This window comes from Vigna unguiculata, chromosome 11, assembly GCF_004118075.2.
Source record: "Vigna unguiculata cultivar IT97K-499-35 chromosome 11, ASM411807v1, whole genome shotgun sequence".
Lineage (NCBI taxonomy): Eukaryota > Viridiplantae > Streptophyta > Magnoliopsida > Fabales > Fabaceae > Vigna > Vigna unguiculata.
This window is the reverse complement of record NC_040289.1, coordinates 36,578,344-36,714,815: the sequence shown is the minus strand read 5'-3', so window position 1 is coordinate 36,714,815 and position 136,472 is coordinate 36,578,344. Positions and strand designations below refer to the sequence as shown.

Below are 136,472 nucleotides of genomic sequence, written 5' to 3'. Positions count from 1 at the left end.
TTAATTTTATAAAGACAATTAATTATTTTACTATGTTTAGGATCTTCCTAGGTTACTTTCTAATTTTGTATATAGTTCAAATTAAAAAGAAAAATAACATTATAAATTCAAATTCTAATGTTTCAGCACAGAATACAACATGAAAATAACGTATAATGAAAATTTTGAAAAACAAATTCAATCTAAAATTAGTTAAAAAGGATTTTTCTAAAAAAGAGCTTTTAACAATAAATTAACTTTAAAAAATTAACAAAATACTTTTTCTCTCCCATCAACTTACAATTTTAGGCATAAAAGTTAGATTTTAAGTACATAAAAGTACACCCTATTTTTTTCCGTAAATTTTTATTTTTATTTATTCGAAATCTTCATATTAAACATTAAAAAAAAAATACAATCTCATGTAAAAGAAAAAAAAAAGTTAATCATAAATCTTAAAATATTTACTTAATGTGTTTGACAACCTTTAGAAAGGAATATATTCAATTAATTTACAAAAATATCGTCGGTGCAAACATAATATTGTTTAAAATAAAATAATCATACCACCACTATCAACATTGATCACGGCTTAATATTTCATAAAACAATAATGCTATATTATAAATTATAACAAAAAACATAGAAAATAGAACTTTAATTTTCTCAAGTAAACTTTTTTATATCATCTCAATTTTGTTTGATGGTTTATCTTGCTCATGAATCTTGCAACAAGAAAAAAAATTCTCCCTAAATCATCTCAAATTATTTTTACTATATCTTTTTAACTGTTTTAGTGCTTTAATCTTCAATTTTCTGTCTCTCTCTAAATTTAATAGATAATACTTTTAAAATATATCAATGATAAAAATAGTTTTTTTGTTAAAATTTAAATTATTTCTATAATATATACACCTAAAATATTTGTTTATTACAAGTATCATTTTAACTAAATAAAAACAAAACATTTATCTCGTTGATGGATGGAACACATGTTTTGACTTCCGACACGCGTGAACCGACACAAAAAAAAGAAACGTTATCATAAATTGGACAATTCCTCCCAACCGTGAAGCTCCAACAAAACATTTCAGAAGCTCAGTGAATTAAATAATCAAAAACACCAGAATTTGTTGAAACGATGAGCAGTGATAGGAGAATCGGGGTGGCCGTGGATTTCTCTAAAGGAAGTAAGATCGCTCTCAAATGGGCAATCGATAATCTTCTCCGCAACGGCGACACACTCTTCATCGTCCACATCAAGCACGCCCAAGGCAGTGAATCCCGAAATCTTCTCTGGTCCACCACTGGATCACGTAAGCTTCTATTTTTATTCTACCCTTATAATAAATTCAAATAATTTTTGTGGAATTTTGATCTTTGAGTTCTGATTGTGGTGTGGTGTGATGTGGGTGAAGCACTGATTCCGTTGTCGGAGTTTCGTGAGAAGGATGTGATGCATCACTATGAGGTGGATTCTGATGCCGAGGTGTTGGACCTGCTTGACACCGCTTCTAAGCAGAAACAGGTTTTTACTGTTTAACTTTACTAATTGATTTCTCTGCTAGTGTACTTAGTACCTTCTTGGATTGAGTTCTTAGGTTTTGATTTGATTTTGTTAAGGTTTTTGTATTCATATGTTGATTGTTGAGTGTGTTTGAACTTTCCTTGAATACAGGTGACTGTGGTGGCAAAGCTGTACTGGGGAGATGCAAGAGAGAAAATTTGTGAAGCTGTTGGGGATTTGAAGCTTCACTCTTTGGTCATGGGTAGCAGAGGCTTGGGTGCCATACAGAGGTGGTTTTTCTTTTTCCCTCTAGTTTAGAGATAAGTGCATGCAAATAATGGTTTAATTGTTTAAATTATGTGTAGTTTCTTAGATTCATTTGCTGTTGATCTCTAATTACAATTTGAAATGTCATCTTTATAATACGTGTTTACCTTTAATACAAATCTTTATTACATTAATTATTGAAATGAAATTCAAATTGTAATGGGTCAAAAAGTCCAGATTCTCTACTGATGTTTTCGGTGCTGTGCTGTCTTCTGCTGAGTATTAAAATATACTGGGTTGGTATTTTAAATATCTTTCTAATATATTTTAAAACGTCAAAATTAGTGATAAGTGTATTATGAAGACACAACATAGAAACAACACAACAGAAATCCAGTAGAGAATCCAAATTCGGGATCAACACTCAAAGCTCCCAAAGAAGTGCATCTATGGTTTTGTCCCATGTTAAATGCATCTTGACTCATGTTTTGGCTCTACTGGTAGTCTTGAGTCAACTCCAAAAATGAGGGGCTTCATTGGATTTGTCGACACCTAATGTTCTGGAGAGAGTTTTTTGTCTTTAACTACAAACAGTATAAACATTCTCATTTATCTTTCCATTGAAAAAATGGATTCCCAAACATATAAAACAGAAAACAAAAACATGGTTAGAAATTTATAAGTTGTATCGATGAACAAACAGAACAGTGATGATCTAATGATGTTTTTCAAAATTGGTTGATCGTAGGGTATTGCTGGGGAGTGTGACCAATTATGTCACCATAAATGCAAGTTGCCCTATAACGATTGTGAAAGACTCTGCTCCTTCCACTATCTGATATGCTACTGAATTTGATTGGTCTTGCAATCGTTTGTTCCATCTTCATCAGTGACCAGACTGTGTTTTTCTCCGTTCTCTTCCACATGTGTAGTTGGGATAATGAACACACTTGAAGATTAAGGATTCGCCAAGCAAAATGTCTAGTGTTAGCACTCTCTTTTAAGTGCTTGGTTATGGCAAAAATTGTGCTTATAAATAAGCTTTGTGTTGGATCTGTACTGAACTTACAAGTGTAAATGATGATGTGGTGGTGTGAAATGTTTGATATTCTACTTGATTTTTGCCGTCTTTAGTGCGTCACAATGAAGTGTTTATGGTGATCTTTAATATGGTAGCTTTCTTTAACTACATATTCATCCCTACTTTTGTCAATCAATTTAACCACAGTATACTGTTTTTACCTAATAATTCAACCACAATATTCCCTATGTAAAATGCATATGTAATGGAACGAGGAAAAAGTTAATATTTTTATGTGGGTTATGAAATTCTTAAATTATTTAAATGGAAAGTCACGCATTCTATGTATGAAAAAACGGAAACACTTCAAATAACATGACGATAATCTACACGTTATCGGACTATCTATTGCATCCGAATAAAATCTGAAAAAGAATAAAAGCATCAATCAATAGTGGGTGACTATGAATTTATTAGAAATTAATGTCAATTGTGATGACACTTGTTATTTGTTTTTATAAAAAAAGACATCTCTACTTAAATGTTTTAGTTATAATAGTGAGTTGGGATCCTTTGACAATGGATTTTTTTAGAGTATCATCCTTCTACACTTATGTTTATTAAGTAATTTAATTTATATTTGAATTAAATACTTCAATTTAATATTTTATTGTTAAAGTTAGTTTCCATTTGATTCTTTTAAAAATTTGATTGTAAATGTATTTTAATTGATAGGTTGCAGATTTTTTTTGTTAAGGCTCTTGCGGAGTTTGTGCAGCTTCAACTAATTGGTTGCGAGTTTTTGGTTAAGCTTCTTGTGGAGTGTTTGGATATGAAGTTGTTAAAAATTTAAAATAAATTAAAAGTCTTGTATTAATTAAAAAAAAGTTGGATAAACAACGTATAAATAGATTAGTTTTAAGTTTTAGATTAAAAATAGTATAGTAATCTTTTACATAAATTTGTTCATGACTCAAACTTCAATGCCACTTAAAAAAAAATCTTTTATATAAAGTTTGTTCACAATGTATCGACTCGTTAATTCCCCAGCGCCGCAAGCAAGCCTAATCTCCCCAGTGAATCGTTAGATTATCAATTTTTACCATCTTCTTGGACTCAAGGGTGGAGAAAATGTGATCATCTGTATCATTCTTTTACTTGCTTCTTAACAATTGATAACAATTGGTACATTACTGACATGGATGATGAAACTGAACAAAGAACATTGGAATATTTCAAGCTAAGTTCAATCAGTTTCAATAGCAAAAGTTTATCTCCATTGTGCAAGGACTCGGTAAACAGTGTAAACCCTCAGGAAACTAATCATCCCAAAACCACACATTGAGCACAAATCTTAAGAATGAACGCAGCCTCAATCCTTAATTCCTACAACATCTGTAGTCGTTTGATGATCCAGCTCCTTCAGGAACACACCCTGTGGCCTGCGAAATATTAACAGAGGTGATAAGGTTTTTTATAAGCATTACTCAGTAACTCCTATAAAACTAAAGTAAAAGACTAATTATTGAAGCCTTTTTTTTATCTTAAACAAAAGTAGGTTTGATCCTCAAAGATGAATAGATGGTACATAGTAACATAATCTAAACAACCAAAGTACCAACGTCATAACATATCAGAGGATAATAACTGGAATTCGATGGCATTGTCATATTTTTAATTTCTAATGACATACATCATGCCAAGTTAAAATCCAGTCATTCTTCATTGATAAATTTCTCCGCACAGTTTTCATTCAAATAAGCAAGTTTCGTGCTATCAAATTTGACAATCTTCTCATCATCTATATGATGGAAAAATTGACTACCCGATTACACTAACATAGAACCTTTTGACCCACATTCTATCGAATTAAACTCATTAACTTTTTACTGTGCCCGTAAGTCAGCTCATGAGCACAACAAAAACTCCATTTTTATTTTAAAGCAAATAATCAAACTCTCGGGATGACAGAGTGAAGAGAGTTCAAACCTCAGCGCGCGCCAAATATCTCTTGTGGTGGATCATAGATATTTGAATCAGGAAAAATCTCCTCAAAATCTTGTTTCACTTTGTTTCTCAAAAGAGGATGTGGCAGCAGTCCTTTCAACAAAATTCTGAATGGCAACTCGTCAGGTGGATCCGGGGAATTCTTCATGTCCTCGTATATGTTCATCGCATCCGCAGGAGATCCATAGTTCAAGAAGCCCCTTATGACTTCAGTATAAGTCTGAGAATCAGGGAACAAATTTTCCTTTCGCATGCTTTCCCACAATTGCAACACTTCGTCCATTTTTTTGGACCTTGCCAATGCAATGATTAAGTCCTTATAGAGGAATGTATCAGGTTTGTACCAATCTTGCTTTTGCATAACCTTAAACATCTGAAAATTCATTCACTTAATCACTTGTAACCTCCGTACAATAAGCAGTGCACAGCTATAATGGAAGGTTTAATACATCAGTATGTCCAAAACTTGAATTTTTAATGAGGTCCTTAAATTGCAATTAGATACTTTGTTATACAAAATTATATGAGTCACTGAAGTTAATTTACGATGATTCAAATACCAGAAAAATAGTAATTTCAAAAGAGTTAGGATACGACTATAAAATATTTTAGTTTAGGACCAGATTAAAAATTTCCAAATGGTTCAAGAGACAGTGATGAATTAAACCTTGTAATAGTTGTCATAAATAATCACTATAACAAACAGGTTCGGACTAAGAAGCATTATGACAAACAGGTTATGGGCTAAAAACATGAAAATTAAAAATGCAAAAGAATTTGAAGAGTGAAAACCTTGAGAGCGAGAGAAACTTGTTCTTGACGCTCAAGTTCAGTGAGAACGGCGATCATGTCCATCTTCAAGAGTCTGAGAACGTGAGATTTCATGAACTTTTGAAGCTTATCCTCGTCATCCTTAAACCTCTTCAAGCCCAATATCACAAAGAGCGCTTCTTTGCCAATGAGCTTCTTTCCCCTCCAAAGGGGGCCTCTGGGCCTTCCGTCGTGGTATTGCCTCCAACACGACGTCGTTTTCAATGAAGTAGATTCAACGAAGGGCAGTGGAGCTGAACCGTGTTCGATAAGTTTAGTAGTTCTCGTAAGCTGTCCCACTAATAAAGAACGAAAATCACAGATTTTCGGAACTTTCGAGAAGGAACGACTAGCCATCACACTGCACTGCCACTGAAATACTCAAACCAAGGCTATGTTTTTTTGGTGATGAAGCATTTTGTAACTCCAAAGGGAAACCAGGGATGTGATACTTTCACGGTAACTAAAAAATATTTAACTTATCAACTTTAAATAATAATATTTTAGTTATATTTATTATATATTTTTAATTTAATATGTATAATTATTGTTTTTAAATGGCTGTATTTTTAAGGCTATCAAATTCCTATTTTTTTTATGCTCTCCTTTGGTCACGACCAAAAGATAAAAGTACATAAATACTTAAAACACCTCCGAATTGGTTTGTTCGTGACTGTTATTAAATATTACTATATTCGCGTATATATTAGAGTCTGATATTTGAAAAATGCAATTAAGCCAAAAATAGTTGTAAAACCAAACACAATTTTCCTTTTCCTGGCAAGATGGAAATGAGAGAGAAGTTCTAACGTAAGATTCTTAGTAACTTGTTCTCCACTACTGAATAACATATTTGTTCCTAAAAAATAATCCTAATATCATTTCGCGTTGTTCCTCACTCTCAAGCAAACACAGCAGCAAGACACAATTTTTCAGCAACCTGCACGTTTCTTTTACGATAACATTAAGAAATATATAATTGATATAAGAAAAAAGATTGAATGATGCAAACAATTTGCAAGCCAAATAGCAAAGCAAAATTGAATAAAGCACTTGGAAGAATTAGTTTGAATTCGATCTCTTGATTTCATCAGCATTTTCCATCAACGATCTTTGAATCCTTGATGATAACATCATTCACTTTGACACCTTAAACATGGTTGAATCACGGATATTTTCTTTACTGGTTTAACGAGTGAAGGCATAGAGGACGAGAAAAACGTAGATTAGAAGCGCAGAGGGAACAAGAACGAGCAATGGAGCCACCGCGGCGAAAGTATGAGGACTCCCACAAGCAATGGTTCCCAACTTGATCTGCACCAAATCCACAAGAGCCACCACCAGAAACCCGCATCCGAAAACCGACCCAAAAGCCGAAACCAGAGTCCCCAACCTCAAAACCACCGTGTTAATTTTCGCAACACTGTGGACCCAGCTGTTGTTGTTATTGGCGCCCAAAACGTCACCATCGTCGACGTCCTTGCTGAAGTTGATCACGTTCTTGAGAGCCAAGGCGATGAGGCTTGAGAAGAGGAAGGAGCTGAAGGAGTACACGTGGAACGCGATGAGGCCTTCGGAAATGGAGGTTCCGGCGGCGCAGTCGGTGTTGTCAGCGTCTATGAGGGTGTTGGTGGTGCTGGTGGTGGTGATACCGAGGAAGAGGGCTAAGGTGAAGAGAGAATTGACGTTGACGATGCCGTCTAAGGCCATTATGTGAATTCTGGTGGTCGTCATCTTCCGGCGAGACACGTTGGACATTTCCGGTGATGAAACCAAACCTATGAAAGATAGCATTATATTTTTCTTCGCATAAAACCGCAAATGCGGTTTTGTTTTCTCAGCTCAGGGATTGTGTTTTTGTATTGCTTGCAAGCAACCATTTAACGAATGCGTTACTGTATGTCTGTTGAGAGTGGCGTATAAGCTTACGTTTGGAACCAAACCCAGTTAACTTGTTTCCTTCTCAAAACTGTGCAAAAAGAAAAAAATGTTAAAAAAAATAAAATTAAAAGATGAGCCTTTGCTTTTGTGTTAGAAAACAAAGTTGCAAGGGATAAATGTATGAAATCACAATGCATTCATAGCAATTTATTCTTCTTACCGTCAATGTAACCTCTTATATGTTTGACATTTGTAGCTTCGAATTCATATTTGAAATATATAAAAACAAAAATTATTTGAACAATTTCAGTGGATCACAAATTTGTGTTTGGTTTCGCTCAACACGAAACCAAATTTAAATTTATTTTACTATTAGCAATAATGATCATAATCCCTCTTTACTTAGTAGACAACACAAAACCCATGAAGAAAAGGGGAGAGGTACAACGATGTAAATAGAAAGAATGATGGTATGTAGTGTCTTTAATTTGTAGATCAAACTCTGCTAACCTATCGTAAAAGAAATACTTTCTAGTATAACGTGTTTGGAAACATTGAATCAGAAAGAAACTTGGGTTTAAAACAGAAGATATATAACATTGACCAGCCATTTTCCAGCTAAGAAGCCACATAAATACAACAAAATTGATCGTGAAGTATACACCTGTGATCACAGAAACATTTGCAGATCACAGCACTAATAAGATAATGCAAAAACTAAATTACAATTTCCAATTTCATAGACTGCTAGATTTTCATCCCATCCCCAGAACTTAAGTTACAACTGTGCCTTCTCAAGAAGGATCATCTCTTTCACTCAAAATCGATGCCCTTTGGAATCTCAATTTATCAATCTCCTTCCCTAGATAATCTAAAGTAGTGTCTGTAACATGGTTAGGGGTGCATCCAGCATCCAGCATCATTTTTAAGAACTTGTAAGCATCCTTCAATAGCCCTGCCTTACTGTGAACTTCAATCAATGTATTGTAAGTGACAACATCAGGATTTATCCCACAGCTCTTCATTTGCTCAAAGAGCTTATTCACCTCATTGATTCGGCCTGCCTTCCCCAGAGCATTGATGAGAGTGTTATACATAACTATGTCAAGATAACCTCCCTGCTTCAGTAGCCTATCAAGAACAGCACTAGCTAGATCAGCTCGTCCCATCTTTCCTAAACCTTGAAGTATCATATTGTATGTAGCTATATCAGTAGGGCAAAAATTTTCTCCCATTTCAGCCAGAACAGCCCAAGCCTCATTGAAATAGCCCTTTTTGACAAAAGAACTCATGATAGAATTATAAGAATAACTCACTGGACTCACACCTGCATCACTGAAAATCTCAAACAATTTGCAAGCCAAGCTCAACTTTCCCTTTGCCAAAAATATAGACAAGAAAGTATTCACCATATCAATATCAAAAGAATCCGGTCCTTTTTCTTGGACTCTTTGACCGCGAGAAGGAGAAAAAAGCTGGGAAGAATAGCCAGTAGAGCACATTTGATTGGCCAATTTATCCATGTGCGGCGATGATGACCACTCGTCAATCCCATCGAAGGAAGCTTCCTCCCCATCATTAATGTTGGTGTTATCCTGTGCACCACTTAAGAAGCTCATGATGTCACTAAAATCTCCTTTGGAAGGGAACATAGGTGAGTAATCCTTTTTCTTTCCAGGAGGATTCTTCATAGAAGCTTCCATTCCAGCTTTCCACTTAAGAACAGAAAGTACCAAATTGTTTTCCCTGATATGCTTCATAAGCCGGTCTGTCCAATCCCAGCGACCGTGCCTATGAATGCTAATCAGCAGCGATGTTATGGTGACAAGGTCAACAACAAAACCTCTGCTTTCCATTTCTTCCACCATCTGCAGCGCCTCCTCCAGTTGACCCTCCTTACAAAGCTGCAAAACAACAATGCTGTAAGTAATCCCATCCACAAATTGGCCCTTCTTCTTGAGGTCACAAAACATAGTATAAGCAGCTTCCGCCCTGCCATTCCTAAGCAGCCCATGAATGAGAATATTATAAGTCCAGCAAGAAGGTCTCACACCTTCTTGAACCATTTTCTCAAACAGCTGGCAGGCTTCAACAACCTTGGTGGCCTTAAAATGTCCATCCAGCAGAGAATTATAAACAAGCGTATCCGGAGGGAACCCATGGCTCTGCATGTGGTTAAAAACCCTTGTGGCATCACCCATTCTAAAAGTTCTGCAACAGGCATGAATTAGGTTTGTGTAGGTGAAGCGATCAGGTTGGTGAGCTGAGCCATTGAGCTCATCCCACACAACAAGCGCATCATCCACCTTGCCAAGCCTGCAAAGCGCAGTGATGAGACTGTTGTAGGTGCACAAATCAGGGGCAACCAACCCCTTGCCATCGTCCTTCATCTCCTTGAAGAGCGCGAAGCAAGTAGCCAAATCACCCCAACAACCAAATGCGTGAATACACACATTGTAACCCGACGTATCAAACGAAAACCCTTTCTTCTCCCTCAATTTTGTAAACACTTGCTTAAACTCCACCCTCATATCTTCTTTTCTCAGAGAAACCAACAATCGGTTGCACGCGATGGACTTCGAATCGACGGCGTCGAGGAGCTTGAAGAAGATGGATAACGCGAGAGAGAGTTGGTTTTTTGTCAGTAAAGCAGCGATGAGGGTATTGTAGACTGTGGTGGCATCGAGGTGAAGGTGCTGCACGTAATCTAATAATTGGAAAGCTAAGCTGAAGTTCGAGGAGAGAATGAAGGAGTGGAGGAGGAGGTTGAGGGAGTGGGGATCGAGAACGACGCCGTCTTGCGTCATGGAATGCAGGACGGAGGGGATGTCGGAGAAGAAGCCGCCGCCGGAGAGGGAGCGGAGGACGAGGGAGTACGCCGCCGCGGAAGGGTTGTGGTGGGAGCGGGTCCATTCGAAGAAACGAAGCTTTTGCGAAGGGTGAATCGATTGGTTGGAAAGGATTTTCAGAATAAGGGGCTGGGTGAGTCCGAGAGCGACGGCGCGTGGGAGATTAAGCGTTGCAGAGTGAGAGTGGGATAGCGTGTTGGTGATAGAAGCCACCACCAACACCTCTCCCAGCTGTTTCCATTGCCGCATTACACTCTCAACGGTAGTTAGTCGAACCAAAACTCTAAATTCCGTTTCGAAATCAATGCGTCGCCGTTTCGGCGTGTTAAGCCTTGGGCCCACCGACCCAACTAACCTATAAGGAATTGGACCAGGCCCAGTTTGCAGTAGTGGACACTGGTCAAACACTGCATTAACACTTATCGTAAAAATAAATAAATGTAAACATAAATAACTCTCATTTTCATGGCTTCATTCTTGTCCAACCACTTACACATTAGTAAATAAAATCCAACTGCTTTGGAATTGGAATCATTTGGTCTGGTCTAGTGGCAGAGTAAATAACAATAAATTTTTATTTTGACAAATTGTGTTGATTTAGTCAACAATTGAATAAGTTTATGAATACATACTATAAATATGTATATACTTGTAATTTATACTACCAACAAACTATAATAGTATATACACTTATGTCATGACAGATAACTCCATGTAACTTGATATTAAAAAAAGAAGAAGAAAAACTCAAAGTTTGATTTTGGTGGACAACTACTATTTAGACATATTTTATGGCACAAAATGGAGACAAGGGACCAACTTAAATAATTTGTTTTTATCAAGGAATGGTTAGTTATTTCCGTAGACATTGTTGGCTTTGACAACAATAAGTCAAGAGGAAACACAGAGTTTTTGTTTCTCTTTTAACCACTTCCTCATCTTCCTTTCTAATATTTCACTTAGTTTAGTTATGAAATAATGATAGACAATTAGAATGGTAAAGAATACTGAAAATTTTAAAAATAACGTTTAAATAAATAAGAGTATTATATGAGATTGATATTTCATTTTATGAAAATTTTAATCCTTAATCTCATACAGTTTAAATAAAATAATATATTTTTCATCAATGTTTTAAAATAGAGGAATCACGGTTTTAATCTATTCAACCTTATACTAAATTTACTTAATTTCTGCATTTTCAAATTATATATAATTTAGACTAAAATAATTTTCATTGTTGTCTACTTTATCGTGTCTATAAACCTTTAACTCTGACATACATAGGCACACATATCCTTAAACTTAGACTGACACAGGAGCACATGTTATATATGTACGTACGCGCGAACAGATATATACACAAGTACATACCATGTCTCTACAAACATATAATGTACGCTTTAAGCTATATCTATTTTAAATGCTTTGATAGTGTAAATCATTTTAAAAATCATCACTCTATAACAAATTTTTAAAATGAATTATAATTTATCTTATATATATGGATAAATGAAACACTTTTTTTTTTTACTATAACAACTGAAAAAGTATAAAAGAAATGTGGATTTGGTTTTAGTGATTAAAATAAAAAGTAATGTGATTTTTTAAAGTGCTTTTTGTATCTATTAAGTATTTTTTTAATTTTGGATCATAACGTATGTTTGTAAATCTGGATTTAATAAAAATGTTTTTATTTAATACAGCCTCCTCTGATAATATTATTTGTTGGAAAGTTTGAATAAAATGATTGAGATGGTGATGAAGTGTCGAATCCAAATAAATTTGAAAATAATTTGAAGAATAAAAGAATGAAAAGAAAATAATTGAAATTGAGATTACCCTTATTAAAAAAGGTTGTGATTGGTGAGAAGAGGGAAGAAGAGTATGAGGAGAAAGAAAGCACAGGAACAAAAAGGGAGTGTAACAGGGACACCCTGTCCTTAACGCACCACACCCCACCCTCCACCAGCCAGCCTGCCACACCCTACAACTTCATCACACGGACTTTGTCTTTCTCACATTCTTCAACACCACAAATTATAAATTAATAATAATAATAATAATAATAATAATAATCAAATGTTATATATACGTATATATTTATTTATTTTTCTTTCCTAAAAAATGAACTTATTTATTTGCGTTGGCGTTGCTTTCTCACTCGTAGACATTTCTGTTTTCTCCAGTTGGCCAATTCGGCCACTCTCCTTTTCCATCTCCACCAAAATCCCCGGCGGTTCCTCCGGTTATCCGAACCGCTCCGCTCCGGTTCCCCACCTTCTCTCTCTCGACTTCCCTACTTCGCTTAGTTAACGACTAAACACACTTCACCAAACGAATTTCGTTTACCAGTTCGTCGCCGTCTTGCGGTGAGTTCTTTTTCGTTACGATTGAGTTCGTAGAGAGATCCGTTTCGCCGGTTCGAGAATGTGTTTTTTTATGCGCGTGTGGCCACGCGCCGCTGTGCTCTCCTAACGGTTAGGTTTTGGATCTGGATGAATAATATGTGGTGTTTGGTGTTGGATCTGGCAGGTTTGAGAGATCGGAGGGGAGAGGAGCCATGACGCATCGAGTGGACCACGAGTATGACTATCTGTTCAAGATCGTTTTGATCGGAGACTCAGGTGTTGGCAAATCCAACATCCTCTCCAGGTTCACTCGAAACGAGTTCTGCTTGGAGTCCAAATCTACTATCGGAGTCGAGTTCGCCACCAGGACTCTTCAGGTACTTCTGCCTCCTTTTCCCTTGCTGATTTTCCGTAATGGACGCGTGTGTTTTTCCTGATTGATTGCATGCTTTTATGATTTCTGGATTTTGTCTTGTTATTTTCTTCTTTCTGCTTGGATTTCTGCCAGTTATGTGCATGTATATGTATTCGACTATGGTCTTTTTTTAGTCTTTGCTTTAAAGGATTGATAGAATAGCTTATTTATATCTCAGATCCTTTTCTGAGGAAATAAATAGCAAGGTTTTAAGTTGCGCTGGCGGCTTTGCTGTGATCTTCACGTTTCATGAATTTACGGACAAAAACCTTGATGTTGTGATCAAAATTACGATGGCAGAGTGTTTTTCAAAACCTCTCATGAATATAATGTTTTGGAGGAATGATTTTAGCTTTCGGTGTTACGATCAAATGGATGAGGATTTGGATTAATATTTTATGTAACATAATTAAACAGTTGTTTTAGCTTGATTTTTGTACCTTCAGATGAGATGGATTGCTTCTCATTTAAAAATTGATCAAGAAATTATATCATTGAACTTATGACTAATATTATATGGTCAATGTTGTGGAAAACTTTTGGTTATTTATGTTTGAAGTTTTTCTTAATTGGATGGATAGTTGTCAATGGAATGAACAAGGTTTTAAATGCAGTCGAGGTTGTTTTTTTGTCATGATCTTTTCATGTTGCTGAAAATTACAAACGCAATGCTAGTGAAATGCCCGTTGCATTAGGAGACTCATGAAACCTCAATCTTGCTGTCTGTCTTAATAACGGTTGCTGAAGGTTTTTTGAAAATCTTGATGCTGAAGGCTTGTTTTGTTACATCATTACTAATGGCTTTTTGTTTGTGTACAGGTAGAAGGGAAGACTGTGAAAGCACAGATCTGGGACACAGCAGGTCAGGAGCGGTACCGTGCCATTACCAGTGCTTATTACAGAGGAGCTGTAGGTGCTCTACTTGTATATGACATAACTAAGAGACAAACCTTTGACAATGTCCAAAGGTGGTTGCGTGAGCTGAGGGACCATGCGGATTCTAATATCGTTATCATGATGGCTGGAAATAAATCTGATTTGAACCATCTAAGAGCGGTTTCGGGGGACGATGGTCAAAACTTGGCAGAGAGGGAAGGTTTGTCATTTCTTGAGACATCTGCACTGGAGGCAACCAACATTGAGAAGGCATTCCAAACCATTTTGACAGAGATTTATCATATTGTTAGCAAAAAGGCACTCGCAGCTCAGGAAGCAGCTGGTGGTACCACACTTCCTGGTCAAGGTACCACCATCAATGTTGGGGAGGCATCTGGGAATACAAAGAAAGGCTGCTGCTCCACTTAGTGTGACATTTGAGGGAAGAGCGTTGGTAGCAGATAGTATTTTTCCCCCCAATTCTGTTTTGCCCTTTTCTCTTTTTTATCTTTTTTTTATTTTTTTTATTTTTTTTTCTTTATGGGTGAGAGAGACACATGTAGATTACATTTACTCCATTGAGTTGCAAAAACAAAGTCTGTGAAATTTATAAAACAATAGTCTTGCTAGTTTCTTTGGATTATCTGTTCTGTTATGTGATAGTTTCTAATGAGTTAATGTAATATTTGAACGGCGGACAGAAATTGATGATATAGTGTGATGGTTATTGGTAATCTAACACTTCAGAGAGATCATATAAGATATACACACCTTCTGGTTTTTGTCGATACATTGTTGTTACAAGGCTAGATCTGTGACCTGCTTGACAGTGTATATGATAATCTCTTGCCAGTTCTTCTGCTCTTTGGCTGATTCAGTAGGTAAAATCAAGCACCTCGTTTGAAATAGATAATTACAAGCACCTCACTTATCAGGGAAGCAACCTTTTTGTCATTATAATTTAAATTGCAATGAAGTTGGAATTTTGTGTTGTGGAATCCGTACTGTCATCAAACAGAATGCAACTCCAGATTGCTTTCTAGAACGTCAATCTTAAGTGTTCCTGTATGACCTTAAAACATTTACATTTAGTTGTATTTTGATTGTTTTAAGGTGCTCTATTGCAAACTTAGGGACACCTGAGGATGATGTACAGCTCGAGCACTTTGGTCGTATTCTGTTCACAAGCTACAGTGTTGGTTACAGCAACACAATTTATTACAATATTATTTGTTCAGCGCAGTGTTTGTGTTTACACAAGAATTTGATCTTAATACAATTGTTTTGATATCTTTTTATTTCAACTTTTCACATTCCAATCTTCACATTAATATATTAACCGATGAGACGATATATCGGTTAAGAATAATGCACTTACATATTGATTGAGACGATTCATTCACGTAAGAAAGAATCTTAATTTCTTGCAACGAAGTCTAATTTCTTGCAAAATAGTTGGACAATAAAATATCGGCATATTAGTGGTTTTTATAATTGACTATATGCAGTGTATTTGTCTTTTGTTAGACAAATTGATAAATATTAGTAACATTAGTAGATTTCATGGAGACTCCTTTCAATTTTTTACCTCCTAAGAAGTCTATATATAAAAATATTTTATAACTTCACTCCAAAATGTGTTTGTCCATTTCACAATAAATTGTCTTGTGATATATATTTTAGTGTGTATAGCTTTAAATAACAAATCTACTAAGTGGGTCACCAAAATTTATTGTCCCCATATTGATTTAATTAAAAAAAAAGAAAATTATATATTTTTTTAATGAGCTATCCACTTAAAAATAATGTAATATTTTATTAAGTTTTTTTTAGAAATGGCAAAGCAGATCAGCCCGGCCCGTTTTGGTCCGTCCCGCTTTTTGGTCTGCTCCATAGTTTAATATCGGATTCACTTTTCTGATCCGTCCCACCTTACGGGTTGGCCCGCGGGACTGCAGGCTGACCCGCATTTGTGATGAACAAAATATTTTTTTTGTGTTAAGCAAAATAAAAACTTATTTTATTTTTTCATAATAATTGATATTCATTTTCTATCGAAATAATTTCAATTAGTTTACCTAATCAAAGATAACAACAAAGATTATGGCTAAAGTACAATAGTAACATGTCACCTTACAAGACATGTACCTAAAAATGCATAAAAAGATATTCCATATTCATGAACTAAAATCATTGTCTTATAATAATAATAATAATAATAATAAAAGGAACTTAAAGAAACAACGTGATGAATGATGTGAGAACTAAAAAACGAGAACATATAATTTTGTAAGTGGGCCAACCTGCTCCGCCTTGCCTTTAGCCCACGCGGGTTGTGGGGCGGGCCATTGCGGGCTACCGAGTTCAACATCTCAGCTTGCCCCACATTTTTTTGTGCGGGTCTGCGAGCTAGCCTGCCCCGAATTGCCATTCCTAATTTTTTTACAAGAGAGTACGGATGAATGTCTGTTGTCAGAAAAGAAAAGAAACTTTCAAGAGAGAATGAAAAAAAAAGAAAAGGGCAACCAATGAATTTTGTGCAATTCTATACACTCGAGCTAATTAATTTGGAGAAAAGATTTTATACCACATCTAATATATTGGGTTTCTTATGTTGTTTAGTTAAGTACTCATTAAAGTTTTCTTGTATTATTATCCATTTTGTTAGTTAAAAGAATATATTTCTACTCATCTTTTGAAGTTCCTAAAGAACTTATGGTATACATGTTAATCATTATCAGTAGAAATTTTTACCGACTAGTTCAATAAGGTTCTTTTTTCATTTTCTTCCATATTGAAGTTTTTCAAGTAAAAAAGTTTTAGTATTTTTTGTTTTTTGTTTTTATTTTATACATCTTATTATTTTACATATTATTTATATAGAAAATATTTGATCTAAATTTTATTTTCACTTATTATTTTGTTATATTTCCATCAAGATGCAACTTGAACAATTGAAAAGTTAATGAAACTAGAGGGATAAACAGACAATTGCGGGTACAACTAAGGAAGGGCACATGATAACTCATCATAACGGTAAGAACATTGATAAGAACATGAGGAGAAATGTATGATAATCCACTTAACTAACTTTAGGTTTAAGGATTTTTATACATCTAGGGTTTAATATACATTATGTCGGTTAATGAAAGAGAAGACATGGATGGAACAATACTGAATCCTCTCCCTTTATTTCTCTGTTACCGTTTTCTTATTATGACAACTATGCAATTTCTCTGTACTTGCTACTGTTTAGTTGCTTACATTCCATGGTAAGAAAATTACCATTTTCATAATACTATATATGAAGATTTTTGTCATCATTTTCTGTGTGTTGAACTTGAAATTGTTATATTGGTGCTTCATCGTCATGGACAAAGAATACTCACATCAAAGAACTCACCACCACTAATGTAAAACAAATTTTAGAGCTCATTTCAGTCCAAGAATAGTTAGTTCAAAGGCACTTAACACTTTAACAGATTGAAACCTAACCTTTCTGAGGCTTAATAGTACATAAAAAATGTTGATAAGAAAAAGGAATCCATTGGAGTTGAAGTATAGTGACATGGTCTTGGTGAAATTAAAACCCTACAAACAACATTATGTTGCTCTTAAGAAGAATGACAAAAAAAAAAAAAAACTCAATTTGAGGTATTTTAGTACCTTTTTGTAATTGAAAGAATTTGACATGTCTATAAATTTGTTTTACCCCAAACTACTGGAATTCATCAAGTATTTCACTGTTCTCAACTTAAGCAGTGTAAAGGGAGCCACTCTCAACCATATGGTCCATTACCTATTACTAAAACCGTTATTTGCAACCGATCAACTTGGGAATACCACTTAGATTTACATAAGACTAATCGAGATCTCAACTTTAAGGATAATGTTGATTTTAATGGGGAGGAATTGTAACAATTGCAACTTCAACAATTTAAAGAATGAGGAAAGAAGAGGAAAGGAAGATGCAATTTCTGGTAGAGTCAAGGAAGGACACATAATACATATACCAGGATTGTTTTGATCATTGTATGTTAAACTTGTAACTATTACACTTTTCTCTGCATTCTTGTTTACCAATGACTGCCCCCCAACTTGACATCAGTCAAGCAAATCCTCATCTCTTGATGTTGTAGCTTTAAATGCATCATGGTGATTTCTTCATATTCATCCACATTATGCTCCTCTGTGTTATATGGAATCTGTTTTTACTGTTAAAGAGAATAGGGAAAGAAAGGATAGATGGAGAGAATTGAGGGACAGGTAGATCAGTTCATTCAATTTTCACATATAAAGAAGAGGGTTATTAATGATAGGAAAAAACAAATTGACAATTACTTAATTTTGGATGATGTTGTGCATAATAGTCTTTTGAGTAACAGAATTTCAAACTTCTGTCCTGTGCTTAGCAATTTTAAAATCAAACATGAAACATTTTTTTGTGCTGTCTTAATCTTTTAGCATATCAAATTCACTCTTAAGTCAAAATATAAAAGAATAAACCCCATTTTTTGAATTTTTTATGACTATGCATCAACCAATTATTCACTAGCAAAACAATCTAACATTACTCAATTTGTATGGTTACATGCTGTATTTGATATGTTTTTTCACAGTAGTGTTTAATCATGCCTAGTAAATCAATGGAACTAATGCCAGGCTCAGCAACTACATGGCAAGAAAGAACAAGTTTTCCAAGAGTTATAGCCCAAATGTGCAAGTCATGAACATCCTGCACTCCCTTGATATTTCTAATGCCACTTTCTAGCTTGCTAATATCTATCTCCCTTGGTGTACTTTCCATGAGAATGCCATAAAGATTCCTAAGCATGGGAAGGGTAGCACTTAAAGATAAAACAGAGAATATAAGAGTGCACACAAGATCAACTATAAACCACTTAGGTTTAGCCCATATTATGGCTCCAGCAATCATCACTCCAACAGATTGAATCATATCAGCCATGACATGCAAATACGCTCCCTGAAGATTTAGGTTCAAGACATTTGTTTTTGTGTGACTACTTGAAACCAGGGTAGCACTCTCTTCATCACTTATTATAGATAGCTCCTTATTCCCATGATCATGATGATGATGACTATGATAATGACCCGAGTCTTCATGATGATGATGATGACTATGATCATGACCAGAGTCTTCATGATGATGATGATGATGACTATGATCATGACTAGAGTCTTCACAACCATGATGATGATGATGACTGTGATCATGACCAATCCATGCAACCATGATAAAGTTAAGAACAAACCCAAATGTTGCAATTGCAAGCATGACCTTTCCATTCACACTGGCCTGTTGTAGAAGAATTCTACCAACTGCTTCATATATCAAATAACCAGATATCAACCAAATTAACTGAACAGATATAAGAGCCCCCAAAACCTCGAGACGATTGTATCCGAAAGATTGATGTGGTGTTGCCTCCCAACCAGAAGCCCACACTGCAAAGAGAGAGATAGAGAATCCAGTAATATCAGAAAGCAAATGTGCTGCATCACCGATGACAGCTAGGCTGTGAGCTTTTATTCCACCAACAAGTTCCACAACCATGACAATAGCATAGAAAACAATAAGACCACAAAGTTTCTTTGCCGACTTTGAAGACTCTTTTGATGTCACAACACTATTTTCATGTCCAGAAAAAGGACAGCCAGAACAGCAGGATGTCTCTGTCTTCATAGGAAGAACATCAAGTCTTTCAGATGTAATTGGTATCTCAATTTCCTGCATTATCCTCTCTTCCACCAAGATGGGGGCTTCCCCGTTATCCATTTGCTCCACAAATCTGGGTACTTATAAACCCTAAACAAAACAAGAAAACCATTTAGAAAAAGTCACCCCAAGGCTCAGTCTTTTGTTAGATTGCCAATACCAACACCAACACCAGCAAGAGCATTCAAAATTAATTCCTATGTAGAACCAGCCAGAATTAGGTAAATTGTACATTATTTTACCATTTCAAACAAAGCAATAAGATAAAATCGACATATTAGCAGGTCAACGATAAATTGGACTACTTCAATTTCAAGTGTGCAATCAAAATAAAATAAACAGAGATAGCATTACATATTAAGGGGCTTGTTGGGAAAATCAGTGAAAGTGGCGAAATCAAACGCCAATTACATCATAAGAGGAATGAGTATTTTTACATGTGACAAATTTGCGTTAAAAAAAAAGGATTTTACAGAAAAGAAACGGAGGTAAAATGATAAAATCAATAAACCATACCAGTAGAAGTGGAGCGGTGGTGGAACCGAGGAAATAGATTGGAAATTGAGAATGGTCTCGGGAATCAAGGGCTTAGGTCAGAGGAAGCGATAGAGATTGGAAGGGAAAGATAAAGGTATAGAAATGAAGAAAAACATGTCTACGAAGATGTTGATGTTGTTGATGGTGACAACAAATTTAACGGGATGTTGCCGTGGGACAAATCTCTCCGTGGAGAGTTTGCAATTGCCGGCAACAACCAAGTAAGAAACCAAACTACATGTTTCTTATGTAGATACCGTCCCTCACAAAATTAGCATCAGATACCATTAGACCAATACCATGCCAGACGTTACTTTTATTTTAGTAAACAATTTGTACGTTTCGAATGCTACATTTATGAATTGAAAGCTAGTAAATAGTTTGGATTTTTCTTTCCTTATAATAGAAAAAAATAAAGTTATTTGCTTTCGTATCTTGAATTTTAAGATCATATCGCATCTTTTAATTAATATAAATCGATATCCTTTTAATTTAAGAAATTAAGGTTTATAAATGTTACGATGATTATTACTTAAAAAAATTGATTTTTTTCACAAACAAAACTCATATATGTAATACATAAAATTCATTTACATATGAATTATTTTCTATGTATGTAATGCTGCGTAAATAACATATGAAATAATTCATATGATAAGTAACATATATTGTATATGAAATATAGGTAAGTTATGTAGGAATAAAATGATAAATAAATAGATACGAAATAATTGATAAATTAGTTTTGATATCTAGCCAACTGCAATCATCACCAAGAAGCCCACAAGATGCACCAAAACACCGCCGCACCGATTCACACCTGCACGCGTTGAAACAAGAGGTCCACAAACGTGGAGTTTCTTCCCCTCTATCAAACCTGCATCACCGAACAAACATCACGCACGCCATGACTCACACAAGAAACACTAAGCTCCTGCACCACCGCATAGGCCACCGCCGCAACCAAGGAAGACAAACCCTATCCTATATTTTCTCTCACGGTGTTATTTTCGAGAGAATATCATCCGCCACATAATTCTCAACCAAAAATTTTAACACGATGTGTTTATGGGTTTTAATTGAGTCCTTCACATACTTCCCTGTCAAGCTAACCGAGTATTTTTTTTTTTTAAAGCCGTTAACGATATAAACCACCAAACTCTTGGGTCTTTGGACCGAACTCTTAATTTTTCGAGAGAGGACTACCAGAAAAATTTAATTCACATAAGACACCATTCTCGGCCAAAAATTTTAAGATGATGGATTTATGAATTTTAATATTTATATAGTACTCAGACTTTCTAATTTTTACTCACCTTAGGTTCCCATGAAATATTATTGTTAACAGCAAATTTCATTCATTCTTACAATTTATACGATGAAGATTTTTTAAGATGAAAACAAGCACTAAGCACTGTGTTTTATTAATACCAAACAATAAACATCATGCATTCCAAAATACATTTAACATACTACACTTTCACTGCCAGATTGACAACTAATTGTGAATTCGAACACACCCTAACCCGAACTTAGGAAAGTCCAGTCTGTTAATTTATTCTTACATGACACAGAAAGCAATGCAATGACAGTGTGACTGATTTAACACAGAAAAACTAAGGCTAGAATACGTGGAGGCCATTCACAGTGAAGCCTCCATCAACATAAATGGTCTGTCCTGTGATGTAAGAAGCTGCAGGTAAGCAGAGAAATGCCACCAACGAAGAAACCTCTTCTGCCTCTCCAATCCGTCCCAGGGGGATTCCAGAAATCAGACCATGCCGAACTTTTTCCTCTTTGAAGACCTACAAGAACATAACATAATCATATGATGCCCTCAAACAAAACAAATCACAAGAATAATCATACACTAACGTTGACAACAAAAAGGTTACCTTTTCCCCAAGAGGGGTTCTAATTGGCCCCGGTGCAACACAATTCGTTCTTATGTTGTCTCTGGCCCATTCACATGCCAGATTTTTTGTCACTTGGTTTATTGCACCTGCATGCCAATTACATATATGCACCTTTTCAAATTACCAGCTACACTAATTGCCTAGTTTTTACTACTATCTAGCTAACTCTACCACATGGAATGCAATGAAAAATCACCTTTTGTTGCACTATAAATAACAGATACTATGTTTGTAGCTACAAGACCAGAAACGGAGGACATGAAAATGATACTTGCAGCTTCTGAAGCTTTTAAGAGAGGATGTGCAAGCTGGCTTAAATGGAAACAAGATTCAAGATTCGTATTCATCAGAAATGCGAAATCTTCTGCTGTGAAATCCAAGGTTTGTTTCGGTATGTTTGTTCCCACGTTGTTTACCTATAGAATCCGCACAAAATGTAAGCCGAATATCCGATAAAATAACAAATGAAAACACTAACACAAAAAACGTTCGTTACTAAAAATGGATTTCGAACTATTCCTCACAGTATTAACTTTTAACAAAAGGTTGAAAAACTAACTATAACTCCATGCAATTGAATTGAATGAATTACTAACAAGGATATTGAGTTTCCCATTGAACTGAGAGGAGACTCTAGCTATGAGTTCTTCTCTTTCTAAACGAGAGGCCACGTCACAGACCGAACCGGTTACTCTGTATCCTTTTGTAGTCCATTTGTTTAAGGATTCACTGAGTTCAGCTTCGTTTCGAGCACAAGTGTGTACAGTTGCCCCAAGTTGTGCCAACTCCTCCACGATAGCATATCTATATGATGAAGTACAAATAATAACATCAGAGGAATTAATAACCAGAAACAGTTCTCATGCAATATCCACTTACTTTGTACTTCTTCTTCTTAATTACTAACTTTTATTGATGCAAACATTCTTACAGATTAACACAAAAGTTAAGCACTTTTTGCAATAGCTTTTGGTTTTGTTCAGTGGGAAGTTTGAAAAAAAAATGAAAAATTTGGAAGAAGAAGGAGAGATGATAGTAACCCGATTCCTTTGGATCCACCGGTGACCAGTGCTGTCATTCCTTGCAAAGACCACCTGCTGCTTTTGCTACCATTGTTTGTCTCACCCATTTTTTTCTCTTCAATGAAGGAGATGATAAGATGAATGAAGTTTTATTATAAAGAGCTTATATTTATAGTCATTATCATTTTCTCTGTGTACGCAGAAATTTAATAGTTAAAATGTAAGCCATGACAAAAAGTAATTTGATAATATTGAACTCGCTGAGTTTTCAAAACTTATCCTCTTCAACCTGATTTTGCGTGCAGCAAAAGTCTGACTTAATGTTTGATTTATTACTGTTGAGTAGCTAATATGATGTAATCAATGATTGACTTATTTTTGTGAGATCCGTCGCTTTTAGTTGTAGATCGACACAATATGTTATGTTTTCTTATTAAGGATTTAAGTGCTTATTTTCTTCATGAAAATATATGGGCTATCGTTTGTATAGTTCATATTGCATACATTTTTCTTTCTCGAAAACATGCACATGCAACTTCTTTCTTCCTCGACAATGATCCTAAGTGCAGTGTTGTTGGGAATAGTCCAAGTGTGAGTTAAAGTCTCACATTGGATAGAAAAGACAAAGTTAAACACTATATAAAAATAAAGACCCATAACAACATTACCTTAAGATTTTGGGATTGAAGTGGTGTCTAAGGTCTTATATGTGTAAAACTAATGTCATATAACCATATAGAACCATAACTCATATATGTGACCAAAGGGGTCACTCATATACGAAAGATAAAAGAAAAAAACAAGGGACTCACCCTATCTTGAGGGAAGATGTTGAGAATAGTCAAAGTGTGAGTTAAAGTCCCACATTGGATAGAAAAGACAAACAAAGTTAAACACTATATAAGAATAAAGACCCACCTTAAGGTTTGGGGTTAAAGTGGTGCCTAAGGTCTTATATGTGTAAAACTAATGTCATATAACCATATGGAACCACAACCATGTGTGAGTGGTTTTTCATGGAGAATGGTTATGTTTAAATGTATTTGTGTTTTACATTATTGTTAGTTGTTTAAACTTTTACTTTATTCTCTTTGAAAATGTGATTGTTATATTTGGGAAACTCAATAATATATCTCTTTGTTGCTGATGGATTCCTTCCCAGTAGTTGTGAGTGCTTTTGTGATGGTTGCTCTAATTGTATGAAATTTTTGTGGGTCAAGTGCATTAAAATATGTTCTCTATATCTTTGTGGTTATTTTTTGATAATAAAAAAAAATACATAAGTGTTTTTATTATGACACTCCCCCTCCAGCAGAAATATTCCCGACCACAAGTACACTCATCTGAGCCGATTTTAACCATCGGCTTTGATACCACTTGTTAGGTCTATAGAGGTGGTTTCATTGGGGAGAACAAACACCAATGAGATCTGAACCCAACCATATAAGGTAATGACACCACTCTCAACCTAAAACCTTAAGGCGATGGGTTTATGAGTCTTGATCCTTATATGGTGCTCTACTTTCTCATTTCTGGTCAATGTAGGACTTAGACTCATACTTGAATTCCTAACAATCTTCCCCTCAAGGGTGAGTCCCTTCAACCACATTGGTACACCCCCCTTCAGCGGAAGCCCACGAGTACTCATTTTCTGTCCATTTTTGTACCATCGTTCTTGTTCTTCTTAAGGGGACACGTTTACCTAAAACCCTTGTCAATAAAACTTTCGATACTAGGACATACATGCAATTTATTCAAACTTAATTCTTGCAGTTCCCAGGTAAAAGTTTAATTAGCATTTTTTTAATTTTTTATACAAATTATTTAATCAATTGTTTTAATTATTAATATCAGGTAACTAGATCGACTAATATAGCATATTAAGAAAATTATTAAGCAATAGTCGACCCTAAGATCTTATTGCAAGATTTTTTTTTTCAAAAAATAATCAAATTTTACGAAGACACCTAAAAGAGAGAAATAATAAATTTAATAACTTGAGAATTATCAACAATTTTCACATTAAAAATCTTACATTTAGTCGTTATTTAAAAACTAAATGTGAGAGTTATTCATTTACAAGGAAAAGCTTATATATAAAGATCTTCTTCCCATAAACCGAACTTAGGAAAGTACTGTTAATTTATTCTTAATGACACACAAAGCAATATAATCAGAGTGTAACTGACATAACACAGAAAATGTCGAAACGAGGCTACAACGTATTGAGGCCGTTTACAGTGAAGCCGCCATCGACACAAATGGTCTGTCCTGTAATATATGATGCTGCAGGCAAGCACAGAAATGCCACCAACGAAGACACCTCCTCTGCCTCTCCGATCCGTCCCAGAGGGGTTTGACAAATTACAGCATTCATAACTGTTTCCTCTTTAGAGTGCTTCAACAACATAACACAATACCATGATCTCCTCAGTCCACACAAAAAACAAAAACAAATCACAACAGTAATCATGCACTAACATTGCCAACAAATATGTTACCTTTTCCAGAAGAGGGGTTCTAATTGGCCCTGGTGCAATACAATTAGTCCTTATGTTATCTTTCGCCCATTCACATGCCAAATTTTTTGTCATTTGGTTCATTGCTCCTGCATGCCAATTACGTACAGCTTTTCAAATTACCTAGTTTTTACTACTCATTACAATCTCTAACCGGCTATGACGAAGATATTATATATTTTCTGTTTTTATGACGAAAATATTATATATTTCCTGTTTTTATTTATATTAACAGAGATATTATATATTTGATTCTTTTTTATTATTATTAAATTTTTTTTTATTTGGTTTTTATTTTTCCTTCTAATAAATCAATAAACAAGCAAGTTCTGATTGGTTTTTCATCCAAACTTTTCTTAAACTTTTCTTGTGTGTTTTTTGTAAGTATCATTTTTTTTATTTCTCTCGTGGCTTACACATGTCTAATAGGCTAACTCTACCACATGAAATGCAATGAAAAATCACCTTTTGTTGCACCATAAATAACGGATGCTAACTTTATAGCCATAACACCAGCAATGGAGGATATGAAAATGATACTTGCAGCTTCTGAAGCTTTTAGGAGAGGATGTGCAATCTGGCTTAAGTGGAAACCAGATTCAAGATTCGTATTCATCAGAAATGCGAAATCCTCCGCTGTGAAATCCAGGGTCTGTTTCTGTATGTTTGTTCCAACATTATTTACCTAAATCCATTCACATATATTAACGAAAAAGAATGTTTTAGTCCTACAAGTTGGATCCCAAATTTGTTCTCATTCTTGTCATAGTTAGACAAATTTTAAGATGAAAAGGTGAAAAATGAACATGTCATTACAAGGATATTGAGTTTTCCATTGAACTGAGATGAGACTCGAGCTATGAGTTCTTCTCTTTCTACAGGAGAGGCCACGTCACAGACCGAACCGGTTACTCTGTATCCTTTTGTGCTCCATTCCTTCAAGGATTCACTGAGTTCAACCTCGTTTCGAGCACAAGTGTGTACAGTTGCCCCAAGTTGTGCCAACTCCTCCACGATAGCATATCTATGTGATGAAGTACAAATAATAACATCAGACAAATTAATAACCAGAAACAATTACTATATTTTATTGGTACAAACATTTCTTACGTATGAACACAAAAATTAAGAACTTTTTCCGCTAGCTAGCTTTCGTTGTTAATTGATAGCTAACAAATTAATAGGTATTTTTGAGTAACAAGTCTGAAATTCAGGAACAAAAAGTGAATGAAAAAAATGTAGAAAAAGAAGAAATGATATCAACCCGATTCCTTTGGATCCACCGGTGACCAGAGCTGTCATCCCCTGCAGACACCATCTGCTTTTGCTACCACTGTTTGTCTCACCCATTTTTTTTTTCTTCTCTTCAATGAAGAATATGATATGATGAATGAAGCTTTATAATATCTTATAATTGATATTTCTACCTTCTAAATGCTTAATTTGTAGTCATTATCTTGATGGAGAAAGTTAAGAGTTAAACGTAAGCCATAATAAGAATAGTTTGGCATTGATCCCTTGCTTGTACCGAATGTTTGGTTTATATATGTTATTGTCCAGTACCTAAAGGATTGAGAAAATGTAATCAATGTTTGGGATTTTTGGAGGATCCGTGTTATATTATTTTTGTGATATCCATGATTTTTAGTTGTCGATCAACACAATATGTTAACTTTTTCATTAAAGATTTAAGTTTTCTTCATGCGAATATACCGGCTTTCGTTTGTGGTTCATATAAAAAAAATGGTTTATATGTAATTTCAAAACCATTATTGTTGTTGTTATAGGCACTCTTCATTATAAAAACGCTTTGGGTTTGTTTCATGCGTTGCACTTTTGAAGAAAATGGAAGGGAATTAAGTAGACTTTGATGTTTTAGGTCTGAATGGGCATGAATTGGGATGAAAGTTAGATTTACATTACTTTCCAAAATTTGCCTTAGCTGTTTGGTGTCATAATAATATCACTTCAAATACATTACGTTTTTTTTTTTTTTTTTCTGAACCTCATTATAGTATCAACCACCATCAACTTCATAGACCTTGTACAAAGCATTCACTTTCTTCATAGGTAAGAAAAGAAGCAAGTGCTTAAATTTAAAAGCAACAAAATTCATCATGTGAATTGCATTACCAATTTCATACCTTCAAATAACACTAATTGCCGCAGTACAATATGTTGAATATTGACGAATATGATTTATTTTTAAAATTAAATATTTTATGAGAAATTATAGATTTGAAAAATTATAGATTTGAAAAATGAAAAATCAATTAATATTTTTAATTATATAAAAGGAATAAATTATTTATCAAATATATATATACCTTATAGGATAATATTAATAATTGTAATGTTAGTTGTATAAGTGAAAAGAAGTTTCTTAGAGTTAAAAAATAATAACAATTTATTTAAAATTCACAATGTTATTAATTGAAGTAGCGTTATTATCTATTAAAAAAATGTTAAATGAAATTAATGATTACAATTTAATAAATAATTTTGTATAAAAAATGTTTAAAAAATAAATTTTAAATAAAATATTTTATTTTTTAAGTATGTTTTAGATTTCTCAAACTCTTAAACCATCTTGTTTAATCTATGATCCATTATATTAAGCTAAAGTACGATACAAAGACAAATCTCACAAACATGCTTAAGTAAAGTTTTTCATTATAATATTAATTAATAAATATACTACAATTTCTTAAAACTTTCAAAATCAATACCTTTTTTCACTAATGAGATGAATAAGAACAAAAAAAAAAAAATCTCAACTCCAACAAAGAAAATAAGATATACTCTAGTCAAAGTCAAGTAATACGTATAGAACAACTTTTGTTTAATATTATTCCTAGTCAATACATCACACTAAACTAACAAGAGTTTGTATTTCTATTTTAGAAACCAAAACATCACCCACACACACTACTCGCACAGGCACATATACATTTCCTATCACACTCATTTATTATTCTCCATATACATCCTTTTATTTTAACATTAAACAAAGACAACAAGTACATAACAACCGACAACACATCAAATAAAAATATCTTGTTGGGTTATATATTTTTTCATATGTTTTGGTTATATATGGGTTATGGTTATAGTCATTGAGAGATTGTGGTTCCATATGATTATATGGCATTAGTCTTGCACATATAAGACATTTGACATGAGTTTTACACCAAAACCTTAAGTCAATGGTATTATGGGTCTTTATTTTTATATAGTGTTTAACTTTGTATTTTCTATCCAATGTGAGACTTTGGCTAACACTTGGACTATTCCTAACAATCTCCTCTCAAGGGTGAGTTCCTTTTTTTTTTCTTTTTTCATATGGTATATTTCCCTTCAGGTGTATGGTGATTCCTTTTTTGTTGTAGTTATGCGATCAGTCAAGTGGGCACTTTTTTGTGTTATGGTTATGCAGTCAGTCATCCCGAACAATCGGCTCTGATACCACTGTTGGATTATATATTTTACGTCATATAGGTTATGGTTATAGACATTGAGAGATTTTGGTTCCATATGGTTATATGACATTAGTCTTGCACATATAAGACATTTGATATCAGTTTTACACAAAAACCTTAAAGCAATGGTGTTATGAGTCTTTATTCTTATATAATGTTTAATTTGGTATTTTCTATCCGATATAAGATTTTTGCCAAAGAGAAAGTTTAAAAAAATACAACAATAATAAGAGACCGACTTTTATAACAATAGACCTCAAATCAAACATTAACACAGTCAAAGTGCAAATTCCATAAGCACTGAAAATGTTACAATAAGCTTAAGTCAGGCTAGCTTATATGGAGGCCATTCACGGTGAAGCCGCCATCGACACAAATGGTCTGTCCTGTAATGTACGAGGCTGCCGGTAAACACAGGAATGCCACCATCGAAGACACTTCCTCTCCTTCTCCAAACCGTCCAAGAGGTGTTCGAGGAATGTAAGCATTTACAATCTTTCCCTCTTTTAAGAACTGCATTCGAGTTCAATACAAGCAGATAATAGTTAATCATAACATCAAGAACAATAATCATATATACACTAACAATTTAACTACCTCTTCAGCCGCAGGGGTTCTGATTACCCCAGGTGCAACACAATTACTCCTTATGTTGTCTTTCGCCCATTCACACGCCAAAGTTTTTGTCATGTGGTTCATTGCTCCTACATGTCAAAACACGCATACTTCACCAACTTACTCTCTCTGTTACTTCCACTGCAAATTTAACCCAAAACAAGTAATTACCTTTTGATGCACTGTACACAACGGATCCTATGTTTATTGATACCACACCACCAATGGAGGATATGAAAACGATGCTTCCAGCTTCTGAAGCTTTTAAGAGAGGATGTGCAAGCTGGCTTAGGTGGAAAGAAGATTGCAAATTCGTATTCATTACAAATGAGAAATCTTCCTCCGTGAAATCCAGAACCTCTTTCCATACGTTTGCTCCCACGTTGTTTACCTGAATAAATTCATACATAAGTGTGCTAACCCTAATCTCACAAAGTATAACTGAAAAACATTAATGCAAAAGTTAATTATCGAGCTTTCATAGGATGATTTTTTATTTTGAGGAAACTGAAAAATTAACTTCAATTCCATGCAATTGAGTTGTATGAATTACTGACAAGGATGTTGAGTTTGCCATTAAACTCAGAAGAGATTCTGGTTATAAGCTCCTTTCTGTCTGCACCAGACGTCACGTCACATACCGAACCGGTGACTCTGTATCCTTTTGTGGTCCATTCATGTAAGGATTCATTGAGTTCAGCTTCGTTCCGAGAACAAGTGTGTACAGTGGCCCCAAGCTGTGACAACTCCTCCACAATAGCATATCTATATACATACATATGAATGGTGAGAAACAAAATCAAAAATTCATGCAAGATCTACCCTCTTGTTTTCTGCAATTATTAATTACTATAGTTCATTGATACAACCATGTTTGCTTTTGTAGAAATCACCAAAATGTTACAAATGAAATGAAGAAATGTGGAAGAAGAAGAAGAAGGTACTAAAGTTACCCGATTCCTTTGGATCCACCGGTGACCAGTGCTGTCATTCCCTGCAAACACCACCTGCTGCTGTTGCTTCCCCTGTTTCTCTCACCCATCTTTTTTCTCTCTTCAGTGAAGGATATGATATGATGAATTTGCTGAATGAATCTGAATTCGTTTTATGTATTTATAATCACAAATTTTATTCCTTGTGGGGAATTTTTCCTTTCTTCTGTTTTGAGTCAAAACCTTGTATGTTGTTGATGCAATATCAAATACCAACTTTGCCTCTAGTCGTCATTGATGATATAAATTTAGTACACTGAATGCGTTTTCTATATTTACAATCACAACTTGATTAGTTCTGTAAGCATAAAGTGATGGCTGCTGAATCTCATTGCTTTTCAGAGTAGTTGTTCGGAATAATTCTAATATGATTTATAAAAATAAAATTGACAAAGTTATACGTCAATATAAAAAAGAAAGATCCGTATATTTATTGTTTTAATATTTTAGATGAAAAATAATGAAAACTTTTACGTGATGTGACATATATGTATAATTACTTGCATGAGTCTTTTGATAAAAATAAGGATAATGATATTTTAATTTTTTTTTAATTTATTATTTTAATCATCTTTAATTATTTATTTTAATTTTTTTTAGTGTGATATCATAATTGAAAAATGATTAAAATAATAGTTAAAAATAAAACAAAAAGATTAAAATATCAATATAAAAAAAAATAAACCCATCCGTAGCCGACTGGTCAATTGTTTGAAAGTAAGTGAGTGTTATTTTCTCTTTCTTTGTTTCTAATCGTTTGTCATGTCTCTACTGTCTTCTTTTTTAAAGTTGGATGAGGATTCTTTGTCCTATTCTATTTCTGGTGGAGAATCTCTCAAACTCGTCAAATGCAGAAAGTAAATTATATTAGTTGTGTAAATAAATGCCCATCAAAAACCAAATCAGTTTAAGATCCTTATCTTGGAAAAATCAGACATAATTTGACTAATGTAAGAGTATAATGAGATAGATGAAGAGTATAGGCCATTAAATTAGTTACCACATGACATTATAAAAGTTGAGATAAATATTATATAGTAATAATTCAAATAAAGTTATTAATAACATAATAGTTAGGGTAAAAAAGTATAAATATTATTGATGATATTATAGACAATAGAAGTACACACAACCTTTTTCAAATGCATCTGTCCTAATAATATATATATATATATATATATATATATATATATATATATATATATATATATATATATATTTATCTTTCAACCAATAATTCTGCTTAGATTATATCTTTAAAGTGTAACTCTGTTTTATTCTTTATGATTTCATTGAAATAAAAACTCTACTCACTTTTTACTCAATTATAATATTTATTAAGCTAAGTTTTCTTTTGATTTGTTACCACTAACTTTTTCTCTTGGTAGATTGATATGCTAACAAGCTTTTTAACTCTGAATTACTTTAAATACTTTAACCGACGTTCTTCTTGCTCGATTGTTACTTCCATCAACACTAGTTTTTTAAGAGGAAATTTCATCCATTCTAATAATCTATAGATTTTTACTTGTCTCAACTTGAGTTTCACTGTGACTGAAACTATATTTGAAGTTGAAGTTTGAGTTTTAAGGTGAAAACAAGCACTGACTTTTATTACCATCGAACAATAAACATCACACATTCCCAAATACATTTAACATAGCGAGAGTAACAGATTATTGTGAATTCAAACACACACCCATAAACAGAACCTAGGAAAGTACACTCATTTAAATTACTCGTAACAAAACACAAAAACCAGTACAATGAGAGTGTAACTGACATAGCACAGAAATGGTGGAAACAAGGCTAGATATGGAGGAATTAAGATTCTTTGGTGGATTTTTTTGGTGTAGATATTCTGCTGTGCCTTTAAATATAAGAGGATGATCACTGATTTTAAAGTTCTAAAATATACTAAAAAGTTTTTAAAGTACTGTAGTATATTTTTAATGTTCAACAAACACAACACCAATCAGTAAAAAATCTGAACTCAAACATGGAGGCCCTTCACAGCGTAGCCGCCATCAACACAAATGATCTGTCCTGTGATGTAGGAGGCTGCAGGCGAGCACAGAAATGCCACCAACGAAGACACCTCCTCTGCCTCTCCAATCCGTGCCAGAGGGGTTTGAGAAACTACAGCATTCATAAGTGTTTCCTCTTTAAAGTGCTTCAAGAACAAAACACAATAACATGATGCCCTCAGTCCAGAGAAAAAAAAAACAAAACAAAAAACAACAATAATTATACACTAACAATGCAAACAAAATGGTTACCTTGTCCCCGAGAGGAGTTCTAATTGGCCCTGGTGCAACACAATTGGTCCTTATGTTGTCTTTCGCCCATTCACATGCCAAATTTTTTGTCACTTGGTTCATTGCTCCTGCATGCCAATTACGTGCACCTTTTCAAATTACCAGCTACAGTTGCCTAGTTTTTACTACTCATTACAATCTCTAACTAGCTAACTCTACCGCATGGAATGCAGTGAACAATCACCTTTTGTTGCACTATATACAACCGATACTATATTTGTAGCTACAAAACTAGCAACCGCGGATATGAAAATGATACTTGCAGCTTCTGAAGCTTTTAGGAGAGGATATGCAAGTTGGCTTAAGTGGAAACCAGATTCAAGATTCGTATTCATCAGAAATGCGAAATCTTCTGCTGTGAAATCCAGGGTCTGTTTCTGTATGTTTGTTCCCACGTTGTTTACCTAAATCCATTCACATATATTAACGAAAAAGAATGTTTTAGTCCTACAAGTTGGATCCCGAATTAATTCTCATTTTTGTCATAGTTAGACAAGTTTTAGTATGAAAAGGTGAAAAATGAACATGTCATTACAAGGATATTGAGTTTTCCATTGAACTGAGATGAGACTCGAGCTATGAGTTCTTCTCTTTCTACACGAGAGGCCACGTCACAGACCGAACCGGTTACTCGGTACCCTTTTGTAGTCCATTCCTTCAAGGATTCATTGAGTTCAGCTTCGTTCCGAGAACAAGTGTGCACAGTGGCCCCAAGCTGTGCCAACTCCTCCACAATAGCATATCTATATATATACATATGAGAGGAATGAATGGTGAGAAACAAAAACCAAAATTCATGCAAGACCTACCCTCTTACTTTCTGCAATCTTAATCACTATAGTTCATTCATACAACCATGTTTGCTTTGTAGAAATCACCAAACATTACAAATGAAATGAAGAAAAGTGGAAGAAGAAGAAGGTAGTAAAGTTACCCGATTCCTTTGGATCCACCGGTGACCAGTGCTGTCATTCCCTGCAAACACCACTTACTGCTTTTGCTTCCACTGTTTCTCTCACCCATCTTTTTTATCTGTTCAATGAAGAAGATGATATGATATGATGAATTTGCTGCATGAATCTGAGTGCGTTTTCGGTATTTATAATCACAACTTAGTTCTTTCTGTAAGCATAAAGTGAAGGCCGGTTAACATCATTGGTTATCCGAGTAGCCGATTGTTCAATTATTTGAAAGTAAGTTACAGATATTTTCTCTAATCGCTTGTCATATTTCTACTGTTTTATTTTTCGAAAATCATGAATGTGGACACTAGGATGAGGGTTTCGATTTCTGGTGGAGAATTTTCCATCTCCCTGCTTCATATTTTGTCAAATGTAGAGTCACGCGCATGTGTAATGAATGCTTTGATATAGAACAGAAAAAGTTACTGTATGATGATGTAAAGTATTATTAGACGTTCCAACAAAAATTGGACACTGAAAAGTCACCAATAACAGAAAATTCAGAGAGGATAAGAAGGCCAGAGAAGAAACCTTCTCTTCTCTCACTCTCCATTCTTTTCTGCTCTTGTACGAGGTGTCCCTTTCATGCAACCATCTCTTCCTCTTTGTTATCTACTCCTTCAATAATTTTTCACTTAGGTCTCTTACGCCATCAAAATCAAATCATTTTAAAATCTGCATCTTGGAAAAATCAGACACAATTTGACTTATGTAAGACTATAATGAGATTGATTTTGATAAACTGTGAAATATACACTATTTGAATAAGGCGATACACACACATTAAAATATATATACACACATTAACCACTGTATTATTGTCATTTTATTTATAAGAATTGAGATAAACATGTAGTAATAATTCAAATAAAGTTATTAATAACATTAATAGCTAGTGTAAAAAATATAAATATTATTGATGAGGTATGTTGGATTCAACTCGAACTCTATTTGACTTAGACACGGCTTGACCTGGATTCAACATGAACAACCTACTAAATTTGGTCGTGACCCAACTTTATTTATGTTAACCTAAGACCAACTCGCACAAACTGATTTATGAGTTGGTCTTTTTCAATGGAGCTTTTGATGTTATTTTGATCCTGTGAACTTTTTCTTATATAGCCCCAACTCACGTGGATCAAAACCAAATCTTGTGCACTAGACCAGATTGAAAACTTTATCATGAATAAAAAAAATGTCTTCAAAATCCTTTTGTTGAATGTTTGGAATGCAGTTAAAAGCCTCTTTATTAGAAGATGTATGCATGAATTCATAAATAATTATGATAGTTACTTTTAATCTCATGCATGTATATATTATAAATACATATTATGTAACTAAAAATTTACAATTACAGTAATAATTTCTTGATAAATTGATCCGCTAACAAGTTTATTAAGTGATTTATAACTCAAACTATTTTAAATACTTTCACAGACGTTGTTCATTTTTCACTTCCATCTACACTAGTGTTTTAACAAGAAATTTCATCCATGCTAACCTTAACTTGGGGTTGGGTGACTGAAACTATATTTCACATTGAAGTTTGAGTTTTAAGGTGAAAACAAGCACTGAGTTTTATTGCTATCAAACAATACACATCACACATTCCAAAATACATTTGACATACCACTTTCTCACTGCGAGACTCACAACACAACTAATTGTGAATTCAAGCACACACCCATAGACTGAACCTAGGAAAGCAGTGTTAATTAATTCTTAACATGACACAGAAACGAATACAATCAGAGTGTAACTGACTTAACACAGAAAATTTGAAAACAAGGCTACAACATATTGAGGCCGTTCACAGTGAAGCCGCCATCAACACAGATGGTCTGTCCTGTAATGTATGATGCTGCAGACAAGCACAGAAATGCCACCAACGAAGACACCTCCTCTGCCTCTCCAATCCGTCCCAGAGGGATTTGAGAAATTACAGCATTCATAGCTGTTTCCTCTTTACAGAGCTTCAACAACACAACACAATACCATGATGTCCTCAGTCCACAGAAAAAACAAAACAAATGACAACAACAATCATGCACTAACATTGCCAACAAAAATGTTACCTTTTCCAGAAGAGGGGTTCTAATTGGCCCTGGTGCAATACAATTAGTCCTTATGTTATCTTTGGCCCATTCACATGCCAAATTTTTTGTCATTTGGTTCATTGCTCCTGCATGCCAATTACGTACCCGTTTTCAAATTGGCTAGTTTTTACTACTCATTACAATCTCTAGTTAGCTAACTATACCACATGAAATGCAATGAAAAATCACCTTTTGTTGCACTATAAATAACGGATACTAAGTTTATAGCCACAACACCAGCAATGGAAGATATGAAAATGATACTTGCAGATTCTGAAGCTTTTAGGAGAGGATGTGCAAGCTGGCTCAAGTGGAAACCAGATTCAAGATTCGTATTCATCAGAAATGCGAAATCCTCCGCTGTGAAATCCAGGGTCTGTTTCTGTATGTTTGTTCCCACGTTGTTTACCTAAATCCATTCACATATATTAACGAAAAAGAATGTTTTAGTCCTAGAAGTTGGATCCCAAATTTGTTCTTATTCTTGTCATAGTTAGACAAGATTTAGTATGAAAAGGTGAAAAATGAACATGTCATTACAAGGATATTGAGTTTTCCATTGAACTGAGATGAGACTCGAGCTATGAGTTCTTCTCTTTCTACACAGAGAGGCCACGTCACAGACCGAACCGGTTATTCGGTATCCTTTTGTAGTCCATTCCTTCAAGGATTCATTGAGGTCAGCTTCGTTCCGGGAACAAGTGTGTACAGTGGCCCCAAGCTGTGCCAACTCCTCCACGATAGCATATCTATATATATACATATGAGAGGAATGAATGGTGAGAAACAAAAACCAAAATTCATGCAAGACCTACCCTCTTGTTTTCAGCAATTATTAATCACTATAGTTCATTGATACAACCATGTTTGTTTTGCAGAAATCACCAAACAATTACAAATCAATTATGTCCACTAGCCCTTTGTTGCTGTTAACGATTTGAAATTAAGTATAGAACATATATGTTGTAGGAATGAAAAATGAAATGGAAAAAAAGTGGAAGAAGCAGAAGGTAGTAAAGTTACCCGATTCCTTTGGATCCACCGGTGACCAGTGCTGTCATTCCCTGCAAACACCACCTACTGCTTTTGCTACCATTGTTACTCTCACCCATTTTCTTTCTCTCTATAATGAAGGAGATTATATGATAGATGAATTTGCTGAATGAATCTGAATGCGTTTTTTTGTATTTATAACCACAACTTAGTTAGTTCTGTAAGCATAAAGTGATGGCTGCTTAACATCATTGGTTTTCCTAGTAGCCGATTGTTCAATTGCTTGACATTAAGTTACAGATATTTTCTCTATTTCTTTCTTTCCCTCTAATCACTTGTCATATTTCTACTGTTTTCTTTTGTCCTGTTCTATTTCTGGTGGAGAATTTTTCCTTCTCCCTGTTTTTTGTCAAAACTTTGAAACTTTGTATGTTGTTGATGCAAGATCAAATGCCAACTTTGCCTCTAGTCGCCATTCATTATTTAACTGCAGTTAGTGCATGTTATACTAAATGTTCATTTTCGGGGTCATGACACCGATGCCGCTTATAGAATAAGGTTTATAATTTTTATTACAAGAGGAAATTTAACTTTTTCTATAATTACAAGTTAATACATCAATGTACCGTTAAAAGTTGCCTTTGGCATTGGTTATACCTCATGTACCAAATGAAATCAATTAAATGGTGTCATATAGTTGTGTTATCTTAGATTCTTAAAAAATTGTGATTAGCAAGGGAATGTGTGCATGATTAGTGTTATCATTGAGGAGAGTAAACTTGAATTTTAGAACACAATAGATTCTGTTTTTAAGTGAAATAGAGTTTTATTTGGAAATTTTATAACAAAATTTTATATTAAATATCAATATATATTTTTATTAATGTTATCTTGATGACCACATCACAGGTACCAAGTTTAAAATGATTCACAATTATGTTTTTAATAAAGAATAATTGTTATCCTAAAAGGAATTAATTTTTAAATTTACAAAATTTTGTAAATTTAAACCACTTTACACAAAATTTTTACATATGATCTAGTATTATTTTCTAAAAAATTGAAAAGTTCAGCTATGAGTTACAAAAGATTCAGAGACCATAGACACCTAGTGGTTGGAAACTACCAACCAATTTCTCATCAAATACAGGTTATGTCAAACCTTTGCTTAAACCAGAACCATGTTGATCAGTAAACAGAGTTACCAAAATGAATGAAACAAGTTATTGGAAATCTTCCATGTTATAGCACAACCAGTACATTGCGGTTTAGTAAACAAAAATAATTGCATTTGCAGAGTCCAGAACCTTGGAAGTGCGTACCAGCGGTTGGTCAGAGGACTAACTCTTGAAAGCTTGACAGAAATGTAGAGAACCATGCCAAATGCTCCAGACGAATGGTGATGGAGAGGAAAATTAGTAAGGAGGGTGCATGATATAAGCAGCAGGTCTTAGAACTGCGTTGTTGGGTAGAAACCATTCACGGACATTCCTCCATCAATACAAATAATCTGACCAGTGATGTATGATGATGCTGGTAGGCAAAGAAACGCAACAACAGAAGACACTTCTGCTGGATCTCCTAGGCGCCTAAGAGGAGTTCTAGAGTACACTTCTTCCAGATAGTCTTTGTTGCTGAGCACCTAAAAGAAGAGGGTAAAGTTATATAACTTTGACATCTGGTCACTACATTAGATTTTTGTGTTTTAGAGCACCATGAAATGACATTAATGAGTGTCATAAGCAGCTCATTCTAACCAATGGTTACAGGATAAAGCAGAAGAACAACCTGCTCTACCATTGAAGTTCTGATGTACCAAGGTGCCACTGCATTACTCCTTATATTGTCTTTTGCCCACTCACAAGCTAGATTTCTTGTAAGTTGATTAATTGCCCCTATATATCAGAAAGAAAATAAACCTTCAAAATTTGATAAACTCATCAACATCACAGCATTTGTTAAACAAGCTGCAATACAGCATCGAGCATGCAAATTACCTTTTGTTGCTCCTTGAACAGACATTGACTTTAGCGAGACAAAACCAGAAACAGAAGAAACAAACACAACACTTCCCATTCCCGATGCTTTCAAATGTGGATATGCAAGTTGACATATGTGAAAGACAGATCCCAAATTGGTATCAATAAGAGTGGAAAACTCTGTACTAGTGAAGTCTGTCACCGGTTTCCGAATGTTTGTCCCTACATTGTTTATCTATACATCAAATTTATCAGGTTAGCAGGGACATCTACATTAATAAGGCTTACTAATCCAAAGTAAACCCCCAAGTAATCCAGAAACACTGTTGTAACAGGACTAAACATCTAGGGTTGGTAAAATAAATTATCAGTGTCGTGTAACCGATAGGCCTAACAATTACTAGAACAAACTCTGGTACTGTCTAATGAGTTGCTTTTGAGCCTTGAAGTTAGTTAATAATATAAGATTAGTCTCCGCTTCTATGCACCATTTTACACCATTATTCAATAGGTTATTTTTAACGACAACTTACAAGGATGTTGAGTTTCCCGTTGAAAAGAGAGGAAACAGACTCCATGAGCGCCTCCCTCTGCTTTGGAACTGATACATCACAAACTGAGCCAGTGACCTCAAAACCCGAATCATTCCATTTCTTCAGGCATTCAGTGAGATCGTGTTCGTTCCTGGCACAGGTATGAACTCTGGCTCCAAACCCCGTCAGTTCCTCCACAATGGCACGCCTTTAACATGTCTCGACAGAAATCACAAGTTAAATTATGATGAGATTAAAAGGGTCGGAATTAAAATGAAACACGGGTGTGAAAGTAGAAATGTTGATACCCTATTCCGCGAGTTCCACCAGTGACGAGAGCTGTCATGCCCTGAAGAGTCCACCTTTGCTGTGTGGACTGGCTCCGAATGCAATTGGACTTTGATTTTTTTCTTCCATGATTGAAAATGAAAGAGGTGGTAGTGCGGTTTGACGGTAATGGAAGATAAGAAGTTGGATTTATGAGGGAATTCATATGCATTTTGTTCTAATCACAGGAAAATCATGCCATCATGCCATCGGGATTGTTCTTTTTAAGGTAATTTGATTTTCTAGTACAGACAGCGTTATCTAGGACTGGGAAAACTTGATTCAAAGGATTCTGTGTGTTTATAGATGGCTGAGGTTTCTTTTTTTCTTTTTGGATCGTCTTGTGGAAAATTATTGAGCAAATACAACTTGAATCATGAGAGATTTTATATTTAATTTAACGAATTTTACTCATGAGTTTTTGCTAGGAAATTTTTGTTACTAACTTTTAATTATTATTCTTGTTTAACGAATTTCGCTATAAAATTATCATTTCTCTTACTGATAATTTGTAATTGGTTCAACTATTCTCCTTCAAAATTAGATCAAATTGCTTCCTTTCTCAGGATCAATCGCTCTTTGGCTCATTTTCATTTGCCACTAAAATACAGCGAATTATTGAAATAATTGAAAATTAACTCATTTTAAGAAGCAATGAGTTAATATATTTCTATTCATTCATTTTAAATAAAAATTGAAATTAATACTTTTTTAAAATTTTGATCTAATTTAATTTAAAAAATTAATGAATTCAATTTTTTTAACCAAATAATAGAGTTATTCTTAGGACAGAGAAAATAATATTTTTAACATGATAACCCGTATCTCACAATAAATCTCACACATTCCAAAATACCTTTAACATACTACATTCTCACTGTGAGACTCTGCTAATTGTAAATTCATATACAAACCCATAAACCGAACCTAGGAAAGTACAACCTATGAACTTATTCTTAACAAGACAAAGAAAACCAAGACAATCAGAGTGTAACTGAATTAAGACCAAAAGTGTCAAAACAAAGCTAGAATAAATTGAGGCCGTTCACAGTGAATCCACCATCAACACAAATGGTCTGTCCTGTAATGTAAGATGCTGCAGGTAAGCACAGGAATGCCACCAACGAAGCCACCTCCTCTGCCTCTCCAATCCGTCCCAGAGGGGTTTTAGAAATTACAGCATTCATAAGTGTGTCCTCCGTACAGTGCTTCAGGAACATAACACAACAATATGATGCTCTCAGTCCAGAGTAAAAAAAAACAAATGACAAGAATAATCATACACTAACATTGCCAACAAAAGTGTTACCTTTTCCAGAAGAGGGGTTCTAATTGGCCCTGGTGCAACACAATTAGTCCTTATGTTGTCTCTCGCCCATTCACATGCCAAATTTTTTGTCACTTGGTTTATTGCACCTGCATGCCAATTACAAACACTTGGATAATTTTTACTACTCACTACAATCTCTACCTAGCTAACTCTACCACATGGAATGTAATGAACAATCACCTTTTGTTGCACCATATATAATGGATCCTGAGTTTATAGCTACAACACCAGCAATGGATGATATGAAAATGATACTTGCAGCTTCTGAAGCTTTTAGGAGAGGATATGCAAGTTGGCTTAAGTGGAAACAAGATTCAAGATTCGTATTCACCAGAAATGAGAAATCTTCCGCTGTTAAATCCAGGGTTCGTTTCTCTAGGTTTGCTCCCACATTGTTTACCTTAAATCCATTCACAAATATTAACGAAAAAGAATGTTATAGTTCTGCAAGTTGAATTAAAAATTAGTTGTTTTTCTTGTCATATTTAGACGATGAAATATGAAAAGGTGAAAGAAAAAGCATGTGATTACAAGGATGTTGAGTTTTCCATTGAAGTGAGAGGAGACTCTAGCTATGAGTTCTTCTCTGTCTGCACGAGAGGTGACGTCACAGACAGAACCGGTTACTGTGTATCCTTTTGTGGTCCATTGGTTCAAGGATTCACTGAGTTCAGCTTGGTTCCGAGAGCAGGTGTGTACAGTAGCCCCAAGCTCCGCCAACTGCTCCACGATAGAATATCTATATACATATATGAGAGGAATGAATGGAGAAAAGAGAAATATATACAAAATTTCATGCAAGATCTACCCTCTTCTTTTCTGCAATTATTAATCAGCATAGTTCATTGATACAACCATGTTTGCTTTGTAGATATACTCTATGGTCTATCGTCAGACCATCATCGCTTGTTCTTAATACACCTGATCGATGATCCGACGGTAAACCATACAGCACAGCAGTAGAAAGCACCAAACAGTTACAAATAAAATGAAGAAAAGTGGAAGAAGAAGAAGAAGAAGGTAGTAAAGTTACCCGATTCCTTTGGATCCACCGGTGACCAATGCTGTCATTCCCTGCAAACACCACCTGCTGCTACTGTTTCTCTCACCCATCTTTTTTCTCTCTACAATGAAGAAGATGATATGATATGATGAATTTTCTGAATGAATCTGAATTCGTTTATGTATTTTATAATCACAAATTTATTCCTGTTTGAGAATTTTTCCTTTCTTATGTTTTGAGTCAAAACTTTGAAACTTTGTATGGTGTTGATGCAAGATCAAATACCAACTTTGCCTCCAGTAGTCATTCATGATTGACCTTGGGTAATGCATGTTATACTAAATGTTCAATTTTAATTAAAACACTTTTTCAGAATACAACAATCTACAATTTGCTTGGAATATTCAAAATAGAACTTTCTTTTACGGGGAAATGACACAGATGCTGCTTATAACTTTTTTATAAATGGTGTTAGATTCTTAAAAAATTATGATTTGCAAGGGAATATAAAGTGTGCATGATTAGTGTTATCATTAAAGAGAATAAACTTGAATTTCAGAACACAATAGATGCTGTTTTTTAAGCGAATTAGAGTTTTATTTTGACAAATTTTAAAACAAAAGTTTACATTAAATTAATATCAACGTATATTTGCTATTGATGTTATCTCGATGATCACATCACATGTACCAAATTTTAAATGATTCACAATTATGTTATAAAGATTAGTTCTTATCATAAAATGGATTAATTTTTAAATTTATTAAACTTTGTAAATTTAAACCAGTTTATATGACATATGATTCAGTATTATTTTCTAAAAAATTGAAAAGTTTAGCTATGAATTTCAAAAAGTTGAGAACCATGTCACTTAGAAGTCGTTGTTGGGTAGAAACCATTCGCGGACATCCCTCCATCATGATTAAATAATTTTTTTAAATATCTTTTAAATGTTTTAAAATTCGAATTTAAAATATCATATGATTAAATAATTGTTTTAAATATCCTTTGAAAATTCTTCCATATGCGTAACTTTCTTTCTGCATCCATGTGATGGTAGAGTTTGGATAACAAACGCGTGTTTCATTTTCTCAAACATGAAGCAATGAATAAACGAAACTGTGTAAACAGGTACAATAATCTTAAGAGGCTGCTAGTTTTCAAAGCATTTGTTATTAGAGCTAAAATATGTTAGATTGTTTTAAAATCTAAATCGAATTTAAGTTTTTATAATAGTTTATTTTATTGAAGAAAAAAAAGTGACGTTTTTAAGCTATTTATGAAACTTTTTTTAACCTACTAAAGTGATTTAGTAGAAGCAATATAAATAATAATTTTCTTTGTAATATTGAAAGAAACAAACAAACTAGTACATAAATGATGTGAAAATTAGATAAGATGTTATAAAGTTTGGTGATATGATTTTGATAACTTATCCTCTTGATTTATATTTTAAGAATGATTTATTGAGAAGGTTTTATATTAAGTAGACTCGATTCAATTTTATATAAATAATTTTCACCACGATATTTAAAATCTTAATACAATGAATTTTGAAATCTTTTTTTTATATATTGTTTTATGGGATAAATATATTTTTTGTCCATTAATTTTATGTGAAAATTGAAATTAATTTTTTTCGTAATTTTAAATTAATTTACTCTTTCATATTTAAAAATGTGTGAAATTAGTCTTCTTAACTAAATTTTGTTAAGATTATTGAAGAGAGTCTAATTTCAATTTTTACTTAAACTTGAGGCAACAAAACATATTTAACTCATGTTTTATATTCAAAGTGATACTTAAACTCAAACCCAAAATATTTAGGCAACGAATTTGTAAGTCTTTCTTTCTTATATTTTGCTTAACTTTGTTATTTCTACTCGATATAACACCAAAACTTATAGTTGAATTTTTTGATAATAGTATGAGAGTTGAAAGTTTGTAAGTCTCTATAATCCTTAAGGTAAATAAGATTATGAGAATAGATCATAATTTATCAATTAAATATAACATGATGATTAATGATAGACTATAGACTTTATTAAGAAACAATTATTATAAAAAATATATTAAAATCATCCATTCCAACGATTTATAATGCTTACCTTAACTTGAGGTTGGACGTGACTAAAACTATATTTCACATTGAAGTTTGAGTTTTAAGGTGAAAACAAGCACCGAGTTTTATTGCTATCAGACAAAAAAACATCACACATTCTATAATACATTTAACATACCACACTCTCATTGCGAGAATCAACTAATTGCTAATTCAAACACAACCACATATTGAATCTACGAAATCACACTCTGTTAATTTATTCTGTTAATTTATTATTAACATGTTACAGAAACCAATACAATCAGAGTGTAACTGACTTAACATAGAGAATGTCGAAACAAGTTTACAATATATGGAGGCCGTTGACAGTGAAGCCGCCATCAACACAAATGGTCTGTCCTGTAATGTAAGAAGCTGCAGGCAAGCACAGAAATGCCACCAACGAAGACACCTCCTCTGCCTCTCCGATCCGTCCCAGAGGGGTTTGAGAAAGTACAACATTCATAACTGTGTCCTCTTTAGAGTGCTTCAACAACACAACACAATACCATGATGTCCTCAGTCCACACAAAAAACAAAAACAAATGACAACAATAATCATGCACTAACATTGCCAACAAAAATGTTACCTTTTCCAGAAGAGGGGTTCTAATTGGCCCTGGTGCAATACAATTAGTCCTTATGTTGTCTCTCGCCCATTCACATGCCAAATTTTTTGTCACTTGGTTTATTGCTCCTGCATGCCAATTAAATACACTTGGATAATTTTTACTACTCACTACAATCTCTACCACGTGAACTGCAATGAAAAATCACCTTTTGCTGCACTATATATAACGGATGCTAAGTTTGTAGCCACAACACCAGCAATCGCGGATATGAAAATGATACTTGCAGCTTCTGAAGCTTTTAGGAGAGGATATGCAAGCTGGCTTAAATGGAAAGCAGATTCAAGATTCGTGTTGATCAGAAATGCGAAATCTTCCGCTGTTAAATCCAGGGTCTGTTTCTGTACGTTTGTTCCCACATTGTTTACCTAAATCCATTCACAAATATTAACGAAAAAGAATGTTTTAGTCCTACAAGTTGGATCCCGAATTAGTTCTCATTCTTGTGATAGTTAGACAAGTTTTAGTATGAAAAGGTGAAAAAAGAACATGTCCTACAAGGATATTGAGTTTTCCATTGAACTGAGATGAGACTGTGGCTATGAGCTCTTCTCTGTTAACGCGAGAGGTCACGTCACAGACCGAACCGGTTACTCTGTATCCTTTTGTGCTCCATTCGTTCAAGGATTCATTGAGTTCAGCTTCGTTCCGAGAGCAAGTGTGCACAGTGGCTCCAAGCTGTGCCAACTCCTCCACAATAGCATATCTATATACATACATATGAATGATGAGAAACAAAAACAAAAATTCATTCAAGACCTACCCTCTTGTTTTCTGCAATTATTCACCAGAATAGTTCATTGATACAACCGTGTTTACTCTGTAGAAATCACTATTTTGTTGTTAACCACTTGAAATTAAGTACAAAAAGTGGAAGAAGGTAGAAAAGTTACCCGATTCCTCTGGATCCACCTGTGACCAGTGCTGTCATTCCCTGCAAACACCACCTGCTGCTTTTGCTTCCACTGTTTCTCTCACCCATCTTTTTTCTCTCTTCAATGAAGGATATGATATAATGAATTTGTTGAATGAATCTGAATTCGTTTTCTGTATTTATAATCACAAATTTTCTTCCTGGTGGAGAATTTTTCCTTTCTTCTGTTTTGAGTCAAAACCTTGTATGTTGTTGATGCAATATCAAATACCAACTTTGGCTCTGGTCGTCATTGATGATATAACTTTAGTATAATGATTGCGTTTTCTGTATTTATAATCACAACTTAATTAGTTCTATAAGCATAAAGTGATGGCTGCTGAATCTCATTCGCTTTCTGAGTAGTTGTTCGGTATCATTCAAATGAGTTATAAAAATGAAATTGACAAAGTTATACATCAATATAAAAAGAAAGATCGGTAAATTTATTGTTTTAATATTTCAGATTAAAATGTATAATCTCTCGTACGAGCCCCTCAATAAAAAATAAACCCATCCGTAGCCGACTGGTCAATTGTTTGAAAGTATCAAAAATATTTTTTGACAAATATTTTGATGATAAAGTAATTAAATAGAGTAATTTTTTATTTTTTTATGGAAGTTAAAAAAATAAAGTAATAAAATTTTGGATTTTTTTTTTTACAAAAATGTTGATCGTCAAAGTTTGTTAAACTAAAGTATTTTACGCTGTTAGAATAAGGGGATGCCTTAATTTTAGACATTTTTGTTTCCTAACTAATTCTAAAGCTATCCCATTAAAATTCATTAAGCTTCTATCTCATATTTCTATGAAATGATAAAGTTAAATTACATCAGTTTAACTTACATAAACTACTACCGTCACTAATTTTTAACATGATAGTTTGTTCTCATACTTCGTTATTAAATTAAAAGTTCTTTTCATAAATTATTTATACAAAAACTGATATTATCTAAAACTAATTAGTATCCATGCAAACATTAATCTTAGTATTGTTGTCAAGTATTCGAATATATATGCGTTTATCGTTAAAATGAAATTAACAAAAATATGCAGTTAGTTTTTCTAAAATTAAGGTTGTATTGGATTTTGTTTTATTTTTAAAATTAATTTTCAAAATGCAATTAAATAATATTCCTATTGGTGGAGATAGTAAAAACTTCAAAGTAGCGCGTGACATAGATAGAGAAAGGTTGGATAAGATTGAAAAAAATATCTCGATTATTTTTTTTCTTTAATTAATTGTGATATTTGTTTTCTGCTGGTCTTTTCGAAATGTCTTTATAAGTTTTAATCTTATAATTAAATTAACTAAAAGAAGCTAATATAAGATCTGGAACTTAATCATACTAAAGTTATTTTTCAAAATTGTCCTCAATAATTTTCCAATTTTAATAATATTAGATATGAGAAGTTAATTGCTAGGTAGAATAAAGCCATTTTAAAATTTCGTTTCCAAACTTAGAAAAAAAATAAAAAAGAATAAAACTAACTAAAATATTAGTTTCATTGTCATAATAAACTTTCAAATATAAAGATAAAAAGTTTTTGAGAATTTTATCATCGTAATGAAAATTGATTGGACTTCTAAATTTTGTATAGCTTGTGATAGTTTTTAGGTTTTTTTCCAATAAAGAAAAAAAAAACTCGATCCTTTGAAAAATATCTTAAAAAGTCATATTGACCTCTTTCGATGCAAAGAGATAAAAGAAGAAGAATTTCTGTGTGATCCTATTAATTATAAGAGTTTCTGTCTGTGACAGCTAACAATTTACTTAGATAATAGAGAAGAAAATTGTGAAAGAAACTAATTTTAATTTTACCATAAATTAAATATAAAATAATTTGTTACAAAGTAAACAAATATTTATATGTCACTTATCTTCAAACCTTTGACTATATAAATGGATTATAGGTCATGTGAACCTTTAATATTATGTACTGAACAATATGAAAGAGTTTTGATAAGTCTTTTAATGTAGTGGGATTTAACCAGAGCTTAAGAAAGTGACTTATTATCTACTTTGAACTTTTATCCTCCAAGTTTTATATCTAGTTATCTATTATATAAAGTACTAATAAATTTCAATTCTATTTAATTTTTGAATAAAAAAGTAAAAATAATAAAGATATAAATACTTGTTCATACTTTACCAATCTGAATTGAAAATCATTCTCTGGAAGAGAGAAAGACGATGTTAGATTTTTCTTCTTTTACATCCTCATGATTTTAATATGTATAACAGATTAGAGTTATAGTAAATTAAGTTAAGGAAAAAGATTATGTAATATTACAAACTATTTTGACCTTCACCACATACATAAGGAGTACAAATTTATCATATTCAAATCAATTAATTATTTTCAACAATTTCATATGGCATTTATATAATACATTATACTAACTAGCAACCAGTATTAGGAATATATTGACTTTATTTTCAAGAATATCATAAATTTATGAAAGAAAAAAAAATCACTGTAAAATATATTTTTCCTATCAAAACTCAAACTCCTTGAATATTTTCCAAATATAAGTTTCTTACACAACCAAAAATATTTTACCAAAAAGTCTATATTATGTACTCAAAGATATTAAAAAACAGTATTAACCAACTTTATTTACCTTTAACACTTGTTTATCCAAGCTTAAACTCTCAAAATCACAACTGCATATCACAAAAAAGTTAATCTTATATATATAAAATCTCTAATTAACAAATCTAAATATATTACTATATATGTTCTTAAAATAATAGAGATTGACCTTTATGCAAGAAACATCACATGCAAACTCAAACTTACAATCTTTCACATAAAATTAATTTAAGAAAAAAAAGTAAATGAAAAAAAAAAACTTACTCAAAAATAACTTTTGATCAGAATAATGTTCTACTTTCTACTAAGATAATTCATATATATGAAAAAAATGAATAATTTATCTCAAATTAAAATAAAAAATAAATAAATAAATAAGTTTGTAAAAATAATGATTTTTTAAAATAAATTTTGAATAATTACATTTTTTATTTATACACCTTTTAACTTAATTAATAAAAATATTGCGACATATATATTAACCTAATAAGTTTTACTGTTACACGAATTAACTTAATTCCTAAAAAGAAAGACACGTATGAAGCAGATATTTTCTATGATGTAGACTTTGACTTTAGAGTATATGTAAATGGTCCAATATAAAATTATATGTTCTACATTACTATGAACTTTGACAAAGTCTACAAAGGTATTATGTACAGTGACAATCTGCAAAATATTCGTTATACATCACAATTTATTCGATTTTTGTTGAACATCTTATCTTCATCCTTCAAATTTGCTTCACCTTCCAACAACATCAACACCTTTCTATTTTGAAGTTTGACTTTCTCCTAAAATATCATGTAGTACATGTCAGTTTACAAGAAAAGAAACAAAACTATATATTCAAAGTTTGGGAGCTTCATTCTCTTAAATTTTTACAATTTCAATTTAGACACCCATATATTGTTACAAGTCCTACATCGACTAGAAATAAGACAATTTTATAGTATATAAGTAAGGTACAAACCTCACTTTTCAAACTGATTTTGTAGAATTGAGTTAGACTTAAAATTCATTCCTAATCTAATATGATATCAGAACCACCTGACATTTTGTCCTACCCAGGTTACCCTAATTAATTTCGTCTGCATTTATACATATGCATGTAGATGTATACTGCATCAGCATTGATATATACATAGTAAAGTTTGAAATCTAATTGGAATATTAATGAAAAGGTTGTAGCAGTTTCCAAGTGGAAGACGTTCATGGCTGGCTATGTTGTGTTCTATGGTTTTCCAGCTATCAATTCTTTCCTTTTATTGTTTCATATTTTGCTTCGAATTTAATGTTAAGGACGGCTAAACAACACTCTCTTTCACTAAAGCTATCAAATTTTAAATTAATACTATTACTATAATCACTTCTCTTAGTTGTTAACATGCATAGATTAAAACACCTTTGATCTATTTCTAATTCAATTCTATGCATAAATTAACCCCTCATTCTCTCTGTATTTTCTTCTAACTATGTTGTTAATGTAAAATATTTATTGATTTTGTTAATATGAATATTTGGAAAAAATCTTGCTAATCAGAATATATTCTTCTTTTTTAATCGGAATTCAAGATCTTAATTAAAAAATCTGACTCCGGTTCCATTTCTCGTCAACAACACACACACACACTAACAATCATTTTTATTTTACTTGGGTGGCTACCACAAATATCATTGCAAACTAAATAGTATATTAACATTTTAATAAAAGTAACTAGTTTTAATATGGGACGGGTGAATAAAATATTCAAAATTTCTGACTATTTTCTTAATCAAATGGTCATATGTCGTAGACAATTGCGTGATTTCTAAGGTGACCTTTTCATCTTGGGAGAGAAACCAATCTGACTTAAAATAAATATTATTTTACTCTCACAAAACATTTGTCCTCTTTGTCTTAACTTTCTTCATTTGGATCTTTGTAATAAGCTAGAACAATTATTACTTTTTTAAGTAATTACTATTTGAAAAAAAAAAGTTAGCTTCTAAACTATTTAATAATTGTTAAAGAGATTCTCAAACTAAAAATAATAATTCAGTCCTTAATTGAGTACTTTTCTTTCCAATTAATGTCTCCAGAATTTTTAAAACTGCTACTAAATATCATTTTCTGTCAGTTTCACTGTCAGAAACTAATCTATGTAGACTACAAAGGACGTTTCCACATTCATTCTACATGTAAAAGCAACATTCTGAGAAGTTCCTTTGGCAGAAGAATCTTTTTCTTACATTTCAATAAGAAAAAATGTTAGTCTATTTTGAAACTAAAATCATTGGAGAAAAAAAAACACAAAAAAAGACTGCAGAACTGCTTAAAACAGTTCTAAAATTTGATTCATCTATAGTAAAAGCAGTGAAGTATGTTTTGTGATCCATCTAGAAATTAGACAACTTAGAAGAGAAGTCACATAAGAGGAATATACGGTTAAACGAAGCTACGTATAGTTAATTAAATACATGGTACAAGTTTAAAAATGATTGTTTGACAGTAACATGAATTGTGAGTTTGTGAGACAACATTTGAATCTAACGTAGGCCGAAAGCCAGAAGCCAAAATGCAAGTTGTCTGGAATATATATATACTTGACCCAGTAGTTTTTGAAGCCTTAAGCTATTTTGTCCTTTGCAACAACTCAAGCTGTAAAACATATTCAGGAAGTTACATTCTCATTACATTGCACTTTCATAAAATAATAATTACATGAAAGCAGGCCTTTCTATGTATAAAACCACCGCTATCTGCTTTTGTTGACCATCTCTTTTCCTATCTACACACTATATTTTCATTCTTTCTTTCTTTCCAAGTTGAAACTGATCCAAAAATGGAATCTGATCATCATCATCATCACCAACATCACCAACAACCAGCAATATCTGAAAATCCCTCTGATGGGGAGGACCAAGGTGCAACTCACGTGACATCCAGATCCTACGAGTGCAACTTCTGCAGGAGGGGCTTCTCCAATGCACAAGCACTTGGGGGGCACATGAACATACATAGGAAAGACAAAGCCAAGCTCAAGCAACAACAATCTTCAAATCAACCATCTTTCGACAAGGTTGTCCCCCCACAGGATCAGACCAAGTCTGGTGAAGAACGCAACACGCCAAAATGGAATTGGAATGTGTCTCAAGAAGAACATGAACATGAACATGCCTCCTCGAGAGGTTCTCACACAAGGCACCAGCTTCCGCTCTTCGAAGAATCACCAACCAGCAGTGAAACAGTACTGAAGCCGCAAGCTCAAAATACCACTGAAGGAGCCTTGTTATCTACCCGAGATTCATCGTTGAAGTTGGACCTTGAACTCAGACTGGGACTTGAACCGCAGGATTCGTCACCAGAAACGGGTACAAGAAATTTTTTTTGAGTTCGATCTTTGGGACACTGTTGTTTGTAGATGTCCACGAACCCCCTTTTTTTTTCCTTGGTGAAAAGAGCTCATAAACTGTTTGATTTTGTTCTCGCGAGTTTACCCTTTGAATTAATTTTATACATGGTTGTAAAATTACTACTTTTATACAACATTTTCTGCTTTTCTGCAAAATATGTATATGATATTTACTGCTTTGTTCTGGGTACAATTTCTGGGTCTTGAACTAAATTCATTGCACCACAAACCCTATATAGATCTAGTCTGTTCATATATATTCGACTCAGTACACACAAGCAGCAATTGATGATACCCTTGTCTGATGTATGGAAATTATGCTTTTCTAATTAATATGATGTTGGTGATTAAGGAGTTAAGACATGAATATCATCGATAACCTCGTCAGAACAAATTAAATGTGTATTTTGTTTACATACAAGATTTTATTCTCGATTAGAACCAAGTGATAGCCTTGTTCTCATCAACCACTTAGTGAATCGATAAGAACAAGGCAATCTATTAGCTGTATACTTTACAGTATCTTATATACTTTGGATTAATCTACTTATTATACAGTTTATTATACATATATAAATTCTAAATTCTCTCCATGGACACTTCATTCATACTTAATGAATCTATCATTTTAACTTTTCTTCATCCATAGCTTCTTCATTATATCTTTATGGTTCCAGAAAATGCTAAAAGTTATCGTTCTCTGAATATATATATAGCTATAAATTGTTATCTCCACTTTTATTATGTGTGATTTGTGTAATAGTGTGATATGTCTCAGTGACCACATTTTGTTTGGCAACATTTGACCTAGTGATAGAATACCAATGTGCACTGAATAATTATTTTAGAGACATCAACCTTGTTCTTGTTTTAGGACATTAACTTTACCAGTCAGCTTCACAGTTCTTTTTGTAAGTTTTTTGTACAAATGTTTCTAGGTGCCCATAGTATATGATAAAACCTATAATTTATAAGCTTAGAATATTCCATTTTTGTAAGATACTATATATGCACCTTAAACACGATTATTACCTTGTCTCTTCACATCAACATATGATTATTAACATAACTCATCACCTAAACCTATTCAACTAGATGACATAGAAACCAGTCCGAGTCCATGATCAACATTATTAGAATTATATATGCATATATTGAAGTATCCTAAATATTCCACTTAATATAATTTTTTTGCTATAAAAAAGACATTCACAATGAAGTTTTTTAACTTTTTATTTTTCAAAAAAGCATTTATATGAAGGACTCACATCTCAAGGATGTACATAAGTACTTAATTTTTCTTCTTTTTTTTTCTTCAAATGCAAACATTTACTTTGGAGTTTGTAGGTATTAATATGAGATTATCTTGTTGAGTTTTGTTGAAGATGGATCATTATACTTCAGAACAATACAACTGAATCCTTAACACCTTAATTTCTACCGCCATTTTTTTTTCTTTTTACAATAAAGAATAAAATTTAATTAAGTAGAGCACTTGAAGGATCCTTTAACTCTTATACAAAAAACACACTGTTGATACATAGTTTAGCAAGAAAGAACCATCAACCAAAACTTACTTAGAACAAAGAGGTAACCTTAATATATTACCATGACACTAGAGCATATACAAGAATATAAACAAAATATATATTATAGTGGAAGTTGGGGTTTTCTAATAAATCTTTCAAATTTTACGATTTCAACTTTTTCATATACTCAATATTATATATACTGACATTAAAGATTTAAATTGAATTTTAAAGTTAAGCAATGACATTTAGACTTTACATTTTTATAAAATATATTACCATTACTATTATTATTATTATTATTAATATTTATTTTATTATTGTGAAGATAATTATTTGTATTTTTATATAAATGTTATATTTTGTTTATTCCTCTTAAAAACATTTATATAATTATTATTTTTAATTTTGAAACAAGATGATAGTTTTTTTGCTTTTGCTATATAATTTTATCACGAATGATTTGTGAATTAAATATTATTTATTAAGCTTTCTTAATATGATAAAGAAAGAAAGCAAATTCGTGATCCAAGTCTATTCAATTATGTGGCATGGCATCCCACATTAATAATCAAGCCCTTTACCATTTTTTCCTTACCAATTCTAAATGAAGAAACATTACCACTTATTATAACTTTTCCTTTATATCCTAAGTAAGCATTGACTTTAAGAGGTTTTTTAGACAATAAGTCCAGAGATGATTGTTGTACATTATTGTCGATCTTGTTAGAGATCTCATATTCATCACTCACATGTCTCACATCACAAAAATTCTTGTAAATGTTTAATATTTTGGTCTAAAGTTTTAGTCAAAGTGTCATTTAATGTTATTGTCAACAAGAATAGAGACAAGACTACATTGAGTTGGGAGCATTAGTCTCCCTTTGATTACTACAATTTCAATCTTTTTATATGTTATAATGAATAAACTGATATTGAGAAATAAATTCTATTTTTGTAATTAAAAAATATTTAACTTTTACTTATTTTGTTTTTCCCATAAAATATTTTCATTACAATTATGGTTATATAATGTTCTTTCTTTTACATAAATGCTCTATTTTATTTTAATCTATGATGCACTTATATGATATGTGTATCGAATATAACACGTATCCGATATATTGATATATTTATTTTCAAAATAATAAGATACGATACATGATAGATATGTAATATATGAATATTGAGAAATGTACAATAATTCTTACTAACATAATAAATATATGATTGTTAATGTGTGAATCTAATTTTCCTAATTAGAGATTAATTATTTTGGTAGTCAAAACCTAGTAGTTAATGTTAGTAACCAATTTAAAAATCAATTCATAATTGAAATTATTTTAATTATCAATTTAGAGACCAGTTATAATTTTTTAGAACTATTTTAGTTGTCAATTTGGTCACTGACTAATTATTTTCTAATTTAAAATAAATTATTTAATATAATTATTTTTAAGGTTTTATTATTCGTTTCTTCTTCTAGAATTTTATTATGAATGATTTATGACTTCAATTGTTTATTAACCTTTGTCAATGTGATAAATTTTATTGTAAACATTATATATAATAAGAGAGAAAATTCATCATCCAAAGCTTATTCAATTATGGGCATCTCATATAACAATCAAGTCTCTTTTTAACCCTTTTTTTTTTCAATTTTTACTACCCTCATATTCAACTATTAGGAACGACAAGAACAACACAGAAAACAGCTAAAGATTTTTAAAAACTAAAATAAGCTTAAGAATAAAATATTTTTATTTATTAAAACATATCATAAAATTTATTTTTAAAATTTTGTATTTAAATTAATACCAATAAAAATTAACTGCTAAAAGTTTTTTTTTTCAAAATCTTTATTATTCCGGAAATGCTATTTATAGTTATCAATGTTCATCTCCACTTCACATAGTTTTTTATTTGCCTAAGAGTAGGATCTGTCTTAGTGACATGTAAGAAATATGAGTTCTAAATGCAACTTAGACCTTCAAGCATTCACTATAACTGGAATAAAATCAATAAGAGAAAATTTTGTAGTGAATCAATATTTCAGATATATACGACAGCCTACAAGAATATAAAGTCACATATAATCATTCGTTTTCCAATCGTTATCCAATGTTGACTTTAATATATTAGAATTTTTACAACTCTTTGAATATTTCATATTCATTATTCACATATCTTGCCTCACAACAATGTCTACCAATCCTCTTATGTTTTGAAGAGTGTAGGTATGCTAAAGTGTCATGAAGTGTGAAACAAAGTTCATGAACTCTAACTATTTATCAAAGTGTCATGATGTACAGCAGTTTCACAAAGTATTATAATTTTTACACGACATTATGTAATTATTGATGAAATTTTATTAATAGAACAAAATTTTATTTTACAAATTAATCTTATCGATCAATTTTAGAATTTTTATTATCAACGAATATTTTTATTAATAATTTAAAATTTTTATTATTAACATATATTCTTGTCGATAATAGAGTCAAATTTTGAAAAATTGATGGAACATATGAATACTCATCTAGGTGACACAAAATTAAAATGGAGTAACATTCAATGTTGGATCAGTTTATTCTATATATACAACAAGTAATAACTTAAGTCAAAAAATAAGAATTTACAAATAAATTAAAAGTATATATCAATTAGTTGTTATATATATATATATATATATATATATATATGAAAGTAATTATGATTGTTAATTAATTACAAGAATTCGCAAATATGACAACACATGTAGCTTGACATAAATTGCTCAAAACAATTAAGTAGTCAAGGACATAAATAATAAATAAGAATCATGTAAAGTAACTTTAGACACATTTGAACAGGAGAGATAGAAATGTCATTAAATAATAAAGTTGTGATAAAAATGTCTCAATTTAAAAAATGTCAAAATTATTCATTGATAAACTGATTGTGAAAGGGTTGGCTTCATGAAAGAAAGGTTAACACTCAGAACATTTTAATATTATTGTTAAGTTATTTATTTACGTGTATGATAGTCTCTTTGCTCGTTCTTAAGATTGAGGTTATTTATTGATTTTCTGTCATTTGTTTGTATTCAAAACTAGAGACTATGTATTGTTAAACTATTTACCAACTTAGACGATAATTTATTCGTTTGTGCTCAAGATTAATTAAGAATTATGTAGTGTTAGATTATTTATTGACGTTTTAATACTAGCCTTTTAATGCTAATGCAATAGTCGTCATATGGTCTTTTCTATCTGGGCCTTATACAATATAAGAAATTTAAAAAATTTGTTAAACTATAATTTTCTATCAGAAAAATGAGCTTGTAATAATAATTTTGGTTTCTAAATTTGCTTATACGAAAATGGAAAAATAAAAACACTACAACAGATAATTCTACCAACTATTTCTTATCTCTGTCTAAATATAATTCGAGACCAAAATCTCGTTGATCTTCTCAAAACTTTGCCAAACATGTTAACTTGAAGATAAAATCAATTTCCCCCCTTTGAATTATGATTTGAGAAAACTATAAAGAAAAAAAAAAGAATAATCTAAAGACGCACAAGTTGTTCATGAATCAAGAGAAAACAGAAGATAAGGGAAAACCCTTTTATTGTTTTCCCAGAAAACAGGGTTCTGAACAAGTACAACTACATAGAACTTTACAAGACAATACACATGCAATCAAATTATCTACGTTAACAAATACTCAAACAACACAGTTTTATGCCGTGCAAGATGTTCCACTTCCTCTAGTCATCATCAACATAGATAGTCTCTTGTTTGAACAGGCCACCAAATACATTTCTAACCTCTTTTGCTGTCTCTGCCTTCTTCGGTTTTTCCTCCTTTGCTTTACTAGCAGCTCTTCTCGGAGGAGTTTGTTTAACCACGGCTTTGTTTGGTGCGAGGTTCCGAGCCTTGGCCTGTCCCCTTACTGTGGCTAGCTGAACCTTTGGTTTCTCATCCTCCTCAGGCTTTTGGATTGAAGTAGTAATCTGTGTGCTCAACTTTTCCCAGGAAAACCCTGCACCAAAGTCTTTTGCCTTGTTCAACAGGTTTTCCACCGAGGCTCCAGCTGCCTCTGCCTTTTCTTGTGCCTCTTGGGCCAGACTAGAACCCAGTGCTTCTTGCTGCGAAAGCTTTTTCACCTCTTGCTCCAACTTCTTTGCTGATTCAGCTGCTTCACTGGCCTTTTCTGCAGCCACTCTTGCCTCTTCCTCTGCCTTTGCTTTTTCCTGCGTTTCATAATAGGCTTTCCTTCTTCCATCCTCGGGAATAGGACTGCAAACGAACTCTTCATAAATCAGACAGAAATACATACTCATCTTCCTCAGAAGGAAGCAACTAAAATATCATTGTTCTGCTATAGATGAAAAAGAGACACAACTAGCTATACATGAACTGTTTTACCTAAAAAGTTCATCCACACGCTTCAAAGGGGCATTCGGATCCGAGTACACTTTCACGACCTATTAGATTGAGAGAGAGAGAGGTGTATTGGTCAACCGAAAGCTTCAATCTTTGTAGCTTTTACATAATCCGTAAAAGAATATACCTTGTTTTCTGCTACCTCAGTATTGGCGAAGACATCAGCCACCAAAGATGCAATCTTGGACTTGGCCACCTACATCATTTTCTAAAAATCTATTACCCACAGGTATGGGGAGAAAAAGGGTGGGGAGAAAAGGAAACAATATCATTCATCGCATACATTACATTACTTTATAGTCGTTCGCACTAGTGTTTCCCTCGCCCAAGACGACCACATTGTAGGAACTTTCGGGTGCGAAATCATCGGTCAAACTTGTCTTGATGAAAGTGTATTTGACGTCAGTTTCAATAACTTTCTGCAGAAACTCTTGTACGGTCAAGGGTTGAGACCGGGAGAAGAGATTGTTGAAGAAGGAGGAGAGACCATCCAGTACATTGTAGGTTGAGGCACCGGCGGCGTTCTCGTCGTAGATGACAGCCACGTGGCCAACTCCGGCCAACTGTGCTGCCTCAACCACCTGCAATGCGTCTATTGCAGACACCTCTGCTGTTGGACCGTTCTCTGCGGAACTAATGGTGACAACCACTTTGCTGGCGTTGCCTATGGCTTTGGCTATTGAGTCAGCATTATCAAAGCTTGATTGCACAGCATTCAGACGCTTTGCCTGCTCATTTGATATAATCTGTGTATTCACCATGCATGCATTAGTTTCCGAAATACACTCCACAAATAGAAATTTCATAGAGTAATGATATATAATTGTATCTCTCTCTTCTTCTCATATTATATTCTCCTCGTCGCTCATTTACTACCTATCTATTCACCACAGATTAGTGTCAACAAATATTTTTCCTGTCGTAAATGGTAAACAAATGTCCATTGATTCACGTCTAATACTAGTGATTTCTCCGGAGTTTTAGCACATGTCAACAAATACGCTTTCTTGCCACATCAGATCCAGTTCATTAAGTAGTCTTAAGATGAATAAAAAAGTGTGTTTCAATCTAAATATGTTATTTGCCAATAGCATTTTTTATTAGTATAACTTTCCATGGTACTGATCATTTTTTGTGTTTGACTAGCAACAGAATTTATGACGTGACGTTCTTAAAAGATCGTCAACAGTCGTAGTCTAAATACTTGAAAATGAATGCTGTTACATTATTATTATAATATTTGAGTAATTAATCACCATATTTTAAGATGATGTTGTAAACTAAACCCGCATCACGGTAAACATGTTACAGATCTCGCTTTTCATGGTGATTTGTGTAATGGCGAAGCTGATCATATTCTTCTTTTAAAAATTACAATTACGTATGACAAATAAACAAGTAATTTAGTAGAAACAAAAAAAAAAAAAGTTTGGTAACTGATCCAATTAGGCAATTAAATTAAGAAGGTTAGTGTTTGAAGTTTGACCTTGTATTGAGCAGCAAGACGAGCCAATTCCTGTGCAGAGGCAAGTTCGGGGACTCCAGCTCGAACACTAAAACCTTCCCTAAGAAGCTTCTGTGCAATGCGAATACCAGCCTGTCCTGTAGCGCCGGCAACAAAGACGGTAGAAGGATCCTTGCGCCTTGCATTTCCAAATGAAAAGCCTGGCGAGGAATTGTTGGATGGAACTGGGATCAAGGAAGTGACATCAGGTATCTTTCCGAAGTCCAAACGAAAGGGGTTGGAATTGGAAGAGGCATCTTTGTCTTCAGGAGAAGAAGAAGAAGAAGAATCATCTTTGGGTTTGCCTATCCCAAATGATGGGAATGATCCAGACTTCTTGGCGAAGACTCTGAGCCTTGGGTTCCGGAGGGTGAACCTTGAATGGGGGGTTGTGGTTAGGAGGGATGAATTGGACATCATGGATGGATTTCCAAGGTCACCCTCGCCTTCAATAGGAAGGAGTGTACGTCTTTTGGATTCTCTACCTCTACTCTACCTCCTCTCACCCTTTCAATCACTGATTTTTTTCGTCTTCTCACAATTATCTCAATGGGAGAGGCAACCGGCGCCTAGCCAATTGCATCCAGCCACGTACTCATACTTTATCCTTTGCGGAAATATCCAACACCAAACGTTCCCAACAGCACAGAAAATGACGTTCCCATTAACACACATGATCATGAATCGAAAATCGTATCTCCTCTAGCACTGTTTTTGTCCATTAACGCATGCACTGTGCTGGTTATGGAATTATTTTACACTGAATTTTGGATAAGGGTATAGTGTACCAACCCAATATAAGGTGGCAAAAGCTTTCATATGCAAACAGCTGTGGGCTAAAACAAATATTTCGAAACTTGTTTTTTCTTTTGTGAACCATTTACTTATTACAGACACATGAATGTGGTCTATAGATGAAGACAAAAAAGAAGTATATATGCATATAGTAAGTTTCGAACAAAATAGTGTAGGACGGACTCCATCCCTTGACTATCAGTTCCAATACTATGGTTGATAGAAAATCGAAACTGAGTTGGTAGCTGCAAATAAAAATGCGTACCGGGGGCTAACTATTTATGCATAAAGTGATTAGCATAACAAATTTTATTTAACGATAAACAACATTAATTAGTTGTAATATGATTTGCTCAACTCCTGGAAGCATCTCTTGCATGGGGCGGGTAGACTCGCCAGATATGTTAATTTATCACTTGAATAAATAGCTTAATATTGAATATCGTTCAAAACGAGAATAGCACTATGCTTCTACGGTTACTAGCCCAACTAAATTTATATAAACTCCAAACACATGACGACATTTAAAACATTTTCATAATATTTTCAAAATGATAAAATAAGTATGATATAATAGTTTTCCGTAAAAATATAAATTAAAAAGCATATATACTACATACAACTTAATTGTATATCTCCAAAATGGTCGTGTTACTACTAGAAATATCCCTTATCATAATTCACGGTTAATCAAAAACATAGGCTACAACTTTAAACGCTACGTTACTTTCACAATATACAAAATAATTTATTTATATTTTAAAAAAAAACAAAAATTGCATCAAGATACACACCCATTTTTTCAAAACTTAAAACCTTTTATTCGCGTCGTGTGCTCGTAGAATTCACGCCACACGGGGAACATAGAGCGTTGGAAGTTCTCACAAGCAAAGGGAAAAAACTAGGTTTTGGATTGCAACCAAGGTAAACCTGGAAACAAGTACTCGTATCATAAAGTAAAAATAAACAAGGCGTTAACATCGCAACGAAGCAGAGAAATCCGAGGCAATCAAATCGCCCTACACGAAGCAACCATGACCCACAAGACGGTAATAATACTTTAAGAGATATCGCCAACTTCTTGCACACAATCAAAGTAGGTAAACGACCACACATTTGTACAACAAATCATACAGCTACATCAAACTCAATGGACCCAACAAATACGTCAAGGAATAATTCTGGGAAACCACCCAGGAACAACTCCTGATATGCCAACGTTAATCATGAAAAATATACAGCGGTAAAGAACCACCTGTGTTATATACAACAGATTTACCTATAAAGCTCTTCTAGAACTAGAAAAATGGCTAAAAGAATGAATACTTCACCTGAATTGAAGTTCAAAATAAAGATCTGCACATGGTCTTCTCACCGAGTCATCTAGAGTTGACATAAAATTCATCTACCAATTGACCAGAAAGCTAATTTAGTATAAACCTCATTAATAATATTACCAAGACCTTCAGGATTAATCTGGTCTAAATAGGAAACTAGTCAACATTACTAAGCACATCAAAGCCATAGGGATAAATAGAGAAAAGAAACGTGGAACAAACCAAAAAACAATAGAAGATAGAACCAAGATGCACCACCCAAAAAACATGAAATTCCCAACTAAGGGGAGACAAATATTACCAGTAAATATAGGGCAATGTCTGCATAGAGTTGTACTCAACAGATTTGCTCAGTAAGCGTCATTTATCCATTTCCGCTGCCAGCATTAAAGATAAATAACATCAAACAGTTACCAAAAAATAAACAAACATAACATTTGTAAATGGGAAGTTCCTAAACAAACTAAGATATTTCTCAAGTTTTTAAAGCATAAAACAACTTAAAAACTCAGAAGTGATGCATTAATTATTCATGCCCCTCTTTGCTTTGAGGGATTCAAGAGCCTTATTCCGCAATTCAATCTCAAGCTTCTTTTGCTCAGATGGTGTCTCTTCACCATCACTTTGATGATAATCTCGTTCAGCTTCCTCGTCATCTGAAATATTGTCTGTTTTACTCTTCAGCTTCAGCTTCTCTGCACGCCGTTCTTCCCTTCTGCGACGCTTCTCTTCCCGTCTTCGACGCTTATCCTCTTTCCGCAACTTCTTCTCCTCCTTTCTCCTCTTCTTAGCCTCTTTCCTGTCCTCTACCTCAGAATCATAACTATAATCCTCATCAGAAGACGCATATTTTTTCTCAGACCTTTTATGCCTTTTCCTGTCCTTTCCCTCTCGTCTATGTTTACCACTTTCCTCAGAAACAGAATCATGTGAGGCACTCTGATTGCCAATATCATCTCTTCCACCTAATTCTGGAGTGGCTTCGGATTTGTGGTGCCGATCACTACTTTTGGAATAATTTGAACGGGATTGGTCCTTGTCATCTGATTTTTTAATATCTACAGCATATGATTCACGAGGCTTCTCCCTTGAAAAAGTTTCCTTGTTAACTGAGGGCTTTTGTTGAGAAAGAAATTCATTGCCTTTTCCAGAAGACTTATCCCTGCCAAAGAAGTTTACCAATGTCAGATATGTATGCAGTGTAGAAGCCAACCATCCCAATAGTTAGAACAGCTGCAGTGAGCCAACCATATTACCGTTTTATCTCCCGGCCTTTCTTATTCCAATCATTGTTATGCTCAGAAGCTGGATGACCTGCATCCCTTTCAGGAGAGAACTCATCCTCATGACCATATTTTGCAGGTGAACCTTTTCTCGTACTAGCTGGGGAGTGTCTTACTATCTTTTGTGATAAGTTTACTTTAGGATCTCTCCTTTCTCTAACAAAACAGACGTTAGAAAATGAGAGCACAGAACAAGAAAAACAATAAATGAATCAATAATAGTAACTTGTATTCAGTGTTACCGGTCGGATTGATATCAGATAACAGAAAATACAGGGAACCCCACAAACCATTATGAAAAAATATCAAAAAACATATTGGGTTATGGTGGAAGCATTGTGGTAAAATAAATATAATATATACATATTGACAATTAAGAAAAGCAGAAAAATATTTGTAATGCTAAAAAGAATAAAAGACAACCATATAATTAATAATAATAATAATAACAATAATAATAATAATAATAATATCATGTCTAGAAATCTAAATAACAACAAAATCAAATAAAAAAACATTACCAAATTCAAGCGCTAAACTTAAAATAACAAAAATACTAATGTCCTAAATTTCTAGTTATATTTTTTATGTTCTTAAGTCACCTTGTTCAGCTGCCATTAGGGTTGCTAGAAAATAGATGATTAAATGTTTCAGATATCTAAAGAATAATTAGAGTGGAAAAGGAAAAAATAAAATAAAATCAGAGAGTGCTGTGACAACCGGCATAAGTCTACCACAGCACATAGTCCACTGAATTCACCATGGCAAAGCCATGGCTGCTTTTCAATAACACTGCTTGTATTCATAAAAAAATTAAACCAACTAGCTAAACAGTTTTATAATTCAATATCACACCTGGAATAGTATGTTTCCTCTGCTTCATCTCTAGTCTGTGGGCTTTCATGGCTAGGTTTCTGGGTTCTTTGTTTCTTTAAAGGACTCAAGCTTCTTTTATTGGATAACTTTTCTCTTTGTTTCATCGTGTTCCCATGAGGACTAAACATTTGCAAAGACCAAAAAGTAAGTGTTCATAAACATTCAAAATCGTGGAGAGGTAAGAATATAGATCAAAGTCAAGAAAAACTACCTTCTACCTTCACTGCTGGTCTCACTTCTTGCTTCTGCAGATACAGATCGATTTGGAGATTTCTCTGGAGTGGACATTGACTCTTGTGATTTATAGTTCAAAGCTTTGCCTCTTCGTACAGACCCCACAGGACTACTCCTGAACATTTTATAAATTTAAATTTAAATGCAGAACAAATCACGTTCAAACTATCACTACTTAATTTTGCAGTCCCTCACAAAGTGTGGGGTCATTATAAAATTCCCAAAGTTGAAACTTGAAACCAACTTCAAAATTGAATACGAAATTATGTCTTTGAAATATGTCTTTCTTAAACACTTTATTATTATCGAATTAATAAATATGAGGGCCAGAGACAAAAACAGACGGCAATATTATTCAAAAGTCACTATACCTGACTCTCTTTATAGAAGACTGCATGGGACTTCTTTGTTGTCTTTGAGAACTTTTCCTATTTGGAGAGGTTGATACATGTTGTATTGGAGACTGAGAACTCCATTCATCTCGAGGAGACTTCTGAGGGGAGATACTTGGAGATCTATTCTTGCTAGGAATAGGTGATCTGCGTTGTAATGGGGATGGTGAGTGTGGAGGAGTTCTACTACCATACCTTCGTTGTATGGGGGAGGGGGATTGCATGGGAGACTCTGATCTATTCCGAGCACTGATTGGTTGAACCCGACGCACTGGAGAAGGTGATCTATGTCGAGTGATAGGTGATCTTCGTCGTCTAGGTGAAGGTGATCTTCGTGGTCCAAGAGGTGATGGTGATCTATGTCTATGACCTGGTGATCTCCGCATTCCAAGAGGTGATGGGGATCTATGTTTGTGCCCTAGGGATGGTGATCTATGACGACGACCAGGAGATGGCGATCTATAACGACGACCAGGAGACGGTGATCTACGACGTCGCACCAAAGGAGATCTATGTCTTCTTGCAGGAGAAGGTGACCTACGTCGTCGCACTGGAGAAGGTGACCAACGCCGTCGCATTGGAGAAGGTGATCTTCGTCGTCGCACCGGTGAAGGTGACCTCCGTCGACGCATTGGTGAAGGTGACCTTCTACGTCGATAAGAAGGTGAACTTCGATGCACGGGGGAATGAATTCTACGTCGTATAGGAGAAGGAGATCTATAACTTGAGCGAGATCTGGATCTTCTCCTCAAATAAAGTGACCTCCTATGAGGAGAACGTCGTGGTGAATGCCTGTGAGGAGAAATAGATCGTCTTCGTGGAGAATGATGAATCTTTTCATGAGAAAGAGAGCGTCCTCGAGCTGCTGGAGACCTAGACATACTCTTTGACCTGTGTCTACCACTAAACAATATACACCCATTAATACAAAATGACAAATCTAAATTAAAATATATTGCACAGTATAGTACTCATTAGAAGATTAATGGGGTGGGAAAGGGAATGAACTAAGATCCAACAGCTGACCAAGTTTCATTTAATTAGCATCAAATTTGGATATCCTGAATATACAAGCATACCCTGAATAACTTCGGGAATTTGAAAATGATTTGCTCATTGACCTTGAGGGTGAGCCTCTGCATGAAATAACAAACATAACGTATTGATAACCTTCCAATTCAATACAAAAAAGGAAAAGTGAAAACTATATTAGCTTTTAATAGTTACCGATGAGGTGAAGTAGAAACTGCAGGTGAATGTGGGGACCTGGAAAGCCTATAATAGATTAACAGTCAATTAGTACATAAGAATTCAACTTTAAAGTTTGAAGGAGCACAGTAATGTTTGTGTAGATTCTCTTCACTCAAACACCAACCAAATACTCAAATAACAAGTAAAGCCTCAGAAAAAAAAGTTTAAAATATATTTTGCATGGCGTGATTGACATTACTTGATAAACTTTAAATATGTAATTCCAACCACATCCAACGTAATATTCAAACATCACATTTCACGCACATAAATCAATATTCATAATGCTAGAAGTTTCAGTAACTTTATGCAGATTACATTGTGATTTATGTTAATTAATATAGGCAATTAATTTTAAGGTTGCCAATTGTCATGAAAAAATATGAGCACTAATAGGATATAGCTTAGGATTTAAGAATGTTTTTCTAAGTTTGTTGGCCTGTTAGACGGGTTTATACTATAAACAGACCTTATATCTCGATTGGGCGAATTCATGCAAGGGTTCTAGGTCAAATTATAATAACATACACCAAATATAACAAAATAATAATCCACTGACTGTGAGAACCAAAAGAAATCATTTTATATTCTGAAGCCTAACCCATAGGTGAACCACTATAAAGTAAAACAAATAACATAACATGTAATTATTAAAAGAAAAAACAATCCAATTCACCTGCTCCTTGCCCTGACACCATTCCTCTTTTCAGGTTCCTTCCCATCTCGATCATATCCTGAATCCTTCAACTTTGAATTTGGAGCTGATGCAGTATCATTATCCTTGGAATCAAATCCACCGTCCTACAGTAGTTTGAGGTAAAGGACATGAACCCAAATAATTGCAGAAGCTAGCTGAACGCCATGGAAACACAAATGAAAGTTAAAACCAAAATCTCAGCTCTATAAAATGTAACTCCAGCATGTACAGAGTAGTATTACCAGTTTCTTAAACCTCTCTTCCAAAATTTCTCTACCTTCCTTATCCTTTTTCCTCTGAATTTCACTGGTTATCCGATCATTTTCAGCCTAAAACATCCACAACAAAAACCCTCTTTTTCAGAAACCCACAAGGGTAAAGAGAAAAGGCATTTTGAGACAAAAATGAATAGCATATTGAGCCTCAATAGCACCTTCTTCTTCAAAAGTTCTTCTTCCTTGGCATCCAAGAATTGCTGAGGAACACCACTGGCATTTTTCTGTGCACTGAGAAGAAGTGTCCAAAGTTCTTTCATGAACTTTCCAGTGTTCTTTTCCATAAATCCAGTAATTTGTATTTGAACTTCCTTCCCGTTCACTTCCTGCGTCATAATAAATAGAATGTGACCAAATGGTGAAAAATTAAAGCATAAATATGTCAAAAAGTTGGCAAAAAACCAAGGAATACAACAAAAAATGCATGACTACATGTAGTTACTGATGGTTCAATTTAAGGAGGAGTAAGACTTCTCAATCACAACCTAAAAGCGTATAGATGTTAGGTAAATAAATATAATATAATTTTCAAAAACACGCATTAAGAGGGGGTAAAACAAATTACAAAGGTGAAAACGCTTCTTAATCTCCGTGATTAATAAAATAAAATTACCTTAGCATCCAGAAGACTGTGTATAAAGTTAATAAGCACTTCATCCTCGAAACCAAGAAGCTCGGTCACCCTTCTGGTGACCCAAGGCTTAATTACTTCCATATTCACCTTCGTCATGTCCACCTACAAATCATGCATCAAACATATTGAATTGAAACAAAAAGATGCAAACAGAAAGGAACTGACTACTAACTAGTGCAAACTTTATTCATCAAGTTCACTTAAACGATAACCCTCGTCGCCCCCAAACAGCAAAAAGCGTTTCAGCAAACCCTAAAAACTACAGATAAAATTTAATCAAGGAAACAGACCAGATGCTCCAATTCCGGTGCAAACTTCTGTGATTTCATCAGCTTCGCTTGCTTGTTCGAAAACCGAGTGTCCTGGTCCGCAGATGTGCCCTGAATACAAAATTCAACAAAGCTAAGTATCACGCTGCGATTAAGATGACAATTAATGGGAAAACAGAGAAGATCTGAGAAATGTTGAGATAAGTTAGGAAGGATTGAACAGGGGAAAGAGTTAATTGCAAGCTCAGAGGTTCCGCTATACTAACTCGAAAGAAACCTCCCGACATCTTCTGATGCCAATCGTTTCCGTACGGAGAGAAGAGTGTGTGACGGAGATTGCGAACGAGAACCCACACGCGGAGAAAGGTGGATTCGGAGCAGAACTTAGGTTTAAACTACGGCACGCGCCGATACACCGATATAAATAGGGGGATAGAAGATGGATAGGTTCTGATTCTCAACACTGTGGTTGAGAAGAGAAGAGAACCGAGTTCCAGAGTTGGAGCGCAGACTCGCTATGCTTCCCCTTAGAACTGTGTTGCGTTTCAGAACCTACTCGAAGCGTGCCCTAATTGCACTGACCCAATTACAAAACCATCCCTTTAGTGTGCAATTACAATTCCACCCATCGGTGTGTTTTTCGCTCTTATAGAGATCTACTGGTGCGGATAGATAATTAATTAATTGATTACAAAAGAAGAAATTATTTTTCTTGTTATTGCTCATGAAAAAAATGTAAATGATAATAAAAATATTATTTGACTGATAAAATATAAGGAAAAATATATTTTCTTTTTCTTTAATTTTGTTACCTTGATTTCGATTTCCATACTTTTAAAAATGAATTAATTAGTTTTCAAATGTATAAAATAAAATTAATCCTTACATCATCTTTATTATTGAATAGTAAATTTAGATGTAAAAATAAATAAAATAACATATTTTAGAAACATTTAAGTAAATTAATCGATTTGAAAATACAATAACGAAATGTAAATTTGAAAAAAAAAATCTTCGAAACAAAAAAATCTGTTTTCGGAAATTTAGAGACACGTTTGGTGCTGGTAAAAACATTGAAAAATAACACTTATGTTGTTTAATATAAGTAAAAACATACGAAAAATAACATTCAAGTTTAACTCATAATTGTTCTTAAAGATGAAAAAGGCTGCAACTACCTATGCAATTGTTAGGTTTCTTGACTCTGTTGGATTTAGAACGCAAGCTTCGGATTACCGGATTACCTCTTTTTAGGTTTATAAAGAGAGGTTTTATTAGAGAGATAAAACCCTTTAATTATATCTGAGTCCAATCACATAAAATATTAACACCATTTTCAATCTAAAACCTTAGGACTTTAAGTTGAAAATGATATTAATACCTTATATGATTCAAGGTGTATTGGTGTTGTATCTCTCCGGTCGTAATTCCGCCTTATAAAAATCCTAACACTAAGTCATTGATTATTTGAAAAATATCTTGGCTACTCTGATCGTGCTCCATACATCACTTCACGGTTCGTACTGCATATTCATACCATAGCCTTATACTCTACCTTGTTTGTTCTAGCTGCCTAGCATGGCGTCAACTACTCTCTCCAACTTCGGACTCTCTCTGTTCAACCCACTGCACCATCAACGGAAAAAGAGGCCAAAATCTCTACTCTCATCTTCTCGCACCAATCCACGCCTTGTTTCTTCCATTAACGATCATTTGGCGCTCACACGTGTCACATATCCGATACTCCAGTCTCATTCTACTCCCAAACGCAGATTCCACGTGAGGACTCCCCCAAATTTTCATCAAAGTTTGATGCTTTTAGTCTAATTTGGCTAAATATTCATATGGGCAGGTCGGAGTGCAGAAAGATTATTCTGATGGGGAAAGCTCTGAGACGCTTGTTTCTGACGCAACATACCAAGAGGAATTTTCTTGGTCTTCTGTAATTCTTCCGTATGTTTTCTGTCACTGTTTCTACAAAGAAAGGAGAGACGTTTTGGAGGGAAAAGTAAAAAATTGTCGCTCCATGAATGTGCGGACGAGAAAAGCAACCTATATATCAATCCTACTTTAATAATCAAAAGTTGCTAATTTTAAAATGTATAATAATCTGATTTCATGCTCCAATTAATCAGTATTTTATTTCAAAATTTAGGTTTCTGTTCCCTGCATTGGGGGGATTATTATTTGGTTATGACATTGGTGCCACCTCCGGTGCTACACTCTCACTGCAGGTAATTTTGTTATTCTGTGTCCTTAAATTATAATTTAATACTTTTTTAGTAAACTTTTCTATAAACATTTGTAGAAGAAGAAGATAAGAAAGTAAAATACATTGAACTTCTTCACATTGTAAAAATCAACTTTTTCATCTTAGCTTTCGTAGAAGTTAATTGAAAAGTTTTAATTTGATTTTAGCATTTTCATCTTATCTCTTTTTACTCTTAGTGCAGAAATTTAATCAATGATTTTTCATTTTGTTGATTTCTATCCAGTCACCTGACCTTAGCGGAATAGCATGGTTCAATCTTTCTGCCATTCAGCTTGGACTGGTGGTATGATTTCAGCATCATAACTGGAAAACCTTTTGCAATTTCATGGAAAAGATTTTTTTCATCAGTACATTAGAAACTAATTGCTACCATGAAATATAGGTTAGTGGTTCCCTGTATGGGGCTCTTCTGGGCTCACTTCTTGCGTATGCTATAGCTGATTTCCTTGGTAAGAGCTTTTATTAATTATATTATCCGGCAACTGAATCTTCTTTAGATTGGTTCTTATTGAATCAATTATGTTTGCTAAAACCCTAGGGAGGAAGCGACAACTCATAGCTGCAGCACTGTTGTATATAGTTGGTGGTGTGGTTACTGCATATGCACCAGAACTTGGTGTTCTCTTAGCAGGAAGGCTGCTTTATGGACTTGGTATAGGTTTGGTAGGCTACTCTGACCAGTAATAGTTTTTGCGATGTGGATTCTTGCATAATCTTACAGGTGCATTGTATTACAGGCCATGCATGGGGCTCCTTTGTATATTGCAGAGACATGTCCATCACAAATCCGTGGTACCCTAGTATCATTAAAAGAACTCTTCATTGTCCTGGGAATTCTGGTATTGCATTGTCTTTTATGTCTCTTATCATTAAAGAATTTACTGTGGTGACACGGAACTCACCTTTTTTGTTATGCAGTTGGGTTATTTTGTGGGAAGCTTTCTGATTGATACTGTTGGGGGATGGCGGTTCATGTATGGATGTAGTGCTCCAGTTGCTGTATTAATGGGGCTTGGAATGTGGACACTCCCCCCTTCTCCTCGTTGGCTGCTTCTCAGAGCAGTGCAAGGGAAAGGTTCTTTTCAAGATTTGAAGGAAAAGGCCATTGTTTCCCTGAGCAAACTAAGGGGTCGACCGCCTGGTGACAGAGAATCTGAGAGACAAATAGAAGATACCCTTCTCTCATTGAAGTCTGCCTATGGACAACAGGAGTCAGAGGGGAATTTCTTAGAGGTGTTCCAGGGTCCCAATCTGAAAGCTTTCATAATTGGTGGAGGACTAGTCTTATTTCAACAGGTAGGTCAATTTTGGTGCAATGAGGTGAAACTTTGTGAAGGAAATGTGGTGAAACTTTTCTGTTTTTTTGTCTGATTGGTCACCTTATTACAATAGATAACAGGTCAACCAAGTGTTCTGTATTATGCAGGTCCAATTCTTCAGGTACACAATCCTTATACTCATTTCATTTCTACTTTATTGTGACTGAAATCTGTTCTTTCCATCTTGCTCACTACATATTGTATTCTGTCATCAATATCCAGAGCGCTGGATTTTCTGCTGCATCTGATGCTACAAAAGTTTCAGTTGTTATTGGCTTATTCAAGGTATACCTATTTAGATTTGTCCTACCGAGGAATGGGGATCATTTTGTGACACTGATGATAATTTCTGTGACTGATCGTGCATGTAGTTACTAATGACTTGGATTGCTGTCCTAAAAGTTGATGATTTGGGGAGAAGGCCTTTGCTGATTGGAGGTGTCAGTGGCATTGTAGGAATTCCACCTCATATTAAACTAAAAGATTCTTAATACTCTGCAACTTGTCGTATGCAAATGGTTATTTGGTTTTCTTTAATTTCTGCAGGCCCTCTCTTTAGTTCTCCTTTCTGCTTATTATAAATTTCTTGGAGGGTTCCCACTTGTTGCTGTTGGAGCTTTACTTCTTTATGTTGGTTGCTACCAGGTAAATGTCTCCTGGTCAACTTTGGTCATTGGTCCTGCTTCTTTCACTATCATATTCAACCTGGAGATGAACTTCTTCTACAGTATTCATTAATTTTAGCTATACATTTTGGATACTAGAACGAACATAGGTTGACATGTATTCAGAGACCTCTGCTTCCAGAAAAAGCTCCTGGCCACAAATCAAAATTCTGACTTAATGCTATTGTTTATGAGATCAACTCGATTGATCCAAATACTGTGGTTATTTATGTCATATTGCATCTGCATTGCAGATATCATTTGGGCCCATAAGTTGGTTAATGGTATCAGAGATCTTCCCACTTCGCACAAGAGGAAAGGGGATTAGTCTGGCTGTTCTTACAAACTTTGCTTCAAATGCTGTAGTCACTTTTGCATTCTCTCCATTAAAGGTTTTAGATTCTTTACTTTTGTTTTGTATTTCTATTCAGGAAAAATTTATCATTTTAGCATGACTGCTCTTGTAGTTTATAATCCGCTCTGGTTTCTGCTGCAGGAGCTTCTAGGAGCAGAAAATCTTTTTCTCCTTTTTGGGGCGATTGCTATTTTATCACTTCTGTTCGTTATCTTTTCTGTCCCGGAGACAAAAGGCTTGAGTTTAGAAGATATAGAATCCAAAATCTTGAAATGAGTGCTAATCTAAGATCTTTTATGTGATTGCTGCATATTTTGCTGACTCTCTCACCTTGCGTATGGAATTTGATAGCCATGACAGCGTTTTCAGTAGACAATGTGATTTTTAATCTCTAACCATGATACTCAAATTATGGTTTTAGTATTCATGATTCAATTGCCACGAGGGTTCCCATGCTAACGGATGACCTATAACTCGACACAAATCTTTCAATACATTACCACAGTGCTAATGTTTTGCATCTGTTCTTTCTTATAGTTTCCGTCAGTATGGCTAACATTTGCGTATTTGGTGGATATCATTTCATGCGAGAAAATATACCGTGGAAATTTCTTTTGCGTGCATGTACGCTTGAATTTTCTATTTACATATGCATGGCTTGACATTTAAGCCTGAGTAGCAATAGGTTCTATTTTCATATGTAAAATTAAAACTAAACGTAGATTCTGAAAGAAATTATATTTGAAATCACCTACACTTGTCTGACACGTACTTCTCCCTACCTGAGTCCTCGTTAAATTCACAGAAACAACTAATGAAGTTCGCAAATATAGTAAGTAAACAAATCCTCGATGACTACTGGTACTCGTGAGGTGAAGTGAGTATGAAAAAGTGGAAACTTTTCTTATTCATTCTCGTAAGAATATTCTGTAGAAAACATGAGACTGATTGTGTAATATGTAATGCAATACAAATTTACAACACAATTTATTACATACAAATTAAATTTACAAATATACTGAAATTACGCACGCTTGTCGGGTACATGCATGCATACGTAAAAATGCTGAACACAATATTGGGTAGGAAATACGTTATGGAGGCTTTCAATTTGCCTGAAGAATTCGGCCATGGTTTTCTTCCTGGGCCTCTGTAAAGTCTGCATTTTTAGAACAACAGAGACCAAATGCAATCAGATAGACAATATCATATTACAAAATTGCATGAAGAGGATACAGATAAGATAAGTAATGAAGTGGTATTGCTGTGTTACCTTGCTGGGCGTTGTAAGATACAGGGACTAGTGATGAAGTGCGAGAAACAGTGGTAGATGCTGTCATTTGAGACGAAGCACGAGAAGCATTGGAAGATGATGGCATTTGAGATGAAGCGCGAGAAGCGTTGGTGGATACTGGGCTCGAAGGTGACAAGCGAGTAGTACTTGGAGTAGCAACAGAAGATGCGTCTGCATATTTTGCAGGTTCCTCAGTTCGGAGCAAAGAAGTGACAGCTTCTCTGACCTTCTCCATCACGCCTGCATCACCGGGAGTTCTCCGGGGACTCATTGCTTCAGATATCACCTGAGACAGCGCCTTCTCATCTTCCCCCGGCTCCAGTTTGTTCAACAAGTACTCTTTCATGGACACACCCTTATCCCATATTTGCGCGGTGGGGCTTGTGTTCTTCCCACTCTGTGAAATACCAGCTGATGGTGCTGAAGTTATTGGAGCTGATGTAGTTCGCGGAGTGGTTGTAGGGTACTGAGAAGTTACTACTCTTGCAGGGGGAGTACGAGGAGTGGAAAACGACAAAGTGCTGCGAGTTGTTTTTGGTGCAAATGTTGTTGGTGATGATGACGATGATGGTGAAGGATGATGATCATGATGCTCTGAGGGTTTGGACACAGTGAGACCTAGAAGTTTGGAGGTTACATGTGCAGCATCTGGTTTTTCGGTCTGAATTGTTGTTGACAGTTTAGGTGCTATCGTTTCGGTGGTTTTCTTGTGTAGACCAGAATGAGTACTAGGATTAGTATTAACGTTAATATTAGTAACAGAAGCAGTGGTAACATGTGGGGTGGTGGTTGTTATTGTTGTTGCAGGGTGTGGGTGTGTTGTTCTCTTGGATAAGGAACGGTACAGTGCCCTTTCATGATCTTGTTCGACTACGTGTTTGTCACTGCTTGATACAACATGCTTCTCAGGGATCATAGGATTTGCTCTTGGACTTGGAATCTGCTTCGCGTTTGCTTTGTACCCTACGGGTGCCTTCTCTGATTCGTACACTGAGATGTTAACAATGTTAACAATGAGACAAAGATTTTAAGGATGAGGAAGAAAACACAAATGTTTGTGAAAAACAATGAATGAGGTGTTGTATGATGATGTATATTACTAGGAGCTCCGAGAAATTCAGCTTCCTCTTCTGCTCCATCACCTTCTGCACCAGTAGCAGATGATGGACTACTGAGATTCCCATCCTCGTGCTTTTTCTTGCTGAGGCTGTGGCGAAGTTTCTTGGCCTTCTCCTTGACTTTGGTGAGAACTGATTTCTTCTGATTCTGGGAATGATCGTCTTCTGCGTCATGAGAAGACCTCAACCTTTGGAAGAAAGGGGAGCTGGGGGAAGACAAGTTGGAGGAGGGGGAAGAGGAGTAGGTTGGTGAATGCTTGTTAGACTTGGATGACTCCCCTGCTTGAACTTCAAAATAAGAATCGGTTTTTCCATCTCTCATATTCAAACCAAATCATAAATTATAAACATATATCACATTCTAGATGAGATAATGCAAGCTTACCTTCAGCACACGTGCATGGTTAAAACATTATGGTATGAGAAGTGATGTTTTTTTTGTGAGAAAACGATTACCTCGGAGGAGTTGTTCCATGGTGTGGATGGCAGGGGGAGCTTTTGCAGTAGTTTCAACCTGTCTCTGGGGGCGTTCGAGTTGAGCCATTTTTTTGTGTATGAAAGGCGGAACACAATTTGTCTGAACCTTGCAAGAACTCTGCTTTTATATTTTGGTGTATCTTTGGACAATAAGAGGCAGAAATTGAACAGAAAAAACGAACCGTGGTTATGCAATTGGTTCCGGGGTTCTTGCAGTTTGCAATGTTGAATACCCAAAAACACACCTATGGACTCCTTTTTCACACGTGTACAGTAACAATTTTCCTTACTACTAAACCTCACAAATAACCACTCCTTAAATAAGTAATTTGACCTGGCTAGGACGAGAAAAACCATTGAACCTCTTCAACAAACTTAAACACTATATATCAGTTAAATATTTTTCAACTTCTGTGAGGAAAAAACAGACCAAAATGTCATATATAAGTAAGAACTAAAAACGTAAGATGTGGATTATTTTTGGGTATTAGTATTCAACTTTTTCGAAGACTTTTAAATCTTTCATAAGTAATTAAATAAGATTCTGTTGTTCACCCTGACAAAAGAGGAAAACTTGTCTCTTACATCCTAAATAATGATAATCGTCCTTCTAAAAGAATAACAATATATGCTAAAAGAACAATAAAGATAACTTTTTAATGATGGCGAATCTAGGTTAACCGTGAAGACTGGTTACAGAATCTCAAACACTATATAAAATATGACATGAAATAATTTTTTAGATAAATTATGTAAATATATAGTTGGTTGTACGTGGACATTCATGCAAATTTATATTTGTACTTATAGCGTCCAAATTGTCTTTATAACTTAAGGGCAGAGAACATTTCGACATAAAAAGAAAAGATACGTGGGTTACTGATGCATTATGGATCACTCAGGTAAAAAGACGAGTTACAGAACAACTAAGAATAACTAAGTGTAATAAGCAAAACCTAAAACGACCTAATCTTGCATATTTCAGACCCAACACTCTAGACCCATCTAGATATTATAAATAATATTGTTCACGAGATAAGAAATAAATCTCATTTATTACAATCACTTATATTTGTTGTAGTAATTAACTTGAGCGACATAATATCTTTACAAACACTCTCGCTCTCATGACTCTACATCCCCATATGAAGAGGACATCTTAACAAGAAGAACTGAAGAAGTTTGAAGCTCGACAAGAAGAACAAGATGTTTGAAGCTCTAAGTAAAGATCCAAGAGTGGAACCAAGTATGGATCTAGGATATCTCCGCCAGAGTAAAAGATTTGTTCTTAGGTACATTTAATCCTTATAAGAACAATATTTAAAATATGTTTTTTATTGAATTTGAATTTCATTAAAGATTCCTTCACTGATGTTGGCTTGTCGAGCAACCTTACGTCCTTTGACTCAAATTATATTATATCCTTTTGTGAGTATTTTGAAATGGTGAAACATGAAGGAGTTTCGTATCTCTTATAAGTATTTACGAAAGACACTTTTGTTGTTATTCACTGCCACGTGTCATGCTTGTAAGCTGCCACGTGGCACGATGATAAAATGACACGTGGCAGTTTTTAAAATTTTTTGAAAAAAAAATTAATTTTTTGAAAAAAAAAATAAAAAATAAAAATTTTATGGCTTGACACGTGTCCTGTACGGACACCGTGTTAACTCCAACTTAACGGAGAGGACCAAATTGAACCTTTTTAGAAAATTGGGGTACCAAATTGAACATTCCTAAAGTTCGGGTACCACATTGAACTTTCCGAAAAAGTTTGGATACCAAATGTATATTTATACTTGTTCACATGTAAGTTGAGAGTGGTACACCGTGTGTGGGACGAAAGAAACCCACTTACCTTACTTTGCAAAGTGTGGAAAATAAATTATAGTATTTTTTTTTATGGAAATTACACATTAAAACTACAATTAGTTTGAATATATTATCCAAAAAGTATTGGTCAACTATTTTATATTCATCCATTCTGGTACCTATGTCAATACATGTTCTCATCCATATTAAGATAATCACATTTTATTAAATTTATTAATTAACATAAAAAGTTAAACCTATATTAGTTGTTCTTGGTTCCATCACCTGTCTTCTTCTTTTGCTACACAATTCCTTTTACTATATTTATTATTTAACTTGTTCAAAATTCACAAGATTCTTTCTGATGTACTTATACTTTTTTTGTGTGTGTGATATTGTTCAAATGACACATTGTATTTCTTAAAACACAAACCTTAATTTCAATAAATCAAAAACACATTATATTACATATAATCCTTTATAATATATTTATCTATTGTTTGCTTGTTTTTAATACTAGAATGATTAACTCTTAATTTCAATTTCAATTATTCATCAGTGTAAATCTTTAATTTACTGGGTACATAAGACGTATATCTTCTATATTTTCTTTGAACTTCAATTTCCTTTAATTTGAAGAATTTTTATTTCGTCTGTAAAAAGTTTTTCCTTTCTTAATGGTTAGACTTGTTTAAATAATTACACAATTTTTGTTGTATGACTTTATTTAAACAGTGTATTGCATAATCCTCAATTCCATTGAACCAATGTTAAATTATTTCTATTATTTTTTATAATCATCTAAATATTACCTAATATTTATTATTATTTTATTGTAGAAATAATTAGATATATATAAAAAAAAAAAACGAGAATTTAAAATCCTTAGATATATCAACACAGGTAAAGATGCTAAAACCCTGAATCCCCATCACCATGACTGAACGGAAGAAACTTGATTTGGAGTGACAGAGGATAAAAGAAGTCATATGTTTTCAGAGTACTAATTTAGGATTGATTTCTGGTACCACAGTTACTGGTATGCTATGCATGGTCTCCTCAGAAGCCCAACATTGCTCAGGATTCCCGCCACAAATGGCATCATCAACCATCGCTTTTTCCGATCAGAACACCAAAGATATGCTGAACTCATTGACATATACGCTCGCGATCGAGCATTGCACCCCGGCAAGAAGCTTCACGCGAGCTTAATCACCAAAGGTTTCTCTCGTTTCAACGTAATTGCTTCTAACCTCGTAACCTTCTACGTGTGCTGTAGCCAACTCTCCCACGCGCGAAAACTGTTCGACAAAATTCCCACCACAAATGTCCGCCGTTGGATCGCCTTCATTGGCACGTGCGCTCGCTGCGGCTTCTACGATCTCGCGCTGGCGGTGTTCTCTGAGATGCAAGCCATTCCAGGGCTTACGCCAAACTACGTATTCGTCATCCCCAGCGTTCTCAAAGCTTGCGGCCACGTTGGGGATCGGATCACCGGAGAGAAGACGCATGGCTTGATTTTGAAATGTTCGTTCGAATTTGATTTTTTTGTGTCCAGTGCATTGATCGTTATGTACTCCAAGTGTGCGAAAGTTGGGGACGCGCGCAAGGTGTTTGATGGGATGGTTATGAAAGACACGGTGGCTCTAAATGCTGTTGTTGCTGGGTATGTTCAACAGGGTTCTGCAAATGAGGCACTGAGTTTGGTGGAAAGTATGAAGGTGATGGGTTTGAAGCCAAATGTGGTGACTTGGAACTCTTTGATATCTGGGTTTTCGCAGAAGGGTGACCTAGGAATGGTGTCTGAGATTTTTAGGTTGATGATTTCAGATGGGTTGGAGCCAGATGTGGTATCATGGACTTCTGTTATATCTGGTTTTGTGCAGAACTTTCGTAATAACGAGGCATTTGACGCGTTTAAGCAAATGTTGAGTCACGGGTTCTGCCCAACTTCAGCTACTATAAGCACCCTTTTGCCTGCTTGTGCTACTGCAGCAAGAGTTAGAGTTGGGAGAGAGATTCATGGCTACGCTTTGGTGACTGGGATGGAGGGAGATTTATATGTAAGGAGTGCTCTTGTTGACATGTATGCAAAATGTGGGTTCATTTCTGAAGCAAGGAATTTGTTTAGTAGGATGGCTGAGAAGAACACGGTTACTTGGAACTCCATCATTTTTGGTTTTGCGAATCATGGGTATTTCGAGGAAGCTATTGAGCTCTTCAATCAGATGGAGAAGGAAGGGGCTGCCAAGCTGGACCATTTAACTTTCACGGCAGCTCTCACTGCATGCAGTCATGTTGGAGACATTGAACTTGGGCAGAGGCTGTTCAAGGTGATGCATGAAAAATACGGTATTGAGCCACGGCTGGAGCATTATGCGTGCATGGTGGATCTTCTTGGTCGAGCGGGGAAACTCGATGAAGCTTATTGCATGATAAAGGCAATGCCTATTGAACCTGATTTGTTTGTGTGGGGTGCATTACTGGCTGGTTGTAGAAATCACGGGCATGTGGAGCTTGCGGAAGTGGCTGCTCTACATTTGATGGAATTAGAGCCCGAGAGTGCTGCAAACCGTCTTCTGTTGTCTAGCCTATATGCCGATGCAGGCAAATGGGGAAAGGTTGAGAGGATCAAGAAAAGGATAAAGAAGGGAAAACTCAGAAAACTTCAAGGCTTGAGTTGGATAAATAATTTATAACATTATAGGTCGGTAGGCCATAGGTTTTTGCTTCATGGAGAGAATGGTGCACCTAGAGATATAATTTTGGATCTATCCTCTTGTGTTCTTCTGAGGCGACATTTCCTTAACATACTCCGTTGGACCTAAGCAATTTCTTGTCCATATTGTTGCATCCTTTTTAGATAGATATTCAATACGATGGAAGGAAAAAGAAGACGAGTTGTAGTTCCATTTCATTGTCTAGATTAGATATTTACGAAGAAATAGATAGCTTGAGTTGCAGAAAAAAGGTGTTGAAACGGAAGTGCTATTCCACTCCTTTCATCGTTTATTCCACTCCTTTCATCGTTTAGGCATTTTCCTATCTAGAATGATAGTAAAAAGGGATGAGAACAACTGAAATGAATTTGAGTATCGACAGACAGAGGTAGTTGTTTCTATTTTATTATAAAAAATATTAAAATAACTTTACGATGAATTTATTGATTTTTTTTAATAAATATTTTAATTATTTGACAGTGTAATTTGTTATACTAATAATATAGATCCAAAAAATATTCAAATATGAAATGGTAACTTCACTATGTTTCATTTAATTTCATCTCATTATCGTTTTAATTGTCAACATTTAATAGGGAGGACAGGAATATTGACAGGCATATATAATACTTGTGAAAAATGTTTCACTTAAAGGAGTGACTAAAAGATATGTTGCTCTCCTGCTTTTCTAACAAAAGATCCGCTAAAGGCTATTTGGGCAACAAAAGCAGAAGTTCTTCCATTGCATCTCACATACTTGCAACGGAGCGAACCAGCAGGGAAAAAGTTTGGTTCTTGAAAACATGTAACGAATAATTTGCTTCATTCTTCACCAAGTTTTATTTTCAAGCGAAAACGACTTGTGGTCTACTTTTTGTATCTAAAGCATTACTCGGGACCCTAAAACTTTAATCTATTTTTTCCAAAACCTAATCCACTTGAAGCCATTTGCGCCTTTGTGTAAGATTCCAAGACCCCTGCATTCTTTTTTTATTGATTTTAAAAGAGAATGTCCCCATTGGATGCCTTTTCTCTTAATCCATACAAGTTTCCTTTAATTGACCTCCAACTAGGTGTCCTTGCACTTTGAATCTTTAGCTACTTTTTATCTTTTCCTTAAGTAATTCAATTCACAAAGCAGCTTAAGAAATTTATAAATTTAGTTATAAGACTTGTCACCTCTTAGGATAAATGATTCAATATATAAATGATAAGTTGCCCAAGAAGTAAATTTACCTACAATATGGTTCTTCTCAAAACACCTAATTATTTTGCTCAAAATAGACTTGTGCCTTACACGTAATCTTTAATCAATTGAACCATAGATGGTTAATCTTTGACCATTACCACCAAAAAGAAAGCAGTGGCCAAGAAGTGAGTTGTGTTATGGGTTAAACAAGAAATTTGCAGGTTGGGATGTGTGTGTTCTGCCTCTATATATACAAGGTACAAATCACCGTTTTACTTCAAGTGTACCATTTAACATAGAAACCTACAGCACCCAATTTAAGAAAATGGAACATCTCTATCAAACAAAATAACGATCATGAGCTTTAAGATAAAGCAAAAACATTTAATGCCAGAGCATGGTATAAATGTTTGCTGTCTGTTGTTCAGTCTCTCTTTTATTCAGTGGTTCTGAAAAAGAGATTTAAAACATTCAGGATTACACAAAATAATAGAACCTATAATTTATGAATCAAGAACTAGTTAAGAATTTACTTTAGAAACAGCTGTCTAGGCAGACCAGAAGAAATAAGCCAGAATTCTCGTAATTAGGTGACAGGAATTAGACATGCGTGCCAAGAAGTTTGCAAATCTGTGCACAGGGTACACACTACTGACTCAGATTGTAATCTAGCTCCACATCGTTTTCTTCATATACTTCCTCAATATTCCATTTGTATGAATTACAGGGTAACAGTCAATGCAGCTGTTCCCCTTCTCGGAAAGCTACTAGAAAAAATCAAGCGGTTCAATCTACAAAAAGAAAATCCATAAGTATATTTCACGGCTATAAAAGCAAATTTGATGGTATTAAAAATACAACCATTCACCACCACCAACAACTGATAATGTCGTAGAATCTAGGCAGCGCAATATAAATTGAAATGAAGATATGCACATCAAACCTCCTAAACGAAAAAGAAAGTATTACAGGAAGATTCAATGAATTATATTTCCCACATCACACAGTACATATTACTACCCTCAAAAATCAGTTCAAACACTTGTTCATATTTCAACTAATTTGAGACTCATGGCAAAATTTATGAGGACAAATTATTACAAGAACCAGAACTACTACATTCTGTGCTTTCAACTAATCTCTACGTGACAAGTAACTGAACATTTCAATTAATGAAAAAGAGCAAATAAACTTACCCATGTGCAGATCATTTAAAGATCATAGTAGTCTTAGATCATGTAATAATTTCTCTAGCAAGTAATACAAGATCACAAAATAATTTCTCCATGTAGTGGGAGCCATCGATTAATCATTTGCTTTGAAATTGATGTAATAAAGATTCAGTACCTCCAGAGGACAAAACAAACAACCGCACTTATTGCTAAGTTCTAACACAATTAACAAGCCAAGTAGAAAACAGAGCATTCAATTTGCTCTCAAGAAAGATGCAATTTAAACACATAACATGTTCCATGAAGAGTGTTGAAATTTCAATCAGTGATGGCTGACCTTAGAGGCTCATTTATCATTGGGAGCAAGGTGAGCCCAATCCCTTTGGTGCAGCATGTTGTAAGGATGGTAAGCTGAGGTGGCGGAAGAAGTAGGCATAGGGATTCCCATGTGGCCATGGGCATGGGGCATGCCGAGGACAGGCATGGACATCATGGGAGGGGGATAGGGCATGGACATCATGGGAACAGGGAGATGAGCATTGGCATGGCCATGGGAGTGACCATGGGAATGGGCACTGGGAGGAGCAGAGTCGTGCAAACTCTGAGGCACAGGCGTGGAAGCGAATAACTGATCCGATGAAGAAGGACCTTCGTTGGAGAGACCCTGCATCCGCTTCAGGTAAAGCCGATACTTCTGAAGATGACTCGCCACATTCTCGCGGGTCAACCCTTCCACGTTCATCAACTGCATAATCGTCTTCGGCACCGCGTTCTTGATCCCAAGGTGAGCCACCACGTCCACGAACCGCTTGTGCAGCTGAGGGGTCCACACCAGCCGCGGCCGCTTCACTGCCGTCCGCTCCGCCGAGTTCTCCGTCCGCACCGCCGAGTCCGCCTCCTCCGCCACGCACTCGATCTTCCGATGCTTCCGAGAGTCCGACCCCGAGCCGTCGCGATCGGTGTCCTCGTCCTCCTCCTCCTCCTCCTCCTCCTCGTGGTGGTGGTGGTTGTTGGAGGAGGAGAAGGCCTGGTGCACGCTCCCACCGCCGCGCAGCGTGGAGAGCGTATTGCGTGAGGCCCGGTTGACGTCAAGAGCGGTTCGGTGGGGCTCCGGCGATATGCTGAAGGCTGTGGCGAGCTCCGGCGGAATCAGCGGCTGAGAGAGAGGCGTGAGATCGTTAGCGGTGGGTAGACCCGCTTCCCACTCCATGACCCGTTCTTCATCGTACTCGCTCGTCTTCACCTCTTCCCCCATTCAGTTAGTTGTAACTGTCAAAACAAATTTAACCGCCTCTGACACACTCTATGTCTCCGACCCCAACACAAACACAAACTCAGATATATATATATATATATATATAAATATCTGTCTCTGAAACCCAAAAAAGTGTATTGGATTTAGATCCGAAGAGTGAAAAATTGAGAAGATAGATTGGATAATAGATAGAAGATAGAAGATTCCCGAAAAGGAAAACAAAAATTGGTTGCAACTGTGTGGTGAAGATATTTGGCAGATTCGGCCGTGTGTGGTGGCGACAGGGAAAGTGAAGGGGAGGAAGAGGGATAATGAATAAATAATGATATAGATGAATGAAATAATGCTGCTAATTTTTTTTTATGATTTTTAATTTGAGGAAAATTGTGAAAAGGAGAGAAAAAGTGCAATATCTTATTCCAGATGGGTGTTGGGTTGATGCCAACGTGGACGACTTAGCCAGATATTTTTGATTCTCTAAATATCTATCTCTCTTCTTTTCTTTATTATAATAATTATTATTAATGCTATTTATTTGCACATAATTACGATTTAACCACACACGTGCCTCTGCCTTGACCAAAGTGCTCTCTCCTCGTGCTGCCATTGTCACCACTCATATATAAATAAACAAATATTTTTCATTTCTTCCATATTTGAATGTATTGTACTTAACAAACTTATACACATCAATACGAATATTTTAATTGAAAAAATTTAATACAATATAAACTACAATTAATCCTTCATTTTTTCTTATAATATAATTGTAACTTCCGCGTTTATTTTTAAATTTTAAACTTTTATATAGTTTTAAATTTGTAACTTGCCTAAGAATGAATTAAGTCACGTCACGTAATTTAACTTTACGTGCAAGAGTTTGAAATGGTAATGCATTTATTTAATGTAACACCTTCAAATAATTAATTAGTATGCTTCTAAATTAGATTTTAGCATTATTATTACTATTATTTTAAATAAATCCAAATTATCAAAATAAACAGTAGCAAGTAATGTATACTTTAATAATAAAAAAATGTAAATAAATATTTTTTTCTATATTATGATAAATTTTTTCCTTAAAATATTTATATATCGAATGACAATCTGTTTTTTGTATTATAATATATAAACTGGGTTTTCGGTAAAATATTTACTAATTTACTTCAAACTTTAAAATTATGAAAAATATTTAATCAATAAAATTAGACCTAATACACTAACTAAAGTTTAGGCATGAGATTGACTGTTGCCTTATCCACACCCTTAAATATAGTGACAAAAACAAGAAACCACGTTAACTATAATTTGAAGTGACATAAATTAAAAAAAAAAAAAAAGTGCACCATATAAAATAATCTCCAGAGGTATCATTGGAAGAGTAGTTTACTTTTTGGGTATTCTTCAATATAACGATTATTACATCAATTTTTAATTTACCTTTTTTAAGATACTGTTGAAATAAAAAATATATATAAATTTTAAATTTTTAAACTTCAATATGATATTCCATAAATTCAAGTTTATATGATTGTACTGTGAATATAAAATTTAGGAAATTTTGGAGTTTCTTTTGATGTGCATTCGAACAATCATTTTGATAATATATGAGTATTTAAATAAATAAACCACAGTAATTTATATTTTCATGTATTAAATTTTAAGCTATTTTAAGACGGTATAACAAAATTAACGTTAAATAGACTCTTAATTAAATTACTAGCCAGTTAAGTTTAATTTTAATCAATGTATTTAAAGATTTAACTAAACAGTAATTGCCTAGGATTTTCACAAATAATGTGTCTACTCAACATGTATTTAACATACAAAAAAAATTACTGTAATAACTAAATTATTTAATTATTCATACATGTATTTATGATAATAATGGTAACTAAATTAGTGTAATAAATATTTTAATTTTCCTCTTCTTAATAATTAGAAAAGGGCATTGCACAGCAAAGGTTTTGTAGTTGTGGTGTTGGTGAGAGCATGTCACGTCAAGAAAGTAAGTTGGGGTTTTATGAACTTTTTTTCTTTCATGACAAATGAGAATGAGAATGCGTAAAGTTTCCAAAAGCTTGGTGGCAAACAGCTGGAAGGGTGATTCAATGGACGGTGTGATTGGTTTTGATTTTTTTCAGACGCGCTTTTTTCTATAACAAAACTGCGTTGATTGGTTTTATTTTTTCAGAACGCGCTTTTTTATATGGTGAAATGAATCGAACTGATTCAGATTCATGGAACGCGACTAGGACAGTCTATGCCGTCTTTTATGCAGAAGGTAACCTTGACAAAGTCAATCTGGCTAAACCTTACCAAAGTAAAATATATATATTAAAAATAAAAATAAAATTATACAATAAATATTAATATAATAAAAAATTATAAGTTTTTTTTTTAATTTTATTAATACTCAAAGTAATGTTATCATATAAATGTAGCACTATACTATTTGTTCTTTTTCTTTAATTTAAAATCTTTAATTTTTTTTAAATTAAAAAATAAATTAATGTTTATTTTGTTAATACACATGTAATAATTGCAACAATTATTAAATATTAGACATAAGCACATACTCAATTATATTCATTATTAATGGAACTATTTAGTAGTAGAAATAAAGTTTTTGTGATAGGATCATTTTCAATTATACTAAAAGCGAATTATGTAAATATTTATTATATTAATATGATTATTTATTTTTAAAATTATAAAAGAACTTGCCTTTTAGTATTTTAATATTTAAAAAAAAATCCTTTACTTGGTGCCTTTTTTTGTCTACGTTATACTTTTATTTGATAAGGATATTTAAAGAACTTACTAAGTATAATGTTTGACTCATTTTAAAAATTAGAGTGATGCATAATAGTTTTTTTAAAATGTATCATATTTTCTTTATTTATTTTTTTGCCCATCATTTATTCTTTTCAATTTAATATCTTTGTATGAATAACAGATTCAATCAAGCCCCTTAATTTTAAAAATATAACGATATAATATTTTTGGTATGTTAAAATATCGTTTTAACACTTTTATTAGTTATGAATTATATTACCAGTGAAAATTATATCATGTGTAAATAAAGGCGGTTAATATTTGTTTGTTAATCATTTCATTTCGTTAATGATAAACATTAGTTTGTTACGGTTTAAAAAAAATGAAAATTTAATTATATATATTAAATTAAATTAAATAAATCCACATTGAGATAAACGGGTAATTAAGTTTTTCTATTTTTGTAAAAAGACTACAAAAGACTAACTGTACCATCATAGTGAAGTGGTTATATATTCAACCTTAATAAACTCTTAGTGCGTCATACATGACATTTTGAATAAAAAAGAGGTAAAATCGAAACATTAAAAATATAAATAAACATATAATCAAGTATTTATCTAGAATTTGTCGTTAGCATAATGTAATTAATTTTCAACACTGTTGTTAGTGTATAAATTATTGCAATAATCTTTTTGAGACATTAATTAATAATGTATAAGTATTTTAAGAGTGATGACGGAAATGCGTGGAAAACAATGAGTGGTTAGTTAGTGTGAAAGAGTCGCATTATTGTATTTGCAACTTGGCTTCTGCCACCAAGTATGGCCATTATAGAACTCATCAAATCTAAAATAAATAAATAAATAAAAATTAGTAGATAACGTTCTTTATTTGATGATGCGTGAAAGATGCAACTGCCACAAATAAAAATACCTCGCACATATAATTTCAAATCTTTTACTGAACGGGAATAGGATACCAAGTTTTAATCTCATGCCATCAAATATATTCTACTCAGACCAATAATATATCTTAAATCTTCCATCAACACAACATCTACGGTGGAATACAATCTTCGACGGGAGAGATAACCGCATCTAACAATTTCTCCACCTAGATTACAATTTAAATTTAATTTGTAAAATGTTGTAATAGAGATAGCCTAATGAAAGGTCAACAAAAATACACTAAACATACCATGTCCAAGCCGAGCCTACTATTATATGTAAAATAAATTCACTGACCTTAAAGTCATACCTTGAAATGCTTTCGATGTGTTCATTTTTAACAAAAACTTTATTTAGCAACTTATAATTTTTGATAGAAAATTTACACTAAAAGAAAGTAAATAAGCACGTAAATGTTATGTTTTGGTTAAAAAGTAACTTAAAAAGGACACATAACTTACACCAGGAACGTTGAAAACGCACTTAAAAAGTTTTTAAAAGTACCGTCTACAATATTACAATCACTTTGTTCCACTCCTTTATTGCGGAGGTTTATCCTACTTTTGAGATCCTTTATGCAAGTGCTGATTTCTTTTCCCATTTTGGACGTGATTGAAGGAAAACATAAACAATGAGGACTTACTATCGATATCAAAGGAGAAAAGGGAAAGGTAAAAGTTTCAACAAAAACTATACTCCTTGAAAGGGGAAAGAAAGTGAATAAGCATACATGAGTAGAAGAGAAGGAAAAAAATCTGTCCTCGTGTAGACAAGAACAGGTGTCCAGATGGCATGATTTTGTACAGTCACGTCGTAAAATTAAAAACTAGCTCAGCATCTTATAATCTTTACAGCATAAAAAGGCTTGTATAGTCATATTTCCTCTGCAGGGGCCTCAGGTATTGAGTCTCATCTCAGCTTAAATTCTTTGTATAAACTTAAAAGCTACAAAATGTACAGTTCTGCAGTACAACCGACAACTTTATTTCCAACTGGCTACAACCCATCTTCATAGATAGGAAATATAACCTCTTCATTTGGAAAAAGGAAGAAGAAGAAGAAGAAGCAGCAGCAGCAGCAGCTCACACTAGCCTCAGTTAGCTGTACAATATTATTTTTCTAAGCCTCCTAAGCAGGTTGGGGAGACTGAGCTGCAATTCTCCTTTCTGCAACAAATCATACACATAACCTTTCAGAAACTACATTCTAACATTTGGGACCATGATTTTTTTCAGATCAAAGTATGGTGTACCTCCAGCAGCAACAAGTTTCTCTACACGTGCAACGATGTGCTTCCCATACGTGTACTTCTTCAATGCATTTAAATGAACCTTAATCCGTGAAAGAATCAGTTCGCGTTGCTGATCATCACATGTTTCCAGCACCTTTTGTACAACGTAATTTGCAAACTGGTCTTTCATCATGGCCTGTACATACAAGAATATGATTACAATTTTGCAAAACTTCAGAAGAGTCTCCTCCAACATGGGACAAACCAATGTCAATTTCAGTAAGATAGGCAATGACAGTTGACAAAATCATTCATAACACTGACAAATAACAATTTTATTGAAAGAATTATTGGGGAGATATAAAGTGCCTTGTCCCAGAACTGAAGCAGTTATGTGACCAAAGTTCAAGACTGGAAATGTGTAAACTTTTCTGTTGAATCACATTAAGGAGACGTTGTATAGAAAAAGTAGGCTCCTACACTGGGCCTAACAGGATGCATTAGCATTGCCTTATAATTTTGCATCAAATAGTGGTAGAGGCATATATAAGAAAACCTGAAGAGGCTCGTTTTCATCTGTGGAGCCAAGCATCTCATGTACTAGTAATTGGCGCTCAGAAGGACCTCCAAAGGTCAAACATTTCTCCACAACATTGGATGCAAACTTCTGTTGACTCATCTGAACAATCTTGCCTGCTAATTCCTTTATTATAGCAGAACGCTCATGAGGCTTCCCATGCTCCAGAACATGCTGTTCAAAGAGAAAAGAAACCAAAAACCTAAAAATCAACCACATATACTAAACAGTAGCACATTCAGGAGGTAAAGTAATATTAGAATTACTAAGCAGTAGTCCGAAAAAATTATAAACCTGAACAACGTAATTGCCATACTGATCCTGAGCTAACATGCTAACTGCTCCTAGAATTTCATCCATAACTTTCTGCTGTGTTGTAAGATCTTTGCAATGTTCCAGTACTCTCTGTCGTGTAGAACACAATATTATGAGAAATGATCTCTGATAACATAATAAGAGTGGACATAACCAGTGAAGATATCGTACCTGTATAACCCGGCAACCATATGGATGGGTTGAGAGGGTCACAACTTGATCAAAAAATGTTGAGACAATAAAATGGATTGCATCTTCAGGGACACATTCAATACACTTCTGAATGACATGATTACCATTTTGATCACGTACACAGCGCATGACATTACCATCAAGCTCTTGCACCATTTCTATCTTCTGATCTAGATCAACAACTTCGATGGCCTAAAGAGGTATTAAAAATTGAAGAACAAAAGAAAATCGATATGATAACATGCTTAGAAAATTAGAGAGAGTAAAACACATATACACGTCAATTAATGCCACCTTATATTGTCCATACCTTCTGGATGACCCGGCAACCATACATTTGAAGGCTAAGTGTAAGAACATGGCCAAGAAGTTTGTTTGCCAATTCTCTTCTCTGGGCTACAAGTCCATGCTCAAAAAACTACAATATACCATATACCATTACCAACTATTTTTCATGAAAAAAAATATTAAATTACGAGACGAATAATTACCTTTTGAACAACATAATTACCAAAGACGTCAGTCATCAATGCAAGGGCATGTGGCATGATTTCTTGATAAACCATGTTTTTTTCTTCAGTAGTGGCCGTTTCAAGCTTTTGTTGAATAAATCGGCTACCGTATTGATCCGCACTGCCAAATGATCATAAATTAATAAAATTGTTTTTTCAGGATGGCAACATAAAATGATGCATAAGAAGATCAATAGAAAAAAAATACCTGAATTCAACAACATGACCAGCAATTTCAGAAAGCTCAAAACACTTTGTTTTGTTGCTTTTAAACTCCTCCAAAAGAGAAGAAGCAAAACTTTCATCAATGTTCCCAGTATCTACATGCCAAGGTCCCATTACCCCAGCTAAATTCCTCATTCCAGAAGCAAAACGCATTTCATTGTGCCTAACAGGACTTCCAGATCCTACAGGAGAAGTGGATACCACAGAGTTTGCCATTGGACTTCCTGGATAAGACAACCCAACACCATAAGCAGGATTTCCATAATAACCATGAGGAGTGGAGCTGCCTGATTTACCACCCAATGGTACATTGTATTGAGATTTCTGAGGTGAGAGGATAGACCCAAGATAAGCTTTTTGAAGCTCAAGAAAACTCATATATGAATTGCCCAAGTAGTTCCTATCAACAGAGGGGTCATTAAGAGCACCAAGTTGTGCTGCATATTCAGATGTTCTCAGGTACTGAAGATACATAGGATCAACAAAAGGAGCCTGAAGAGCACTGCCTGGAATTTGATTTCCCATCCTACCAAGATTGTGCACATCAGATGGAGCAGCAGCTCGAGAAGCCAAACCACCTCCAAGAATTCTTGAGTCCATTCCAGGGGCTACCATTGCAGATGCTGCAGCAACGTTTTCAAACAAGGGTGGCAGATTACCAGTGCCAAGTTGGTTAGTCATCAAGGATGCCAATGCTGGATTTCCAGAGTACCCACTCAGATCATAGTTAGTATATGATGAATTTGAACCATCTAAAGGTTGGTACTGCGGTGGCAAACTACCTCCTCTACTAAAATGGGAGGTAGGTGATCCTTTGAAATATGAATTATTTGAAGGAACATTAGACTTTTGTAGCTCAACCTGCCTATCCAAGGACGGATTGCTAAGATCAGAACCGTTCCTGCTCTTACTTGCATTTTGCAAGTGAGCTGATTCAGATTTCTTTAAATAAGCATGTTGCTTCCCGTGATCTTGACCACCTTGCCTACCAAAAAGATATCTCTGGTGATTATCAACATCTGATTCAACCTGTGCTGACAAGTGGTTATCACCATCTAACATGTTATCTGCTGACAAATTCATCACTGACAGTGCTGCCACAAGATCTGCTGACTCATTGATGTCAGATGAAACACTATTAAATCCATCTGGACCGGCAATAACTCTCTTGTCAGAAGGTGTAGCTCTGCCACCACCAATAGGTGTGATGCAGGGACTGGGTGCCCTAGCAACATGCTGTGGATCAGGAGTAGTGCTTCTTGACAAGGAAGATCCAACCGCTGCAGCATAAGAATATGAAGCTGGCAGGCCAGTATTTTGGGATGCAGATGATCCTTGAACATTTGATCCTGACCTCAGTCCATCAGTTGTCGTGGACTCACGACGTACATGAGCTAACTCTGCTTCAGCAGAACTAAGGATATCGTTGTCATCAAATGCATTACGACTGGCTGGACGAGAAGGAGGGCCTGTGACAGAGGTATTACGTACCAAATCATCCTGCACAATTACTGTTTTTAAATGACGAGCAAAAGAAAAAATGATATGAAAATAAAGAAACCCAAGAAAGAGATCAGAAAATATAATTTAAATTCAATACAGAAATGTTGACGATTGATATTAGTCAGAGAAACAAATATTGTTACACAAACTTTTAAAATGCAAAGGATGGAATACGAATAATTATCAGAATGTACAATATATTCAAAGTTATAGAAAAAATCACAGACTACAAAATGAAAATCAACACGAGTCACGTAAATACTCTGGATACGGGCAGAAGAAAAAAGCGTATGAAAATAAAGAAACCCAAGAGAGAAGATCAAAGCAAATATAATATAAATTCACTACAGAAATGTCAACAATTGATATTAGCAAGAAAAACAAAAGCTATGGCACAAAAACTTTTTAAATGCAAAGGCATACAAATAATTATCTGAACATACCATATATTCAAAGTTATAGAAAAATCACAAATTGCAAGATCAAAATCAACACGAGTCACCTTAATACTCTACATAACGATCTATCAAAATTAATGGGTGCAAGTCAAGCTTGAGCAAGAAACTGTAACTGTCAGTGAAAAGAAGGATTCATGAGACAAAATTTAGCAACAAAGACTCTCAACAAATTGGGTTGTAACAAGAACAGATATAGGTAATGCAGTTACATAATCTGTTGGCTGATGGCTGAACAGGCTGATGGGCATGAATACTTTGCAACGGAAAATCTGACTGTCACTTTGATTTAAATACTATATTTAATATATTATATAGAAGAATTGAATTTCAATGGTAATGATGTCATCATGTGATCAACTGACTGGAGATTGTAAAGTATGTCAATCTGGTTAACAATAAGTATTGCAGTTTACAGTACAGAGATACACAATGTATGCACTACAACATGCATTATGGCATACATGTATTGTATCTATACCTGAACATTACAAAACTAAACACAAATGTGGTTCAAGAGGCTACAATGTGCCTAAAAAAATATTTGGTGAAAGCAACAAGTCAACCAGATGTAGCTAAACAATCAGTCCAAATAATTAGAACCAGTATACAATTAAAAGGATAACAACTGCAGGACAATGATAAAGGATTGTCATAACTCTGAAATTTTTTTTTCATGAATTCAGTGTGTTATGCCGTCATCTTCCATCACGATAAGCACTATAAATAGCGAAACAGGAACTAAAATCCAAAGACCGACGCATGTCATCATTTAGCATTCCCTTAATCAAACTTGACTTCCCTCAAAAATTACCATCATTAATCAGAACTTGTAAACAATACCACACATCAGAATATAAAAATTCATACTCGGCATAAAATAAACTTTCAGAGATTATACCCAACCTCACAACATGAGCATCAATTAATCACATGTCAAAGATGATAACTCAAAACACCAAATTACAAAATCCAGGAAAAATAGAAACAGATGCAACACAGGGTCAATTAATCAACCAATGGCAGAAGAAGCAAGGCACCTGGAAAATTTCTGCAAAACTCTTTTGTTTGCTCAGCCCTATTCCAGGCAACCCAATCAGTCCACCACCACCCCACTCTGCAGTACCTCTTGTTTTTTCATTATCCACTTCACTCTCTTGTTTCCTCATGTTAAAACCCGGGGGAGTAGAAAAGAAGGATCTACCACCAGTATCGTCAGCCCTGTTCACTTTCCTCCTATCTCCGATTCCACCCACAACTGACGAACCACCTTTAAGCCTTTGTTGAAACCTCCAATCCTCCTTTGACAGCAAAGGAGGTGGCAGCCTAGGATTCAAATTCACATTGGAGTAATAGTATGTAAGATAAGCTGGATCAGACCTTAACTCTTCCTCGGAAGCAATCCCATTCACATCCTTAGCCCCATGAAACTCCGAAAAGGCACCGGCACCACCACCACCAGCACCGGCAACAGCACCACCACCAAACAACCCTCCCACAGCACTTAAAGAACCCTCCACGGTTGGAGGCGCTGATCCACTCCTAAATATATTAAGCTCTCTCTCACGATCATCAGCCTCTTGTCGGCGTTGCTCACGAAGCAACATCCCTATCTCCTTCTCCAGGTCATCTCCAAACGAGCCCTCGTTACTACCCATCATCGGTCTTCTTTCCAATTCAGACAACATTTTTCAAAGTCCCAACCTGATCACCACCCTCATCGCATAGCTAAACTATAACACAACCCACCACCAGAAATCAAACCCTAACCTAAGAAAACCCAAAAACTCACACGTTCTCCACCGCATACCGTAAGCCGCCACGCTCCATATTAACAACTTCACACAATTATAACTGTCAGTTACTGAGAAGAAATGAAAAACTAAAAAAAAAATCAAGCTTTCTGTAAAAACTGCACCGAAAGCTGAAACCCAATAATCAAACACAAAAACAGACTGCAAAATTCACTCTATGTTCCCCATAACTAGTTTCCATAATTATAGACAAGAAATTCCTAAAGGAACATGTTTCCCCAGTGGATAGTATATACAGAAAAAAATAGAAGAAAGGTGTGAAAGAACGGGAGAGAATAGATAAGAAAGAGTGAGAGATGTTCCAGTGAGATCAAGAGAGGAAACAGCGAGAGAAATCAATCCGGCGGCTATTGGTTCTTACAAGAACCCTTAGGGTTTTGTTCCATTTAGAGGAGGATTAAATACAGTTGATGATAGGAGCAAAAGAAAGCCAAACCAAACTAAACATTTCTATTTTTTCCTTTTTTGTTTTTGTATTTTAAGTTAAAAAGTTTGAATCTGAGAAATATCCAGAATATAATTTATGTATTTCCTAAACATTAGGGGTAATTGACCAAGTGATAACCGACTAATGCCATTGGCAAAGAAAGAGAAATGGTGTTTATTTGTTTTTGGCTCCTGTTCCCAAACCAGAAGCTTTCACACAGTGACACGTTAGTGTATTAGATTCTCTGCATCAGTAAAATATAGCCCAAAATACAGTAAATTTCGCACCACTTACCCCTATTTCTTCACTTTAGTTAAACTCTTACAATAGTAGTATCATCATTTTAATTTTCACATCTTCACTGTAACATATACTTCTAACACTCCTATTTCCTACTTTACATGCAATGGAGCTAACTACACTGTTTGGGTTTTTTTAAGTATGTTTGAGTCTTCCTGTTAGTAAGTCCAGTTATTGGTTTATCAAACACTTTTGTTATTCAGATTTACTTTCAAATACTAAATTCGTGTACAAATACCGTGTTCAGTAACCTAGTGTACATCAAAACAGAGGTTACTAAAAGTAGCTTTCGGATTCTTTTCCTATGTTATCAAAATGTTACTTTCTTCTAGTGTCGGAAAATGGAACAAGTATACTTTTTTTATTTTTCTTACATCTCTATTCAACCATTATAAAAGAATTCATTTAATGTTTTTTATAAAATAAAAACACAATTTTATTAGTGTTGTTGAGTGGTTGTAAAATATAAAATACAACATATTTGTCTTTTATTGCGTTTGTTTTAAATTAATGGATACAGTGAAATTGTAATAAGATTACATAGATAAAAAGAGGAAAATAAAGATATTTAGAAATAAATTTCGTGAAATGTTTGTAAATAATTTGATCAATATGATAATAAAAGGAATGTTTTAGTTGATAAATTTGTTAGATTCCAAATTTATCTTGTGGTTAAAATATTTATAAAAGAATATAATTATTATCATTATTATTAATATGATTATAATTATTGTTAATAATAATATTATTATATTTATAATACTATTATTATTATTATTAATTATTATTATTTTAGGAATATTTAACTAAATTAATTTGCACTTTTTATAAAATTCAAATGCTATAATTTGATTTCCCTAACTATTTATATTTAAATTTCATAACAACATATTGTAAAAAAAAAAAGTCCGTGTACATACGGTTTTAATTAAATAAATGTTGTTCTATATTTGAATATAAACATTTTTATAAGTAATTATAATTACATACTTATATCTTAAATAGAAATATTTTTTAAGTAAATATTAGGTTAAATTATGTTATCGATTTCTATTTTCGTAGCAAAATATTAATTTGGTCCCTCTATTTTTTTCATCCCAATTTGTCCTTATTTTGATAAATTTGATACAATTAAGTTTATTTTTGTGGTGCAATAACATCATTAAAGGAGTGTCACGTATCATTTCCTCGTTTTTTAATTTGGTCTTTATATTTTCATTTTTGTCTCAATTTAACCCTCATTTTTTGTAAAAAAATGTGCAATTTCATCCCTCTACAAATTGAAACAAACATTAACTTTTATATAAATATACAAATATTTTTATTCAAATCGGTATTTTGATTATATATTTTTAATGAAACTGAGTTTATTTAAATTTGTGTTTTACATTCAATTTTATTTAAAATGTTTTCAAATTTTAAATTTATTTATTGTCAATTGTTATATAAATTGGTTAAAATTATTTTTAAAATCATATCATTGTTATTTTTACACCAAATCAATTATTTATGTGGAAATTATTAAATATTTTAAAAATATACAATTATTTGAAATATAAATTCAAATAAAGAAACAATATTAAAGTATGATGTAATAAAATATTAACATTATTTTTTTATTTTTTTTCTATTAGTATTATTTTCTATTAACAAATTTAAAACAATTTTAAATAAAGTTCAATATAGAATATAAATTTAAACAAACTTAATCTTGTTAAAAATATCTACTAGAAATATCAATTTTGATAAAAATATTTGTGTATCATTTATATAAAAATTAATATGGTTTGAAGTTGGAGAGACACAAAATTGTTCAATTTTTACAAAACTTGAGACTAAAGTGAGATATATATAAAAATACAAAAATCTAATTGAGAATGAAGGAACGACACCTGGCATAATGGTGACACACGGCATTGTCAGTACCACATCACATTGTCACTACTACGTGCATGGTGTCAGCTTGACACGTAACAAATTTATTAATTTTTAAAAAAATAAATCAAAAAATTTAGGAATTGACATGTGACACCCCTTTAACATTGTTATTACATCGCTAACGAAAAGGACTTGATTGCATCAAAATTTCCAAAATAGTGATCAAATTGAGATAAAAATAAATAGAGGACCAAATCGATATTTTGCTACGAAAATAAAGACATAATTTAACCTAAAATTAACTCTGAAAATCATGAACCCTAAATAAAATAAAAAATTAAAGAAATATTCTTATGTTGATCTTAACAAATATAAATCTAACACTCACGATCGTAATCAAAATATAATTATATAATCAATCGAAAATGAAATTTACTTTACTTATCTCTTAAAGATGTAGAAATAAATGGAAAGTATCTTTAGCAAACCATTCGGTCAAAACACCACAACACTTAACCATAATACCAACGAAAAGCTTGGGACTAATTAAACACAACTACCACCAACTCAATGCCAACACACAATCACCACCAGCAACCGAGAACAAGGTCCACAACGACACAACCACCCACTAAGAGACCAACTACACCACCAGCTCAAGCCACCAAAGAGAGCAATAACAATGTCACTATTGTGAAGCGAGCACCATTGTGAAGTACCTACAAAAACTAGCAACAACATAAGTTCACTACAATGACACCATCACAAACATTGAACATCGTAGATCAGCTAACCAATAACAACTTCATCTTCACAACACCAGAAGTATCAACCATATGCAACACAACACACACCAAAATCGCATTACAAAGCACATTAAAACAATGTTTAATGGACTTAGATGAAGGAGAATCAATTTCATGTTACGAGAATCAATTCCCTCTTAAAACTTCCAACTTCCAAAATTGGTTCCTTAAAGGAGAATTGATTCTTTCTTCCCCATGCAATGCTGGACCGATTCTCCAATTTTGGAATCAATTTCTTGTCCCAATATTATCATGTATATTAATAAATAAATATATAAATATTTATCTTTATTAAGTGTTGAACTTTCTATAATATTTTATACATGAGATTTAAATTCATACTTGAATTATTTTCAAACGTTGAATATCGAAGAAAATTTAACTCATAAATTGGATTAAGATGTCAACATTACTCTTAATAGATTTAAACATCTAAAAATACTCATAAAAAATTATTGTTATGCAACTTTATAGATGTATAATATATTTTCTTTACAAATTTAAACATTTAATCGACACACATAAAGCATCTAACAAGGACTTTTAAGGGAAGTAAGAAACCACATTTTCCTTCTTCTTTTTTTCAATAGGATTATCTTCATGTATAAATAATATCTTATATAACTAAAGATTTATTCCCGTACAAGTTCCATGAAATAAATTTGGGGTTCTAGTAAGTTAATCCATTTTTTGGAATTCCATTAAGATATTTTGTGTGATTCATTGACATTTAATATATTTCATAATCATCTCACAGAATAAATTATTTATCTTATTAAAATTTGTAGCAAAACCATGAATGTATGACTTATAAGATTTGATACAATACATTTCTTTTACTCCTTTCATTCTCAACTTTTTAAAATACTTTAATTAAGAGTTTCACTTTCCTTACTAATCCTTCCTCACAAAAACATAGTAAAGTAAAAAAAAAATATTAAAAGTCACAACAATTACTTCATATCATAAAATCAGATGATACTTTTATATAACACAAACGATATGTTACAAATGTCCAATGAAGATTGAGAACATCATTTTTTAAGTTTCAACATTATGTAAAGTTTTCAAAACAAAATTTGTTAATAGTTATACCAAACAATTAACAAAATACACAAAAAATAGTAAGCAAAAAATGATTTTAAAAATTTCCAAGGAAAGCAAATTACCTTCACACGCCTCTATTACATGCTTTCTAGTTTTTGTAATCAGTGAAAGCAATGTTTTCAGAGAAATCACAAAAAGAAAACAATAAACCAATGAAATACCAAATGGTCAACGACAAAATGTGAATGATGAGAACGTGTGTCATAGATTAAAGAGTGAAACCATGAATATGATGTTTCTCAAAAAAAAAAAAGATTCAAAGAATGAAAAACTCTTTTCTAAAAGGAATCATTCACATATAACTCCTATGAGTCTATATGTTTATCATCCGAATAAAACTTCTAACAGGTAAAACATAAGTGTACAGTAGAAAAAGCTTCAGTGAAAACCATAAACAGTAACCTATTAACCTGTTAGTCATTTTTTTTCAGCTTTTCTTTAACAAATCAACAAGACTTCATTGAGTTTATGAAAGGTCAACTACCCTTAACCTACTTACACTGTGTTCAGATAACAACACACAGTGTATAGGACCAAGTCTACTATAAAACTCACTGACCTCAGAGTCAAAGGAGAAAGATTTTTAAAACAAAAAAAGGCCATGCTTTAAATGCTTTCAATATTTTTCAATTAAGAACAAAACCTCATTTGCCAACACAGCAAAAAAGTCAAACCAGCATCACAAACTAATATAAAGCTACACTTAAAAAGACCTCTAAAATGGAGCATATATTTGCACCAGAAACGTTGAAACTCTACAATCATTTTATATCATTCTTTTCTATGTGTTTGTCCTACTTTTGGAGAACCATAATGATTTTCAGACGTGATTGAATAAAAACATAAACAGTGAAGACTTATTATCGATATAACAGAAGAAAAGGAAAATGTAAAGTTGCAATAAAATTATACTCTCAAAAGGGGAAAGAAAGTGAATAAAAGCATACATGACTAGAAGAGAAGAAAAGAAGCTGTCCTCGTGTAGACAAGAACAGGAGTTCCACATGCCATGATTTTGTACAGTCACGTCGTAAAATTAAAAACTAGCTCAGCATCTTATAATCTTTACAGCATAAAAAGGCTTGTATAGTCATATTTCCTCTGCAGGGGCCTCAGGTGATGAGCCTCATCTCAGCTTAAATTCTTTGTATAGACTTAAAGCTACAAAATGTACAGTTCTGCAGTACAACCGACAACTTTATTTCCAACTGGCTACAACCCATCTTCATAGATAGGAAATATAACCTCTTCATTTGGAAAAAGGAAGAAGAAGAAGAAGAAGAAGAAGCAGCAGCAGCTCACACTAGCCTCAGTTAGCTGTACAATATTATTTTTCTAAGCCTCCTAAGCAGGTTGGGGAGACTGAGCTGCAATTCTCCTTTCTGCAACAAATCATACACATAATCTTTCAGAAACTACATTCTAACATTTGGGACCATGATTTCAGATCAAAGTATGGTATACCTCCAGCAGCAACAAGTTTCTCTACACGTGCAACGATGTGCTTCCCATACGTGTACTTCTTCAATGCATTTAAATGAACCTTAATCCGTGAAAGAATCAGTTCGCGTTGCTGATCATCACATGTTTCCAGCACCTTTTGTACAACGTAATTTGCAAACTGATCTTTCATCATTGCCTGTACATAGAAGAATATGAATACAATTTTGCAGAACTTCAGAAGAGTCTCATCCAACATGCGACAAACCATTATCAATTTTAGTAAACCATTCATAACACTGATAAACACTCCTGATCCTATGTTTAGTTCATACAATTGCATTGGAAGTCATTAAAAATCAAATAAAATTATGATGGTATTCAACCTAAAAGTAATCTAGAGTCGGCCTAACATTGTATATCAGCATTCCCTGTAATTTTGCATCAAATAAAGAATGGGAAAGGCGTGTATTTGAAAAAGAAAGTTCAACGAACCTGAAGAGGCTCATTTTCATCTGTGGAGCCAAGCATTTCATTTACTAGTAATTGGCGCTCAGAAGGGCCCCCAAAGGTCAGACATTTCTCCACAACATTTGACGCAAACTTCTGTTGACTCATTTGAACAATCTTGCCGGCTAATTCTTTTATTATAGAAGAACGTTCATGAGGCTTCCCATGTTCTAGAACATGCTGTTATCAGGGAGAGAAGAAAGTATAAGCAAGAAATCAACCCACATATATACTAAACAGTGACACTAGAGAAGTAGTATTATGGACAAAAAGCCTCAACCTTGACGGCATTTCAGAAACATAAATAAACAGGGCAGGAAGCTACAACATAAAGTCACAGTTTCAAAAACAAAGAATTATAAGTGAAAACAATTGTACACATAAAACTGTGTTGAAAATCATAAACAAGAAAAAAAGAAGTTTCTGGTTGAAAAAACCTATTGATCACAACAACGTAGGCAAAGATTCGAAGTAAGAAAATTCAATATAAAGAAGAATAGTTTCAAAAAACATCGTCACACCACAATTTTTGGGACTACAGTCGAAGACCATAACTATTTCTCTAAAATAAAGGTGAATTATCAGCGTTGCAGCCAAGAGTAAAAGCATGCTAAAGTAAACCAAACAATCATGAGAGCCATAAAAATACACTTCAGCTATCATGGCAACAAGAAAGAAGCCAAACTGTCTAAAAAGAAAAAATGATAAACCTGAACAACGTAGTTGCCATACTGATCCTGAGCTAACATACTAACTGCCCCTAAAATTTCATCCATAACTTTCTGCTGTGTTATAGGATCTTTGCAGTGCTCCAGTACTCTCTGTTGCATAAAAGGCATCTTATATGACAAATGATCTTAGATACAAATAAGAGTGAGATAACCAGAGAAGAGACCTTACCTGTATCACACGGCAACCATATGGATGGGTTGAGAGGGTCACGACTTGATCAAAAAATGTTGAGACAATAAAATGGATTGCATCTTCAGGGACGCATTCAATACACTTCTGAATGACATGATTACCATTCTGATCACGTACACAGCGCATGACATTACCATCAAGCTCTTGCACCATCTCTATCTTCTGATCCAGATCAACAACTTCGATGGCCTAAAGAGGGATACATAGTTGAACAAACAAAAAAATCATAACACACTCATAAAATTAGATTCACAAACATATACACATCGACTAAATGCGACCTTTCATTGTTCATACCTTCTGGATAACTCGACAACCATACATTTGAAGGCTAAGTGTCAGAACATGGCCAAGAAGTTTGTTGGCCAATTCTCTTCTCTGGGCTGCAAGACCATGCTCAAAAAACTGCAATATACCATATAGTATTACGCTTTTAGAATAAAAATATGAGAAAAATGCTTAAGAGATTGATTTATCCCTCAGCCCATTCATGTATCTATATATGAGTTTTTACATCAGAGATACACAGAAGCTAATCTGAAAAACGTTACACCTAGGTGACAGAAAGATCATAAAAACAGCTTTTCTATCAATTACAAAATATTACTCAAAAGATTAATCATTACCTTTTGAACCACATAATTACCAAAGACATCAGTCATCAAAGCAAGGGCATGTGGCATGATCTCCTGATAAACCATGTTTTTTTCATCTGTAGTAGCTGTTTCAAGCTTTTGTTGAATAAATCGACTCCCATATTGATCAGCACTGTCAATGATAATAGAGCAATCAAAATTATTATTTTCGGAATGGACGCATAAGAATAAGATCAATAGGAAAAAAATACCTGAATTCAACAACGTGACCAGCAATTTCAGAAAGCTCAAAACACTTTGTTTTATTGCTTTTAAACTCCTCCAACAGAGAAGAAGCAAAACTTTCATCAATGCTACCAGTATCTACATGCCAAGGTCCCATTACCCCAGCCAAATTCCTCATTCCAGAAGCAAAACGAAGATTCAGTTCATTGTGCCTAACAGGACTTCCAGGTCCTACTGGAGAAGTGGACACAACAGAGTTTGCCATTGGACTTCCTGGATAAGACAACCCAACACCATATGCAGGATTTCCATAATAACCATGAGGAGTGGAGCTGCCTGATTTACCACCCAGTGGTACATTGTATTGAGATTTCTGAGGTGAGAGAATAGACCCAAGATAAGCTTTCTGAAGCTCAAGTAAGTTCATGTATGAATTACCTAAGTAGGTCCTGTCTACAGAGGGGTCACTAAGAGCACCAAGTTGTGCTGCATACTCAGATGTTCTCAGGTACTGATGGTACATGGGATCAACAAAAGGGGCCTGAAGAGCACTGCCCGGAATTTGATTTCCCATCCTACCAAGATTGTGCACATCAGATGGAGCAGTGGCTCCAGAAGCCAAACCACTTCCAAGAATTCTTGAGTCCATTCCAGGGGCTGCCATTGCTGATGCTGCAGCAACCGTTTCAAACAATGGAGGCAGATTACCAGTGCCCAGTTGGTTAGTCATCAAGGATGCCAATGCTGGATTTCCAGCATATCCACTCAGACCATAGTTACTAAATGACGAATTTGTACCATCTAAAGGCTGGTACTGAGGAGGCAAACTACCTCCTCTACTAAAATGGGAGGTAGGCGATCCTTTGAAATACGAGTTATTGGAAGGAACATTAGACTTTTGTAGCTCAACCTGCCTGTCCAAGGATGCATTGTTAGGATCAGAACCGCTCCTGCTCTTACTTGAATTTTGCAAGTGAGCTGATTCAGATTTCTTTAAATAAGCATGTTGCTTTCCATGATCCTGACCACCTTGCCTACCAAAAAGATATCTTCGGTGATTATCAACATCTGATTCAACCTGTGATGGCAAATGATTATCACCATCTAACATGTCCTCTGCTGACAAATTCATCGCTGACAATGCTGCCATAAGATCTGATGACCCGTTGATTCCAGATGAAACACCATTATATCCATCTGGACTGGAAACACCTCTCTTATCAGAAGCAATGGCTCTGCCGCCACCAATAGGTGTAATGGAGGGACTGGGAGCCCTAGCAACATGCTGTGGATCAGGAGTAGTGCTTCTCGACAAGGAAGATCCCACCGCAGCAGCATAAGAATATGAAGCTGGCAGACCAGTATTTTGGGAAGCAGATGATCCTTGAACATTCGTTCCTGGCCTTGGTCCATCTGTGGTCGTAGACTCACGGCGTACATGAGCGAACTCCGCTTCTGTAGAACTAATGATATCATTGTCATCAAATGCATTACGACTGGCTGGACGAGAAGGAGGGCCCGTGACCGAGGTATTACCCCCCAAATCATCCTGCACCATTATAGGTTGTAAATGACCGGCAAACGAAAAAACGATATGAAAATAAAGAAATCCAACAAAAACATAAAAGCAAAAATATGCTAAATTCACATCAGAAATGTCAATAATTGCTACAAAAAAACTTTCAGAATGCAAAGGCAAACAAATAATGATTTAAATGTACTTTATGTAGATCAAGCAAAAAACATAGACTGCAAGATTAAAATCAACATGTACCTCACTTCAATACTGTGATATATAACATCCACCAAAAGTACTGGGTGCAAAGCCAATTCAATCTCCAATTGTTAAAAATTTATAGCGATTATGTAAAATAATGTAACTGGTGGAGAAGCATAAACCAATACTGAGAGAATGTAAGAGAAAAGACTGAACATTGAGAGAAAATTAGCAAGGAAGAGTATCTAAAAATTCTGAACATAAATGAATGGCACAATGTATTTTGAGTATATAAAGTGCATGGCGAAGAAGAGACTGTTGTAACTAAATTACTTCAGTTTAATAGATTATGTTATAATTTGGTTATAACAGAAACATGTAAATTATATTTCCAAGAATAACTTAAACTTTAATGCCATAATGTTATCCAGTGATAAATTTACCGGACACTGGAAGGTACCTCAACCACAAACATGCTATAATTTACAAATAGTACTACAGTAAGAATACAAATATGCTCTATGTGTGCAGTATTACAAAAACTAAACACAAATTTGTTTCGAAAACGTGCCTAAAAGATTTAATGGAAAATGTAACAAATCAACTAGATCTAGACAATCAGCATAAAAATTTAGAGCCAGTATGAAACACAGAGGATAACTACTATAGGACAATCCTTAAGGATTAACAGAAGTGTATGAAAATAGAAAATAAAAACTCTGATGAATTCACTATGTGTAAAGCTGCCACCTTCGCATCACAAAAAGCACGATAAACAACGAATTAGAATCCAAACCTCAGACAGATTCATGACATCATTTAGCATCATTGATCAAATACTTCACTCCCCTCAAGAATAACATGAATTAATCAAAATGTTTGAACAATACCACACATCAGAACATAAAAACCACATGTAAAACAAACGACCAAAGATCAGACCCAACCTCACAACATGAGCATAAATTAATCATATTGTCACAGATGAAAGTGAAAATACAAAATGCCAAATTACACAATCCAGGAAAAATAGAAACAGATGCAGGGTGGAGTCAAACAATGGCAGAAGAGGCAATCCACCTGAAAAATTTCTGCAAAGCTCTTTTGTTTGCTCAGCCCTAATCCAGGCAAACCAATTAGTCCGTCACCACCCCACTCGGCAGTACCTCTTGTTTTTTCATTGTCCACTTCACTCTCTTGTTTCCTCATGTTAAAACCCGGAGGGGTAGAAAACATCGACCTACCACCATTTTCTTCAGTCCTGTTCACTTTCCTTCTATCTCCTATTCCACCAAGAACTGAAGCTCCACCTTTAAGTCTCTGCTGAAACCTCCAATCCTCCTTTGACATCAAAGGAGGTGGCAGCCTAGGATTCAAATTCACATTGGAGTAATAGTACGTAAGATAAGCTGGATCAGACCTAAGCTCTTCCTCAGAAACAATCCCATTCACATCTTTAGTCCCTTGAAACTCAGAAAACGCACCACTAGCACCAGCAGCACCGCCACCACCACCGCCACCAAACAACCCTCCAACAGCACTCAAAGAGCCCTCCACAGTTGGAGGCGCTGATCCACTCCTAAAGATATTAAGCTCTCTCTCACGATCATCAGCCTCTTGTCTGCGTTGCTCACGAAGCAACATCCCTATCTCCTTCTCCAGTTCATCTCCAAAAGAACCCTCGTTACTCCCAATCATCGGTCTTCTTTCAAATTCAGACAGCATTTTTTCAAAATCCCAATTTGATCACCACTCTCCAATCACCACCCTCATACAGCTAAACCATATCACTACCTAGCAGCAGAAATTAAACCCTAACCCGACAAACCCAAAAGCTCAACCTTTTCCACCACAAAACGTAAACCTCCACGCCCCATGTTAACAACTTCGCAGGAATATAACTGGCAGTTACTGGAAGAAAATGAAAAACAAAAAAAATCAAGCTTTCCTCATCGAAGCGACTTCTGAAGCTGAAACAAAATCACCCAATAATCAAACACAAAAAAAGAGTGCAAAATTCACTGTATGTTTCCTAGAACTAGTTCCCATAATTATAGACAGGAAATTCCTAGGAAAACATGTTTTGTGAGAGATAATATATACAGAAGAATAAAATGAAGGTGGGAAAGAACAGGGGGGAGAAGGGAGTGAGGAAATGGTGCAGTGAGATGAAAAACAGAAAACAGTGACAGAGATCAATCCGGCGGCGATTGGTTCTTACAAGAACCCTTAGGGTTTTGTTCCATTTAGAGGCTGATTAAATACAGATGAAGGTAGGAAGCAAACCAAGCTCAACATATTTGGTTTCTATTTTCTTTTTTAGCCTATGTTTTTATTTGTGAATCTGAGAAATATCCAAAATATATTTTATGTATTTCCTAAACATTAGGGGTAATTGACCAAGTGATAACCGACTGATGTCAATACAAAGAAAGAGAAATGGCGTTTATTTTCCTTTTTTGCTGCACTTCCCAAACCAGAAGCTGTCAATGACTGACACGTTAGTGTATTAGATTCGCTACATCAGTAAAATATAGCCCAAACTACAGTAAATTTCGCACCACTCACCTATCTCTCTCTTCAGTTCAGTTTAACTCTTCTTCTATTCTATGTCTGTTATTATGACTAAGAAAGAATCATCATTTTTATTTTTACATGTGTTTCTTCTCTCCACTACACAACACACACATACATAGTACTACTTCTTCCACTTATTCTTAGTTTGTTAGAGTCTCGTGTTATATTCTCATTTTACTTTTTATTATCATGTACAAATACTGTATCCTCAAATTTAGGGTACATTGTAACAGATTTCCTTAAAAGTAGTTTACTTGTGATATCTGTGATTTTTAGTTTTTTTTCTTTCTGTCATTACATTACACAGATTATTCGGCAAAGTAGTTTAAAGAATGTTTTCTAGAACTAAATAAGGAATCTTTCAAAAAAATGTGTCCTAAGATACATAAAAATAGAGAATTCAGTTTAACATATTCAAACTCTCTTTTTGTGATTTTAAGAAACCAAAGAAAAAAAAATCTTAGATATCATCTCCTTTCTAAAACCACGATCTTTTTACACTTTTTTTTTTATTTCAAAAAAAAAATAAGTTTTGTAAATTATTTTCCCAATAATACATCTCCATTTATAGTTAAGAAAAATCAATATCGTATTGGTTATATTGAAGAAAAAAAAACTAAAATTTAAGAAATTTTTTTACTAAATATGTCAGATTTTAAAAGATTGTTATTTTTAATGGATATATATATATATATATATATATATATATATATATATATATATATATATATATGTGTGTGTGTGTGTGTGTGTGTGTGTGTATGTATGTATGTATATTGAGTGTGATAAAATTTAATATTTTATATGAGATACATATGTATAATAGATAATTAATAACTATATTTTAAATTTTCTTTTAAGAGGCCATGTTAATTAAATATGTTAAAGCCACATTGACACAAATTAATTTCTATGATTACTTGTATGGAACTATGATGTATGGAACAATTTAGTGATTTAAATATGCATTATGCTAATTTATTTAAGATTATAAAGGGTTTTTTTTCAGTTGAGAATGTTACGATTATTTATTGTTCGTGTAGTTAGAGTTATTTATCACGAAAGGTAATCGAGGTTTCTTTAAAATCTTAGATAAATTTTAATAGAGTTATTGTCTTGATTATTTATTTAAAAAACTTATTTAAAAAACTATTATAGATATCAGCCGTAATAAACAAATTTAGGTTGAAAAATAGTATTAATTAATGCATTAAATAAAACATTATAATTTAATGATAGGTAATATACTATGTCTAAGCAGTAAAATTATTTTTTATTATCAAAATAAGAATATCCAAAATTAAAAAAAAAATTGTATGTTTATTTATTTATTTATTTCTATGCAAAAGATGTAGAGTTTGAAAATTTACGAGTATAATTTCTTTTCTACAAAAATATCTCGTAGAGATTTACACCTTCATATTCATTATTATCTAATTCATGTGATGTGACGTTAACATTCTCTTCTGGTTTATACATGTATAAACTATTAATTTATACCATGCAATGTATCTAAATTAAATAGAAATAACAGGCAAGTGTTCTCACTTGTAAATTCCAAATATAACTAAATGAAAAATAATGTTTTAGCGGAAATTACTCAAACTATATTTTTTTTCACATTTTTTAAAATGAAATATAGCTAGTAAATTACTAAACCTGTCACAAATAATCAAGACAACTGGTGAAAATAAATATTATTTTAAATTTCATAATTAATTATATTATTTTTTTAAATATAAAATCATTAAATTATTAATTTATAAAATAATAAAATAATATGTGATGAGAAAGCAATAAAATAATAAAGCAAGACAATAATTACACCAATCAATTTGTAATGACTCAAAACTTAAGGTAATTTTTTTTTCAAACATAAATTAAGAATGGATGTATCATTTTTCAACATATTTTTTTCATTAAATAACCTAAATGAAATAATGGCATAAATGATTTCAAAGTATTACTACAGAACATTAGATTTAATTATTTATTTGATAGTGAACTTATAGTCTTTACATTTAAAAAATTATCTTTTTATTTCTTATGTAATATATTTAACTTCGTTTAATTCCTGTGAATTTAGAATACGGAGATTAATTTATAGATTCAAGATTATAAGTTCAAATTTATAACAGAAATAAATTAATAAAAAAATATGTGAATTTTATAGTCATAATAATCATATCACCTAGAGGATTATGTGATGGTCATGGATACAATTATATCCAGATGTACGAGGTTTGGAGACAATGAACATACTATTTTTCTTTTAAATAATTATTGTAAATGATTATATTGTGATTAACAATATTGTGTAGATTTTGTGTTCAACGGAACATGATTAACTTTTACTAAAGTATAATTATTTATATACTATATTATTAAGATTTAATTTGAAAATATTTATATAAGAATTGTTCAAGTTATATATATGATGTCGATTATTTTAGTATACAAAAATTAAATTATTTATTTTAGACGTATACACTTTCTATAACTGTATATAGTTTTAACTAGGACATTAATATTTTGACACCATTTTTTTATTATTATTTGACACTATTCTTTATAATTATTTACTTTTTTTTAATATAAAAGCTAACTTTTGTTAACACTATTTTACTTTTATACAAATTGTTAAATAGTGTTAAGCAATCTTTCTCGCTTTAACTAACATAAAAAGTAATATATCTTATTAAAATTACAAATGTCATATTTATCACTGTTATTGTTATCGCGAAGAATATCATAACTAACATAAAAAGTAATGTAGAGGATTAAAATTACCATTATTATATCTAGGATAGTTATTACCAAAACTGCCATAGAAAGACAACGAAAAATATAAGGTTTTTTTTATGTGTTTTTGAAATTAATATGAAAAATGGAATTTTTATGATGGTTTTTCACCTGACATAAAAAATTAAACTTTTTACATTACTTGTATTTATGTTGGTTTAAAAACTAATATAAAAAATTTATTTTAATTGTCATATAAATTATTTATTGCAATAGTTAATTGGAAATATAATTAGCAAGAATATATGATTTGCTATCAAATAGATAAAATTATTTATTTTATACTAAGAATATGTGTGGAGATTAATTAATTCTTAAATTGTTATTAAAAGTCATGAAATTGGATACCAAATATGATCAACAACTTGACTATATAAGACTTGTAGAGTGATTGAGTCAAACCTACCATTAAAGACTATTTTGGTTGCTTTGATAGTGAAGAGTAAAACAAGGCCTCTTTTTTTTTTTTTAAACCACCAATATGGAATGAATGTATTATGAATACTCCAAACAAAAACTAATTAAATTAGGAAATATATGATTTTCTTTATGTAAAATAATATATAATAGACATTATATTAATCTTCCTTAACTCTCATTTGATTTTTCAACTATTTAACTTTTTCTCTATTTTGACAACTATACTTGGTCCAACCACATTAAATACATACTCAATAATCTTGTAGCAAAGGACTCTTATGTGAAAAGGGAAAAAAAGATTTATCAAATATAACATTCCCATAAATGATGATTTACCATTTGGTGGAAAACAACAAGGGAATGTAGCACAATTTTATTTTGTTTGATTTTTATTTTTTATTTATTTTTTACTCTTCATCTAAACAATATTAAAAAGATAATATTATAATATAATTACATTTAAAGTTTAATATAATTATAATAGTTAAATAATATTAAGAATATTATATCATAACTTTATAACATTATAAATAATAAATTAAATACCGTCTTAATAATAGGTTCTTAACATTCAAAATAAAACTATTTTTTTATCATAATACTTAGGTATGAGTTTTAACTAGTTATTTATTAATTTTATCATTTCGGATTACTTCATCATTCTCTCAATGACTTTTCTCCAGTTCAATTTTTTAATTGATTTGGACCGAACATTAGATTGGCCCAATTAATTTGTTTCTAATTATCAAGAATTTATAACGCCAGTATGTTTGCAATACACTATTTATTATAAACTTGTTATTACTAATAAATTGCATAAAAAATAAGGCGGGTAAATCAAAATCTTGTAAGCAAAAGATATAAGAAAACCAATTCTATATAAATAAAAAAATGTAGAATTCAATTATTTCAGGAACATGTCAATATCAAAGTGTGGAGATATAATAAATTAAAATGTATGACGAAATAAATATTCTGTATTTTACTTTATTGAAAAGAAAAAAAGATAACATGGGATTTATTTAGGAGATTAAAAAATGATTAAATGATTATATGATTATATGTTTAAAGAGAAGATATCTACTTAGAGATAACATACATTAAAATCATAAAAAAAAGTTAGTTAAACGTGGATATTGAAAAAATCATTAGAAAAGCATTCTTTACTTCAAATAATTGATCAATGAACTTTCAAGAAACATAGATTGACTATCATGTGAAGAAGGATTATATTTGGGGTCAATCCTTCATCATCATGTCATTAACAACTCTCGAAAATTATTTCTATGTAAATTTTTAAGGATAGAAAATAATTTTTTTAATGATATTGTGTATCGACCAGACTAACAAAATGGGTTATTAGGAAATTGTTCATATAGAGTATCAGGTGCAAGGTCACGAGGATTGATGACACGAAAGGACTCTCGTGGACAATGAGTCTATGCATATCATTTGGATATAATTATTGATTTAGTCCCTAATTTATTTGCTTAGTTCAATTTTATTTCTTATTATTTGTTGGTTCAATTTAGTTATCCAATTATTTAGAAATGTTTAATTTGGTAATCTCCGTTAAGTTGTAGTTAACACCGTGTTTGTACATAACACGTGTTAACCTGTGAAATTTTCAATATTTTTTCTAAAAATACATAAACTGTTATGTGTTAGGTTATCGTCGTGTCACGTCATAGTTTACAATCGTGGCACATGACAGTGGTAGTAATTGTTATCATTTAGTCGTTTATTTGTCCTTTCCAATTCGACATCTAATTAGTAAATAAGCTTACTTAAAACTTGCATATACATATTCGAATAGTTTTTTTGAATTTATACCTCAAATCACTACACCTAAATATTTAAATTATTTTATGTTTTTCAAGTGTAAAAAATTTTGAATGTAAAAAAGTTATAAGGGTAAAAATGTACACAAAAGCCTTGATAAAATTACACCATATACATAGGAAAAAAAAACAATTATGAAAAAACTCATTATTTCCTTATATGAAAATCATTTTATACTTTGAATTTCTTATATGAAGAAAAAAGATAAATTCTTTGACGTATTAAAAAAATTATCATTAATTAATCTTTTCACATCTCTAAAAAGACTTTTACATTTTATAATTTTTGTTTTGAAATATTTAATATTAACTTTTTTTATATACTCACACAAGGTTTCATTGTATTTAATAATATGTTAGAGCTGATTTAAAAATAATTTCATAAATATTTAACAAAAATGTAAATAAATAAAAATATCATTACAACGTTTATAAAAATATATAATTTTTTAAATTGAAGATAAATAACATTGTTCCATTTGAAAAAGAAAAATCAAATTGAATTAAAAAATAAATATAAAATGTGAATCAAATATACCACTAAACTCTAACAATAACACGTGACGTGCCACTATTAATCGAGATAAAATAAAAAAAGGTCTACTTAAAATATTTCAATTTAACTGAGACTAAATAACTAATTTATTTTTTTACTTATTAAAATATTTAGTTTTCTCGTGGAGTTAACTAAATCAACTCTATTAGTATTCAATATTATATAGATTCTACTAGAGCCGGTTAAATAAATATTAATTCAATAATAATACAATTTTATTTATTTTAAAAAATAATAATCAATGTCGTCTCCGATAACTAAACCAACTTTATTAATAACTATTTTATTTTAGAATAATTTTACAAATGTATTTTTTTAAAAAATTAACCTTTTATGTAATGTTAGAGTTACTAATTTGTTGATGCTAATATTTGAAAGTTAATTTGATGTCTTCATACAATGAAATATGACTGAAGAAAAGTCTACAGATTATTTCTCTACAATGTTTGTAAGCTCATCAATAGTTTTAGGCAATTCCTTGCACTGCAGTGATGCTATAGCGCTAAAAAAAGTATAAAATATAAGGCATTCACATTTATAAAATTTGTTAATGAATGCTAAACTTGTATTTTCAATATGCTTGAAGAAAGTAAACAACATCATGATTACTATGGGTTTTTGCATTATCTTGCTGGATAAACATCGGAATTTTCAACTTTAACTATTACTTTTTACGTATACAGATGTTAAAATAGTTTACAGAACCCAAAAGATTCTCATTAAAAAGATCACAGAAGAACCAAAATTTTCAGTACTCAAGGTTAGTACATAGATATTTTCGTTTTTCTTTCCACAATTAACAGAAGAAGTCAATAATTATATCTTATATCCGATATATAAATACTTGTTCTTTTATGTTATAATTGAACATTCTTTTCTTGATTGGCTTGTCTTAATTTTTAATTTAGTTTGGTCGTTTTTTTTCGACTTTCATCATTTTTTCAACTTTCGATTTAGATCGATTCATTTTAATTTTTTATCCATATCAACTCGTATTAATTTTTGATATAGACCAACTTTTCTTAATTTTTAACCTAAGACATATTGTCTCGATCTTTAGTTTAAATCATTCGATCTTAATTTTTGATCTGTCTTGATTTATATTGATCTTCGATTAAGACTAACATATTTTGTTTCAATTTTTAATATGGATTAATTCGTCTCGATCTTTATTTTGATAAATATATTAATGTGATCGGTGAATTAATTTTTTTTTGGAACCGGACTTGATTTTAGTAACCAAAACAAATCTATAATCTTTCTTTTTCTCCTTTTACCTAGTGACCAATACAAATCTATAATCTTTCTTTTTCTCCTTTTACCTAAAACTTTTTATTTTGAAACATGTTTTGACGATAAAAAAAAAGGAAGCGAAAAACTAAGTATAAACTTTTCCAAAAACAGAATTTAACCACCATTCTTAGTAGTTTTACACAAAAAAAAAAATAGCTGAGTATTATGGATGGTTGGAAGAGTACAATCGAAAAAAAAATGAAAAAGAAGAAAATTAACTAAGTTAATTTAAAATTCGAAAAAGGATAATTTTGAATTATTTCGTAAATGACGCATTTACACTTTTTTTAGAGATTAGTGACTAAAGTAAATAAAGCACGAAAATAAATAAATAAAAAACTATTTTTATAAATAAGTTTATTTTAAATTAAAATATATTAGTTGATTTTGTCAATCTATAAGTCAAGCAATATAATATTTTCTCTTTCTTCCGAGTGCTTAATTCTACGTATTATTTCAAAGTTAGTCGTATAAAATCGTCTTCATTCTAATTCTATTTTATGTAAAACCTTATAAATCATTCATACTTACAATTTATAATAATCTTTAAATTAAATTTCAGCATATGTTTTCTAAAAATATTAATAATTAAAAATATATATCACAGCTTAAATCTTTTATTATAAATTCAAAATATTTATTTATTGTAACTTTTTCAAATAAACTCATATTAAATATTATTATGAATTTTGATATCTTAATAATATTGATACTTTAAAACTTGTATATTATTTATCGTATATGAAAATTTATTAAAACAAAACGAAATAAAAATACAAAAAATTTGAAACCACACTAAATTTATAATAAAAAATTATACTTCACAAAATATAAATAAATCATACATATTTTTTAAAAAAATATAAAAAATAAATACATTGAGATAAAATATTAAATCATTTAGTGAATTTAACATTATTTCCTCATGAAATGAGAAGTTTTTAACTGCACATACTTATAAAAATATGAAAATGCAAATATCAACCCACATATCCTCAAAGACTAAAGAATCACATGTTGATCCAATAAATTTTTACAAAATAAAGTAAAATTACTTTCTGACCAAAATTTTTGAAAATATTTTTTCCAAACGTGGTCAAAGGCCTAAATGATCTTATAAAATACCACCAGATACTATTAGTATCCACCTTAATTCAATTAGCATATAACTTTGGTAAATAAAACCACCTTATTCTTGTTAGTTTTGGATGTTGAAAAAATAAAAATTAAAAACTAAATTACTAATAGGCTTTTTAAATTTGTTGACGGTTATAAAGACTAACTCCTTGTTGTAACTTAAGTATACAATATTTGTACAATAAAACATAACTATTTAATACAAATTTAGATATATAAAAATTAATTTTTAGGTATAATTAAAAAAAAATCACAACTGTTACTAGAATAATTTGTTGAAAATACTAAAAGTCATTTTAAATTCCACATTAATATAAATGACAAAATTAAAAAATATATAAGAAAATAAACTCATAAACTCAATGTTTCAACCTTTTGGATTAAAAGTAAAATAAAACTCATGTCACTTATATATAATTTTTTTCCTAATAAATTTCATCGATAGAAAGAAAATAATCAATCATATAAGAGCCAATAGTTGATGACAGCTAAAACCATACACCTAATGACTATCTCAACTAAGTTACCTCCTCATGAAAAATGAAGTAAAACTCTTTGAATGAAAAAAACTCATCATAGTTTGAACAAATACAAAGACCCATTATATGTTCTACGAGAAATGATAATTTGACAAATATTTTTTTAACAAACTTTGACAAACTAATTATTTAAATAAAAAAGAAAAATACTATTTTATCACTTCATTTTGATTAAAAAATAAAAAAGTAATCTATTTAATTTTATTTATAAAAACTTTATCAAATTTCTCCCTTGCTATAGTGAAAAAATAATTTTCTATATTCTACCCGTATTAATAGATGTTATTATATTATGTATTTTAAATTAGCCTTTGAGATTTCCGATACATTGTTTTACGTTAACGACACCAGTAAAGGTTGAGAAAAATCCAAGAATGAATAGTATCACAGACTTAAATATCCATTAATATAAATTCTGATAATTTATTGAACTCTAATCCCATACGATGATAGCGAATTTAAGTCAAATTTATTTTCACAAAAAACTGCTTAATAAATTAAGATTTGATCACTTATATATTAATTGTAAATTAATCTTCCGCGAAAGTGTTGAAAAGTAATAACGAGTAACTAACTCATCGACCATGGTTGATTGCAATGTGTTGTTCCTCCAAGCACACCATAGTGACCTTAAACGGCGAATAATCACTGAACATGGCGTTTTGTTGAATCCATATTCCACAGTTTCGTTGTGCCTACATTTGACTTTTCTCATACTTTAAATTAACTATTTTACGTCAGACGCGACATTATTAAAATCGTCACACCTTGTGCCATACGGAAGGAAAAAACGATCTAGAACCAGACATGGTCAACCCGGTGTATTCATCACGTGTGAGTAAAATTCTAAATTCCCAAAATTACTAATTTTAAATCGTTCTGGTAAGTCATATTTTGAAGAAGATAAAAGAGAAAGCAAGGAAGGGTGGTTTAAAAAAAGGGAGAAGAAAAATGAAAATGAAAAAAAAAGAAAAAGTGAAGCTAAAGAGGTAAGAAAAAGAAGAAGGAGCGATTAGAGAAGGGAGCGTGGAAGTGGGGAACATGGAAAATGCGATGGTCAATAAGAGAGTTGTGAAATGGAAAAGTGTCGACACCAAACCAAACCACATCACAAGACACACACACCACAACACAACACAACCTTTTTCCTCGTTTAAGGAATCTAATCTTATCATCATAACATAACCCACTGTGGTGCCAACAGTAACAACATTCGCTAAACACTTTATTACTTTTTTATTAAATAATAAATTATTTCACATTTTCAAATCAAAATGGGCGTCTCAGCGTCTCTTCTCTCCCAGTCAACGGTCAATGGTCAACACTCTTATTTCCTTCTCCTTCTTTCATGCCCTTCCGCTCTCAATCCAATTATTTCACATATAATAAACAATTTTTAAATATTAACCAAAAATGTCATTTTTATTGTTTCTTTCGCCTGGTCATTATTGTAATTAAAATACTTATTCTTTCTCAATTTCAAAACGCTAAACCATTCTCAATCTTCCTCTGCAAGTCACCAATAATCCTCAATCTAACAATCTCCTACCTTTCCTATTTTTAGTAAACTATTCTCTCAAATTCTGATTAATTTAATATGAATTAACATCCGAAATCCTTCTCTAGCTGTAATTCTGACTTATTTATAGTTTATTTTAAATTCAAGAGTCAACTTTGTGGTTTATAAAAACCTGATACAAAGTTTAAGAGAATGCATCAACTTGAAGATATTTAAATTTTATTTTGTTGTAAAGTTTCAGTTGTATTCAAATTAAGTCATACCTTTTTGTCTTAATTTCATCAAACTTTTAAAAAATTTGCTAACATGAGAAATTAGACTTACAAGTTAATAAACAAATACAACAATCTTGTTTAAAATTATAATAGAATGAAACAAAATTAGTGTTGGTAGAGTGTGGTATTTACCAGGTTTGAACACGAAAAAAATAACTGAATGAAATAATAGATAAAAAATTAGAAGAAGTGAGAAGTTTGGATGTATGTTGAGATTAGGTTTTAACGCGTGGGAAATGAAACACGCAAACGTTGTTATTTCCTCTGCAGTTCGCATTCATACAGACATATACACTTACACACGCTCCTCTCTCTCATTTATATACACGCTCTCCCCCTTCAACCCTCCCCAAACACTCTTTCTCCTTCTCTCTCTCTACATTTCGTCAAAAACATGAATTCCGACACGCAACAAGGAACGCCGTCGTATTGGTGCTACAGCTGTACCCGCTTCGTTCACCTCTCATCGGAGGCCACCATCGCCTGTCCCCACTGCCAGAGTGGCTTCGTCGAAGAGATCCGCGCCGACGCCTCGCCGCGCCACCGTCTCAGCCCTTTCCCCGACGACCATCTTTCGCTCCGCCGACAGGGGTTCCGCCGCCGCCGTCGCGATGCTGCTGGCAACCGCTCCCCCTTTAACCCGGTCATCGTTCTCCGGGGACCCGGCGATGACTCCGCCGCCGAACACGAAGGCGCCAGCACGTTTGAGCTCTTCTACGATGACGGCGACGGGACTGGTCTCCGTCCGCTCCCGCCCACCATGTCGGAGTTCCTCCTTGGCTCAGGCTTCGACCGCCTACTGGAGCAGTTCGCGCAGATCGAGATGAACGGCTTCGGCCGCCCGGAGAACCCTCCGGCGTCCAAGGCGGCGATCGAGTCCATGCCGACTGTCGAGATCGGTGAAACGCAGGTCGAAACCGACGCGCACTGCGCCGTGTGCAAGGAGGCGTTTGAGCTCCACGCGGAGGCGCGTGAGTTACCCTGCAAACATATTTACCACTCCGACTGCATCCTCCCGTGGCTCTCCATGCGGAACTCGTGCCCGGTGTGCCGCCACGAGCTTCCTTCCGATTTGGAAACTAGGGCTCCGAGTCAGATCGACGAGGAGGCGATAGGGTTGACTATCTGGAGGCTTCCAGGAGGGGGATTCGCCGTGGGGCGATTTTCCGGCGGACGCAGAGCCGGAGAGAATCATTTCCCGGTGGTTTATACGGAGATGGACGGTGGACTGAACACGAACGGAGCTCCGAGGAGGATTTCTCGGTCGGTGAGAAGCAATAGGGTTAGGGAGAGTCGAGGGTTTGTTAGGGTTGTTCGCAACTTCTTTTCATTCTTTGGAAGGATCGGTTCTAGAAACTCTTCTTCGTCTCTGTCATCTTCTGAACATGCTTCCGTGAGTAGAAGCCGAAGTCATGTGAGTTCAGTCTTCAGCAGAAGCTCACGGAGACATAGCAGAACTTTTGTTTTGGATGATTAATTGGTGATGGCAATTTTGCAAACAGTAGCAATACTCTTTCAATCTTTTTAACTTTGGGTCATGAAATTCATACTGTAAATAGCATGTAACTAGCATCAATACAAGAAATTCTAGTTTCCCATCTCTCTTTGGGACTCTAGTGCTTTGATTCATCATCAATACAAGGAAATGTGCAATTTTTTTTTTGGCTACGAGCGGATCAAACATTTGTGTGCTATCAAGTTGGCACCAGTGACTCTCTGGCAGTGGACCGGGCAATGAGAAACATGATTAATGTTTCGTTCCCCGTCCACTGAATGATTTGATTTGTTTATAATATTACGTTAGTCCATTATTTCTGAGGATTCTTTAAGAATTGTTATTTTTAGATGCTTCTTTCAACTTGCAGCACAGAACCATAATGTTTTGACCAATGTGCTTCTGCTGATGATGACGATGATGATATGTCACTTTTCCTGTGTGACCCCTTTTGAATTAATTGGGAATACGAATGAGAATGAAGAACAGCATCATCTAAATTATTGTTCTATGTAGCTGTGTAAACCATAATTCATCTGAAATTCTTTAATTAGGAAATAGTGACTGTTATTTACACTCTCCTTAGATGCTCTTTCTCTTCTGGTTCCTATGGGTATGTTCAATTCAGGTGGCTCTGATAATTCGCGCAGATTGTGGTGGATTCCACATAATGGGTTACCTTTTTGATTCATGTGCTTAGATTTTTCAGATGGTGCACTTGCCACATGTCTAGAATGTAGTGGATAATAGAGCTAGAAAATTCTCAATATCCAACATTTTGTCTGACTCCAACAACTTTCTACCAATTCTGAATTTGGGATATGAAGTTTTATGTTTGAAATTTTGGGTGAAATTAATCATTTACTATAGGCATACTATTATATACAAGTAATATACTTTTTCTATAAGTTCTTTTGTCACTATATAATTAAACATTCTACTATAATAATTTTTTATTTGATAAAATATAGTTGTACCGAATTTTAATCATTTATAGGCAGTCCAGTCCGAAAAGTTTCCGCAGTAAAATAATATTAACCAATTATATTTAAATAAAATTAATTGCTCACTCTATTAGCAAGCATGTATATATATATATATATATATATATATATATATATATATGTATATATAATTTTTTTAAGTTATATGTGACAGGTAAATTAAAATTATATCTAATTTAACGTGTGTCAGCAATTTGATGTCAAATGGTGGTAGTGTCGGTGTTGATTGTGAGGTTCTATGGGTGCACCTTTCTGCATGCGAACAAGGCGTGGCACTGCAACCACAATACCTCCACAATTACCGATTCCACGTGTCATCTTCAAAACTCTACACTTCACCTCAATTTGTTACCCACCATATACTCAATTATTCAATTTTTCATCACTACGTTTTAGTCCCTCCTTTATTTATAAGTATACATTTTTATCTTCTTCTAAAAAAATGATTTTCTACTTTTTCTTTTGTATATTCTTATTCTTATTTTATTACAATCTAGAGTTAGAAAATTATTTAAAGCTAATGAATTGTTTAACTAATAATACTTACTAAGATGGTTGCGTCCGCGGAAAAGCAATGCTAATAATTTTGAGAGGAAAAGTATGCCTCATATACTATGGATTAATTAAAAATGTAATTTTTTATATCTATATATGTATATATAATATAATGTTTCCACAAATAGTATTTTCCAAATCTCATATTGCAGCACATCAGTGACTGAACCCACCGTCACCACACCACACCACACCAACAACGTAGACAGTGACGGACCAATCCCTGGTACAACTACAAATCCATTTGGGGACAATTTGATTTTGGTAAGCATGTTCATGGTTTTTTGTTTTTGCAGTTTACGATGATGTGTTTCAGTGCTGGAAAATTGAACCAAGGAGACCATATTTCCGTTAAATGTTTGTAAGAAAATGTAGTCTTACATTACATCCGTTTCTATAATTTGATGAACCTCACATCTCAATAATTGTAATGTGGTTTTCTGACTGTGGTGGCTGTAGCTGTTTCTTTTTCCTATTTCTGTTAACTTTTCAGGCACTCTTCATTTTTTCCGGTGAGAATTTGCCTGAAATTGGTTTTTTTTCTTCATATTTTTTCCCTGCCATCTTAACAGTTTTGTTTCACCAAATCGCCGTTTTTACGGGTTGATCGAGTTGAAGAGCAAGGTCCCTTAAATTAGCAAAAGCATCTGCATTCTGCACCAACATGTTATTCTTAAAAATGCGAAAACACACCCTATTTTCTTAGAACTTTTCCTCACAAGTGAGAGAGTTTTGTGTGGAAATTGACTAAATTGTTAAATACATGGGAAGGAGGAGTTTTTTTTTTTTTTTTTTTTACACTCTTTAAGTTATTATGTATACCCACACTTCTTTTTTGCAATTCTGACTCTTACAATCTCCTGAGCTAATGAGACAAAAACCTATATAGGTCAATGGGTTTAGCTTTGGCTTCAAAAACAAAAATCATTCACCATATGTTTTCACTAGAATAAAGAATGGTCGATCCCTTTTCCGAAGTTGTGAATCTTGCACCTTGATGAACATAATGATCTATGTGTGTTTTGCGGAAAAAATGTCTAGATAAGATACTGGAATGTGAGATATGATTTGTCTTCTAATCTTCAACAATAAAAATTATCTTTCCTGCAAATAACCATCAATCTATAGGAATGAGTTTACTGCGACTAAACATTCAGTCTTCACAAATTCATGGGTGGAATTATGTTTGCTTGTTTGATTCTTGAATGACTTAATACATGTTTATTCTTTCATAATCAGTATACAAATTTGTGTTATTGTAACTTTTAGACATCGATTAATAGCTCACAGGTAGTGTTGTCGTGAATTGTTGGCTGGACGAGCTCCTTTGCAATCATGAGTTTTGTCTTCCGAGGTAGTAGGGGAGATATTGAAAGTGGCTTTTCAGAATATGTTCCTGAAAGAACCTTGATGGTACGTTTGATATGTGTGAATGTCAATCTGTGTTCTAGTTTCCCCCCGCTAAACTCAAATTGTACATAATTGGACTGTAATTCTCATTCTCTTTTCCTACTTCTTCCTATCAGCGGGTTCATCCAGCTCGCCCAGTTAATGGGAATTCTCTAGCTTTTCTTATCACAGGTGATGTCTGCTCTGCTGTATCTATTGCTATACTGCTTCGTAAAGCCTATTCTTAATCTGTATCTGACATGCTTATTTGCCAGTTATTTTGATATTCATGATATTAAACTCCCCTCAGATGTTACATCATTTTTTGGTAAGTAAATCACTTAAAAAATGCTAAATTTGATGTACTCACTGCCATGCAAGTTACTTATCTGCATTGAAGTAAGAAATTAATTCTTGGCACATAACATTTCAGCTCTGGGTTGTACTGGCTATCTTTGTGATGGCTACAAGTCTGAGGATGTATGCAACTTGTCAACAGCTTCAAGCACAGGCTAGGGCTCATGCTGCAGCAGCCTCTGGGTTGCTTGGCCATACTGAACTCCGTCTTCACATGCCACCATCTATTGCAATTGCGACCAGAGGAAGATTGCAGGGACTTAGACTTCAACTTGCACTCCTTGACCGTGAATTTGATGAGCTAGGTATTATGTTTATGAGTTGTACCTTGAATATGTATTTTAATATCTTTTCTTAGTTGAAAAGGCCCCAAGATAGGTGCTGAAAGCAGATTAAGGCTTATATTCCTCTATTTTGTTAAGTTTTTTTTCTTGATTTTGTTTCAGATTATGAAACTTTGAGAGCTCTTGACACTGATACTGCTCCTAGTACTCGTTCAATGACTGAGGAAGAGATAAATGCTTTGCCTATTCACACTTATAAAGTTCCAGTCCCACCAAAGTGAGTTGTAATTGTTTCAATAAATAAATAAAATGATAGTGATAATAATGAACCAGAAGAAAGGCTAGCTGCATTAGCTTGCATTTTCCCTTTCCTGAAGCTCACTGTTTGGAGGGTCAGTGCACACTATTCTAACTATTTTGTAGAAGGCACTGACTTCTGATAGAGATGGGTGAGTTTAAAGTCCACACTCCTTGATATTTTGGTTTAGAAAACCATTGAATATGGAGCATAAATCATGTTCCATGGAGAAATTGGCATGCCTCAGCGAAGCTGTTAAGGTTAGCTTTGCTAAAGGTGTACGCAGACCAGCAGTTGTGACTCTAATTAGAAAACCAAATAGTTATTGCTAATATTCATCCTACATTTGTGGTAAAATAGATGTCATGTACAAGGCTCATAATCACTGGGTAGTAGAATGAGGATCTTGAAGGGATGATTTTCACTCATTGCGTACTAGATGACCAATTGTGAAAAGAGGCTGTGCTGTTATATCATTGCTCAGGAATCATTAGTTAAGATTATAGAGAAAAATGCATTTGTTAGTCTTTTTTTTTTATTATTTATATATTTTATGGTTCTCATGCCAGTTTAACTGATTTATAGGACTAGTTTCCTCCTTTGTGTGCATTTGCATTTATGTAAAGTGCTAAACCATAATAAATAATCTGATACAAGTTGTTGGGTTAACAGGGATGGCTCTGCCGGTCTGGCATCCTCTTCAGGTGCAGCTGAGGTAAACATATGTTAACTGTCTCTTCTTTTGGTTTGTTTACCTTTTCTAGCCTAGGTTGTCAAGTCATTGTATTTTATTGTTATAATGATGTTAATGTGTTGCCTGGTTTTACTCTTGGTTGTTAGTTTTATATACTACTGGTGGTCTATATTGCTGTTAATGCCTCTCATAAGTACTTTAGACAATGCCCCGAGATATAGATAGCAAACTATTCGATAATTGGCCCTAATATGGTGTTCTATTCATTCTTCATGGATATGCTTTTGAAGAAAAAGAGATATATATGATTCTTTTAATCCAAGATGTTTGAAGAAATTGCCCCCACTTGATGGCTTCCATACTTCTTATTCCTGGAAGGGGACTGTTTTTAGTTTCTTTGTTTAATGGTCAATCAGATTAAACAAGAATCTGGAGGAACAGAGGCAGGTATCAGAGGTTCAGAAGATGAGCTGACATGTACTATATGCTTGGACCAAGTTAAGAGGGGGGAGCTTGTTCGTAGCTTACCATGCTTGCATCAGGTTTGATCACCCCTAGTGGAAACTAGTACTTATCTCATATTATCAGATTTATTTTGTGATAATCATTAGTCTTCTTAGTTTTCTATTCTAGTCAAATCCATTTGAACTAAAGTATCATGCTCATTTTTGTCTGTACACAATTATTCTAGCTCTTTCAGTGAGGGTATTTCAATCAAAAAGAAGACTGTTTTTGTCGTAGTAATTAGAGTAATTTATACATTTTAGAAGATGCGTCATTACCTTAAATGATAAGAGAATGTGAAATGTGGGGAGGAATTATTTTCGTATTAAAGTTCGAGTTTTTCTTTGATAACTAGAACCAACTAACGCAAATTTTATTCTGCATATTATCATTGATATTAGACTCTAAATTTATTTGAAAAATAAAACCTAAAGCATCAAAGACCCTGCACCTAAATCTTTTATTTTGTTTAATGAAAGCATGATGGCTGTCAATTAACTTCTGCTGCAACTTATTCCTCCTTCACAACTGGTTAATAATTTAACTTTACTTAAAGCTATAAAGGGTGATATATATCATTTATATTGCGTATCATAAATGACTAATTTTCTTTTTGTCCAGTTTCATGCCAATTGCATTGATCCATGGCTCCGGCAACAAGGAACATGTCCTGTGTGCAAATTAAGGATAGGGTCGGGAAGTGGGGGAAGCAGGGAGAGCGAATCCGATGGTTCAGATATTGCGTAATCTGATGGTTTAGATATGGCTGTAAAATGCATAATGTGATGCCTTGAAGTGTATGTTCATGGAAACAAGTATATATATGTATATATTATTCTGTATTGGCGTATATAATGAGCTTGGCAATGAGTATATGATTGTATTCTAGTCCATGTTCACTTATCCCGAGAATTCTTACTGAGACATGTGTATCTCTTGATATATAAATACGCATTACAAATTTATATTGTGGGAGGCTCATGATGATAGTGCATGTGATAAATCTTATCTTTTATCTTTCACCAACATATTTCTTTTTTCGGAGCATTTAAGTTAAGACATCGCCATCCTTAAGAATGGTCTTCTGATAAATTTGCAGGTTTAGCTGTTTGTGTTAGCAATTCCTAGATGTAACTAATTATGTACAACATATAACTCAATTTAATTTTTTGCTTTTGACTTCACTAATACATGTTAGATTAGGTAACTACTTTGGACTTGACAAGAAGTTAAATAAGGTTTGAATTAATTATATAGAACGGCTCACTTATCCATTGTGATTAGATGAGCTGTCTATATAATGCGTAAAATACTTTTTCTCTTCCAAAGTTTGCCAAGTTTTTTTTTTCTTTTTTTCAGTTTTGCCTTTGTTGCGCGTTCAAAACAAGGAAAGGGTCTATTACCTGGCCTACCCCAACCCTAGTTTCTATCGAAAGTTATTTTTTTCTCTAACAGTGACTGGTCATAACTAGCAGCTATTCATGCAGACCTCCATATCCAATCCTGCCATGTGAATTCATGAGTACAGTTTGTTGATCCTGTGAATCAATCAAAAGGGTAAAGCATATTTAATGCTAGCATTATGATGACAAGTAGGATTTCTTTTCAAGAGATGGATATTTTTTATATCAGTTTTATTTAAGTGACGGATATGCATTACAGTATATTTATTCCTGAAAAAGAATAAGTCAGCAAAACGTTTTATTACAGGCTACTTCTGCAGTTATTAAGCTGATATAAATTATTGTGTATGTATACATTTTATAGTTCTAGGATATAACTAGATTTGTCAGCCACCGCCTGTTGAAATATGGAATTTAGTACCAACAAGCCAAAAACATTATAGTATTTAATTTAGTAACGTATGAATCCAAAATGCAATGAAATAGCCCATATAATAGCATCTTTTAAAAATATTACATCAACTTTGGCCAGATTCAATGATGAAGAAGTATTGTATTTTGCCATTAAATCCAAAGGCAAAAAGCATCACGTTTTTTCTTGATCAGACAAAAACAAGTACAAAATGAAATCTCTACGATGCTGTCGGGGATGAACGAAATTGGTACTCAGCGATAAAATATATTAACTTTCCTTATTTTAGTTTGATACATCATAAGATTCCACGTTATCTAGAATTGGATTGAAGTAATTTATATTATAATGGTCTAATCCAGAAAACTAACTGGTGTGGTGAGAAACTTTCATGCTTCAATTTCTTTGCATGCAGTTCGACCTCTGAATAATGTTAAAAGGTAAATCTAAATTGAGGTATTTGGTAATGAAGGGTGAGTTATGTGGTCCCAGAAGAGAAATGTATTTGAAAAGCTGAATTTATATCGAAGTTCGTAGATTGTTGTCAATGTTGATTTGATTATTTTGGCTTTGTAATGAATCTTTCTGTCTTGGTGATTAAGCCTGTGATTGAAACGTTGATCCTAGACTTAATTAACCAGGAACCTAATCTCTGCTTGGTTGATTATTGCTCATTTGTTTTGATGGCTAAAAGAAAAGTTGGATCAAATGTCCTTTTCCTTCTTTGTGGCTCTAACTCACTTACTTACGGTACTGTTTAGTTGAGAAGTGTGCCATCACCACCAGGCACACCCACTTAAGCCTCACCTGAAATCATTTTTTATCAGAACCATTTTTAAATTATTAGTGTAGCAATCTAAGTGTGGCTTAGTTAGCAAGCCTTAACGGTTTATTTGAAAACGCCCTTTTCCTATTACTCTTCTTAAACGAATTTAACTACGTGGAGATGTTTAAGTCTGTTAGGATTATAACATCAATGAGATCTGCGCCTAACCACATAAGACGCTGACACCACTCTCAACCCAAAACTTTAAGACAATGGATTTATGGGTCTTTCTACTTCCTCATTTCTGATCAACGTAGGACTTAGACTCACACTTGGGATTCCTAACAAAGTCCACCAATTATCCTTTTCATCATATCATTACAAGTTTTTATTCAGAAAAAAAAAAACGTCCAAACCAAAAGTTCTCATTTTTTTTTCTCTTAATTTGTAAGCCTAAATTTCCATTTGCATAGCTTGTCTAACCTCAAATCCGAATACATTAATAATAAATATTTATATCACAATTCACGACATATAAAGACAAATTTATAGTATACAAGTGAATACAAAACAGAGTTAAGTTTGAAGTCCACCTCTTAACATGGTATCAGAGTCATGGGTTAAAACCTATTCTAGTAATATTTGGAATGTGTTGTAGATCTCATATCAACTAGAGATAAGGAAGTTTACTGTATATAAGTGGATGCAAACTTCATCTTACAGACTGATTTTGTAGAGTGTGGATACAAACTTCACCTTACAAACTGATATTGTAGGATTAAGTTAAACTTAAAAATGACTTTGTATGTTTTTTTTTTTTCAAATTATTGTTGGATTCTTTGAGAAAAATAAGAAAGATATTTTTTCCAAATTGGAGACCACTTTTGTTGAAAAAGTCTAGATAGGAGGTGTTGGGTGCAGATGGGAAAGAAACTGTAATTAGAGAGTACGAAACGGGGCACATAAGATGAGACAAAACAGGTTAAATAAATAAAATTAACGTTAGTGACACTCCAAAGTATAAGAAAGATGGGACCATACAGAGTAGGTGAAAATCAATCTTCTTCAGGCATGCTTCGTTTTGAAACATGGACACACTGATCAGATAAACCTGTTCGACCAAACATTTATTTGTGGTTTCTATCTCTGTCTCTATATATACAACTTTGTTTAGCATGCAGCTAATTGTAACTAATATTTCCAAACTCACTCACTCACTGAGGCCCAAAACACAATATTGAAACAAAAATGGTCTCAACTGTTCCTTCATCACCAGAACTTTTTGTAGCTTTCCTCTTTGCCACAAGCTTCCTCAGTTCCTTTCCCGAATTTATTCTCGCCACTACTTCAAAGCATGGAAGCGTTACAAGACACTACAAGTTTGATGTGAGCATTACACACACACACACACATATATATATATATGCACACACATACACATGTATATGTATATGTATATATTAAAACTTATACCATGTAAACATGTATTTATCTAGTGAGAGGTCTAAAGTGAAACTAGTTACAGTATATATATATATATATATATAGTGAGAGTTCTGAAGTGAAAAGAGTTAATCTTTATCACTCAATGCAGCTAAAGATTAGTTGTGCCTTTCTGCAGAAAAAAGGTGATATGAATATTTATTTGATTATGTTTCCAGATAAGGTTGAGTAATGTTACGAGGCTGTGCCACATAAAGAGCATGGTTACAGTGAACGGGAAGTTCCCTGGTCCTAGAATTACTGCAAGAGAAGGTGACAGAATTGTGGTTAAGGTGGTCAATCATGTTCCCAACAATGTCACCATACACTGGTATATATCTATATATATATGATCTTAACTCTGTAAAACTAATGATTTTGTTATTCTTTGCCCACAAGACAAGTGTACCTAACAAAACAATGATAAAAGTATCAGCATTAATTTGTATGCTACATATTTTGTGCATCTTGTAGCTAGTATATGTCCATGCATGCAGTGGATTATTGTGTGGCTACCAACTAACATATAAATTGACAATAATAGGCATGGAGTGAGACAGCTTCGAAGTGGATGGGCAGATGGTCCATCTTACATAACTCAATGTCCCATTCAAACTGGTCAGAGTTACGTGTACAACTTCACCATTGTTGGACAAAGAGGAACTCTTTTCTGGCATGCTCACATTTCATGGTTAAGAGCCACTATCTATGGACCTCTTATCCTTCTCCCTAGGCTCAACGAATCTTACCCTTTTGAAAAACCCCACAAGGAAGTTCCCATCCTCTTTGGTATAGGCCTCAAACCATCACCATACATACATAATACACAATTTTCTGATTTCAGTTAACAAAATCATGTTAAAAGAAAGAACAATCAATGCAAAAAAGACAACTTTCTCACCTGTGTTGCTTCAATGATTGACCCTCATAGGTGAGTGGTGGAACGCAGATCCAGAGGCTGTTATTGCACAAGCCCTTCAGACAGGGGCTGGCCCAAATGTTTCAGATGCCTACACCTTTAACGGATTTCCTGGTCCCCTCTACAATTGCTCCAATAACGGTAAAAGCTTGTTGAAGCTACACTTTTGATCCACTGAAAAAAAAAAAAAATCTACTTTTACGCAAGTTTTATTTGTACAAAATAACTTGGCTAAATTGGAGTATTAAGATAGGTTTTGACTTTTGATGTGCATGGTGGACAGAGACAGAGACTGAGACGTTCAGGTTAAAGGTGAAACCAGGGAAGACATACCTTCTTCGTTTGATCAATGCTGCACTCAATGACGAGCTCTTTTTCAGCATTGCAAATCACACCCTGGTCGTTGTTGAAGCTGATGCTACTTACGTTAAACCTTTTGAGTCCGATATCATAGTCCTAGGACCGGGACAAACCTCAAACGTTCTGTTAAAGACAAAACCTGAGTACCCAAATGCCACTTTCTTCATGCTAGCGAGACCATATTTCACTGGCACCGGCACTTTCGACAATTCCACAGTTGCTGGCATTCTAGAGTACAAGAAAAACCCACTTTCTGCCAAAAACATTCCCACTTTAAAACCCTCCCTTCCAGCCATCAACGACACTTCCTTCGTTGCCAACTTCTCAAGCAAATTTCGCAGTTTGAACACTGCCAAGTACCCTGCCAAGGTACCTCAAAAAGTTGACAAGAGCTTTTTCTTCACTGTTGGACTTGGAACAAGTCCCTGTCCCAAAAACCAAACATGCCAAGGACCAAACAACAGTTCAAAATTTGCAGCCTCGATGAACAACATATCTTTCACTCTTCCTTCTATAGCACTTCTTCAGCAACATTTCTTTGGGCAGGCTAATAACGGCATTTACACCACTGATTTTCCTGCCGTGCCATTGAGACCATTCAACTACACTGGGACCCCACCGAACAACACAAGGGTCACCAATGGAACAAAGACTGTGGTCATACCCTTTAACACAAGCGTGCAAGTGGTGCTTCAGGATACTAGCATTTTAGTAGCTGAGAGCCACCCTTTGCACCTTCATGGCTTTAATTTCTATGTTGTTGGTCAAGGCTTTGGGAACTTTAATCCCAACACTGACCCTCCAAAATTCAATCTGGTTGATCCAGTTGAAAGGAACACTGTTGGTGTGCCCTCTGGTGGTTGGGTTGCAATCCGGTTCCTTGCTGATAACCCAGGTGACACTGAATTACTGTGCTTAATTTATGTTTATCTTTTTGCATGACATGATTTAATTTGATGTGTATGATGAAACAGGTGTGTGGCTGATGCACTGTCACTTTGATGTGCACCTTAGTTGGGGATTGAGAATGGCTTGGATTGTTGAGGATGGGAAGCTCCCTAATCAGAAGTTGCCTCCTCCACCACTTGATCTTCCCAAGTGTTGATCATCATGATTCTGCAAAATTTTTTGATTTTCCAGTTCTAAGTTAATTAATTTCCGGATTTTGGGTTTGCCAACTATGAAAGAGTTATGAAAGAGTGAAGAGTCACCATCCTAATAGCCATTTCAGTTTTTCTTTCTTTCTTTCTACCTTCTGGATCACTTTTCTATACTTCCACTCCACCCAATTTTCTTGTGCTGATAAAATAAGGGTGTATGGAGTTATAGCATCCAGAATATGAATGTAATAAAAACTTTCCTTCATTGAAATGATACATTTTACTTCTCATTTTTTATTACCAAACCAGTCTAATCTGGTATCATTGCTTTAACAATAATGAAGCTCACATTTAATTTAAAGTCGTTTTTTTTTTCAGCAAATTAGAAACTTTAACTTTATTTGGGTCATTCATAATAAGAAGGAACTCCTCCATTAGGTATTGTCTCACATGACAAGAATAATAGAGATATGTTGACCATAAGCAGAAATTTCTTTCTCAAGGTTAACCCCTAATAGTTTATGCTTATTTGTGTTGCTAGTATATCTCCAAAGTTTAGTGGCCTCCAGCTAATTATTCAAGATGCAGTGTTCACGTTTGGGGACAAATGATTCTGTGCATGTTTAGAAAAAAAATTGTTACAGTAACAGTATTGTTTTTGTTTTCACGCGTGAAATTTTCTGGTTCAAACGAGAAAGAGTTGAATTTGTAACACTTACATTTCACATTAACAGAAGTGATTGGTTTATTTCTCCTTATAGTTACTACATTTGGGTGAAATGTTGCAAAGTAAAGCCTAATTAACGGTTAATTTACTAATTGGGATTAGATTAGCTGAGATGGGGTGAGGAAAAAGAAAACAATGAATTGCACCAAAACTAAGCTCTTTACTATATCTGACTTCAGATTGCAGATTTCCCCTTTTGGAAAGGGAAAAAAAAAGGGAAGAATCCTTCAAAAATCAGGTTCTAACATTTTGAACTAAAGAGTCAGCCGTTACTTTTGTTTTTTTATGGGAAAAACGAAGTAAGAATGTGGCTTGCATTTTCAATGCAGATCCAAGTGCTATTAAATAGTAATAATGAGTTGAAGCGGTTGAATTAAATATCCCTATGCTTTACCATAAAGTTAGCAAAAACTTTCCTTCTAAACACACAAATATATTTAGTGATAGAGTCAGAAATGGGATTTAACACATGAGAGCCTTTTGAAAATCCTGAACCAGAAGTTAAGCATGATTTTAGTTTAGTTATCATTGTTTAACATTAATCTTAAAAAAAGGTTTAATCAAGATTAGATGAGCTCTGAACAGGAGGGTGTAGATTTATTTTTTCAGGAAAAAAAAAACTTAGACACAGTTATATAATTATATAAGTACACTGATTCTGAGAGAATAACGTTTCAGTTTGATAATACACTAAAATATTTTACAAAGCTGATTATTATGCAGAGTGGAGAAATAAAACTTCAATTCCAATGAAAGAACATTATCAACACTTTCTGTGATATTATATTTAAGCTTTGCCTCTATACTTTTCTCCATAAAAATTTATCTCATGTAGTAAAAAACTAATGGTTCCAGAGATAGATATGTGATCAGAAATTGAATCCCTGAAGGATGAAGGTTGAATAATACTTAAACGAAGTGTGTGTGTGTATATATATAGAGATATATATAGAGAAACAGACACATATGCTTTAAGCACCAAGTAAATGAATCATATAACTCACCTTATGCAATTGGTAATTACAAAACGAATATATTCCAAGAAGAAAAAAAACCAGATCCCTTCAGCATTTTGCTGGTATAAGCATAACATAAGAATCTGAAAAGGGATCTGTGATTCCTTCATGAATCTCCATGCTTGTGCCAGCAAACTAACATGGCTACACACCTCCTCATGATGTAAAATCTGGCTTTGTGCTCCTTGGCTAAGCTGGTGCATTTTTTACCAATGGAGGGGTTCTTCTGAGAGAAGCTCCTAGGAATGGTGGTTTTTGAAGTGGAGGAACTCTTTTGGGATAAGCTCCTCAAGAGGGGAGAGTTTGAAGAAGAGCCTCTTGTTGAACAACTCCTTGAGAACAATGACTTGGTGGATGATGTGCTATTCTGGCTTCTGCAACCTGCTTCTTTCTTTGACAGCTTCCACTTTTCATCCATCAAAAACCAAACAACAGTAATATCTAGAACTAGCTATGACAGTGAGTGTGAGTGTGAGTGTGTGTGTGTGTGAGAGAGAGAGAGGAGAAGAAGTGAATACTTGATTGGAGAGAAGAAAGTTGGATGCAGTGGGACTGTGTAGTGTATAAAAAAAAAGGTTCCTAGAGAGATCATAAACAATTCTTGATGAGATTCGATGTTATAATGAGTTAATTAAATATTAAATATATGCCTATGCATATGAGTCACCTAAAACAAAGATATGTTGAATGATAAATCATACTCATACCCCTAAAACAAACATCTTAGCACTTCCTTTCTCTGTGTCTCATGTTTTTTCTCCACTTTCTCTCCATTCCTACTTTTCACTGTGTGTTAGACATGTGTTTTTGGAAAGGGGAAGTGTGTGCTTTTGGTTGATACAGTTGTTTTGAAACTAATACAGGAAACACTGTCCCTAAGAATAGCCTCATCAAATATGCACCTTTTTTTTTTCCTTGGAGACAAACCTCTTGTTTGGTTCTAAAATGGGAAATTATTTATGATAATGGTCCATTGTAGTTTGTACATTTATATTGGCTGGTTCTCATGTAGAGGGTTATATTTATGCATACGACCTGGACCTGACCCTTCCAAATCTGTATCCCTCAATAAAACCACTACCATCTACTCAATATGTTCTTCTTTCGCTGTCAGAAATCTCACGTTAACTAGAGATAAAACAATTTCATAGTATATAATCAGATGCAAATTTCACCTTACAAACGGGTTCTGTTAGGTTGAGTTAGATTTAAAGTTTACTTCTTAACGTTTATTATAAGAAGTGCGGATGAATCAACTTGTCACTTATAAATAAGCAATATCCATTGCAGTCAAAAAGTGCGTTTGAATTAGATGTCACAAAAGAGCAGTGTTGTGTTGCTCATGATCCTGTCTTATTGGTATGAACGTGGTTAGTGTTTGTCTTGTCAATTATTGTGATTGATGAAAACTGTTTTGAAATTGGCTACAAATACAACGATACTATGCAAAAGAAGACAATGTAATCCTTAAACAATATTTCCACTCTCACCCTGTTGTTTAGTTTTCAAAATTATTATGAGAGGGAGAGAGATAGTTTATTGGCAAGTGGGTGATTTGGTCAATCAATTTATGATTACGGCATTAACATAAAAAAAAACTTCATTCTGTTTCCTGATTCGGTGCTAAAGCATCTTTTTCTCCTTTTCTACCTCTGATATAGAGATATAGACATAGGTTTCAAAATTTTGCAGTCTGAAAAAATATGCAATATGCAATATGCATCACTTGCAGAACCTACAAACTGATCCTGCCAATAATTTGGTGAGAATCACAAACTCTGCAAACTATATTCTGAGATTTAATAACAGTCTTATTATTGAATTGGTTAATTTATTTATTGGAGGTATCGTGTATGGATTCACAGGCACATGCCAACTACATAGCAAGAACAGTAGTCATCAGATTCCAAAATTTTCAAATTTTGACTGAATTTAATATTCTCAACCAGAGACTCCGGCTGAACCTAACACATTGATTTGTGTTCTTTTTCATTTTTTTACTAATATGGTAATTGAATTTGCCACATTGTTTTGCAGTAAGGTAACATAATGCAGCTATAAATGTGTCAAGTTAGTTAGTTTTAAATTTTAAAATTAAAAATAATTTACTTTATTGGATGTTGGATAAGTAAGTATTAATAGAAAATATTAATTAAGTGAGAAATGTTTTATATTATATTTTGGGGGAAATATGGATCCTCTCCAACTTTTATATTTCTAGTAGCAGATGGGGAAAAAGGATTAGAGACTAAAGAAAGCAATTTAGTTGGTAAAAAAGAAAGAAATAATCATCTATATCATATTATAAAGAGATTACTTCTTTCTGTGTATATTTTTTTATCCATTTTATTCTTTAAATAACAGTTTTTGAAATTAAAATGACTATATTACCAATTTCATCTTTTATATTACTTTTAATTTAAATACTTTTTTAATATGATTATTTTTGTTATATTTAACCATTTTTTAAAGCAAAATAATTATCTATAAAACAAATTGTGTACAATAAAACAAGAAAAAATATTTATTTTTACTTTTATAGTTATAATAATAATAATTTTATTATTTTTATCATAAAAAATATACACGTATAACACGTGTTTTTACTGATATTTATAATTGAAATTTCGTGATCGATTATATAACTTATTTTTCATATTATTTTGAAAATATTTATATAAGGAATTACTAAAATATTTTCAATAATAAATGATAAAATAGAAATAAATAACATTTTAGTAGAATTTTTTCTCCTAATTTCTTTATATTTATCTTCAACTAATGCTTTTTATTTTTACTTCATTTTTTTTTTGTTGGCTAATGTTTTGAAGGATAGATTATTTTTACTTCAACTAATGTTTTGACTAATGTGATATAAAATATGTATCATTTATGATAAAAACAGTTTGGAAGTCTTGTAAGAAAATATCAATAACATTATGTATTATATTCATACTACTCCTATTTAAATAAATAATGATAATAATAATCAATAGTAAAGCAGACCAATTATTATATAAAGTATTATGAATAATAAATCTCTCTTTCATACATAATTTGTCACAATGTCATGTATTGAGTTTAGAATAAATGCAAAAAAACATTGAGTGGAGTAACAAAATCATTGTAATTAACAATACAGAGTAGTCAAATATATATAACTTGAGATTTAATACGAAAATAATTTTATTTAAAAAACTTGAATTTTTTTATCAGTTTGCATTTTATTTAAAAAAGTAATTAAAGCAAGGAATAACAGTCATTACATTAAATGATACAAGGAATCATATGTCTTTAATTTTAAATATTTTTACGTGTTTTACGTCCATATTTTAGTCGTTGTAATTACTTTTCTATCCTCTAAATATAGTATTTTTAATTTTTTATTTGTTTTCACTTCACATATAATAATATACATTATTGATTATGTGTGAATATAATAAAATATTTAATTATGTAATTCGTAAGAGGTATAGAAAAGCCAAAAATAAGATGTTATAAATATAAAATATAAAATATAATATCTAACTTTAATAAACAATTGATTTTAATTATTATTTATTGTCATTGTAAAATATATAAACATACGAACAATTATCTTCTTTAAAATTTGAGAGACGATGGTAAATCAGAAGAAATCAAATTTATTCCTAGTATAAATATTTTGTTACTGATAGACTTTTTTTTGCAAGATATTATAAACAAAATACCAAATGAAATGGAGTTATTCTAAAATTTTAACTGTAGAATAAAGAATTGATAAAAAAAAAATCAGAAAATATCATATTGTACAAAGAAAATTCCAAATACATAAACTTAATGAATGAACATTGTTCCCACTGAATGAAAATTCTACCCGAAATACTTACTCAATTTCTCTATGTAATACTTACATAAACAGAAAGTATTACTGTTTTCACCATTTTCATAACATTACTAAAGGATTGGTGGAGAATTATTGTTTTTTTTATTAGTTCAATAATACTAATGTTGCTCAATCTTGGTATTTTTAAAATTAATTAATAAATTAAATTGTTGAGAAACTACATAGTGTATTTCACTCGTGATAATACATTTTTTATTAAAAAAAATCAGTGTTCCTAAATAATAAATGTGGTGAGTATTATACTCAGGTAAAACTTTTTAGATCGAAAATAAAATACTAAATAGTAATAATGTTTTTGTTTTAATAAAAATATTAAATATTAGGTTTATTTAGTAATTTTGTTTTTATACTTTTAATTTATTTTGATTTGAATTTTTACCTTTGTAAAAAAAATTAAGGTGTCTCTTTTATTACATTGATGTTAACATTTTAAACAAAAAAGAGTTAGATATCAAAACATAGATTTGTAACATGTAAAAATCAGGATATTTTTTATCTTAAAACCACTATAATTTTGACATTAAATTTTTTGGGACAAATTAACCAAATTTTAGTTTTGATACTTTTAACGACCTTAATGTGAATTTAACATAAAAAAAAAAACTAAATTAAGTTTATTTTCTCACTTAAGTCTATTTAAAAAAAAAAGTACAAATATTCAATTAAATAAAAAATACACATAAATCAAAACTAATGAGAGATAAAAATATAAAAATCAAATTATAAATTAAATATTTATTTTAATATATTAAAATAAATTAAAAATATGAATTTTAAAAATATTTATTGATATTATATTTTTAAAATTTAAAATTTATAATAACTTTTTAATTGAAGTTTTATTAAAATTATAAATAATCTTATAAATACTTATTTTGAAACATATTTTCAAATAGTTAATATAAATCAAGATTAAAAAATTTAAGTTACATATATAAATTTAATAATAATATTTGAAAGAGTTTTAAGATTATTAGTGGAAAGCTCATGTATGTTCATTTTTATAATAAAAAATAATAAAATTATTATTATTGTATACTTTATAATTATAAAATTAAATTTAAATATTTTTTATTTTTTCATTGTATTTTTTTTATAGGTAGTTTTTCAATTAAAAAAATTGCTAAATTAAAAATAAAACGGTCAAGTTAAAAAATTGGTTTAATTTAAAAAATGATAAAAATTAGTCAAATTTAAAAAATTGGTTAAAATTGGTAAATAATTATTTTAATTGAAAATAATTTTTATTTAAAGGATAAAA

The 136,472-nt window shown here is 33.3% G+C and overlaps 26 protein-coding genes and 1 pseudogene across 33 annotated transcripts; 8 read left to right on the top strand and 19 right to left on the bottom strand.

Moving 5' to 3' along the window:
• Window positions 1-997: 997 nt before the first annotated feature.
• LOC114170018 (universal stress protein PHOS34-like) lies at window positions 998-2,921 on the top strand. Its single transcript, XM_028055484.1, has 4 exons — window positions 998-1,295; window positions 1,398-1,507; window positions 1,658-1,776; window positions 2,502-2,921. The coding sequence occupies exons 1-4, from the start codon at window positions 1,121-1,123 to the stop codon at window positions 2,590-2,592; spliced, it is 495 nt and encodes a 164-aa protein (XP_027911285.1). The 5' UTR covers window positions 998-1,120; the 3' UTR covers window positions 2,593-2,921.
• A 976-nt stretch (window positions 2,922-3,897) lies between these two features.
• LOC114168895 (protein THYLAKOID ASSEMBLY 8-like, chloroplastic) lies at window positions 3,898-6,040 on the bottom strand. The gene is made up of 3 exons (XM_028053865.1): window positions 5,574-6,040; window positions 4,764-5,154; window positions 3,898-4,216 (listed from the first exon to the last, which is right to left on the bottom strand). The coding sequence occupies exons 1-2, from the start codon at window positions 5,946-5,948 to the stop codon at window positions 4,765-4,767; spliced, it is 765 nt and encodes a 254-aa protein (XP_027909666.1). The 5' UTR covers window positions 5,949-6,040; the 3' UTR covers window positions 3,898-4,216; window position 4,764.
• A 479-nt stretch (window positions 6,041-6,519) lies between these two features.
• Window positions 6,520-7,571, bottom strand: LOC114169094. The gene has a single exon (XM_028054117.1). The coding sequence runs from the start codon at window positions 7,383-7,385 to the stop codon at window positions 6,780-6,782; it is 606 nt and encodes a 201-aa protein (XP_027909918.1). The 5' UTR covers window positions 7,386-7,571; the 3' UTR covers window positions 6,520-6,779.
• A 472-nt stretch (window positions 7,572-8,043) lies between these two features.
• Window positions 8,044-10,724, bottom strand: LOC114170034 (pentatricopeptide repeat-containing protein At4g01570). Its single transcript, XM_028055502.1, has one exon. It carries the CDS (start codon window positions 10,568-10,570, stop codon window positions 8,267-8,269), a length of 2,304 nt encoding a protein of 767 aa, XP_027911303.1. The 5' UTR covers window positions 10,571-10,724; the 3' UTR covers window positions 8,044-8,266.
• A 1,665-nt stretch (window positions 10,725-12,389) lies between these two features.
• LOC114170035 (ras-related protein Rab11C) lies at window positions 12,390-14,702 on the top strand. Its single transcript, XM_028055503.1, has 3 exons — window positions 12,390-12,693; window positions 12,857-13,049; window positions 13,907-14,702. Exons 2-3 carry the CDS (start codon window positions 12,885-12,887, stop codon window positions 14,390-14,392), a joined length of 651 nt encoding a protein of 216 aa, XP_027911304.1. The 5' UTR covers window positions 12,390-12,693; window positions 12,857-12,884; the 3' UTR covers window positions 14,393-14,702.
• Window positions 14,703-18,451: 3,749 nt separating this feature from the next.
• Window positions 18,452-20,554, bottom strand: LOC114170031 (metal tolerance protein B-like). The gene is made up of 2 exons (XM_028055497.1): window positions 20,217-20,554; window positions 18,452-19,790 (listed from the first exon to the last, which is right to left on the bottom strand). The coding sequence occupies exon 2, from the start codon at window positions 19,758-19,760 to the stop codon at window positions 18,534-18,536; it is 1,227 nt and encodes a 408-aa protein (XP_027911298.1). The 5' UTR covers window positions 19,761-19,790; window positions 20,217-20,554; the 3' UTR covers window positions 18,452-18,533.
• Window positions 20,555-21,634: 1,080 nt separating this feature from the next.
• Window positions 21,635-23,341, bottom strand: LOC114169848 (tropinone reductase-like). Its single transcript, XM_028055174.1, has 5 exons — window positions 23,194-23,341; window positions 22,750-22,957; window positions 22,350-22,569; window positions 22,133-22,239; window positions 21,635-22,042 (listed from the first exon to the last, which is right to left on the bottom strand). The coding sequence occupies exons 1-5, from the start codon at window positions 23,280-23,282 to the stop codon at window positions 21,860-21,862; spliced, it is 807 nt and encodes a 268-aa protein (XP_027910975.1). The 5' UTR covers window positions 23,283-23,341; the 3' UTR covers window positions 21,635-21,859.
• Window positions 23,342-25,250: 1,909 nt separating this feature from the next.
• Window positions 25,251-27,113, bottom strand: LOC114169851 (tropinone reductase-like). The gene is made up of 5 exons (XM_028055177.1): window positions 26,959-27,113; window positions 26,511-26,718; window positions 26,160-26,379; window positions 25,677-25,783; window positions 25,251-25,573 (listed from the first exon to the last, which is right to left on the bottom strand). The coding sequence occupies exons 1-5, from the start codon at window positions 27,042-27,044 to the stop codon at window positions 25,391-25,393; spliced, it is 804 nt and encodes a 267-aa protein (XP_027910978.1). The 5' UTR covers window positions 27,045-27,113; the 3' UTR covers window positions 25,251-25,390.
• A 2,235-nt stretch (window positions 27,114-29,348) lies between these two features.
• On the bottom strand, window positions 29,349-31,044 carry LOC114169849 (tropinone reductase homolog At2g30670-like). Its single transcript, XM_028055176.1, has 5 exons — window positions 30,742-31,044; window positions 30,346-30,553; window positions 29,960-30,179; window positions 29,771-29,877; window positions 29,349-29,686 (listed from the first exon to the last, which is right to left on the bottom strand). Exons 1-5 carry the CDS (start codon window positions 30,828-30,830, stop codon window positions 29,504-29,506), a joined length of 807 nt encoding a protein of 268 aa, XP_027910977.1. The 5' UTR covers window positions 30,831-31,044; the 3' UTR covers window positions 29,349-29,503.
• Window positions 31,045-32,482: 1,438 nt separating this feature from the next.
• On the bottom strand, window positions 32,483-34,301 carry LOC114169852 (tropinone reductase-like). The gene is made up of 5 exons (XM_028055178.1): window positions 34,033-34,301; window positions 33,634-33,841; window positions 33,283-33,502; window positions 33,060-33,166; window positions 32,483-32,953 (listed from the first exon to the last, which is right to left on the bottom strand). Exons 1-5 carry the CDS (start codon window positions 34,119-34,121, stop codon window positions 32,774-32,776), a joined length of 804 nt encoding a protein of 267 aa, XP_027910979.1. The 5' UTR covers window positions 34,122-34,301; the 3' UTR covers window positions 32,483-32,773.
• A 1,370-nt stretch (window positions 34,302-35,671) lies between these two features.
• On the bottom strand, window positions 35,672-37,979 carry LOC114169850 (annotated as a pseudogene).
• A 187-nt stretch (window positions 37,980-38,166) lies between these two features.
• LOC114169846 (tropinone reductase homolog At5g06060-like) lies at window positions 38,167-40,337 on the bottom strand. Its single transcript, XM_028055171.1, has 5 exons — window positions 39,973-40,337; window positions 39,665-39,872; window positions 39,150-39,366; window positions 38,941-39,047; window positions 38,167-38,794 (listed from the first exon to the last, which is right to left on the bottom strand). Exons 1-5 carry the CDS (start codon window positions 40,161-40,163, stop codon window positions 38,603-38,605), a joined length of 915 nt encoding a protein of 304 aa, XP_027910972.1. The 5' UTR covers window positions 40,164-40,337; the 3' UTR covers window positions 38,167-38,602.
• Window positions 40,338-40,784: 447 nt separating this feature from the next.
• LOC114169853 (tropinone reductase homolog At5g06060-like) lies at window positions 40,785-42,519 on the bottom strand. Its single transcript, XM_028055179.1, has 5 exons — window positions 42,355-42,519; window positions 41,853-42,060; window positions 41,502-41,721; window positions 41,301-41,407; window positions 40,785-41,199 (listed from the first exon to the last, which is right to left on the bottom strand). Exons 1-5 carry the CDS (start codon window positions 42,432-42,434, stop codon window positions 41,017-41,019), a joined length of 798 nt encoding a protein of 265 aa, XP_027910980.1. The 5' UTR covers window positions 42,435-42,519; the 3' UTR covers window positions 40,785-41,016.
• A 1,965-nt stretch (window positions 42,520-44,484) lies between these two features.
• On the bottom strand, window positions 44,485-46,235 carry LOC114169847 (tropinone reductase-like). 2 transcript variants are annotated; one of them, XM_028055172.1, is made up of 5 exons: window positions 45,951-46,235; window positions 45,556-45,763; window positions 45,206-45,425; window positions 45,019-45,125; window positions 44,485-44,915 (listed from the first exon to the last, which is right to left on the bottom strand). In XM_028055172.1, exons 1-5 carry the CDS (start codon window positions 46,037-46,039, stop codon window positions 44,733-44,735), a joined length of 807 nt encoding a protein of 268 aa, XP_027910973.1. In that variant the 5' UTR covers window positions 46,040-46,235; the 3' UTR covers window positions 44,485-44,732. The 2 variants fall into 2 exon arrangements, with proteins under 2 accessions (XP_027910973.1, XP_027910974.1); XM_028055173.1 differs by having other exon boundaries at window positions 45,556-45,877; window positions 45,951-46,069.
• A 5,111-nt stretch (window positions 46,236-51,346) lies between these two features.
• LOC114170729 (transcriptional regulator TAC1-like) lies at window positions 51,347-52,084 on the top strand. The gene has a single exon (XM_028056276.1). The coding sequence runs from the start codon at window positions 51,395-51,397 to the stop codon at window positions 51,941-51,943; it is 549 nt and encodes a 182-aa protein (XP_027912077.1). The 5' UTR covers window positions 51,347-51,394; the 3' UTR covers window positions 51,944-52,084.
• A 4,956-nt stretch (window positions 52,085-57,040) lies between these two features.
• LOC114169242 (protein PLASTID TRANSCRIPTIONALLY ACTIVE 16, chloroplastic) lies at window positions 57,041-60,180 on the bottom strand. Its single transcript, XM_028054291.1, has 5 exons — window positions 59,411-60,180; window positions 58,218-58,670; window positions 58,052-58,120; window positions 57,907-57,965; window positions 57,041-57,777 (listed from the first exon to the last, which is right to left on the bottom strand). The coding sequence occupies exons 1-5, from the start codon at window positions 59,846-59,848 to the stop codon at window positions 57,246-57,248; spliced, it is 1,551 nt and encodes a 516-aa protein (XP_027910092.1). The 5' UTR covers window positions 59,849-60,180; the 3' UTR covers window positions 57,041-57,245.
• A 1,111-nt stretch (window positions 60,181-61,291) lies between these two features.
• LOC114169241 (serine/arginine repetitive matrix protein 1) lies at window positions 61,292-68,077 on the bottom strand. Of its 3 annotated transcripts, XR_003600867.1 has the most exons (15): window positions 67,738-68,077; window positions 67,493-67,582; window positions 67,182-67,304; window positions 66,727-66,894; window positions 66,536-66,622; window positions 66,273-66,397; window positions 65,573-65,620; window positions 65,425-65,481; window positions 64,325-65,248; window positions 63,931-64,068; window positions 63,699-63,839; window positions 62,817-62,999; window positions 61,862-62,722; window positions 61,555-61,628; window positions 61,292-61,478 (listed from the first exon to the last, which is right to left on the bottom strand). XR_003600867.1 is itself a non-coding variant. In XM_028054290.1 (13 exons), the coding sequence occupies exons 1-13, from the start codon at window positions 67,756-67,758 to the stop codon at window positions 62,083-62,085; spliced, it is 2,745 nt and encodes a 914-aa protein (XP_027910091.1). In that variant the 5' UTR covers window positions 67,759-68,077; the 3' UTR covers window positions 61,824-62,082. The 3 variants fall into 3 exon arrangements, 1 of the variants encoding a protein (XP_027910091.1); XR_003600866.1 differs by having other exon boundaries at window positions 61,292-61,628; XM_028054290.1 differs by lacking the exons at window positions 61,292-61,478; window positions 61,555-61,628 and having other exon boundaries at window positions 61,824-62,722.
• Window positions 68,078-68,933: 856 nt separating this feature from the next.
• Window positions 68,934-72,832, top strand: LOC114168413 (D-xylose-proton symporter-like 3, chloroplastic). The gene is made up of 14 exons (XM_028053208.1): window positions 68,934-69,250; window positions 69,324-69,424; window positions 69,627-69,705; window positions 69,967-70,026; window positions 70,126-70,192; window positions 70,282-70,406; window positions 70,481-70,582; window positions 70,662-71,039; window positions 71,136-71,183; window positions 71,285-71,347; window positions 71,434-71,514; window positions 71,609-71,707; window positions 71,982-72,119; window positions 72,224-72,832. Exons 1-14 carry the CDS (start codon window positions 69,050-69,052, stop codon window positions 72,356-72,358), a joined length of 1,677 nt encoding a protein of 558 aa, XP_027909009.1. The 5' UTR covers window positions 68,934-69,049; the 3' UTR covers window positions 72,359-72,832.
• Window positions 72,833-72,909: 77 nt separating this feature from the next.
• Window positions 72,910-75,039, bottom strand: LOC114168152 (mucin-17-like). Its single transcript, XM_028052887.1, has 4 exons — window positions 74,951-75,039; window positions 74,477-74,773; window positions 73,356-74,366; window positions 72,910-73,241 (listed from the first exon to the last, which is right to left on the bottom strand). The coding sequence occupies exons 1-4, from the start codon at window positions 75,036-75,038 to the stop codon at window positions 73,189-73,191; spliced, it is 1,449 nt and encodes a 482-aa protein (XP_027908688.1). The 5' UTR covers window position 75,039; the 3' UTR covers window positions 72,910-73,188.
• A 2,584-nt stretch (window positions 75,040-77,623) lies between these two features.
• On the top strand, window positions 77,624-79,912 carry LOC114169404 (pentatricopeptide repeat-containing protein At5g59600). The gene has a single exon (XM_028054547.1). It carries the CDS (start codon window positions 77,830-77,832, stop codon window positions 79,480-79,482), a length of 1,653 nt encoding a protein of 550 aa, XP_027910348.1. The 5' UTR covers window positions 77,624-77,829; the 3' UTR covers window positions 79,483-79,912.
• Window positions 79,913-80,753: 841 nt separating this feature from the next.
• LOC114169405 (transcription factor PCL1-like) lies at window positions 80,754-83,455 on the bottom strand. 2 transcript variants are annotated; one of them, XR_003600930.1, is made up of 3 exons: window positions 82,202-83,455; window positions 81,226-81,483; window positions 80,754-81,141 (listed from the first exon to the last, which is right to left on the bottom strand). XR_003600930.1 is itself a non-coding variant. In XM_028054548.1 (2 exons), exon 1 carries the CDS (start codon window positions 83,117-83,119, stop codon window positions 82,211-82,213), a length of 909 nt encoding a protein of 302 aa, XP_027910349.1. In that variant the 5' UTR covers window positions 83,120-83,455; the 3' UTR covers window positions 80,754-81,483; window positions 82,202-82,210. The 2 variants fall into 2 exon arrangements, 1 of the variants encoding a protein (XP_027910349.1); XM_028054548.1 differs by having other exon boundaries at window positions 80,754-81,483.
• A 4,070-nt stretch (window positions 83,456-87,525) lies between these two features.
• Window positions 87,526-94,133, bottom strand: LOC114169778 (pumilio homolog 2-like). Its single transcript, XM_028055083.1, has 9 exons — window positions 92,898-94,133; window positions 89,883-91,399; window positions 89,654-89,795; window positions 89,473-89,580; window positions 89,142-89,354; window positions 88,950-89,060; window positions 88,635-88,829; window positions 88,100-88,274; window positions 87,526-88,013 (listed from the first exon to the last, which is right to left on the bottom strand). The coding sequence occupies exons 1-9, from the start codon at window positions 93,543-93,545 to the stop codon at window positions 87,976-87,978; spliced, it is 3,147 nt and encodes a 1,048-aa protein (XP_027910884.1). The 5' UTR covers window positions 93,546-94,133; the 3' UTR covers window positions 87,526-87,975.
• Window positions 94,134-99,070: 4,937 nt separating this feature from the next.
• On the bottom strand, window positions 99,071-105,951 carry LOC114169751 (pumilio homolog 2-like). 2 transcript variants are annotated; one of them, XM_028055037.1, is made up of 10 exons: window positions 105,823-105,951; window positions 104,682-105,512; window positions 101,911-103,433; window positions 101,690-101,831; window positions 101,361-101,468; window positions 101,040-101,252; window positions 100,850-100,960; window positions 100,125-100,319; window positions 99,654-99,828; window positions 99,071-99,571 (listed from the first exon to the last, which is right to left on the bottom strand). In XM_028055037.1, the coding sequence occupies exons 2-10, from the start codon at window positions 105,324-105,326 to the stop codon at window positions 99,534-99,536; spliced, it is 3,150 nt and encodes a 1,049-aa protein (XP_027910838.1). In that variant the 5' UTR covers window positions 105,327-105,512; window positions 105,823-105,951; the 3' UTR covers window positions 99,071-99,533. The 2 variants fall into 2 exon arrangements, with proteins under 2 accessions (XP_027910838.1, XP_027910837.1); XM_028055036.1 differs by having other exon boundaries at window positions 104,682-105,926.
• Window positions 105,952-116,872: 10,921 nt separating this feature from the next.
• LOC114169877 (E3 ubiquitin-protein ligase RDUF2-like) lies at window positions 116,873-118,228 on the top strand. Its single transcript, XM_028055253.1, has one exon. The coding sequence runs from the start codon at window positions 116,955-116,957 to the stop codon at window positions 118,035-118,037; it is 1,083 nt and encodes a 360-aa protein (XP_027911054.1). The 5' UTR covers window positions 116,873-116,954; the 3' UTR covers window positions 118,038-118,228.
• Window positions 118,229-119,690: 1,462 nt separating this feature from the next.
• LOC114168659 (E3 ubiquitin-protein ligase SDIR1-like) lies at window positions 119,691-124,110 on the top strand. 3 transcript variants are annotated; one of them, XM_028053557.1, is made up of 10 exons: window positions 119,698-119,840; window positions 119,911-119,975; window positions 120,898-121,027; window positions 121,141-121,195; window positions 121,279-121,331; window positions 121,437-121,665; window positions 121,807-121,921; window positions 122,615-122,657; window positions 123,053-123,178; window positions 123,762-124,110. In XM_028053557.1, the coding sequence occupies exons 3-10, from the start codon at window positions 120,950-120,952 to the stop codon at window positions 123,885-123,887; spliced, it is 825 nt and encodes a 274-aa protein (XP_027909358.1). In that variant the 5' UTR covers window positions 119,698-119,840; window positions 119,911-119,975; window positions 120,898-120,949; the 3' UTR covers window positions 123,888-124,110. The 3 variants fall into 3 exon arrangements, with proteins under 3 accessions (XP_027909360.1, XP_027909358.1, XP_027909357.1); XM_028053559.1 differs by lacking the exon at window positions 119,911-119,975 and having other exon boundaries at window positions 119,691-119,878; window positions 120,905-121,027; XM_028053556.1 differs by lacking the exon at window positions 119,911-119,975 and having other exon boundaries at window positions 119,703-119,878.
• A 2,797-nt stretch (window positions 124,111-126,907) lies between these two features.
• On the top strand, window positions 126,908-129,872 carry LOC114168746 (laccase-2-like). Its single transcript, XM_028053660.1, has 6 exons — window positions 126,908-127,107; window positions 127,383-127,534; window positions 127,748-127,992; window positions 128,135-128,263; window positions 128,406-129,377; window positions 129,457-129,872. The coding sequence occupies exons 1-6, from the start codon at window positions 126,970-126,972 to the stop codon at window positions 129,585-129,587; spliced, it is 1,767 nt and encodes a 588-aa protein (XP_027909461.1). The 5' UTR covers window positions 126,908-126,969; the 3' UTR covers window positions 129,588-129,872.
• Window positions 129,873-131,276: 1,404 nt separating this feature from the next.
• On the bottom strand, window positions 131,277-132,206 carry LOC114170565. Its single transcript, XM_028056068.1, has one exon. The coding sequence runs from the start codon at window positions 131,741-131,743 to the stop codon at window positions 131,432-131,434; it is 312 nt and encodes a 103-aa protein (XP_027911869.1). The 5' UTR covers window positions 131,744-132,206; the 3' UTR covers window positions 131,277-131,431.
• Window positions 132,207-136,472: the final 4,266 nt, after the last annotated feature.

Excerpts from the sequence above, each read along its gene's own strand:
- LOC114170018 (XM_028055484.1), top strand. The coding sequence starts at position 1,121 with ATGAGCAGTGATAGGAGAATCGGGGTGGCCGTGGATTTCTCTAAAGGA. Across the intron at positions 1,296-1,397 it reads CTGGTCCACCACTGGATCAC|CACTGATTCCGTTGTCGGAG; the intron begins GTAAGCTTCTAT and ends ATGTGGGTGAAG. Across the intron at positions 1,777-2,501 it reads GGCTTGGGTGCCATACAGAG|GGTATTGCTGGGGAGTGTGA; the intron begins GTGGTTTTTCTT and ends GGTTGATCGTAG.
- LOC114168895 (XM_028053865.1), bottom strand. The coding sequence starts at position 5,948 with ATGGCTAGTCGTTCCTTCTCGAAAGTTCCGAAAATCTGTGATTTTCGT. Across the intron at positions 5,155-5,573 it reads AAGTTTCTCTCGCTCTCAAG|ATGTTTAAGGTTATGCAAAA; the intron begins GTTTTCACTCTT and ends ATGAATTTTCAG.
- LOC114169094 (XM_028054117.1), bottom strand. The coding sequence starts at position 7,385 with ATGCTATCTTTCATAGGTTTGGTTTCATCACCGGAAATGTCCAACGTG.
- LOC114170034 (XM_028055502.1), bottom strand. The coding sequence starts at position 10,570 with ATGCGGCAATGGAAACAGCTGGGAGAGGTGTTGGTGGTGGCTTCTATC.
- LOC114170035 (XM_028055503.1), top strand. The coding sequence starts at position 12,885 with ATGACGCATCGAGTGGACCACGAGTATGACTATCTGTTCAAGATCGTT. Across the intron at positions 13,050-13,906 it reads TCGCCACCAGGACTCTTCAG|GTAGAAGGGAAGACTGTGAA; the intron begins GTACTTCTGCCT and ends GTTTGTGTACAG.
- LOC114170031 (XM_028055497.1), bottom strand. The coding sequence starts at position 19,760 with ATGGATAACGGGGAAGCCCCCATCTTGGTGGAAGAGAGGATAATGCAG.
- LOC114169848 (XM_028055174.1), bottom strand. The coding sequence starts at position 23,282 with ATGGGTGAGACAAACAATGGTAGCAAAAGCAGCAGGTGGTCTTTGCAA. Across the intron at positions 22,958-23,193 it reads GGTGGATCCAAAGGAATCGG|ATATGCTATCGTGGAGGAGT; the intron begins GTTACTATCATC and ends TTCATCATATAG. Across the intron at positions 22,570-22,749 it reads ATGGGAAACTCAATATCCTT|GTAAACAACGTGGGAACAAA; the intron begins GTTAGTAATTCA and ends CGGATTCTATAG.
- LOC114169851 (XM_028055177.1), bottom strand. The coding sequence starts at position 27,044 with ATGGGTGAGACAAACAGTGGTAGCAAAAGCAGATGGTGTCTGCAGGGG. Across the intron at positions 26,719-26,958 it reads GGTGGATCCAAAGGAATCGG|ATATGCTATCGTGGAGGAGT; the intron begins GTTGATATCATT and ends TTCATCACATAG. Across the intron at positions 25,784-26,159 it reads TATTTATGGTGCAACAAAAG|GAGCAATGAACCAAATGACA; the intron begins GTGATTTTTCAT and ends ATTGGCATGCAG.
- LOC114169849 (XM_028055176.1), bottom strand. The coding sequence starts at position 30,830 with ATGGGTGAGAGAAACAGGGGAAGCAACAGCAGCAGGTGGTGTTTGCAG. Across the intron at positions 30,180-30,345 it reads ATGGCAAACTCAACATCCTT|GTAAACAACGTGGGAGCAAA; the intron begins GTCAGTAATTCA and ends GAATTTATTCAG. Across the intron at positions 29,878-29,959 it reads TGTGTACAGTGCATCAAAAG|GAGCAATGAACCACATGACA; the intron begins GTAATTACTTGT and ends TTTGACATGTAG.
- LOC114169852 (XM_028055178.1), bottom strand. The coding sequence starts at position 34,121 with ATGGGTGAGAGAAACAGTGGAAGCAAAAGCAGTAAGTGGTGTTTGCAG. Across the intron at positions 33,503-33,633 it reads ATGGAAAACTCAATATCCTT|GTAAACAACGTGGGAACAAA; the intron begins GTAATGACATGT and ends GAATGGATTTAG. Across the intron at positions 33,167-33,282 it reads TGTATATAGTGCAACAAAAG|GAGCAATGAACCAAGTGACA; the intron begins GTGATTGTTCAC and ends ATTGGCATGCAG.
- LOC114169846 (XM_028055171.1), bottom strand. The coding sequence starts at position 40,163 with ATGCATATGAATTCCCTCATAAATCCAACTTCTTATCTTCCATTACCG. Across the intron at positions 39,367-39,664 it reads ACGGGAAACTCAACATCCTT|ATAAACAATGTAGGGACAAA; the intron begins GTAAGTTGTCGT and ends TTTGATGTATAG. Across the intron at positions 39,048-39,149 it reads TGTTCAAGGAGCAACAAAAG|GGGCAATTAATCAACTTACA; the intron begins GTAATTTGCATG and ends TCTGATATATAG.
- LOC114169853 (XM_028055179.1), bottom strand. The coding sequence starts at position 42,434 with ATGGGTGAGAGAAACAGTAGCAGCAGGTGGTGTTTGCAGGGAATGACA. Across the intron at positions 41,722-41,852 it reads ATGGAAAACTCAACATCCTT|GTAAACAATGTGGGAGCAAA; the intron begins GTAATCACATGC and ends AATGGATTTAAG. Across the intron at positions 41,408-41,501 it reads TATATATGGTGCAACAAAAG|GTGCAATAAACCAAGTGACA; the intron begins GTGATTGTTCAT and ends ATTGGCATGCAG.
- LOC114169847 (XM_028055172.1), bottom strand. The coding sequence starts at position 46,039 with ATGGGTGAGAGAAACAGTGGAAGCAAAAGCAGCAGGTGGTGTTTGCAG. Across the intron at positions 45,426-45,555 it reads ATGGAAAACTCAATATCCTT|GTAAACAATGTGGGAACAAA; the intron begins GTAGGACATGTT and ends GAATGGATTTAG. Across the intron at positions 44,916-45,018 it reads GAACCCCTCTTCTGGAAAAG|CACTCTAAAGAGGACACAGT; the intron begins GTAACATTTTTG and ends GTGTTGTTGAAG.
- LOC114170729 (XM_028056276.1), top strand. The coding sequence starts at position 51,395 with ATGGAATCTGATCATCATCATCATCACCAACATCACCAACAACCAGCA.
- LOC114169242 (XM_028054291.1), bottom strand. The coding sequence starts at position 59,848 with ATGATGTCCAATTCATCCCTCCTAACCACAACCCCCCATTCAAGGTTC. Across the intron at positions 58,671-59,410 it reads GTCTTGCTGCTCAATACAAG|ATTATATCAAATGAGCAGGC; the intron begins GTCAAACTTCAA and ends GTGAATACACAG. Across the intron at positions 57,778-57,906 it reads CGTGTGGATGAACTTTTTAG|TCCTATTCCCGAGGATGGAA; the intron begins GTAAAACAGTTC and ends GTTCGTTTGCAG.
- LOC114169241 (XM_028054290.1), bottom strand. The coding sequence starts at position 67,758 with ATGTCGGGAGGTTTCTTTCGA. Across the intron at positions 67,583-67,737 it reads TGTCGGGAGGTTTCTTTCGA|GGCACATCTGCGGACCAGGA; the intron begins GTTAGTATAGCG and ends TTTTGTATTCAG. Across the intron at positions 66,398-66,535 it reads AAGAGAGGTTTAAGAAACTG|GACGGTGGATTTGATTCCAA; the intron begins GTAATACTACTC and ends AAACTACTGTAG.
- LOC114168413 (XM_028053208.1), top strand. The coding sequence starts at position 69,050 with ATGGCGTCAACTACTCTCTCCAACTTCGGACTCTCTCTGTTCAACCCA. Across the intron at positions 70,193-70,281 it reads TGCTATAGCTGATTTCCTTG|GGAGGAAGCGACAACTCATA; the intron begins GTAAGAGCTTTT and ends CTAAAACCCTAG. Across the intron at positions 71,348-71,433 it reads TTGTTATTGGCTTATTCAAG|TTACTAATGACTTGGATTGC; the intron begins GTATACCTATTT and ends TCGTGCATGTAG.
- LOC114168152 (XM_028052887.1), bottom strand. The coding sequence starts at position 75,038 with ATGGCTCAACTCGAACGCCCCCAGAGACAGGTTGAAACTACTGCAAAA. Across the intron at positions 74,774-74,950 it reads CATGGAACAACTCCTCCGAG|GGGAGTCATCCAAGTCTAAC; the intron begins GTAATCGTTTTC and ends AAGTTCAAGCAG. Across the intron at positions 73,242-73,355 it reads ATCTTACAACGCCCAGCAAG|ACTTTACAGAGGCCCAGGAA; the intron begins GTAACACAGCAA and ends CTAAAAATGCAG.
- LOC114169404 (XM_028054547.1), top strand. The coding sequence starts at position 77,830 with ATGCATGGTCTCCTCAGAAGCCCAACATTGCTCAGGATTCCCGCCACA.
- LOC114169405 (XM_028054548.1), bottom strand. The coding sequence starts at position 83,119 with ATGGGGGAAGAGGTGAAGACGAGCGAGTACGATGAAGAACGGGTCATG.
- LOC114169778 (XM_028055083.1), bottom strand. The coding sequence starts at position 93,545 with ATGTTGTCTGAATTGGAAAGAAGACCGATGATGGGTAGTAACGAGGGC. Across the intron at positions 89,061-89,141 it reads ATGGTTGCCGGGTTATACAG|AGAGTACTGGAACATTGCAA; the intron begins GTACGATATCTT and ends TCTACACGACAG. Across the intron at positions 88,830-88,949 it reads ATGGCAATTACGTTGTTCAG|CATGTTCTGGAGCATGGGAA; the intron begins GTTTATAATTTT and ends CTCTTTGAACAG.
- LOC114169751 (XM_028055037.1), bottom strand. The coding sequence starts at position 105,326 with ATGCTGTCTGAATTTGAAAGAAGACCGATGATTGGGAGTAACGAGGGT. Across the intron at positions 100,320-100,849 it reads ATGGCAACTACGTTGTTCAG|CATGTTCTAGAACATGGGAA; the intron begins GTTTATCATTTT and ends CCCTGATAACAG. Across the intron at positions 99,829-100,124 it reads ATGAAAATGAGCCTCTTCAG|GCAATGATGAAAGATCAGTT; the intron begins GTTCGTTGAACT and ends TTCTATGTACAG.
- LOC114169877 (XM_028055253.1), top strand. The coding sequence starts at position 116,955 with ATGAATTCCGACACGCAACAAGGAACGCCGTCGTATTGGTGCTACAGC.
- LOC114168659 (XM_028053559.1), top strand. The coding sequence starts at position 120,950 with ATGAGTTTTGTCTTCCGAGGTAGTAGGGGAGATATTGAAAGTGGCTTT. Across the intron at positions 121,028-121,140 it reads TTCCTGAAAGAACCTTGATG|CGGGTTCATCCAGCTCGCCC; the intron begins GTACGTTTGATA and ends TCTTCCTATCAG. Across the intron at positions 121,196-121,278 it reads TCTAGCTTTTCTTATCACAG|TTATTTTGATATTCATGATA; the intron begins GTGATGTCTGCT and ends CTTATTTGCCAG.
- LOC114168746 (XM_028053660.1), top strand. The coding sequence starts at position 126,970 with ATGGTCTCAACTGTTCCTTCATCACCAGAACTTTTTGTAGCTTTCCTC. Across the intron at positions 127,535-127,747 it reads AACAATGTCACCATACACTG|GCATGGAGTGAGACAGCTTC; the intron begins GTATATATCTAT and ends TGACAATAATAG. Across the intron at positions 127,993-128,134 it reads GGAAGTTCCCATCCTCTTTG|GTGAGTGGTGGAACGCAGAT; the intron begins GTATAGGCCTCA and ends TGACCCTCATAG.
- LOC114170565 (XM_028056068.1), bottom strand. The coding sequence starts at position 131,743 with ATGGATGAAAAGTGGAAGCTGTCAAAGAAAGAAGCAGGTTGCAGAAGC.